General features: G+C 41.5%; 3 protein-coding genes and 1 long non-coding RNA gene across 8 annotated transcripts in view; all 4 read right to left on the bottom strand.

The window, feature by feature from the left end:
• LOC130184728 (nuclear GTPase SLIP-GC-like) overlaps positions 1-15,077 on the bottom strand; it is a 20,716-nt gene extending 5,639 nt beyond the window's left edge. Inside the window, exons 1-17 of the mRNA XM_056400767.1 lie at positions 15,043-15,077; positions 13,795-13,876; positions 13,285-13,397; positions 13,025-13,072; positions 12,866-12,895; positions 12,333-12,366; positions 12,081-12,173; positions 11,574-11,667; positions 8,988-9,204; positions 8,651-8,863; positions 7,756-7,962; positions 7,462-7,634; positions 5,909-6,002; positions 5,740-5,827; positions 5,458-5,579; positions 4,938-5,111; positions 4,669-4,844 (exon numbers count right to left, since the gene is read on the bottom strand). Coding sequence (XP_056256742.1) covers positions 4,669-4,844; positions 4,938-5,111; positions 5,458-5,579; positions 5,740-5,827; positions 5,909-6,002; positions 7,462-7,634; positions 7,756-7,962; positions 8,651-8,863; positions 8,988-9,204; positions 11,574-11,667; positions 12,081-12,173; positions 12,333-12,366; positions 12,866-12,895; positions 13,025-13,072; positions 13,285-13,397; positions 13,795-13,861 — 1,943 coding nt within the window. The 5' untranslated portion in view covers positions 13,862-13,876; positions 15,043-15,077. The remainder of the gene's footprint in view (positions 1-4,668; positions 4,845-4,937; positions 5,112-5,457; positions 5,580-5,739; positions 5,828-5,908; positions 6,003-7,461; positions 7,635-7,755; positions 7,963-8,650; positions 8,864-8,987; positions 9,205-11,573; positions 11,668-12,080; positions 12,174-12,332; positions 12,367-12,865; positions 12,896-13,024; positions 13,073-13,284; positions 13,398-13,794; positions 13,877-15,042) is intronic.
• A 3,278-nt stretch (positions 15,078-18,355) lies between these two features.
• LOC130185849 (nuclear GTPase SLIP-GC-like) lies at positions 18,356-31,067 on the bottom strand. 2 transcript variants are annotated; one of them, XM_056402561.1, is made up of 25 exons: positions 31,025-31,051; positions 30,855-30,924; positions 29,407-29,488; positions 28,897-29,009; positions 28,637-28,684; positions 28,483-28,512; positions 28,129-28,162; positions 27,860-27,952; positions 27,352-27,445; positions 26,092-26,308; positions 25,753-25,971; positions 24,695-24,895; positions 24,399-24,574; positions 22,229-22,322; positions 22,061-22,148; positions 21,773-21,894; positions 21,248-21,421; positions 20,995-21,152; positions 20,524-20,641; positions 20,260-20,368; positions 20,018-20,151; positions 19,653-19,734; positions 19,446-19,527; positions 19,301-19,349; positions 18,356-19,119 (listed from the first exon to the last, which is right to left on the bottom strand). In XM_056402561.1, the coding sequence occupies exons 3-24, from the start codon at positions 29,471-29,473 to the stop codon at positions 19,310-19,312; spliced, it is 2,493 nt and encodes an 830-aa protein (XP_056258536.1). In that variant the 5' UTR covers positions 29,474-29,488; positions 30,855-30,924; positions 31,025-31,051; the 3' UTR covers positions 18,356-19,119; positions 19,301-19,309. The 2 variants fall into 2 exon arrangements, with proteins under 2 accessions (XP_056258536.1, XP_056258535.1); XM_056402560.1 differs by having other exon boundaries at positions 30,855-31,067.
• Positions 31,068-41,268: 10,201 nt separating this feature from the next.
• LOC130185411 (uncharacterized) lies at positions 41,269-80,222 on the bottom strand. Of its 3 annotated transcripts, XR_008830146.1 has the most exons (5): positions 79,637-80,222; positions 43,721-44,065; positions 43,523-43,562; positions 42,830-43,066; positions 41,270-41,357 (listed from the first exon to the last, which is right to left on the bottom strand). It is a non-coding gene; the product is annotated as an uncharacterized LOC130185411 (long non-coding RNA). The 3 variants fall into 3 exon arrangements; XR_008830148.1 differs by lacking the exon at positions 42,830-43,066 and having other exon boundaries at positions 41,269-41,357; XR_008830147.1 differs by lacking the exons at positions 42,830-43,066; positions 43,523-43,562.
• A 6,917-nt stretch (positions 80,223-87,139) lies between these two features.
• On the bottom strand, positions 87,140-106,209 carry pdgfab (platelet-derived growth factor alpha polypeptide b). Of its 2 annotated transcripts, XR_008830165.1 has the most exons (7): positions 105,516-106,209; positions 104,095-104,191; positions 99,513-99,647; positions 98,087-98,277; positions 89,559-89,685; positions 88,847-88,971; positions 87,140-88,244 (listed from the first exon to the last, which is right to left on the bottom strand). XR_008830165.1 is itself a non-coding variant. In XM_056401994.1 (6 exons), exons 1-6 carry the CDS (start codon positions 105,576-105,578, stop codon positions 88,231-88,233), a joined length of 627 nt encoding a protein of 208 aa, XP_056257969.1. In that variant the 5' UTR covers positions 105,579-106,206; the 3' UTR covers positions 87,140-88,230. The 2 variants fall into 2 exon arrangements, 1 of the variants encoding a protein (XP_056257969.1); XM_056401994.1 differs by lacking the exon at positions 88,847-88,971 and having other exon boundaries at positions 105,516-106,206.
• Positions 106,210-106,436: the final 227 nt, after the last annotated feature.

Genomic DNA, 106,436 nt, shown 5'->3' with positions numbered 1-106,436 from the left:
TAGTCCTGACAACATTGTTAATTTGTTTGTCAAACCTCAGATGACTGTCAAAGGTCACTCCCAGATTTCTGACCGTTGGACTGAGCTTTGAAGACAAGGTGCCAAAGCCAGCCGTCACAGTATCCCCAAACACAATACATTCAGTTTTATCATCATTTAGATGAAGAAAATTTTGTGCCAACCACTCCTTAATGTCAGCAATACAGTCAAACAGAGAACATTGTGCACTGTTACTATTAGGCTTCACTGGCAGGTAGATTTGTAAATCGTCTGCATAAAAGTGAAACGAAAGGTTGTGCCTGGCTATAATTGACCCAAGTGGTAGCATGTACAATGAGAAGAGTAAAGGGCCAATAATAGATCCTTGTGGGACTCCAGAACAGAGGGGAGCGCTGGAAGAGGAAAGGTCACCAACCATAACGGAGAAGGTTCTACTGGACAAGTAAGACGAAAACCACTTCAATGCAGTGCCGTGGATGCCAACATAGTTACTGAGACGTGACAGGAGGACTGCATGGTCCACCGTGTCAAATGCTGCTGTGAGATCAAGCAGCACCAAGACAGCAGGGCACTTGGCATCCACAGACAGAGCAATGTCGTTGTGCACCTTTAACAGTGCAGACTCGGTGCTGTGCCGAGCCCTAAACCCAGATTGAAACTTCTCAAGAACAGAATTATCCTCAAGAAAGGACTTTAATTGTATAAAAACAACTTTTTCTAAAACCTTAGAAAGAAAGGGCAGATTGGAAACAGGTCTAAAGTTTGATAAAACTGAGGGGTCAAGATTAGGCTTTTTAAGAAGGGGCCTGACCACAGCATGTTTAAAGGCAGCTGGGACAGTTCCTAATCCAAGGCAGGAATTAATTAAAACCATGAGACTGGGCCCCACAGTATTAAAAACCATTTTCAACAATTTGGCCGGGACAATATCCACTGGGCAATTTGTAGGTTTCAGAGATTTCACAACGTCACAGAGAGAAGAAAAGGAAACCAGCTCAAACTGATCAAACACGGCAGAATGAGCTGGGGCAACAGGTAGCTAAAGAAACAAGCAGATCTGAATAGCATGTAAATGACTGAAACACCAGCAACTGGAAATAAGACAATATGTTTACTGCAGCACAGCAATAAAAGCCCTGTTTAGAAATGAAGGGATTCTGTCCACTGAAATGCCAGGGGGCTTTTAATTTGAAATGGTTAAAGGATTTACAGAATTTGTATTAACATGTACTGCAGTAACTTATACATAGTAAACTGGAGCTAATGTAAATGAGGCTTTTATAGATATGACCAACTATACATATCAGACAGATGGAGTTAGAGAGAAAAGCGTCTTTCTAATACAAACTTACAAACCTAATCTAGGGTTTTCATATCTTTGTGACTATCACTACAAAGACATCTTACATTTGTAATCATCAGGTCAGTCAGTTGGAGCGACAGATGCAGGATCAGCTTTGTGACACAAGAAGGTGGCTACATGATGCAAACATCCCCAATGTCATAAATTCTATTGCTTCACTGAGATCATGGACCAAGTGTACAGGATGTTTTAGAACATCAGTTTCTCTTATTGTTGCTGACCAAACCTTCTTTTCATCAAGGAACTTCTCATTTTCGCAGCCATCTGTGTCTAGTTAGCTTCAGTGCTTTCACTTCTCTCTATCTATTTTAATAACTATTTAATACTTCTATTCATCTTTCAAACATTATCATTACACTTTCTTAAACATTATTATTAACAGGTTCTTAAAATGAATCAACACAATCATTAAGTCTAATTTTGCACATATAACTCATTATTCAATTTTATTAAATATAACTCAACACAATCAAGAAACAGATCATAATTTCCATGGATATTTAATAATTAAATGACCGAGGTTACGCACATATATTTCTTTCTGATTAAACATTTTTCTATTTAACCTCCATGTTTGCTCTTTCTCTAGGCTATTGATCTTTTGTTGATGGCAGGTCAGGTATCAGAGATATGCAGGTCAAGTTTGGGTTCTTCTACAGAGAAGGGAGAACTGTGAGGGAGAACAGAATTGCTGAACAGAGCAGCTTTTATATCATTTTACAATGACAAAGAAATTACATGCAGCACTTTATATTCAAAAAAGAACCTTATTGAGCTTTATCGTACAGTATACTATATGAAAAAAATTTGCATTTAGAGTCAGTGCAGATTACGTTTAAAGTAAGAATGAAAAACAATTCAATACAAGATCATTATGTAAAAAGCCTAAATTTTATGTGACACCTCGTATTCAAGCTTCAAGGTTTAATTTAAACAATCATAAAATCAGCGGCACTCCTCTCCCAGTCAACCAACACTAAAGTCATATAATAAAATCATGACAGTAAAACATGAAAATGTGTTATATAAAGACTGTTCAATCATTAAAAAACAAAACCTTTGGGGCATCATAGTGGCCTGGCGGCATAGACATGTACCATGTAAACCACAATGTTCCTGGATGGAATCAGATTGTGGACCTCTGCATATCAGCCACCTGCCTCAGTTAATGACAAAAATGTCCTACCAAAAAAATATGTAATCTCTGCATGTAATCTGCAAATAAATAAATAAATAAATAAATAAATAAATAAAGTCAAAGTACACAACAAATAAGACTCAAAGAAAACAAGAATAAAAACTTGAACATGGTTGGGAACCAATCCCGAGACCTCATGCCTGCAGGGACATTCAGTGGGTCATCAGGCCTCTGCTGCTTCTCTCCACTGAGCAAACCTGAAACATCCACCAGAGAGATTAACAGCAGAGTCGTGACATTGAACAGTGATAACAAATCACATCAACCATTACTGAACATTTGTCCTACAAATGTGAGGACAGCTGCGCACACTGGAACACAAACTCCTACCATCTGTTTGAACGCTCGGTTTGGATAAACAACGTACCTGCGGAAGTCACAGACTCGGAGCAGCGGATGGGCCGGGTGGATCAGAGCTAGAGTAATTCAGATTCAGAATAATAAGAATAATTCAGAATAAAAACATCTCATAATCCACAGCCTTTAGAAAACATTATGGAGACATTTTGACAAAAGTTTTACCCAAGTAGTGACATTTCTTCATCTGGGCTGCCGATCACTTCATTGTGGTGTCTCTTCACCAGGTCAAGCTCTGCTGCAACATCTAAAATAAAAATACAAACAAAATTTGTAAAATAAAAGCCTTATTGGAAATCTGTTGATTTATTAATTTCAGTGATATATTTACAAATTTCTCAGTGATCTAAACAAATGCTTTTAATTTGATATGTTCTCTACCTGGGATTGAGTAATCATCTGTCTTGAGTGACAACTCAATTGATTCCTTCAGGGTTTTCTCCAGTTCTTCCAGGAAATACTTCTAAAGCAGCATCAAAATCACTCATTACTTATCACACACACAGGCAAATATTCTGTTCAACAATTATTAAATCACACAATTAACTGTTTCCAGATAACCCCGAATAGGTTTTGTGTTTCTGCCTATAATAGTATCAATGATTGCACAGTTATGACAATGACTGCAGTGTTTCAGCAGTAAAAGCAGGTTTCAGAATGATGTATATTCCACTTGAATATAGAAAAAGCCTTCATGTAGATGATGACCTAGAATCATGGATAAAGATAAACATGTACAGCACAACATATTTTACTATATCATTCTGTTTCATATAAAACATATAACAAACCTTCAAGTCATTCAGTTGCATCAACATATCAGCTTTAGCCTGATCAAACATGATGTTCTTTGACTCATGTACATGCTTCTCAATGGTTTCCCTCATCTTCTCCAGTGAGCCCTTTCCACTACATTCTGCTGCTTCTACAATAAAAGAGGAAACTGTTGTCAAACATGATGTTTCTGCACAAACATGATGAATGGATGAGTGAATGAATGTGTATCATCATAGTGACACTTTGTATATATCATGATCTTCTTTATTACTTTTATAGCAGTCACGCATGTTTGCCTCGATTGTCCCTGTCAGACTGCTGTAGATTGTTTTCTTACAATCCCGGATTTTTTTGTTGAGTTTCATCTTAATCTTTTCCTCCTTAAAGAGAGAACACAGAGTATAGGGCAACATATTTTATACATATATATGCCGTATTGGAATATGGAATATAGGACAATAATATTAACATAACATAATATTAACATGTTTTACCTCTGTCTGGAGAAAAGTCAGGTGCAGTTCGGCCTCTTTGTACTTTTGTATCAGCCTCTCTGTGTCAAGTGAAAACGCACTGATGGCTCCATAGAATGGTCCACATATTCCTTCATTTCTGAAACATGTAAACAAATATATTATGTATAATTTGTATAAATATGCTGTCTTTGATGATTCTCAGTCATCCAGATAAGGGAATCTCGCAGGAAACTGGACTTGCTTGAGGTTCTTAAAAACATGTCACCTCTCATCCGATAGGTTCCTGAAGAAGCTCCTCCTAAAGGCTTCTGAAAAAGCCTTTCAGGTGAAAGGTGAAACATCTTTAAGAACCTCAAGCACGTCCAGTTGTCCAGCTTAGGTATAAATACGTTATATTACATTATAATGTGAGGCAGAATTTCTTCATTCTAGACATTTTGCATAGTTTGCAAATGGGCCAACAAAGGGTTTTATATCCTCATTAAGTAATTTCTTACGGGAAGGTCTTCCTGAATTCCTCATCGATGCTGTCAGTCAGACATGAACTTAACTTCTCATTGATGTTTATTTGTCTCTGTTTTTTTGGTTTGTAGGTGCCATTGTTCTGAACTACACACTTCAATATCTTGTGAAAACTGCTACCTACTGCCCCTGTCTGACCTGGAGCCTTTCTCTGAAACAAAACAGAAATAACATCTTTAAAGACATTTTCATATGAAGTGCAAAATCATAATCATCATGATGAAAGTGTAATTAAAATACATACAGGATGTAAGATGGAGTTCAACTTTGCTTCACATGAACGTTTTGAATTTTCAACCCCCTCAGTAAGGCACTTTTCAAAAGCCTCAGAAGCCTCTTCCATGGGTTTTCTGACTTTTTCAAGTTCCTGCCTCATGTTTTCTTCAAGTTCTGTGCACACCTCTTTCTTTTTTCCAGCCTGAAATCAAACACACATTTACTCATGAAATCTTGTTGGTCTTGAGTATGAACACCCTTTAATTGCTGTGTTTATATGGCCTCTCTGAAGTAACCCAACTTCAGTAAATCAACAACCTTGACAGATACATTTTCTTAGGGGTGACATTACATGTAGACCCTTCCAGTATTTAATTGGCATTAAGATGTAGGTACTCCATTAGTCAGTAATGACTCCATTAGTCCATGTGTTCACTGCATTTGAGTGTAATTTACTTATTTACTAAGAATATTATTATTTTCTGGGAACATTAATAACAATTCAGATGATTAAACACAATGAAAGAGGTTTTATTACTTGATCTTACCACTTCCCTGCATCTCGCCCCTTGAATCAGAGAGAGAATCCCATAAGCTCCAGACACATAGTTTAATGTCACTGAGTGACAGTCATTGAGCTTTTGCAGAAATTCCTGCAGTTTGGGTATTTCTGTAAAAAAAATGCAATTTACACTTTACATACTTACATCACATACTTTTAGACTCATGTCGACTGTTAGTCATTTCTGTATAAATGTAAGTGATTAAAATAAACTAAAACAAAATATGTATTGGAGCTATACATTTTCTGTCATGGCGACTTCACCTACCAGTTTCATCTGGCTGTAGATATTTTCTTTTCAGAAACTCTTTGGAGCTCACTGTGAATACTTTGAAACACTCATCACTGAAGTGTTTCTGAAGAGGAGAAAAGGGTTTTGATTTTAACATAGACTTGTAGACAATCTTTTAGATTTTCTGTCAGTCTATATAACTCACCTTAATCTTTTTTTCTTTTCTGAATTGTGTCATCACTGTTTCCTTGGCTTTCATGTTTCTCTTGAATATGAGAGCAGGAACAGCAGCTGCTGAACTATGAAAAAATATTTGTATCAAGTGGCACCTCATACAGTGTCTGGAGCATTGAAACCTGTAATTCTAACATTCATTGTTACGTTTTTACGTACAGTCATCTTCTTTCCTCTCAGTATAAAAGTCAAATGACCTTTCTTTAAACTTGTACCTGTCACTGACCGTTTATAATGAAAAGTGCAACACTCTACATTACAAGGTTTGTGATTTCCTGGTAAGTTTCCAGAAATAAATTTTTTTTTAGTTTGGTTAGCTCTGTTGAATTTATAAACAGTTGTTGATTTCTAGAGGAATTTCACTAAAAGAACTCACCAAGTGACTATTTATTATTCATTTATCAATGTATGTTGAATTCATTTTTTACCTGTAGATAAATATCCCTTGCTGTAAATTTTTTTATTTTCAGCTGACTTTCTGTGCGCTGACTAAAATACTCCATAGGTTAAACAGTTATTTGGAAATAATTAAATGGAGGGATATGAATTGAAGAGTTTCTCCATTTCCCCATAACAGCACCAAAGTATAAAACTACATAGTACTTCACATGAAGCTTCCAACAAATTTATAGTTCTCTTTCTGAGAGATCACAGAAAGCTTTATGTTATGTAGCAGTTAGCCAATAAGACAAGAAATGTGATGACAAAGATGGATTTTTACTGTGTGGATCAAAAACTGTATTCTCCCTCCTATTTTCCTAAAAACAAATCTAAATTCAGCAGAGTTCAGAGAGCCATAAAAAAAAATGCAGAGGCACAAAGTCAGTACAGGTCAGTACAGACCAGTGTCACACAGTGGCTTTCACAGATAGGCAAACGGAGTTGAAGAAGTATTTGGATTATTCTTCTGAATTGACACTAAAGATATCAAATGTGCAGGATGCAGGAAAAACATCTAAAAACAATAACACACTCCAGCAACAATGCAGAATCCTGTATTTTCCCGCCTCTGTCTTGTTAATCTTTCTTGGCTCATAGTCTGGAGAGTAGTTGGGAAGCACAGGGGAGAGGCGGGAACTTCAGTCTTGAGGAGTTGCATCTGTAGCTGTAGTTGTAGCACAAATAGCCAAAGTGCACTACATTGCACTGTACCTTCTGGTCACTAACAATCTAACTCTGCTCTGGTAGCCAGCCTCACCACTCTCTCTCTATCACTTTCTCTCTCTGTCGCTATGCACACAACCTTGTACTGAGGAGCTGCACTACTTGTGTAACAATATTCCGTCTCAAACTTACTGCAGATCTTGCACAGATCAGTGTCATTTGCTGGTTTACATGCTACTGCCGCTGAAGTTTACTTTCCACGCGTCTGCACATGTGTGTAATGCGTCCAATATGACAACTGATCTCAGAATGGTAGAAGCAGCTTTTGCTTGAGTTCTTGGCCACAACATGCATCATCACTGTCTTATTTGGATGTTATATTTAACTATGTACTTTTAGTGTTGTAAATTGATTACTTACTCATCTGAATTTTCAATATGATCAGACTTGGTGCAGATAAAGTGAATCTGCTGACACTCGCCACCATTTCCCATGAGGCTACTGGCGTCCTGCAGGATCTCCCAGGGTTCTTTCTCTGATGCTGCTCGATTAATGTCAGTGACAATCCACATAGTAGAACAACTTCCAACAATCTGAAGAGGCATGACAGCAAGTTAATTAGGAATGATTCATTTTATTATCAGTGCTTTTTAATAGCATGATGTCATTTCCAGATAAGACTGTAATACATTGTAAACCACGTGAAAAAATTACCTCTTTCCACATTTTATCTCTGCTCTTGTTACGGTCCCCATTTCCAGGAAGATCCACAAGTGTAACATGCTGGAGAAGATTTTTTTTAGGCACCCTGACAGTCACACACTTCACTAGTGGCCAGTACCACCTCTTTACTTCTATATCTTCTCCTTCTTCTAAGTCGCTTCTTGTGTATTTGACAAGTTTTGAAGAGAGCTCTCCAGCCTGTGATGAATAATAAAATAAAGTAAAACAATGCAAGGTGATTTTATTTCTATGCACATTCATGGTGCTTTACAAATTGCATTAAAAAAACAGGATAAGATAAAAGAGACAACTAAAAAACACTATCAATTAAAGCAAAAACAAAGGCAAAACATTCAAGTTAGATCAATAAACAGTTTACCAGAAGTGGAGACGGAACAAAATTTTTGGGTGATGATGAACAATTCGTTTTTAAGTTTAGATGTAAACATGATCGGATTTTGACAGGAGGTTATTTCACGTATGTGTATCATGGTGGCATAATGCATCTTAACCATTTGCGTGTTGACCTGAGACAGGTCAACACCAAGTGTTCTTGAAGGTTCATATTAAGCATGTAAAAAACATAATTAGGTCCTAGCTCTGTTTTTTATAAAACTGCAAACTGCATTTTGAACAAATTTTAGTTCCATACATGTTTTTTTTAAGTAGAACAAAGAAAAAATATTTGCAATAGTTAAACCTGCTTAAGATGAATGCATGGGGCAACTTTTCAAGATCCAATAAGATGTATTTTTCAGATGATAAAAGGCTAACACTATAAATGATTTAATATAACTGTTAAACCTTGGACACCCAAACTTCTGACCTGTTTTATTGTTAAAGAGACAAGGTGCATATATGTATGATTTGATCTAGTCTTACTTACTGATTCACATGTCAAAGTCTTTGTCTTGGAAAAGAGAAATTCTGGAATTTCTCTGAAATGTTTGTTGTCCATGAGGTTTTTAGTTGGTATGTTTTTCCATTCTTCTCCATACAGCGCTGACAGCCGGCCAACAGTGTCATCATCAACATCCTTTTCCCAATCCTCATTATCCCTAACAATATGATCCAAGGACCACAATTCATCTTCCCAATCCTAAAAAAACAAAATAATAATGTTTAATTTAGTTGAATTAAATGGCATATAATGTAACCAGCAACTGTATTTAGCAGCTAAACTGCATTTTCAACTAGTTTCAAGTAGAGATAGACAATTTTACCTCTTTTCTAATGAACTCAATGTCTGCCTCGTACTTTGAATTTTTCTTGTTAGCCTCCACTTTAATCATGACTGAGGTACATGCACTGACACTTCCAGAGGGCAAAAGATTCTTCACTCCAATGACAGCATTTATCAGAGAGCTCTTTCCAGCTCCGGTTTTACCAAACACACCGACCAGCTCCCTCTTGTCTGTCTCCAAATCACAGATTTTATTCCTGTTGTACAAGAGTTTAAATATGGGTTAATTAAATTATCTTGAAAATTTACAAATACTGAAAAAAGTAGCCAAAGCTCAAAGCAATGCTTCTAATGACTGCTAAAATGTAAGCTACTCATAGCAATTACCACAAAAAATATTACCATACTTTGTAGTTATCCCCAGCTTTACAGAACTTTATTCCCCATTTCAGCTAATTTTTTTCTGCAACTCTTCTTTTTTACTTTAGTTTTCACACTCATCAGCAGTAGGGGAGTGGTAATCAGGAGGCATTTTGGGCCAGGGCTGGATGATTTTTGTGTAGACTAACAATATTTGCATATAAAAGTAGGCTACCTCGCTGTGCCATCCAGCCAGCCTGAACTGTGCGCTCGCAGCCCCTTGTCTCTCCCAGCACGCAAACCACAACCAAGTCTATATTTGTAGTAGGGAGGTGAATGTGCGATTTCTTCTCAAGTGGTACAACCCTGGTGTGCGTTAAATTGTATTTGGTAAGTTAATAATAACATATATTCTACTTCTGGCTCGTACAGAGCTAACAGAGATGGAGAGAAGCAAAAAGAGAAAGAGAAAGATGGAGCAGAGAAGGTTCGAATTAAAATGAAAAAGTGCTGGAGGAGGAAGCAGCAAAATGTGCCAAGATCACGGATATGTTCTGAGCATCCAAAGACCAGGCAGACAAAATGCCAAGCAGGGACGATGTAGCTAGGTGCTAGCTCAGGTGGTATTAATTTGGCTAGTATAGCTAGCTACTAGTTTATGGGCGGCTCTATGGTTGTATTAGCTGGCTTTTTCACTTTGTGTGCTAGCTAATGTTTGTAACATTTGTATGTTTTGTTCCTTTTCTTCTTCTGCCTCAGAACAGAGTCAGCCCAGTGATCCTGATGAGACAGGGCAAGGAAAAGGGAGCAGGGAAAACACAGCTGTGTGGCAAACTAGTGTTAATATGAACCTAGAAAATTCCAGGGAAATTTTGAGTGCCACGGGGGCTACTGCCGGGATGAGTACATGATTTATTTCCAGTGTTCAAAAGTCACCCTGATCATATTCTGGTTTTGAGAAATGTCTTGATATAAAAGACTCTGATATAAAACAATGTCACATCCCTCCATCATGTATTATGTGGGAAATATCTCATATTCTGTGTTTTTTTTTAATAAAACAAGAGGCGACATGTTTTCAAACGGGCATTTAAAGGGTAAAAATCCTGAAAACTAATAAACATTTGGTAGGTTTGAGCAAAACTGAAGTGGTTTAAGAGATGTATGCAAAAAAAAAAAGCAGAAAAAAAATATTGATATATGATGATTTTATAGCATTTTCTTTGTGTGTCCTTTTTTGGACGCGAGGAACCCCAGAGGGTACAAAATGTGTTACCAGTGTATAATAGACCTGTAACAGTAACTGACATTAGATTTTAAAAATATGTCAAAAAAGACACTTTCTTGCAGAAATCCATACCTTCAGCTGTAACACAGCCAAAATGATCAGCAAATCAAAAAAGAAAAGTGAAGAAAATGTCCAAAAAAAGGACAGAGGGACCACTGAGGGTTAATAAATCCCATGAACCGCTATTTAAATTACCACTATTATGTTTTTTTCTGTGCTAAATTTAACATTACTGGGGAGGAGAGCAACGCGACTAGAAGTGACAGCGAGAGAGGGCTAGTAGCTTCTCCTCTCCTCTGTCTCAGCGGAGACCGTCACAACTTCATTCACTCATTTAACAGAACAAAAAAAAAGCAACGAAGGAAGCAGTAAATGGACTTACATATTTAAGACGAGTTACACGCCAAAATTTGGCGGAAGAATAATAATAAGCCCGAAGGAATATTAGTAGATGCTCTCAGCTATTCTAGCTGTAGAGGAGTGCCTCGGAGCTGAGCACCCGTGGCACTGATTAACTGACATATTAACAAAACATCCTGAGGTTGACTGTTAGTAAGGAGACACTCCTTAAAACAAGTAGCATGTCAGTCCTAACTTTAGCACTCCCAGGTTTTTTCTCTAAGAATAATTCACAAAGTATTTCAGTGCTAAAAGTAGGTCCTAAGTCTGAGAGAAGAGGCAGTCCAGAGGACTTCTAAGTCACCAAGACCTACTCACAGTCAGTAATGTGCTTCAGGTGTCAGTGTTTTCCAATAACAGAATGAAAATTTACTTTTTGTCCCCATTTTTTTTTAAAGTTTCACTCAGCTTAGTTACTACAACAAACTAAAACAGTCAAATAACACTAAAACAAATAACACACATGGCTCAGTACTCAGTGAACTTGACAGTCTTTCATATGAAAACAACTGATCGTATCCTCACTGCTTTAATTTCCAGTGGGTCAATGTGCTGGAAAATGGAAACCTTAATACTTACTTAAGGAAAACATTGAGCTTTGTGTTGTCTCCATTTTGTAGTCTCATATGAACATAGTTCATTATGTTTTTCACATCAGAGAGTATGATCTCTTCTGTCAGAGTAAAAGTAAAGAAGTATTAAACAGGAACCATGAACAGTGTTTCCAGTTAATGCACAATGAGGTCTCTTGATAAACAAAACAGGAGGAAAAGAATGTGTCTCAGTGTATCATCATGTTTATACTGTGGCCATTCATGAAAGGACAAAATCATCATCCAAAATATGTAATGTTGCTATGGATGCTTGCTGTTTTTATTTACATCAATGTCATCAGTAACATGTATGCTGTTGACTGTCTGAGGTGTAATGAGGAGATAAGAGACACTGGTCAGCCAGTGAGAAAGTATTTTCTGTGGCCAAGGTACAGAAACATAATCTTGATATACAAGGAAATTTTCTTTACATAGAAGTTTTAACCCTATAGTAGGCTGTAGGTTTCCATTGTTTAGAAAGTAATATAAATACCTGAATATGATCCCAGTCTTTTGTCACATCGTCGTTTACTGGCTGGTGACTGACATCCGTCGGACCCGCCCTGAAGATCCAACTTTCTCTTTCCTTATTGAATTTTTTTTTTTTTTTTTACAAAAAACAGAAGCCAAATAGGAAAGTTTCTGCATGTGCCTCTTACAACATTAAAACTTGGTCTCAATATAGTTTTATAGTTAAAACACAAATGAACACTAAATGTGATTAATAAGATATATGATATCTTACCTTTATCATTTGTGCCACTGGTGGAGGGCCAGACCTGAGCATGAAAAATAAATATTTGACTCTTAAGAAATTATATTTACACAGGCTTTGTCTTCTAACAGAGAACTGAAAACACATCTTTACAATTTACACACTAAAATTTACATTTATGTTCTCATCTATTCTGGGATAAGTCTGGCAAAACCCTTGGAATTAGAGTCAAGAAAAGGCCTAACACATGATCACATGATCACATTTCACATTTCCTCAGTCAACAACACTTTGATCCAGTGAGACAATTCATTAGTCAAACATGACTTTGTTTCTAGAGACACTTTATTGCCTAAAGTGTGTATGCTTGAAGAATAGAGGAACGTATGGAAAGCGGATTGGTCCAAAATGTCCAGTTTGACGTCCGCATTAATATGTCAAATGTGCAACAGAAAATACTGAACACATTAATTACACCGTAAGACAAAATAAAATGCCGTGTTAAGACACCAGTTTTGAACATTCACTGATTACCTCCTTGTGAAATTCAATGTCGTCCTTACCTGAGCAGAATCAGCTGCTTCTTCATGCTCCTGTTGACACAGAACATAAAGTGTAAGTGTAACAAGTAAACATTTGATGAACCACAGAAAATAAAATCTGTATGACTGCAATAAATGTCTTAGATTACACCTAACTGTATGAAACTGTATTCAACTTACGTGAGCAGAAGAATCAACTGTTTCCTGATGTGCTGGGTTTTGTTCTGCCTAGTGACAACAGAAAATATTTCTAATCCATAACAGTAAAAGAATGTTTTATTTAATTCTAGTAAATGCCATGAGTCCATCTGTAGGTGTCATCAGAACATTTAACAGAAGTTCATGCTCCTGTAACTGTAACAGCATGTCTCCACATAAATTAAATTTATGACACTAAACACAGGAACTGTGTAAAGTATCTTTACAATGCAGAACTTTACCTTTAACAACTTGAGTCTCTTCTTGAATTTTGCTCTTGGTCCCACTTTTGTGATCAAGGCATCAATTTCCTGATCACCGAGACAGTAAAGACTTTCTGTGTCAATGCCTTCATCTGTAATTAAAAAATATTCAGTCATGGAAAAATAAGTGATCATTTCAACTTAAAGCTGTTCTTGCACCTGTTTCACTCCCTTTGTTTCAACTTGAAGAACATGTCACCCTCACAGAGCTAACAGCATTCTCCACTTTTCAAGCTTGATTTCAGTGCTTCCTATTCATGTTTTTTTATTGCAAGTACACACCATGAACACAGACAAGAATTACCAGAATTTGTCAACATTTATCTCTCCCAAAATTCGATGTAAACTGTGAAGGATATGTCAGCATTTTACTGAACAACAAAGTTGCAGCATGTTTATATAATGTTAGTAGATATTTAGATGTTTCCGTATTGGTAGGTCACATCAGTATTATATCTGTGCCCCCAAAGAAACATGGTAATACTTTACCTTCAAATCTCTCTATCAACATGCTGAGACCCCATTCTGTTAATTTATTACAAACAAACTCATCCATGTCCAGGAACAGAAACTGAAAGGTAAACAAATGACAATATTTAAACAATCATCAATGCTTGATATTTGTGAGTCAGTTAAAATAAATTACATTTAATTGAATCTTGACGTGTGAAAACAAAATCAGTGTGTGATGATGTCTGTAAATCAGGTTTCAACACATCTGAAATCATGATTCACTATTACAACATCCACAAATGTTGGGCATAGGTTCAGGGATTTAGCATGCGAGTAGGTGGGTGGAAATCCACACACAAAGTTCACAATAGCAAACACAGCAAATTCATTAATGTATTGTAGCTGCTCTCTTTTCTCAGTTTTGTGAACGTTGTTGGCCAAGACTTTGTAAAATGGGTCACAACTGCAGCACAGCTCAGTTCGTTTGGGTGCCTCAGAGCAGCAACCACTTCCTTTTAATTAATTTCACAACAAGTCAGCTCTTCCTGTCCTCTGTATGTGTGTAACTGTAATCTGTGATGTCAAAGATAATCAAACAATATTCACATAAAACAAATGTTGAGAGCAGGTAATAGTGAGAGATTAACTACTGATAATCCTGAATAATCTTGGCAAATAATGTTATAATACACCAGCTGGGAAAGTAAATGCAGATACAAAAGAAAAAAAAAACAGATTGACAATATATTTAGTTTAGCAGATTTATTAGTAGTCGTAGTCTTAGAAAATGAGTAAACAAGGACAAGCTTAACCAAAGGTCATTTTTTAGTTGTTACTGTGATATGTGGTTCACGAGAAGGGACATCATTCATCAGGCCATTTAATTCTAGAAAAAAAGTTAGGTTGATGGACGTTTAACTGTATAATTTTATCACAACTATTGTACCTTCCTGTTACTCACCACCTCCTGCCACTTTTAAACCTTTCAGTTTTGTCATAAAGGTAAACAGAGGTGCTCTTTGGAGGTATACTCAGATTGTACATCCCGAAATATATTAAAACTATAAAAAATTGAATTTGAACTTTCACATAACTTTTTTATATTTCACCAAAATTTCATCAGTGTGTCACTAACTAAATCTATATTATATTACTGATAAGGTTGTCAATACAAAATAAAGACAAAATTGCCCATCGACCTCTACATATTATCCTACTGTTTAATTTAGTGTCTCCATAATATATCTAGTTATGAATGTAATGCATTGAAGTTAGTGTACTCACATTTTGTCAGTTCCTCTTTAACACTCAAACATGTCTCCACTGGTGCTTGATCTACTCTGAGCCCTTCCTTATATACAGTCACCTGCGTAACCTGTGCACTCTCCTCCCTGCCCACAGTGCAGGTTCCGCAATGTATAAATACATTTTAAAGACATTGCAGAAACTTCTAAATACATACATTAGTTGTACATTTGTACACTGTTCCTACAGTAGTTGTACAGTGATGATAGACCAGAGAAAAGATATATCGGAGAGATCATGAGTTGATTAATGGAGGAGAAAAGAAGAAAAAAAGTTCTGTTGCACAAACTATATATTCCTAAATTTTCTCCAAACTTTAATGTGTCTCCTCTGAAATGTAGTTGAATTGAAATAAACATGAAAAGGAAATGCTCAGTATCTCAAATTACTCTTCAGTACTGTACTTGAGTAAATGTACTTTGTTATTTTCCGCCACTCTTAAAACATTAGGAAACGACTGGAGGGTTTTCACCATTGTTGCTGCACTGGTGACTCCTACTGGTTGGTTGTGGTGCCTGCACAACTCTCCCACTCCTCACAACACCCTCCCTGCTCATCACAGGTAAAATCACAGATATTAAATCATAAATCACATTTAATTTATACAGCATTTTCCAAAACAGATTTACAAAATGAGTAAAATCAAAATAAAATCAAAATAAAACAGCCGAGCTCTGCAATTAAATGAAATCACACTAAATACAGAAATACAATAAAATATCCAAATAGTGAATATAAAATACATTAAATCAGAGTGAAACAGACAGTTAACATTTAAGACATATTAGATGCCGCACATCTATCTGTAGTATGGCTGACCTCCACAAGTCCATGAGTTGAGAGTCATCAGTCAGGCAGCCTGTTCCTTGTAAAGAGCTGCCTGGTGTGTTTACACCGCAAGAGCTATTATGGAGTGAATCAAAACAGGGACATTGCAGAATGGAAAACCACAAAGTTGAGCTGAAACTCGGTATAAAGCGTTTTTCTATTTGTTATCTACGAGTCACACATGCAGTGCAACAATTTTACAAATGAAGCCTGATTGTTCTTTTTTCTCTGCAGTATTTAATACTCTACTTTTAATTGTATTATAATAACCTCTGTTACCCAGATCTCAGAACCACTGAACTAGTGCCTCAGACAAGTTAATATTACTTTACACCAGGAGGCGCTTCAGTACTTTGGTGCTTCGGTGGCTCACCTGGTGGAGCGCATACCACATAGGTTTAGTCCTAACCACAGCGACCATGGGTTTGACTCCAACCTGCAGCCCTCTGCTGCGTGTCATTCCCTCTCTCTCCCTGACTTTCCTGTCTCTCTCTCACTGCACCTCTCAAAACAAAGGCAAAAATGCCAAAAAATAACTTTAAAAAAATTTTACACCAAACATTACTGAGTCAACTGTCAGAGCTAAATATCACACATATCACACGAATTAACACTGTAACAGAGAGACACTGAGGCGATCTGCTCACATTAAGTAACTGCTGCCACAAGCAATTTTACAAAGCAGCTTTTATCAACTTGAGCAATGGGTCAGTCAGGCTTTTGATTGGTCGCTGGACCCATTGAAAAACAAAACAGGGACCAGCTGGGGAGACTTGATTCAAACAGAAAAAGAAGAGGGAGACCCTGAGGGATTGTTCATGATATTTCAAAAAAATTTGACAGCAAGGCAAGTCACACCTACTGTTTGTACTCAATCATGATTTTAAGTGTCATGTAGCTATAAAAAGTAAATTATCATGCCAAGAAAGTAATGATTTGGGGCCTTACTGCTGCAAGTACTTTAGCTGTGCAGTGACTAATATCTCTCATATGTGTTTGGTAGAGGCACGAGCCAACCATCCACATACAAACATTTACTCCTAATATCCTCTAAGAAGAAAGCTTTAAGCCGATCTGTCCTTTCAGCTCTTACAAAGATAGTCTTTGATGTATTGGTAGGACTTACGTTGCTGAACAGTCCTTCAGGTTTGATGTCATACGGGTGCACCACAATGATTGCAATAGCCTGGCACAAACAGTCACATGTGCAAACACAGTTCTCCTTCAAAAGTAACATCAGATGTATTTCTCCACAGCAGTGGTGCATTTTCTTCACCATAAAGTTCTTTCAAGTTTATGACAAACTGAACCAAAGCCTCATTGGCCAGCGGAAGGTCATGTTGGGATATGGACTCTTGTAGCAGAATGTGAATACCAAACGACGTTAAAATAATCTTGCAGAAACGTAGGAGGCAGGATACCTGGCAGTACACTAACAGCATAAAATAAAAGGAATGCTCGCCACCCCAAACCCCAAAGAGTGACACTGCATTCATGTTGCAACCATGAGGCTCACCTGGAACTGATATGTGGTTTCCATTTCCACACAAAAGCAACATGAAAACAACCTTAAGCACCATTAAGGAAACTGCAAACTCATCCTGATTGACACCATGGACTCAATGAATTCACACAAAAGAAAACATTGCAATCGCATCCAACACCCTCTCCTGCCCTCTCACACCTACACGGGCGTCTCAAGAAGAATCACAGCTTCCTGCCATATATCATCATACATTCCAGTGTGGACTGATAACCAGTATTCCACAGTTTCAAAGCCTGTTTGAAATATCATTGAATTAAAAGTTCAGTCGACAAATGTACAAACCCACAAGATTTTTATGAATTGTAGTCCACAATTCATTCTAGCTCAAAGGGGAGCTGTGTTTTATCAGTTCTGAGATAAATATCCACCATGAGTCAATACTGCCTAACACACCTGTTTACACATTGAAGTGAAGCTGCATACCTGCTGTAAGTTGATGTGAGAGTTCTCTAAAATATAATTACAAAATAACATTCAGAGTGGGTGGGGCTGACAGATTCATTCGTCTCCCAATTATAACACAACCACTTTAAAAAAACATATGTGGCTTTAAGTGTATCTAATGAATAAGCTAAAAGTAGGAATCCAGAGATCACACACTCATATTCACGTCACAGTTTTATTTGTTTTGTTTTAACAAAAGTTGCTTTGTATCAAAGGAAGTATTTGCCATATTTTAAAACTGGGTTTGTGTCTTTTGGAAAATAAATGTGAATGGAATTTGGTTAACAGCAAGATATCTGTCCAGAAACAACGTGTCATTGCTCAGGACAATCCACAGACTTTTGCGCTATTTCTTCAGTAGAAAGTTCTTCCTGTACAATACAGTTGACAGTGAAGTCTGGGGGATTTCGTCGTTTGAGAGACAGGCGTAGAGGCAATTTTGCTCTAAGGTGAGGAAAGCAGACAATGAGTCTGTCAAGATTCAAAGATTTATTACTGAACAATATGTCAAATTAGAATGAACAACCAGCAATCAACACAATGATCATAAACAGAGGCAAGTATGAACACATTACTATTTAGCCAAATAGGGTGCAGTCTCTCTCAACCACAACGGTATCAAGAGTCTGGACACCATCCAATCTCTAACTTAGCTCTTTTATACAGTGACTATCAAATACACATGTTTAAGCGAACAGTTCAACTTTCATCCAGGGTAAAAAGTATGTTTATCTTGCTTAATCATTAACTGTTCATTTATTTGTGGAGATCAGTTCATACAGTTTGTTCATACATTAAAAGAGAATATCCAGTCCGATTAAAAGAAAATGTTACATGAAATGGAGGAAAACGGCTTTTTCCATTACAACAGGCATCTAAAAAATTTGACTGATAAAACCAAAACAATCTACTCTGCTAACAATCACTTGGTATATGTTGAAAAATACAGTATGTCTTTTTGTACATTAGGTGAACTGAACTAGAAATCCAACCTACCATTAAATCCTGTATTCAAGTTCAAACAATCATAAAATCAGAGAGACTTCTATCAAAATCTACCAGCAACAAAGTCATAATATAAAATCACAGAAAAAACATGAAAATGTATTATATAAACACTGTTAAATCATGAAAAACACAAAGCAAGAACAATAACTTGAACATATCCCGAGCCCTCATGCCTGCAGGGACATTCAGCGGGTCATCAGGCCTCTGCTGCTTCTCTCCACTGAGCAAACCTGAAACATCCACCAGAGAGATTAACAGCAGAGTCGTGACATTGAACAGTGATAACAAATCACATCAACCATTACTGAACATTTGTCCTACAAATGTGAGGACAGCTGCGCACACTGGAACACAAACTCCTACCATCTGTTTGAACGCTCGGTTTGGATAAACAGTTTGACCAAAACTTACCTGCAGAAGTCATGGACTCAGAGCAGCTGGGCCAGGAGGATCAGTGCTACTGTAATTAAAAGCATCATTAACATTATTCAGAATAAAAACAGCTCATAATCTATGCCCTTTAAAAAGATTATGGAAAAATTAACAGAAGTTTTACCCAATTAGTGATGTTTCTTCATCTAGGCTCGGCTTCAGTTCATCATAGTGACTCTTTACCATGTCAATGTCTTCTGAAACATCTACCAAACAAGATTGTGTAAAATAAGTGCATTATTGGAAATCTGTTGATTTATTAATTTTAGTGATATATTTACAAAGTTCTCAGTGTTCTATATAAATGCTTTTACTTTGAAATGTTCTCTACCTGGGATTGCGTAATCATGTGTCTTGAGTGACACCTCAGTTGATTCCTTCAGGGTTTTTTCAAGTTCCTCCAGGATGTCCCGCTAATTCAGCATCAAAATCATTATCATTCACACAGAATTGGCTTTTTAGACGTGTGTTTAGATGGTCAAAATTGTTAATTTCATCACAGGCTTTTTTTTGTTTCTGTCCTAGAATCATAATGAATGCACATTCCTAAAAGTAACTGCAGTGTTTTAGTAGCACAAGCAGCTTTCAGAATGATGCATATTGAATGGAAAAAGCATTCATGTACATGATGACAGATGTACAGTACAATATGTTTTACTATATTGTCATTTTTTCATATTATAAAATATGACAAACCTTTAAGTTGGTGAGGTAGACCAACAGAGAATCTTTAGCCTGATCAAACATGGTGTTCTTTGAATCATGTACATGCCTCTCAATGGTGTGCCTCATGTTTTCCAGTGTGCCCTGTCCTCTAAATTCTGCTGCTTCTACAATAAAACAGGAAACTGTTGTCAAATTTAATGTTTCTATCATGACTGAATGTAAAGGTGTATTATATAGAGACAGGTTGTGTATATCATGATCTTCTTTATTACTTCTATAGCATTCTTGCATGTTTTCCTCAATTGTCCATGTCAGACTGCTGTAGATTGTTTTCTTGCGCTTACGGATGAGTTTGTTGAGTTTTGCCTTAATCTTTTCCTCCTTGAAGAGAGAACATAAAGAATAGATTAACATACTTATCTGAAAAGCAATTAATGATTTGAACAAATTTTCCAAGCAGAACCCGAATTTTCCCACAGGTAGTGTTATACATATTATCATATATCATCATATATATTAATATTAACATGTTTTACCTCTGTCTGGAGAAAAGTCAGCTGCAGCTCGACCTCTTTGTACTTTTGTATCAGCCTCTCTGTGTCAAGTGAAAACGCACTGATGACTCCTTTGAATGGTCCACATTTTCCTTCATTTCTGAAACATGTAAAAAAAGTTGAAATGTTTCATATATTTAATTATGTAATTTGAACAAATATATTGTCTGTGAAGATTCTCAGTCATCTAGATTATGGTATTTTGTAGGTAACTAGACTTGCTCGAGGTTCTAAAAAATATATAACCTTCTCCAAAAGGCTTCTGAAAAAAGCCTGTCACGTGAGAGGTGAAACATCTTCAAGAACCTCAAGCAGTTGCCTTCGTATAGCTCTTAAATATATATATTATAAATCATCATTTGTAGAAGGCAGAGTTTCTTAATTCTAGCCATTCACAATAGTTTGTAAATGGGCCAACAACAGGTTTTATATCCTCATTAAGTCATTTCTTACGGGAAGGTCTTCCTGAATTCCTCATCGATGCTGTCAGTCAGACATGAACTTAACTTCTCATTGATGTTTATTTGTCTCCTTTTTTTTGGTTTATAGATGCCGTTATTCTCAACTACACACTTCAATATCTTGTGAAAACCGTGAACTGCAACACCTCTCTGAATAAAAACAGGAAAAAAACATCTTTAAAGACACTTTCGTATGAGGTGCAAAACTATAATCATCATTATAAAAGTGTAATTAAAATACATACAGGATGTAAGATGGATTTCAACTTAGCTTCACATGAACGTTTTGAATTTTCAACCCCCTCAGTAAGGCATTTTTCAAAAGCCTCAGAAGCCTCTTCCATGGGTTTTCTGACTTTTTCAAGTTCCTGCCTTATGTTTTCTTCAAGTTCTGTGCACACCTCTTTCTTTTTTCCAGCCTGAAATCAAACACACAGTTACTCATGAAATCTTGTTGGTCTTGAGTATGAACACCCTTTAATTGCTGTGTTTATATGGCCTCTTTGAAGTAACCCAACTTCAGTAAATCAACAACCTTGATGGATACATTTTCTTAAGGGTCTACATTACATGTTGACCCTTCCAGTTTTTAATTGGCATTAAGGTGTAGTTAATCCATTAGTCAGTAAGAAGTCATTTGACTTTTCCATGTTTTCACTGCATTTGAGCATAATTTACTTATTTACTATGAATATTATTATTTTCTGGGAACATTAATAACAATTCAGATGATTAAACACAACGAAAGAGGTTTTATTACTTGATCTTACCACTTCCCTGCATCTCGCCCCTTGAATCAGAGAGAGAATCCCATAAGCTCCAGACACATAGTTTAATGTCACTGAGTGACAGTCATTGAGCTCTTGCAGAAATTCCTGCAGTTTGGGTATTTCTGTAAAAAAAAGAATTAAATAAAAAAATAATAATTGTGTTTTACATATTTATAAAACTTAAATTTCGATTGTTAGTTTTTTGTTTTTTTTTAACTTAAGTGGTGAAAATAAACTAAAACATACATATTTGATCTACACCTTTTCTATCATGGAAACTTCACCTACCAGTGTCATCTCGTCTTAGACGTTTGTTTTTCAGAAACTCTTTGGAGCTCACTGTGAACACTTTAAAATACTCATCACTGAAGTGTTTCTGAAAAAGACAAAAAGTTTTTTTTATTTTAACATAGTCTTGCAGTTGTAGAAGATATTCTTGCAGTCTATCTAACTCACCTTAATCTTGGTTTGTTTTCTGAATTCTGTCATCACTGTTTCCTTGGCTTCCATGTTTCTTTTAAGTATGAGAGCATAATCACCAGCTGCTGATCTATAAAAAAAGATTTGTTTCAAGTGGCAACTCTGTTTAAAAATATAGGATGGTAATATACAATGGCAATATTAACATGTTTTACCTCTGTCTTGACAAAAGTCAGTTACACTGAAAAGCACTGAAATTTGTAATTCTAACTTTTATTTTTTCTATGTATGTTGACTGTTCTGCCTATAGACAACATTTTTTCATGTTCAGCTGACTCTCTGTGCGCTGACTGAAATACTCTCTAGGTTACCCTACCAATTCATTTGAATGAATTCAAACAATGTCAATGAATAATGTCTCCATTTTACCATAATAGCACCAAATTATAAAACTACATAGTACTTCACATGACCCCTCCAATGAATTTACAGTTACATATCAGTTCCTTTCTCAGAAATCACAGAAAGCTTTGGGGCTCGTAAAATACAGCAGTGGACTGGCTGCAAACACATAGAACACAAGCAAATAGAGAGACGTTCACTTATTTGAGAACACTATCAATTTCTACAACTGCAACTGTTAATACAACAATAGAGTATCAAGTGATGATGACTTTTGTAGATTAACTTGAAAGTTAGCTGTCTTCAGTGAGAGTGTAACAAGTGCACAAGTATGCTTGTTATAATCTAGTGTTTTTCAGGTGATCCTTGTGACTTAAATAATTACTGTCCAAATAACATATTACAGCTGGAGCAGTCAAGATTGAGACCATTTTATAGCACAACAGCTGCTCTTTTCATTGATATATCTAAAGCATTAATTGATTCAGTTGAACATGATATTCTACTGGATGAACTATGCTCAATTGCTGTAAATAAACAGTCATGTCTATCTCTCAGATAGAACTCGGACAGTAGTTTCCAGTGGTTTCAAATGAACTACCGTTGGTGTTAGCACAAGTGTTCCACAAGGGTCCATTCTTGGTCCTCATATACATTAACAATATCATCTCTGCCCCCAAACTGTAATGTACACTTTCATGCAGACAACACTCTTTTATATGCCACTGTCTCTTCTCATATTCTGGCCAATGTAAATCTACAGTCTGCTTTTGACACATTTCAGATCTCTGTCATTAAACATAAGCTTGTTTTAAATTCTATTAAAACTAAATGTGTTCTCTAGGTCACTTAAGAGTATCCAGCCGACTGCCCATATCCAAACCCTTCATGGTCATGAAATTGAAACAACTGAATGCTATAAATACTTCAGACTCTAGCTGGATACCAGACTCACTTTCATGACCCATGTGGAACACCTATCAAGCAAACTGAAGGAAAAAATTAGATTTTTGTACAGAAACAAATAATTTCTCTTCTGCTAGTCCAAAGACCATTGTCCAATCTATAATTCTGTCTGATTTTGATTATAGTGATATTGTATATATGCATGCTTCTCCCACCATACTGAAGTCTCTTGACTGTGTATGACAGCGCACTGTGCTTTATCACAGAGGACAGTTCTGCCTCACCATTGCATCCTATATGAAAAGGTGGGGTACTCCTCCTTAGCAAATAGAAGGCACATCATTGTATGTTGTTTATTTATATAATTCTACTGCAAAAACTGACTGGTTACCTCTGCTGTCTGGTTATATTTAAATACAGTACTTATAATGTCTGGTCACAGGACATATTTACTTTAGCTTCACCTCTTGTGCACACTGAACTCAGAAAAACTGGGTTCAAATACTATGTATGTATTTAAAATTACACTTGAACATGCTTTTCTTAAATGTGAAAATGCCCCACCATAATTTTACTTAGTTATACAGCTTATAACTGATGCTTGCAACATAAACATGCGTACATTCACACACTCCTACCATCTGACTGTCATTTTAAGCGCTGTTTGTTGTGTGTATGTGCCACTGGGGCAGGAATCATGATGCCATGCATATAGATGTTATCATTCAATTAAATCTACATACTTTTTTCTCAAGACTGGATCTCACACAGTTATTATAAACCTGGCATGGCACAGATTCAAAGAGCTTTTGCTTGAGCTCTTGGCAACAACATGCATCACTGTCTTATTTGGATGTTATATTTAACTTATCTAATTTTGGTTTTGTAAATTACTTACTGATCATCTGAATCTTCAATATGATCAGACTTGCTGCAGATAAAGTGAATGCGCTGACACTCGCCACCATTTCCCATGAGGCTACTGGCGTCCTGCAGGATCTCCCAGGGTTCTTTCTCTGATGCTGCTCGATTAATGTCAGTGACAATCCACACAGTAGAACAACTTCCAACAATCTGAAGAGTTATAACAGAAAGTTAATTAGGAATAATTAATTCAATTATCAGTGCTTTGTAATAACATGATGTCACAGTTTCCAGATAAGACTGTAATACTCACTGATATGAATAAATTACCTCTTTCCACATTTTATCTCTGCTCTTGTTACGGTCCCCATTTCCAGGAAGATCCACAAGTGTGACATGCTGGAGAAGATCATTATCAGGCACCCTGACAGTCACACACTTCACTAGTGGCCAGTACCACCTCTTCCCACTCTGTCCCACTTTTGAGTCACTTCTCGTGTATTTCAAACATTTTGCAGACAACTCTTCAGCCTGTAAGAAATAACAAAATAACGTAAGACAATGCATGTCTGTTTACATAATCAAGTCCTCGCCCCATTTTGAATGAAACTCTGCTGGCTGCATTTTGAACTAGTTTTAGTTGCATACATGTCTTTTTGAGTAGAACGAAGAAAAGACTTTGACTTGCTTGAGCTGAATGCATGGAGCAAGCAGCTTTTCAAGATCCTGTTTGGACAGCTAAATTTTTCAGCTATATTTTTCAGATGATAAAAGGCTAACACTATGATTCATTTAATATGACTACTAGAACCTCTGACCTTTGAAAAAGTCAAGGTCCACACCTTAATCACCTCAGTTTGGTTGTAATTCAGCAAAAGACAATTCTGACACCCAAAAAAAAAGCAAATCAATAGATATGACTATTGTCAGTGGAAGTATGACATTGATGTTATTACTTTAAAAAAGGACTATGAATAGATGGAATATAGGTCATGCTGACCTGCAGAGAAATCAGGTTGGTTTGGTTACAATACCTGGAGCAGGTTCCAACCTGTCCAACAGTAAAGTGTGACCAAGTGGGACAAAAGCATCATGGAGACTTTATAAAACAAGAACAGACATTTTGCCTGAGTCTGTATAGTCAATGTCGTCTAGACATTGGTGGCCAGTGTCGTTAATGATTTTCCTTCAAAGGATAAATTTGATTTTGGACTGTAGTTGTTGAGCACAGATTCATCGAGTCAACCAAAATTGTTTCCTCCTTAAAATATCTAGGCTGTAAACAAGTTTTATAGACCTTGATGATTGTGAATTCATAACATCTACTGGGTCAGACAGGCAAGAATGGTTTGAAGTGATATATAGATATGATTTATTTTTAATCTTACTGATTCACATGTCAAAATCTTCCTCTTGGAAATAAGAAATTCAGGAATTTCTTTGAAATATTTGCTGTCCATGATGTTTTCAGGTGGTATGTTTTCCCATTCTTCTCCATACAGTGCTGATAGCTTTTCAACAGTGTCACGATAATCATCATCATCTTCCTTTTCCTGATCTGCATCCCGAAGAATATGATACACAGACCACAATTCATCTTTCCACTCCTAAAAAACAAAAGTGTAATTATGTTTAACTTAATTATGTGATATGTAATGTAACCAGAAACTTTATCTTTGCAGCTACACTGTAACAGTAACTAAAAAAAATAAACACATTAATTTTACCTCTTTTGTTATGAACTCAATGTCTGCCTCGTACTTTGAGTTTTTCTTGTTAGCCTCCACTTTAATCATGACTGAGGTACATGCACTGACACTTCCAGAGGGCAAAAGATTCCTCACTCCAATAACAGCATTTATCAGAGAGCTCTTTCCAGCTCCGGTTTTACCAAACACACCGACCAGCTCCCTCTTGTCTGTTTCCAAGTCACAGATTTTATTCCTGTTGGAAAAGAGTTTAAATATGGGTAAAAAAAAAAGAGGCTCTGATGAATACCTGCAATACCAAGCAAAAACTAAGTCTAGTATCAAGGTCACTTTGGCAACACTGGAGAGGCAAAGCTCCTGTGTACGAGTCAAGGTAGTAGTAGCAGATCCATCCAATCGTTCACACCGCTATAACCAATACGGTTTTAGACTGAGGAAGTACCAACCACTTAATTAACATACTGACACAGGAATAAATGAATAAATGTAGAAATAATTAAATACATGTAGAGTATAATAGTAAAGTAAAGAAATATAGAAATATAAATAAATACATAAATAAGTCTTGAAATGCATAAATAAATAAATAAATAAATGTAAAAATACAGAAATTGCATAAATAGCTTTTTTTATTACCAATATGTTTTTATTTAGCATTTATTTATGCATTTAATTATTCGTTTCGGCATTTATTTATTTATACTTGCTGTATTTTATATATCAAGGCAGCATTGGCATTTCGATGATGATGGATTTGAGTTACTTGACAACACAACATAAAACCAACAAAATATCAACGTCAGCCGTCATCAGTATTCTACGTCAAATTGAAGTTGGCAATATGACGAAACAAATATTCAACCAAATATCAATGTCCAATGATGATGGTGACCAGCTGCGTCACTGGCTGACACAATACTCATACAGATGTGCAGTGCAGTTCGAGGCAGTTTCTTCCTCAGGGCTTTTTGAACTTTGATAAAATGTACACCAAATGTAACCAACACAGCCAGGATGCAAATGCTTTCAGTCAAGATGTCAAGATAACCTTCCCTTACTTTAGTGTGTAGTGTAGTGACTTCTCCTGGGTTAAGACTTAATGTTATTCTCCTATGTCATAACATGTAAAACATCCCCTTAAACTTTTACAGAGACATATCCTGTTGTTGTGCAGATATGTTTTTAACATTACTAGTAAGAGCATGATCATAATGGAATGATCCTAAAAGGAATTTCCCTAACAGGTTACAGTATTGGTAAATGAAACTTGACACTTACTTAAGGAAAGCGTTGAACCTTGTGTTGTCTTCGTTTTGTAGTCTCATATGAACATAGTTCATTGTTTTTTTCACATTAGAGAGTATTTTTTCTTCTGTCAGAGTAAAAGTAAAGAAGTATTAAACAAGAACCATGAACAGTGTTTCCAGTTAATGCACAATGAGGTCTCTTGATAAACAAAACAGGAGGAGCGTCTCAGAGTGTATCATCACGTTTATACTCTGGCCACACAAAAAAAGGTTGCCCGGGTTTGAAACATCATCCAGAATGTATAATGTTGCTATGGATGTCCTGCTGTTTAATATACATTGATCGCATCAGTAACATGTATGCTGTTGACTGTTTGAGGCGTTCTGATGTGATAAAAGACACTGGTCAGCCAGTGAGAAAGTGTTTTCTGTGGCCAAGGTACAGAAACACGTACTTGACATACAAGGACATTTTCTTTAGATGTTTTAACCCTATAGTAGGCTGTAGTTTTATTTTATTTAGAAAGTAATATAAATACCTGAGTATGATGCCAGTTTGTTGTCACATCGTCGTTTACTGGCTGGTGACTGAAATTTGGTGGACTTACCCTGAAAATCCAACTTTCTCTTTCCTTATTGATTTTTTTTTTTCATAAAAAACAGAAGCCAAAGAGAAAAGTTAGCTGCATGTGCCTCTCACAATATTAAAACATGGTCCCAATATAGTTGTTTAATCAAAGCAAAATATTATGGCCTTGAAAACACAAATGAACACTAAATATAATCAATAAGACATACAATATCTCACCTTTATCCTTTTTGTCACTGATGGACTGGCAGAGCTGAGGATGAACATAAATATTTGATCCATAAAACAGTATTTGATCAAGAAATTATGTTCATACAGGCTTTGTCCTCCAACAGAGAACTGAACACATGTATTTACAATTCACACAACCCTGGGAAGTCCAGAAAAGGCCTAACAAGTGATTACATTCACTGTCCTTTTTCCTCAGTCAACAACACTATGATCCAGTGAGACAATTCTTCAGTCAGAGGTGACTTTGTTTCTCAGGACACTTTAGTGTCTCAAATGCATATGCATGAAGAATAGAGGAACATTCACTGCTTACATGCCTGTGAAATTCAATGTCGTCCTTACCTGAGCAGAATCAGCTGCTTCTTCATGCTCCTGTTGACACAGAACATAAAGTGCAAGTGTAACATTAAAAAAAAAAAAAAAAAAAAAAAAATCTGTATCATTGCAATAAAAGTCTTAGATTACACCTAACAGTATGAAACTGTATTCAACTTACGTGAGCAGAAGAATCAACTGTTTCCTGATGTGCTGGGTTTTGTTCTGCCTAGTGACAACAGAAAATATTTCTAATCCATAACAGTAAAAGAATGTTTTATTTAATTCTAGTAAATGCCATGAGTCCATCTGTAGGTGTCATCAGAACATTTAACAGAAGTTCATGCTCCTGTAACTGTAACAGCATGTCTCCACATAAATTGAATTTATGACACTAAACACAGGAACTGTGTAAAGTATCTTTACAATGCAGAACTTTACCTTTAACAACTTGAGTCTCTTCTTGAATTTTGCTCTTGGTCCCACTTTTGTGATCAAGGCATCAATTTCCTGATCACCGAGACAGTAAAGACTTTCTGTGTCAATGCCTTCATCTGTAATTAAAAAATATTCAGTCATGCAAAAATAAGTGATAATTTCAACTTAGAGCTGTTCTTGCACCTGTTTCACTCCCTTTGTTTCAACTTGAAGAACATGTCACCCTCACAGAGCTAACAGCATTCTCCACTTTTCAAGCTTGATTTCAGTGCTTCCTATTCATGTTTTGTTATTGCAAGTACACACCATGAACACAGACAAGAATTACCAGAATTTGTCAACATTTATCTCTCCCAAAATTCGATGTAAAGTGTGAAGGATATGTCAGCATTTTACTGAACAATAAAGTTGCAGCATGTTTATATAATGTTAGTAGATATTTAGATGTTTCCGTATTGGTAGGTCACATCAGTATTATATCTGTGCCCCCAAAGAAACATGGTAATACTTTACCTTCAAATCTCTCTATCAACATGCCGAGACCCCATTCTGTTAATTTATTACAAACAAACTCATCCATGTCCAGGAACAGAAACTGAAAGGTAAACAAATGACAATATTTAAACAATCATCAATGCTTGTCAGTTAAAATAAATTACATTTAATTGAATCTTGACGTGTGAAAACAAAAACCTGTTGAATGTATACTAACCTGAAAAATCAACTGTTTCAACAGTACACTATCCAAACATATACATTGAGTGATGATGTCTGTAAATCAGTAACTCATGCAGGTTTCAACACATCTTAAATAATTATTCACTATTACAACATCCAGAAATGTTGGGCATAGGTTCAGGGATTTAGCATGTGAATAGGTGGGTGGAAATCCACACACACAATCCACAATAGCAAACACAGCAAATTCATCATCTATTGTAGCTGCTCTCTCTTCTAAGTTTTGTTAATGTTGCGTGTTGTTGGCCAAGACTTTGTAAAGGTGGATCACAACGGAAGCACTGCATTTTGATGCCTCCAGCACAGCTCAGTTTGTTTTGGTGCCTCAGAGCAGCAACCACTTCCTTTGCATTCATGTCATACCAAGTCAGCTTTTCCTGCCCTTTGTACTTTAAATATAAATGTTATCTGTGAAGTCGAGACTGCAGAGCAACTTAATTTCCACTGTACAAAGCAGTGACACAATAATCAATTGTCTGGACCAGCTGCATTTGTCTTAAAGTAATTTATGTTAAGCACATTCATGATCCAACATTCTTCCAATTTAATATCCAAATCACAGATCTCTCTAGCTCACACACTCTTGTGAGAATATTCATAATTTAAAAAGCTCATTCCTTCTTATTTCACTGTGTCATAAAACAAATGTTGAGAGCAGGTAATATTGAGAGATTAAATACTGATAACTGAATAATCTTGATAATCTTGATTTTATAATATACCAGCAGGGAAAGTTAATGACACTGCAACATTCACAGTGGGGCAGTATATTTAGTTTAGCAGATTTATTAGTAGTCATAGTTTAGACAATAAGTAAACAAGAACAAGCTTAACCAAAGGTAATTTTTTAGTTAACGTTACTGTGATATGTGGTTCAAAAGAAGGGACATAATTCAAAAGGACATTTAAATCAAGAAAAAAAGAAAAGGTAACCCACTGATAAAAAGCACTATAAAGTGGGTGGGTAAGAAACTTCTTGCAAGAATCTTCTTGCACATAGGCACCGCCTGCTTTGAATGCCTTCTACCAGTGTTTCTCAGTAAAATAATAATTAGCCCGATAACTTATTACTATCAGTGAAATCAGTATGTGTTAAAGAAGTCTCCTAGATATTTGTACATATCTGATAGAGAGCCACAGCACGAAGGCTGGTATACCCCTCATTCTAAGGCTTTACCTGGATACAGTGACTCCGAGAATAGTTGGAGAGCAAGGGGCCTTACCGAAAAGTAGTTGAAGAAGCCTTGGGTTACTGAAGTGACCGGAACAAAAATGATGATCTCAAAATGAAGTCTGAAAATACAGATAAATTAGACAACTATTCCTTGTTAGAAAAAGGAAGTAATTTGTAATCTAAAAAAATCCTTTATTCTGTCTAAATATTCTCCCTTACATCCTTCTTCAGTCTTTTCCTGTCTTCTGTCTAAGATTTGTCTAAGCTAGTGAGCCTAGTCTTCCTCTCCTCAGAGTTACATCTCCTTTTATGGAGCTGAGGGAGGGGTTCACTATTTCTATCCTATCAGCACATGGTAAACATTTAAAAAGCAAAGTAAGAATTTTATTGGTTATATGAAACCTGCATTCAGTTTACCGGAAAGCGGATGATCACCACTGGGCATATTATTAGTGTAAACAGCATCCTGTTTTCTAAGACAGACAGACACTGTTTAATGAGAATGGCGCCAGCTGAGGAATGGTTGCAACATACTGGTCCAGCCACAACTTATGAACCATATCTGCTAGCAATGTGTGTTTTCTATTAACAACAGATGTCAACAGTACATCACAATTATGCAATGTTTAAACAACAGCTCTGAAAAGGCCTTAAAGTCTGTGGATCAAAGCAGTCATGTTTTCTCTTTTCCCACTTTGTTTTTCTTTCCTTGTATGTTCTCTTGAAGAGGAAACTCAGGCAGAACGCACTCTTGATTTCTGCTCTCCCCTAACAGTGCCCTCTGAAATGTAGTGGAATTGAAGTATAGATTCACATATAAAGGAAACACTCAGTATCTCAAGGTACTGTTAAGTATTGCATTTGAGTCAATGTATTTTTAACCACCCTTAAATGAACAGGAACACAGAGGACGGTTCTTATTTTTCTAGATTTCTGCCTACCCAAGCTTAAAGGCTGCCTCCAAGAGACGGTCCTCTATAGTTCTCATCATTGTCACGTGCATTGTAGAAGCCAGGAGCTTTTTTCTTTTTTTACAACTCAGATGGCCTGCCCCTCCGCTTTTGTTTCAAAAAACTTAAAGGGACAGTTCGGGTTATCTGACATGGGGTTGTGTGAGGTAGTCATGCGTAGTCGGTGTGTGTGTCGACTAGATCTAACACATCAGTATATATAGTAAGTATACTAGATAAAAGTAAGTGTACTAGATAAAACATAAGCACACATTCACTTGTGTTTAAAATGCAGGCATGTGCACAGATAACACTTTTTTTTATTCTGTGCTTTTCTTAATGTGATCACCAGAGGGCAGTAGAAGTCAATGTTTTGCTGAACAGATGTTTTTATTTATCCTTGCAGTATGCATGTAATGTTTGAGCATGGAAGATTTGTTGATAGAAGACTCAGAGATCTGTTCAGGATGTTTGTCATTATTTTTAAAGATAACCAAAATCTCACTATTTTTCTCAGCTTTTCTCCTGGATTAATATAAAAAAAGTAGTCCTAAAAATAATACCACTTTAATGAGCTGTACCATGAGTGTCTGTTATTTACCAAAAGAACAGGTATGAAGTAAGCAGACGAGAAAGTCTTCGTGCCAGGATCAGAAAGCTCAGTACTATCAGTAATTTCCTATTTAGATGATATTGCCCAGCATTTATTATTTGTATTTGTGCATGGACACTATCAGTCATAAGGTACACCTAGCTAAAGCTCATGTAGTGTAATAGAAAAGTCCTGCATTAAATCCTACCTTCATGAAGGTTTCAATGTCCAGTTTGTCTTGAAACTGTGTTAAAGAGGTGCTGATTCAACTGTATGTTCATTTTTCATCATTTTTTTTTAATGTAGTCTGTGGAACTGTTGAGCTGCATAGCGTTGTGTTGCGAGATGTTCCTATTATTTTGTCCACTCCACTAAACTCAATGAGGATAGGCTAATAACAGAAACACCTCCACCACCTACAATGCAAGACAGCTGAACAGTCTCCTAAATGATCATGCACTTAAATCAACACCTCTTTAACACATTTTCATCAAAAACTGTCCATGACGAAGGACTCATTGCAGGACTGTTGTATTTGACTGCATAAGTTTAGCTAATAATAATGAAATGATGAGTGTAAATCTGGCTCAACATCTCCAAAAATACTGGGCTGCGTGGATAATATTATGTAATAACGACGTAAAAGTCAGATATACTGTCATGGACAGACAAATTTATACATGAACATCAGTCACATTTAGTCATACATGAACATAACCTCTTATATTACATTGCAAACAAAGAACTTTGTCCTCTGTCCCGAGCAAATAAAATCTGCCACAACAAATGTTCCCTTCCTAAAACTAACTTTTTTTGTTGACATCTAACCAGAAGAACTCATAAGAAATTAAATATTTATTACAAAAAGTATAGCCTCTCAATCATCAATTAATGAACAATAAAACATTAAATGCATCCTTAGTCACACTTAAATCACATAACAACGTCAAAGTCTTTTCTCCTGAGGGAGACCATTAGCCTTCTTGTTACTATAGTTAATGCTAATTTACCTGAATGTTCTGTTCACATAGAGATCTTTGATTGGGCAATTTCCCCTCAGCTCTGCAAAGCTTTACCCCACCTTTCAGCTCATTTCAGTTTTGGTTCATTCTCACCCTTCTTACCGTGTCGCTTTTGGCCTCAACAGACAGCTGTTTCAGTGAAAAGGCTCTGATGACTAACTGTACACTAACAGGCACCAACACCAAATGACAGGCAGACAATGTTAGTTATGAGTTATGGAATACAGAGGAGGATTTAGCAGCTAAAAAGCCAGATATTTCCCTAAAAAAAAAACAGCTAAAAGATCATTAGAGTTGCATTAAGGTGATAACACACGACTCCTAATGAATGCTCAGTTGCTCCGTGTCTGCTGAATGTGTAAAATAGCAACTTTTTGCTAACAAGTTTATCATATCAACTTCAAAGGTGGTAATATATCAGTGTCATGTTTACAGCATGTTCTTGCTGCATGTACCAAATTATTTTTTATTGCAGGTTTAAGAATGAACAATTTACAAATTATGTTTTACTATCTTTAGCTATCTCAGATGACAGGATCAGAATCAAGTACACCACCATAGGTGCACCATAAGTACAGAGACATTAAGCCAGGCCAAGCCAAGAAACTGCAGCTCAAGGTGTTTCTCAAAAAGTTGTTCACCAGCCCTTGAGGTAAAGAGAGGCAGGCGAAAACGTTAGACATACCTTTGTGTATGCTGAAAACAGTTCAACAATGTCATAAAATAAAGCACCAAACAGAACCATAGAATCCCCTCTCTGCCCCAGTGTCAATAATAAGGATCAAGAGAGTAGGATTTATTACAAGGTTGCTGTACTGGATTGCAGAGGCCGAAGTTAACTCTGCTTAATGTACTTGCAACTCAGATTATGTTTGGGTGACTCTGCAAATGAGTGTCCCTGTTCACCTGCCTCCAGTGCCAAGCCCAGCTGACCAGACCTTTCCATGACCTTGCTCGGTGGTGACAGCTGCACCCAGTCTCTATGGAACACAACACCATCCCAGAATGGGCCAAACAACGGTTCCTTCAAGACAGGGTCCCTCAAGACGGACAGACCTGGTCTTGAGCGCGACCTGACTCAGCCCCAGCCACCCAGGTGTGCCCTGCTCGCCCCGGCACAACAACTCTCCTATTTACCATGCATTTACCTCACTTTACCTCATTTCCCATCATTTCCCTGCTCTATATTTGTAGTCATGCTGAGCAGTCGGGGGATTTTCCTGTTGACAGGATAACACTCAAACATCAGAAAATCCAGAAAAACAGATTAGTGGTCACTTTGACACTGTGGATGTGAGAATTAACAGACAACAAAACAACTAAAATCAAAGTAGAGAGTAGAATGAGGCACAAAGGTGAGAGGTGCAAATAAGTGTATATTACCTCTGGACTTTAACCAAAAATAGGCAAATGCTCAACCTGCAGGACACCTGTGTTTGCTCTTTCCTGAGTACAGTGTGTGTGTGTGTGTGTGTGTGTCTTTGTACTGCCACTTCCTCTGCCCAGAAAGAGTCATTTTTGGGGCATAGTCATTAAGAGATACTGTAAGCAGTAAGAAATTAAACCTACTTTAATGCCGATCCTTATCTAGTTAAAACCACTCGTGATTCTACTCTCGTACTCCCCTCGACTCGCACTAAGTGATGTCACACCACAATTACTGCTACTGTGTTTATCATCATCTATATAGTTTTACTCATTGAATGTAGGCTGTGGATATAAAACCAGCCACCGGGGGCAGTCTCCTCCCTTTGCGCTTCCCCTGCCTGTTATCGTTTTTACTATCCCTTTTGCTACATACAAACAACAAACAACCTCACAGCTAGCAACGTATTTGCTGAAAATAGCATGTTTTGATCAAGATTTGGATCATGCAATCACACAGTCGTCATACGTCTTTGCTGTTTTTTGTTTCGTTTTCTGTGCAGGGTTTTAGGCATTTTATTGATTCTGCTCACTTGCCCATGTGCAAATATTCTACCAAAACAAGTTCACCTTTGACACCATTTTGCAGGGACACCGTCACTGCATCCTGGGCTCAGTGCACTTACCACTTTGAGTGTTGGACTTGGACTGAGCCTCACAAATATCAAACCTTCCAAGCAGTTCTCTGACCCCGCTCAGATATTTAGGTAAGGACTGTTTCACCCCTTGTTCTGAGAGCTGTTAATGCTTTCCTTTGGGTGCTGTCAAAAACAAAAGATAGGACCACCTTTGGCAGGTCATGGTGGTCATGTGGTTAGGCAATGGAGTAAAAAGACATTTCAGAAGTTTTGAGTTTGTGGGTTGGATCTTCAGGTAACCTATTGTATTTTGAAGTCTTGCAACTAGAGAAAATACTCAAAGGCTGGAAGAAAGACTATGAGTTGCTGGTGAGATGGCTTAGGGAGTTAGAGGTCTGTTTGGTACTAGCAAACATTCAAAGGCTATAGCAAAGCAGTAATTGGCTGACCAAATAGCTCATGGTTTTAAAACACCGCTTGAAAGATTTGAGGTTGTAAGTTTGATCCTTATGAGGCTCAGACAATTTTGAACGCCAACAACCAAAGTGAAGATGGAAAGGGGCTCGAGAGAAGCTACCAGTGTGAAGAGGAATCCTGTCTGTTGTTGGTACCTGGAGCATGAAACCAATCCTGTTACAGACCTCTAGAGAGACAAAAGCAGGAGGTCAAATGCAGGCTGTGCGTGTGTATGTGTGCGTGCGCATGTACAGGCGTATGGAGTTTGTCAGTATTCTAGCAGTGGGTAAACACTGCCTCTGCACCAAAAGCTGTGGTGGTAGTGATGCTGTGCATGGTAACTGGAGGAAGACAGGTCTCTGCCCAATGTAAAGCAGATTAACTTAGTGTGTATAAATCCAAATAAGCAAAGTGTACTGGCACCGTCTCAGGGGACCTGAGATACCTTCTATAAAAACCCTGTAGAGGATGCCAGTGTGAGAGTGACGCATTCATGGAATGATGCTTCCACAAAGTGAGGGGATCAGTTTGATTTAAGAGGCTCCAAGTGAGATCTTGATAACTGGGGAGGTTCAGAACATTTCCTCCTGTCAGAGTAACAAGGGTTGTTCCCTGGTAACCAAACATGACCAGTCGCACATTCAGGATACATTTGATAGAGGAAAAACAGGGGAAAGATAAATCTTCATTGCTCTTCTTCCTTTTCTCTCTTTCAGTCTCTCCTTCTTTCTCACCTACCCTCTGTTTCTGACCATAAAAGGCAGGGATGTTGTGTGATGGATGGCAGCAGAGCGTCTGACTGAACAGGGAGCTGTGGTGCCACTCTTAAGAGTCCCTGCAGTTTCTCCATTCAGCTCCATTCACGGATGACAGCACTGGGGGAACCCCCTCTCCTACTGAGCAAAAACACCACATTCTGCCTGCCAGTCCACCTCCCCACTCCCCTCCCTTGTCCCCCGACCCAGACCTAGTAACACTGCTGTATTTTTATAGTGTTTGACAAACTGCTCCTTAGCAACCAGACCAAAGGCACCAGGAAGCCCAGGAGGCAGTACATCTGAAATCAGCCTCATTGTTCATGGGAGAGATAAAATCCATCGATCGTATGTGTGTATCTTTCCCTATCATGAAAACCAGACATTCAGCAACTACTTTTACACACAGGCTATATATCGAGCTAAGGTTATGGTATAAAAACTCAGGCCCAAAACAACACAAAGGTGGCATGAAATCCAACTTCTAAATTATAAAATATTTAAGTGTCACATGCTCCTATATGGGTTTAAATTATTTTCAGAACCATCTCTGGGATACTGAAATCACTTAAAACACAACTGAAATGAAATTGTGCCACGTCCTAGCAAGACTAATTTTCTTTAAAGTTCTTAACCTCAGCCACGTCTTTTCCACTTCACGCCCAATTACGGCATATGAAGTCAAGTTCTGCCCACAGAATAAAATAAAGTAGAATGAGGTGTGATATATGTACTGCATTTTATATAGCGTTTTATAGGTACAAGGAAAATTGCAGAACTTAAAGATCCATCCTCGTCCCGCCTTTACATTTCTATATGGAATCAGCACCTCTTCACTCCAATAAATCTGACTGGGCATGACTGTATGAGCTGAGACCTACTCTGTTGACAGCCTGTTTCACTGAGTGGAAAAGCTAGTATTGGACACTGGACATGTTGAAGGAGCTGAGGCTGTCTCACGACTCTGTAGGATTTTGGGAAAGTTAACAACATCACCTTTCCTTCCAGCTCTTCTTCCATTCGCTCCCTCCTTCCCACATCAGAAGTAAAGAAGTTACCTCTGTAAAAGGGATCCTACCACCAATGGTTGCTTCTATATCATCATGGATATAGAAACTTTCCTCTTTTCAATACGTTGTATGTCATATTTGATCCTTTCTGATATTTAAGTTGCAATAATATTCTGTCGTTAAAAAGGATCCTTGCAGTTTGACAAGTGAATCAAAAGACCTACATCAACACTCCTCGTGCACCTCTTGAGAACTCATTTTACAAGGTGTTGATTTAACATCTAATGATGCCATGATACACAAAAGGTGTTGACAGTCTTCTGACGAAATACAAATCTCTTGCTGCTGCATCATGTGTCTCCATGTGCCTTGAACGCAGTCTGCGGCTGTGTCTCCCCAGCGTGAGAGCTCAGGCGAGCAGGCTCATCTGCCGCCAGGCGTGGTGAGACAACTTCCACATCCTCCTCTGTTGCTTGTGATCTCCTCTCTCACCCCACCAGCATGGCTGGGCATGCGGCTTAGCACCGCAACTCCACACAATAATGACCATCCCAGGGCAAGTTTTTAATGTTCTCTCACGCTCGCTGCTTACAGATTTTATCGGCTGTCAAGATTGCACTGTGAACACGTATTTTGCTATTAAAACGAAATTCCTCCACTGTTGAGGAAATAAATGGAGTGGATTAGCGCTGGATTATTTCAGTAATAAGGCTCAGACACTTTACTTCCTGTGTTTGGCAAGACATCAGCTCTCATCACAGATTGCATTACATGGTTATGATTTATCTGGTGTAATTACTCCTTTACTATTTTATATTTACACCATGATTTAATGCCAAATTGAGGCTCATAGATAAGCATTTTATAGAGGTAGCAAGCATAGCATCACATGCTTCTCTTCCTGTCTTTTGGTGGCTCAACACTCAACCTGACATTAGTGATCTACAACCACAATATAGCTGGGCCTGATCGTGCCAGACCTCTCTGCTCCTCATCCACTATTGTTTTGCCTCCCCTCCTTCAGGAGAGAATAAAAAAAACCCTTCTACTCTTTGGCTTTGTGTTTTTGATTACCCTAAATCTGTCGAGGAGGAATTTTAATTTGTAGCTGGGCTCAAGAGAGTGTGACGGGGAGCAAGGAGGGAGAAACAGGTGCAGTGGGGTAGAGTTCACTCTTCCCAGCTATGGAAATACACACGACTGATGGTGATGAGTTTATTTTATCAAACACATATTTTGGAGTAGTTTTTTTTCTCTGTAAGTCCATAAAGAATGCAGTTTTATTTCTTACATCTTCTATGCTCTCTTCTCACCTCTGACAACCTTACTGAGAGATACTGTAGGCAGCGACGACAAGACAAGAAGACTATTGTGTAAGTTAACAAATATAGGTCACACACAGAGAGACAGTAACAGCATGGATTTATTTTCATTATCAATGAATGTACTCATTCATTTTTCAATAAATCAACTCATAATTCATGAGAGATTTCAATCACATATATGACCCTCATTGTGGTGTTAGAGCAAACCAGCAGATAACTAAAAGATACATCCTCAGTTGGCACCATAAATGTAACAAAATCCATCTAATAGTTGCTGAAAATATTTCAGTCAAGCTGACCTTTCCATTTCCAGAGTCATAATTCTAGCATGGCTAAAAAGTATTCAAATGATTAATCAGTTATCAATATTGTTGCTGATGTTCATCAGCAATCAATCAATCGATTGTCCATTAACTAATCAATGAATCAACACATTGCTTCAGCTCTAATATTAAGGACACCATTTCCCTAAGGACCTCTGAGGTCTGTTGTGTATGGTCCCCACCATGCAGCTCATCCACTGGGCCCTCCTCCTTACAATGAAGCTTCCTTGGATTTGTCAAGCTGCTGGCCTCAGTGAGTCCTCATGAGTGATCGTTTTATTAAGCTTCTACTTTGGCACATGAGTGGAGGGAAGGAATGGCACGATGGAGAGAGACGTAAGGAGAGAAGAGAGAGAGAGAAAGAGAGAGATTTTCCTTATGAACAGCCTGAAAGTGACACATTATTATTAAGGGCTATTAAAAGAGGTAAATCCACCAAAGTCAAAACATACTTTCAGGGCAAGAGAACAAGTTTTAATATTAGGAGTGCAGCTAAGCACAGTATTTAAGGAGCTCATTCATGCTCTGACCTTTTCTCCTCTCTCTCTCTTGTCATTCCCTCCCTCCTGTAGTTAACACAGAAAACAAATCCAAAATTATTCAGAGTGGGAAAACATAAATGTAGGCATATGGAACTTTACTGCTGAATGGAGCACACAAAAGACAAAGTGTTGGCTTCTGCGTTCTCAGAGAAATCCTTGTTTTATAGGCGAGACTGTGTTTGTATTCATTTGGGTTTATTTAAAACTTTCCAATCTGCCTGGTAAATGTTTTAGGAAAAATTAAATCTTGCAGTGAAGCTGCTAACTATTGAGGGTGGGAGTGGTGCAAAGGCCAGGAAGACCCAGGGTGAATGCTCTCTCTCTTTCACTTCAATATTGACAGACAAATGGAAAGACAGACAGAGACACATAGTCCATACATCTGCTTATACATGTTCACCCATTCACAGGCAACAACTTTAGTGCTTCTTCACACTATTGCAGAGATGATAGAGGAGTAATTGTGCAACGTCTGGTGCAGTGTGTGCAAAAGTTACTGAGAAATTTCTGAGAATCATCAAAAACTAATCCTCTCTGACCTACAGATGGCGCAAGACAACCAGCCATAAAGTAATGTCTCTGCTTTGACCCATGTGATTCTGTGTAACTGAGACAAGCACTGAATGTGTGACTCCTTAGTTTGTGTATGTGACCTGCCTTTCATACAGTTTCATACACATTGGCATGTTCATCTCAAGAAAAATTCTCTGTTGTCGGATAGGAAAAAATTATTAATTTTAGATTAATCATTTAAGTCATTTTATTAACCAAAAATGCCAAAAAATAATTGCTAGTTCTTCCTTCACAAATAGATAATTTCCTGTTTTTTTTAGTGTATGTAATAATAATGTAAATATATTTGGGTTTTAAGATGTATGGCAGACAAAACATGATGTCACCTTGGACTTTGTGAAATTGCATTCTATAGACCAAAGCAATAGTCAGTTAATAAAGAAAATAATCAGCGGTATAACTGATAATGAAAATAATTGTTAGCTGCAGCCCTACTGGAAACTAAAGTGCACTGTAAGGTGTTTACATTTTTTGACACCATTACACTCCCTGAATATAATTATACACCTTGATCCACAGTAAACTTGACTGCACACATCTCTCTATACTCTTTACATGCAGCCGTCAGTGACTGCCAAATGATTTTTATCTACCCAGTGTAAACATATAAAAGCTATATCTGACTGTGGGAGCTCCTCTCTGACTATTTGACTATACAGCAGCAGTGTTCGTGGAGGCCTGACTGGCTTCAACGGGATCCTCCTCCTGGTTCCTCCACAAACATTAGGAAACCTCGAGGAAGAGCAGCTGATTGATTCAGTTTCCACGCTTCCTTTTGCTGGAGGGAGTCTGGGGAAGTCAGGAGCTGACTGGAAAACTAAACATGACAGCGCCAGAGGAAGGTGTGGCACAGTCAATGGATGGAGGGTCAGGGTGAGGGAGTGAGGGGGGGGGGGGGGGGGGGGGGGGGGGGGGGGGGTTAAGCTTTTCAGGCTCCTCAGCATTTGCACATATGTAGAAATCCCTCAGCCTCCCTGTCCCAGGTCTCACCACTCAAAGTCCTGAAAACACACCAGAACGCCCTCAAGTCAGTATCAATATTTGCTGTACCAGAGTAGGCCTCCGTGCCTGTTATTGTGTGGGTGAACTGCCTCCCTGAGTGGCTGCTCACCCCAGGCCCTGCTATCTTTAAACCTTGATGGATAGTAGCTAATATGTGAGGCATGAGGAGACAGGTGAGCATGCCATGCAGGAATACCAACCTGCACCATGTCAGACTTTTTGGTAGGGAGACAGGCCAAGATTTTCTTCCCTTCTCCTATCATTTTTTTAGTACCTTGAAGGTTTCCATGTACATTGTGATGGAAACTGGTTTCTAAAGTATATAAAGATAAAGATCAATATACTAAAAAACGGACTTTAGCCCTATGAATCTTATATTTTGGCCATGATAGCTGACAGTCTGACAGGAAACATGGGAGAGCACGAGAGGGATGACATGCAATAAAGGGTCACCAGCTGGAGTCAACTTGGGGACATCCTGATTTCATGCTTCTTTGACTGCTGTCCTGTCATGTGACAAAACTCTTAATGTGCCTCCTACCCAAGGTGGGTGAAGCCATGGGCTCTTTTCAGGTGTGTGTTTCTAGGTGGGATGCACCTGAGTCATAAACCTTTGCTCTTTAACTACCAGCCCTTTAACTGATGGCCCATTAGATTGGCTAACTAACCCAAATGCACCGCCCAAAGGGATCAGAAATAACAGGGCTGAATGGGGCAATTGTAGACGAAAGAGAAAGAGGGAGGGCGGGTAGACACAGCAGGGCATGCATCAAAGTATTTATTCAGTATACTCAACCCTACCCCCAGTGCCTCCACCACAAAGCCTCAGGGGATGCACATCTCATATGATGTCAGCAAAAGAGGGGGAATTTTCCATGTATTAAAAGCTGCATAAATGATTATGTGAGCTAGCGCTTTCCTAGTACATCCTGAGTATGCTGCAGCACTTGTAACTCAAACATGATCATGTGCCTGTTGGACAGATAACATCTGAATGAAAGTCTTGAAAAGCTGGCTATTTTGCTCTCCTGTAGAGGGGGTTAAATGCCAGTGCTAGATGAGCCCAGTGGCTTCATGCCAAAATCCCAAGCCTATTGAAGTTTATTCAAGCTTTAATTCAACCCTGCCAACAAATATTTCTTTGAGAAAAAAACTGAGGAGAAAAACAGAGAAAGAGAGAGACAAGACAGGCTTGCCAGTGGAGAAGCTCCATGTATACAGAAGCATATTACAGCCAGTAAGAGTAGAAGCATCAAATTGCCTCAGCATTGGACAGTTCCCAAGAGGGAAATGCACACAGCTATCATGTTTCTTCTTGTAGTTTGTTACACAAGTGCCTGAAGTTGTCTTAAGCCGTTTTCCCTCCTCTCTATGAAAGCTGTGAAGGTTGAAAGAGGTCAGTTTTGTGACTAGCAAACACATCTAAACCTTGTTGACTGTAAAAATTAATTTGTGTGCAATAGCATCCTACCTTTCTGTATTGTGCCTCTGTTTGTTTGTATTATAAGCAACTTTGCAGATACAGTTTTGAAGGAAGCCAGTGCAGCAATAAGCTGAAGTGGTGTTAAGTTTTCTCGCTTCCTGTTGATGTTCTCTTCTGTGCCTCATCTTTCATGTCAGACTGTCATTGGCGTCCTGCAGGGTCGAGTGTTGGGTCACGTCAGTGTGGTGCCAAGTGTCCTGGTGTCTCCATTGCCGTAAAGCCATACTAAAACACATATGTATGTACAAGGAATTTACACGCGCAAACAGGCAGACACAAATGCCGATGGTACACACATATGTATGTGACATGCATACTGCACATGCATGCACAAATGTATGCATGCTCACATAGAGCGTAGACTCTATCATGACTCTAGTCTCTTTGCCACCTGATCAATCATCCCAACTGCCATTAGATCTACAGGAGAGGCATTCCTTCCTAACAACTGGAGAAGGGGTATAGTGTGTGTGTGTGTGTGTGTCTGTGTAAAGGGAGGAGGGGGGATTGAGACATGAGGGTGAAAATGTCATGTCTTAAGTCTAATCAATTTGAAAAGGGATATATTTTCACTCTAAGCAAATGAGTAAAGTTAGTATGGCTGAGATTATCTGTTTATGTTTCTTCCACAGTGGATGAGGATTTCCTTCTTTTTATAAAAAAAATAATAATTTCTCATACCTTGTCCCATCTCACTTCTCACAGGCGGTGTGAAACATAGCTGGGAAATGTAAGAGGGAAAAAAGCCTGTTGAAAAGCTAAAGAGAGAGTACAAAAACACTACCTCTAGTTCAAGTCATGTTAAAGCATGTTGTGCACCACACTAGTGTAAAAGTAGAAGAGGAGGAGTGAAGAGTAAAGCCTCTGAGGATAAGGTACCTTATCTCCCCTGCTGTCAGTATCTTTCACCCGGTCCCTCCTTCTCCTTGGCTCTCTGCTCTTTGATTTTTCTCTTTCTTCTGTTTGCTGAAAGAGCTGACTGTGCTGCTCTCAGTGAGCGCTCCAAGGGAGCGTGTGTGCTGTGTATTGTTCCCTTCTTCCTCAATATGATGAGAAAAGCTTGAAATAACAATGTCTGGGGGTGGAGTGAGACCCCTCTGTTCTCTGTTTCATCTCTTCTTTCTCTCTCTGTTCTTGCTTTTCCAGATGACAGTGATGCTCTCTGCAGATCTCCTGCAGGTGTGGGCCTTTTGACCTCCTCCGGGACAAATTGCAGACTCATCCCTGTGTGCACACACACACACACACACACACTAAGATGTGCATGGAAATGCACGCACAGACATAAAAGCTCTAGCCCATGCATATTCTTGCAAGAACGTGGAAATCGTTTCCATCCTCACAGTCAAAACCTGAAAACACCTACTACTGTTAACCATCAGGATGCAAACTAACTGACCATCCATAACAAAACAAAAAACTCAATATCAAACACAAAACTCAACACTTATACAGGCGCGCAAACATGCACACAACTTCAACCTCTCTGACTTGAAGAGAGGACAAACATATGCACACTATGCAACTATGTGGACAGGATTATCACAGGATCTGACCTGCTGACCTTGAGGAGGTCATGTGTGAGGCGCAGGCTGCAGCCGCTGGCCCCACCAACACCAGAATGTCTGACGTGTCAGGAATCTGTGTAGCGCCGCTCTGCCTGACCATGCAGCATAACACGGAGCTGTACACAGCAGTTGGGCCCTCTGTGAGGCAAGCAGGAGACTTTTTTTTCCTTTTTTTTTTTGATTGAAATGGCAAAGACAGAGAAAAGGGAGAGACGACTCACTAACATCAACTCATAATCAGCAATGATAACAAGTTTGGCTCTTGAGTGAGTTTTTGTCTGCTGTCTGTGTCGTCTCAGTTTTATTTGTATTTTTAAATAACTTCATGATATACTGTATATCAAAGCTATTAAAGATGGCTGGAGGGGCAGAGCTTACACACAGCCGGCTGGGTGGCAGGAACAACAGAGGTGTGATTTACTGCAAGAGAAAAAAAAAGTCTCCTGAAAACTGGAAAGCAGCTACACTACCATACAGAGCTATTTAGATCCTTTGATGAACAACTTTACATGGGCCTCTCTTTGTGTTCTCTCGTGTTCCACGTAATTCGGGTGCAAGTGTAATGCGTGTAGCACATGTGTGCAATACATAGCAGCCATATGTTACATCTGATATGCAGTTCAGAGGAATGACGAAAGTTAAGCAGGAAAGAAGTGAAGGATTCACTCAGGAAAAACCCTGCTCTCCTGAAACTAATATCAAATGCACACTTATGCTGGGACAGACCTGATTACCTGGCTTAAATATCAGACTACTCTTTCTGCTTTTTTGATCTCAGCCTCTTTTGTGTGGTAGATGCAATCAGCAGTAATCTGTCGGATCAATTGTATCCATTTGTGCTGTTTCTTCATCACGCTCCATACCCACTGCTCCTACAGGTGGTTGTGCCTGGCTTCTCAATTAGCTTGAACTCACAAAAAGCATCAAAGAATAGGAGATTGGTTTGAGGTTGACTCTTGAGTCAGTGTTTATATTATCAGGTGACCTCACAAGTAAAGTTGGCTGCATTTTAAAAGCCTCATGAAGGCTCTGCAGTGGTTACACATGGCTCCCCCAGCCTCGCTGTCTCTCCTCTGGACAACATACCACTCGTTATCCCTCCATTGCCTTACCATCAACACCACAAAAATCTCTACTCTGTGTGTGTGTGTCTGCATGCATGGGTATGTATTTAGTATGTGTTGCTATGTGTGTGAGTAAGCACGTGCTTGTGTGTATATGGGCATAATTGTGTGTATATATCTAACTGTGTTTTTGCAGGAGCTTGCACCGGCCGCAATCACTTTTGATGGATATCTACACTGGCTTTGGAGAGCTGTACGTTTTCCAGTGGGTGACTCATGGGGCTTCTGACGGATGCCTGTACCAATTTACTGCTACTGCCACTGCCGCTGCTCGTGTTCCCCACCCCAATTGTGTGTGCAAGTGTGTGTGTGTGTGTGAGAGAGTCTATGAATAAGTGTCCTGTGCATTAGCTGGTTGTGGTTGTAGTTTCCAGCTCATGCTTATGGACTTTCCACTCTTCTCTTAAATAGCAGACGAGGAAGAGAGTGGGGCAACCAGAGTCCTCTAATGACACCGTCTGCACACATTCACACAAAACGGAAACACAAAGAATGACTAAATCACGTTTTCCAGGTGACTCACTCTCATTCAGACTCAGACATGATGATCACTTAAATTATCAATCTCACTGAAAGATAAATATTCTCTGAGCAGCATGTCATCATGTTACACTCCCTTTGGTACAGACAAAAGTGCATATCATCGTTCTGTAAAGGTTATATAACTTTACTGTTGATCTAACAGACCTATGTATGGCGATAACAAGACATGAAATCACCAGACGAAGGTCACCAAGTTCAGGTGTCATGTGGGACTTGAACTTTTGAACTTTCAGAGCTGCAGAGTGATAGAGTCTTTACCTGCAACACCATAGCTGGTAAAGCTTACTTGGATTGCATCATTCATTTATAAGCTTGACAACCAAAAGCCATTTCACCTCTTTGATATAACCAGCCAAGACTTCAAAGGAACAGACACTTATCAATATCAGTGTTATATATGTCAAAAAGAAACAACCTGGGAGGGCAATTTTCTGCCTTCATTTGACAAGCATAGTGAAGACAGACAGGGAACAAGGAGAAAGACTGTAGGGGAATGAAATGCAACAAACTGTCCATCCAGCCGGGAGTTGAACGAATGACTCGCTGCTCAGGGCATGTGATATCCACCCGGCTATCAGGTTTGCGTTTTCCAAAACAAACCTGAAGGTTAAGTACGAATTGTGACATTATGTGGGGTACACTTAACACAGTGATAATGTGATAACCATGAATCCCATCCTGCCACAAGGTAACACTGGACAAGCAGGATTTGTTTGTGAAAAATGAAGCTGCCCCTCTTCTGCCTGTGCTCTGTCCTCTATAGTGATCCCCAACCAGGGCTAAGTATACCCCAGTGGAAGATTGGAAGAGTTTGAGTTGATCAACTGATTTGAAAAATTTAAATCACTATTTGATTGGAAAAAACATGGAGTCATCTATAACATGTGAAGACTACATGACATTGTGATTGTGAGAGTGTGAAACAAGTAAAATGGAGCCTGTGCATACATTTAAAGCAAGCTTAAGTGGAGAGGTATCACTCTAGAGCCTTAGTAAGCAGCGGGGAACTGTAACTCTCTAAAGGGACCGAATATCTTTGAGCTGAAGTAGCTCTCTGCCTAAAGAGGCTTATTTCAACCTTAATTACTTTGGTAGGCCCCAGTCTAATCTAATGCAATCCACCATGGCTGGGGAAGGGGAGAATAGGCTCATCTAGTCAAACAAAAAAAAAAAAAAGAAGATATAGCTCAGATCCCCAAAGACGATATGGCTGTAATGCATCAACCATATTTAAGAACTGCGTGACTAATCACTGGCTGTTTCAAAGCAATCAGAAACTTTTGCTCCAGTCTGTGGCCTTCCAGGAAGACATCCCACCTGGGATTCCTTCAGAGATCATGGAAATACAGCTCATCCTTTCAAACACAGCATATTCTTACATCCCCACTTTATGTCTGTCACTCTCCATTAAATAGCAAGACGAAAATTAGTGAAATCTTCATGCACGGATGAGTGACCTGACCACCCAGTCAGTGCCCAGGCTTCCCAGTTCATTCTCTCCAGAAAAAAAATGCCAAATTCCTGACCCAGACGTGAAGCCTTTTATCGAGGATCATCCCTGGGTGGAAAGACTTAACTTCAATTTGCTCTGTTTTCATCTCTTCCATCCTCATCTGTAAGCAAAGGAGCCTAACACACCACTGTGACTCCTGTCTTCATCGCAGGCTATTCTGGGCTGAGGTTACCCAGGACACCATGTGGCTTTATCCAAATTTAGCTGCCCACAGTATGCCTGAGTTAAATCATCTGTGTTTGTTGTGCAAATAATAAATATTCATTAATGGTTCTTCCACAGTTCCTCAAATTCTTCCTCATTATTTTGTGTCAGCTCTGTAATCTCTAAAGGGATTTTATCCTTCTGGACTTCTAGAAATAATCTTAAACTAATATTGACACGTGCTAAAGAAGTGCGCTTGCGGTGGTAGAGTTGGACCAGAGGACTGTGAAGAGGGTTGTGGAGCCAAGGCAAAACCGCGGGGCTACACGGAAGAGAGCATGGCCAGCGGAACAACGGTGTATCAAAGACACCAAGGTGAACCACCAACCTTGTCTCCACTCCTCTCCACCTCTCACACTCATACCCTATTTTCAGAAAGACCAACATGAGGGCAAGCAGAAAAGCCTCCATTATTGTTGTTATCATTTCCAAACAGCAATTTTCCGAGCCGAAAACAAATTTAGAGACACTGCTATATGATGTGTATGCAGGGACAAGCACGGGCACTCGTATATGTGCTTGAAGTAACAGCAAAGTACACAGATCTCTGTAGACCTCCATGTGTTTACAGATTCAGGCTTCACTCACGGAGAGTCATATTCTGTTTTATAGTTTTATACCAGCCAGTGGGTCCAGAGCCCCCTAGCTGCTCTGCCCACTGCTGTGGCTCAGCTAGGGATGGACTTGGCTGGGCATAGCCACTCTGGGCGCTGGTCCCATCCCCACATTGAGGTGATGAAGGAGGACTCTGTCCCCCATACCCCCTCCCCGACCCATGGCCACAGAGGTGAGGAGGCACCCAGGGGACACGCTGGCTGGTGCCTGAGGCCACATTCACACAGCTGACAAGACTCGGCTTAACTGCTCTCAAGGTAATGGTGCCAGCGTGTCTTGCCCGCTGCTGCCCACAATTGCACTGCTCAGCTGTGAAGTGCTCCACAACCACTACAGTATAGTCAGGTCAGCATTTCCCATCTGTCCGTTCATGTTAGAACTGACTGCATGCAGATCCCTGCAAATCCGGGTCCAACCTTGCTGCATTGCTGCAGGAAAAGGGATTTAAATGTGATTAAGGTTCCTGCACGCTTTGATGAGCTGTATTAAAGGGTTAAAACTAAAATTATTGCACATTCAGGTGGTATCAGAAAATTGGCCTCCACTGTTGCAAATTGGAGTGGTTTAATGATTTGGTTCTAAATTCTCTCTCACTCTGCACTCACCCCCATCTTTCTGAGAGAAAGGGCATCTCTGTTCACTTTACTGCTCTCTTAAACACAGTCTCTCAACTCACCCCTAATCTTCAGTCCTCTGAATAGGGTCATGCATTTGTTTTGATAACACAACAGAGAGGTTTAACTGTGCCAGCCTGCCCAGGTGCTGGTGAATAGGGGGCTTCGACAATGGGCCATCAACTGAATGGAGCATCAAAGTCGCCACTGATGATTTGATGATGGTTGAGGGTCCCGGGATAAGGGTAGGGCCTCTTGCTTCAGAGAGTTGTTTGTGAGTGAAAAGCACCATCATACAGGTTCACCCTGCCTTTGATTTGAGTATTTCGTTAAGTGCTTATAGTGGCGCTGATGTCAGCTGCATCTAACTGATCATTGGCCAGCAGGGACAAAGGGCCGGGTTAACCAGGTGTATTGTCCTGAGCTTAATGGCAAACATAGGCAGGAGCTGACTGGGAATTTTGGTTGAAATTTTACTGAAGAACAGAGGAGCTGTAGATAAAAGCAAAAAGAAAATGAAGCCGGTTTCTTTTCCTTTTCTCTGTCAGTCAGTGAACTAAACACTCGATCCAGTTAAGACCCATGTGACTCGCGTAGCTTGCCACCTGTTTCGTGGGAAAGCAATGTTCATGACAAGCGTTCTCAAATCCAAGGGGATAAAGAGAGAAAAGAAATAAAGAAGAATGGAAAAGCATTTAGTTTGAGCATGCCGGGCGCATACCGAGGCTCAGGAAGCAGATTCCAAAGACTAGCTGATGGAAGTGAGCCAGGCTGCCTCACACGGGAGGGGAGGAGATATGAAAGAGAGGACAGAAGAAGATGGAGTAAGATGGGAAGAGAGTATGAGGGGGGGTGTTGCTAGTTGAAGGGGGCATTAAAGGAATATTCTCTTTAATCAGGAACCTGCAGGACGCTGATGGACAGGGGACAGTGAGTGATGGAGGGAGATGGTGAGAGGGGATGCAGGGAGTGACAAAGATAAAGGGGAGTAGCTTAAGGAGCACTACAGCTGGAGTACCTCAACAACTCCCACCCCTCACCCCGGTAACCCCTGCCTGCCTTCTGTTTGCCCTCATACCCCACCCACAGAAACAAACATTTCACTGTCTCCTTCCTAACACCCTGAAATGTATTGGCAGAAAGAAAAAGATGAATGCTGAAAGCAGTGCAAGGAATGAGGGATACTCCATGAATTGTTGACCTCGGCTGTTCGCTGACACAGAGGCTTTGAGAGAGGACAGCAGCCAAGCAAGGCCTTGCAAGGATTAATAGTTCAAGGAGATGCAATGAGACAACCATATCACAAGTGGTTTGTCATGTTCTCTACAGTTTCTCAGTGCTCCCACCATATCTTTAACCCCCCCTCTCTCAAACACACACACACACACACACATCCCCCAGTGCCAAAGACTGACTGTGAGCCCAGACTCTGAGCTCTTAGTCCATATTCAGTGCATGTGTAGCGAACAAGTGAGCCTCTTTGTTCAGTGACACTGCCATCCTTCACTCTAGAGGTAACACACTGACAGACTGTTCATTTGCTAGAAGAGAGATGGATGAAGACACTTTGTACCTTGAAGAGAGAGGGAGGGGAAATGGACTGATAGGGCCAGGAGATAGCAGATAAGAGAGGAAGAGGATATGTTATTATCAGTAAAGGGCTAAAACAAAAGAAATAAGGACAGCATCAGAGAAGAAAGAGGAGAGGCGAGAGGACCCAACATAAATTTGTTAAGTTCAGGCCAGAGCAATAGGAGCTCCATCATCCTGAGACATAGCGGCATCACAGGTCAGATCACCGTCTCCACTGTCTCTCAGCTGGACCTCTTCTGACAACCAATCCCCATTCAGGAAGCCTTGTAACCCAGGCCATAAGAGGGTGGGGCAGGGTCAGGGGTTGGGAGTTACAGGGCTGACAGACAAGAGAGATTGATGCCCGTTGACAAAACTTGAGCCCCACTTGGTCACAGCAGCAGCCCTGCCTGCTCCCCAGGGGCCGGGGGCCGGGGGGGGGGGGGGGGGGTACAGATACAATCCCCCATCCCCCCAACTTACATACATCTAAATGCTATCCCACTTTCCTGTCCTGTCTTGTTTGATCATGTCCTAAATTGTAAGAAGAAGCAATGAAAGGCCTCAGTAAAAGGAGAGCTCTGACATATATTTTGTTACATCTAGCTGTGAATTCCTGTGGGGAACATGCAGTATTACTGCATGTGTGACCATCAGCCAGACGAGAGCACAGCGTTACTGGGAGAAGGTAAGATGGAGAGAGTCAAGTGGGTGGAGGTGCTGTGGAGGTAAAGTAATGCAGCAAGAACTGTCACAGATAAGGTTACATGGGGGACCAAAACAGGCTGTTAAACTCACAAATGGCCTTTCAAAGATATTGTTACGCACAGCCAACTGGCTCAGTGAGGGAGGAGGGGTAGATGGACAAAAAAGGAAGTAGACAGGTTGTGGTTATTGTTTGTTGTGACGTTAGATTAGTTATAGCACTTCCTCTTGTAGCAAAGAGCCAACAAGGAGAGTAGAGCATGTAACATGGACCCCGGCTGTGAGCGCAGATCATTTACTCTCTCCTTCTCTCGTCTCTCATTACATGAAGTCATTCATGTGGAACGTGAGAGCCCCCTCCACCCCTCTTTACGGAGAGACTGTGAGATGCTGGATATATACTGTTTGCAAATAAATAGTGCTCTGTGCGTGTGCGAGAACTGTGTGTGAATTGAAGCCAGTGAAGAGCCTTCAGGTCTGGCTATAAAGTTTTATGTAACAAATGTTATTTATTTATAAAAACATTGGTGTATGCAAGAACCAATTTAGCTCAGTTGTTTTATTACCTCATATACATTAATCAAACTTCATGAATCAATGGCTTTATTTATTTTAGTTTAGCACATCTATATACTGCATTTTGTATGTGACAAAACAAATCCAAGCAAAACATGTTTTGTTATACACATAATATAGTGAGTATACAGCTACGTTCAGTCTGTATGAAAGTGACAGAAATAAAACACAAAGCTGCACGCTTGTTTATGTTTGTATGGCCTGACTAATATTCATTCATTCATTCATTCGAGTCAAAAAAACTCTCTCAATGAAAACACCTAATTTACCGTGTTTGCAGTGCTGTTATATTCTTAAAACAGAGTGAAATCAGGCAAATTACTGCAAGATTCAACATTCAAAGAATTATCACAAATACAATTGTACAGGGAAATGAATGAAATAAAAAAAAAAAATACTATGAAAGTTGGAACATAAGGGAAAAAATTGGACCAAAAAAAGTAAGTTAAAGAAATGCAATAAGTGATTAAAAGTGAATATGGAACATGAACTATAAAATACGGAGCAATATGTGATGTAAGACATGCATACAAGAGTGTGAAAATGGACATTGTAAAGGATACATGTTTATATAACATGTTTACATGTTAATATATATAGATGTGAGGGTTCCCTGGCAGCTAAAAAACAAAAAAATTCAGAAATAAACTTTTTTGCCTTAATAACAAGTAAAATTATCCCAGCAAAGTGGCAAATGCTTTTAGTGGTTTTGAGGGAAAGATTGAATTAGATGGATACATTTTGCAGCATTGTCAGGTTTGAACTAGCTGACCTCCCACCATCTCTCAGCCCATCAGAAGAACAAGGTGAAGATTAGGTGTAAACAGAGAATAACTGGCTGTTTGAAGCCCACCAGGAGGTCATGTTCACATCCCTGGCCGCTTCCACTCTGTTTCCTCCATTGATTGGGAATGTTTATCACATTAGAGGGAGGTCAAGGAGGGGGTCAAGTCAGAGAGGGGCTAGCGGGCTGCCACCCAACAGTCTGGCTTATGATACTGTCCAGAGCCAGACCATAGACATGAAAACCTGTTGAGTAAGGTTTGGTGGATTTCACAAGTCTAGAGGGAGACAATATTTGTGATTAATTGAGGCTGAATAAAGGTCAAGGTTTAGAAGAACAAGTGGATGAAGAAAAGAAACAAGACACTTCTTTCCAATACCAAATAATTCCACTTTTTCTATCCATTTGCCTGCCAAACACCAATTTACACCTCTTTGTTAACATCCTCAGACCACTATTAACCTTACCTATGTTCAACTCCTCCTCTGTAATTTGCAGCATCAGCCTGGTCCCAGATCAGCGGGACACTCACATGAAGCTTTCATCTCCAGACAGAGGCCTAGTTCAGGGCCTTTCCCTGTGACCTGGGCCTTTGCTTGGTTTAGCCTGGGGCACAAAGACATCCTTCTCATGAATGACAGGGCTGGGACCTCCCCTGCCTCCCCATTTGACCCCCTTGTTGGCTTAATTGTGTGTAATGCCAGGGCCATGCCCCACCCAACCCCAACAGGCCCCCGAGCTGCTGCTGCGGCGAGGCCCATGGGCTACAGAGGCCAATTATTTCCTTATTGTTGACACAGACAACCTGACAGTCTCCCTCCCACATAACTCCTGTCCTCCCATGTACTCCTGTGTCTCTCTGTCTCCCTCTCTTCCCATCTTTTTCAGGACCACCTAGGTGTTGCAGGGCCAAATGCACACGGGGGCCAGGGTTTTTTTTTCATGCTGTGTTGGCAGGATCCTCTCTGTTCTGCTCACGCTCTCTACATACCAGTGGAGACAGCCATTAACAATGATGCCTCAAGCCATGACCATGACGGGAGGGTGTGAGGGGGTTAAAGGTCGCTTGCTGTAGAGGCGAAGTCATTTGTTTACTTCTTGACCCAAAAGGCTTTAACAAAAAAGATCCTTATTATTATCATCATCATTATCATTATTATTATCATCATCATAATTTTCTCAATTTGATTTTTTCCCCTCCCTATCTGGTTTTCTCTTTATGGTTCTCTTTGGTATGGAGAAGGTGTGGAATATTTGGCACTGAGAACTGTGTGTTACGATAACTCTCTGGTCTGGTCTTTTCCTAAATGAAACTCTTACCAGCAGTAGACAGACACGCATTTAGGGAATGAAAGCTGTGCTATGTTAGGCATTTATCCTCAATTTTCAGCAAATGAGCAGTGTCAGTCACTGGTGATAACCACTGGTTACTAGGTAATGCTGTTTCACCCACAAAAACATCAAATAAAGCTAGCCATCATTATCCCCCCCAAACACTTTTTATGACAGGGGTGGGGCCAGAGTGCCCTGGTGTATCACGGATGGATTACTGAACGGGCCTACGAGGTACAGGACCAGGGGCAGTTAAAGACCAAGTTTTTAACCTTGTTAATATGTCCATTTGATACAAGACATATCATGACATGTCTAAGTATTGCCACCTTGGAACTGCAATGTTACAGTGACAGCCTTGAGGGAAAAAAAAAAGAAAATATCCAGACTGCCAGTGTTTCATACATCACATACCTAAGAAACCAATCCATCAACTTGCAGGGTATTGTTTCACCATAACAAAAATTAGTCAAAGATTAGTTACATTCAAGTCTTTTTAAAGCCATGAAAGCCTTTTTTTATTTCATGGAAAAAACTTCCAAATATGTAACTTTATTAATGCCAGGAGTGGAACTTTCATATTTCTTGATGGCAAGTCAGTCAAACACCCACAAGGAGATACAAAAACATAAAGCAGTAAAACGACCACAGAGATGTCTTTTTCAGTCTTGGTGTCATGCTCCCACACAGGAGGGATGGGGGACCTTGCACATGTCTGTGTCTGGGGGCCAGTTGTCTCATGGTCTCCCCATGGCAGTAAGCAATTTAGAGTTAAAAATGGCAGCTATTTTTTGGTACTATGTCTTATTAGAATATTTAAAACTGTTTATTTGGCATTTATTTATTACACTGAATAGATATGTAACTATTAGTAATGTACAGTTTATTATTGCCAAGTACCAGGGCTGTATATGTGTTAGACTTTTACTAATTTCTCAAATGTGTGTGTCTGATCCTTAATACTGACCCAGCTTGGCCTCCCCATTCAAAAGTTTCTAAACTCACTCCTGAAGACAATAGGAGTGAAAAAACAAGTCCTGCTGTGATGAAACATTATCATCCCTAACATAAACAATGAGGAGTCAAGGACAGCAAACTGTAAATTGTAGACCTTTTTCATCTCAAGCCATGCATGGACACACGCCAAAGTGTGAAGAGAAGACAATGACAAGACTGTGAGTAACTGTATTTGTGTGTTTGAGTTATGATCTGCACCTTTCTGCAAGTTGTCAGGTATGGCATTGGCAAAGGGATAGAAACGAAAGAGAACTTTGTGATCACACTTTGATGAGAATGAGGGGGCTTGCCAAGGCCCAGAGGGACTGGTTGAATTTGTGTGCTTGTGTGAGTGTGTACAGTGTACACAGTATGTGTGAAATTGAGTGCAGAGCTTTGTGAATACATATATACGTGTTTAAATTTTCCCTAACAGACAAGTAGCAGCAAGGTCCCACCTATGCAGTTCACAGCTGGGATCACACTTTGGTCCTCACCCTCCACGCTGTGTCTTCTCTCAGTTGTTAGGCTTTGTGGCCAAACTGGATGGTATTTGGAGCATAGTGCGACTTAACAAAGCTGCTTTTATGTGGAACCGCTCACTAAGGTTTTGACCCGTAACTACCTCTGCTGTCAGACCAAGATGGAGTGTGTGTGTGTGTGTGTGTGTGTGTGTGTGTATTTGGCATACAGTGTGGTATATCTGATTTGATACCCCTCTGTTCTCCAGCCTAAAATGTTCACTCAACTTCTCAGTGTCCAGTATGTGACAGTTACTGTTCTACAGGGATACAAGTCCCACCAGGTGTGTATGATGTGTGTGACAGCCTGATGATTTAGCACCGCAGGTCTGTGCTTTTTAACGAGTTAGAGGAGCCTGCGCAGACGGATGGATAAGTTGGACCCAGGGGAGCCATAGAGGCCCCTTTAGAGAGGTCCCCAGCCTGCCTGAATCTGCCCCAGAGACAGTGCTGCGACTGGGGTGTCGGTCCAGGCTGGTGTGGGCTGGGGCCAGTCTGTGGTGTGACGAATGGGACACCTGAGCCAAACTGTAACACCGCCAGCGTGGTGGGTCCCCCTAATCACTCTGGCTACCCAACTTCCAGCATCGGATTTCAGATTCCAGGGGGTGTGATGGTGGAGCTCTGGCCCGGTGGGGCTGAGGTGTCTGGTTTGCTTTAACAACAAACATTTACAGACACTCATGCACATACCAGTCAGTGCCCTACAATACTCAAACACAAACCCAAAAACCGACAGATGCATGCACCCAAGGCTCCTGGGCCCTGTAACTGTTATTGTGATGAAGTTACAGGGCCAATCACAGCCAACCTGGGTGTCAGATTGGATCTGGATCACAGTTTACAAGACTAGTTTCATCCAGCAGATGGTAGACAACTGGAATTTTCTGAAATATGATCACTTATAAGCTAGATGATGCCCTTCCAATAAAGGGAAATATATGGAGAGAATATACCAGCTGTTCCACTCCATTCAAACCTCCATCCCAACCACTTTAAAGCCCCCATGCAATAACAAGTTTTAGGAAGTAGTATTATTAGTCCCTTACATACACAGCATTCTCACGATCAAATAAACCTTGGCAGAAAATGAAATGGCCGGTGAATAAACACTTCTCTAAATTTGTTATTGACAGTTAAAGTTGGGCTACTTTGTGGTTTAAAGAGGGGGGTTCGGATATGGAGGGGGGGGGGGGGGGGGCAGAACTTGATGCTTGGTGATACAGTGCTCTGTTGACATGGCAAACTATCAGTTTACCATGTTAATTGAACATCTAATAGCTTGCATAGAGCAGATGGCCTGAGGTGAAACATGCCCTCCTGCCCCCACTCTTTGGGTTTTATTTCTGGATCAGCTGGAGGAGGTGGGGTGAGAAAGGGGCAGAGGACGGTCTCTGTGCCCAGGACTAAAGCCTCCCTGTTTGGGTACATGAGACCCACTCCTCCCCTCATCTTTGCTGACATCCACCACGGCCAAATTTAGGTGAGGGGAAAACTACGCAGAGAGATATTTCAGTAAACTCTGTGTCAATAGTGATGTCTGCCAAACCAAACTCCATTTGCACTTGTTTCTCTCCTTAATCGCTCATCTAAACAAGCTTGAGGGTTGGTGGGAAAGGAGGAAGAAGGGCAACGGAGCGGGAGGTGGAAAGGTGAGGAGGCAAGAAAGGGGGAGTGGACGAGGGTTTTGCCAAAATAAATGCATGAATGCCGTCTTTGACTGACTGGCATCTTTGAAGTGAGCTATAATTGCAGCCCTCTTGTCCAGCAGTGGAGTCTGTGGCAAGCCAGGTCCTGGCCAAGCTGAGATGTCTGGCTGCAACACTGAGGAAACGTCATGGCTTAACAATAAACAAAGTCAAGAGGCTTCAATTCAGCGTGATTCAGCGTCATGCAGCATCATGCTTTGGTAGCGGTGGAGTGGAAAAAGAAAATTATTGCTTTATTCATTTGTTGAAATTCTGAGAAATTTGGCTGTTTATAACCTGCAATTGTAAAAATCATCACACTGATATTAAACCAGTATAGTTCCACACCACTTAGAAATCCCCCCTGACTCAGGGATGACGGCATGTATAACAAGGTAAGTACCAAAGAGGATCCTCACAAAGCTCCTTTCACAGCAGCACACATCCAGCCATTAGGTAACGCTCGAGCCCTCTCAGAACAGCGCTACCTGTGTGTACTGTACTCTGCTGCTCTGAGAACACACTAAATGCATAAGCATGTGTTTATGTGTTCATGCATGTACATGTACAGGGGTCCATATGTATCTGGGGGTGGGGGGGGTGGGGGGTGGTGGGTGGTGGTGGTCCTGAGACATGAGAGCCGGACATGGTAGGGTAAAGCTCTTTCTGACCACGGTGATGTTTTTCCACTGGGGGGGAAGTGTGACAGGATTACACGGGCTGTGATTAATACACAGCCCCTTGATGTCTTATTTAGAAAATAAACTCACCTAGCTCTGTGATTATTACACTGAATTCCCTGAAGAATACCTTATACAATGCACCTTTCAGCTGCTTGATTTAAAAAAATTTTTTGCTATGGGTGTGTTGTCTGGGCTTTTTTTTTTTTTTTTTAATGTTCCAGTGCAGCACTTGTGAAAAGGGGAAAACCCAGCTTGGTATTGCCTTACAATACCCCTTGGTGTATGCATATGTAACTTTGTACCACTTTTTCAAAACTGGAAAAGTAAACGGAGGGGACCGCTTAGGTGTTGCAGGGAGCAGAACTGTACTTGTCGGGGCAGGGCTTGAAATGGCTGCTAGGCGTTTCTTGTCCCTTGTTTCATTTTCTAATGACGAGGACCCTTGACAGCTCAGCAAGTGTGATGAGAAGATGGAGAGGAAGCAGCTATTTGATGTTTTCCTGAATTCAGGCACTGTGCCAAACACACATTCCAGGTCCTTCAAATGTAGTGTCCCGCTTTAACTAGTTGGTCTTTTCACAGCCCTGGGTTTTATCAAGACTTTTAGGTATATACTATCAGTCTGATTTTTTCCATACAAAACAAATGAGTCCCTGATTTATGAAACAACTCTGGCCACTCACATACATGACCTTGTGGTCATCTCGTAAATCCGGTCTATTCTGCAACGTGCATCCCCTCTCTGCTATGTGCAGCAGGCAGATTCCCTCCTTGCATGCAAACCCTGCTGCTGACTGGAGGAATCGAGGCCCAGGTGGGGGGTTGGTGGGTGAACGTGGCCCCCCCCAAACAATACCCCATCCACCAAGTTACACACACAGCCTCTTTCCTCAGAGTGCACACACCTGTGCCTGGGGTCTGGGCTTCTCTCAGCTGCCAGTCTGAACCCCAGGAACCCCAGAGTTGTTCTGCTGCATGATCCAAAAAAATCTGAGGTTTTCTTCAGACAAAACACACACCTGCACTAATGGTTAAACACAAATGCATACATGCCCATACATTCCTAGACATGAATATACTGTGCATTACCAAACTCACCCGCACCACAGATGGCAAACTTGATTCTGTGAGCTACTCGAAAATTGTAAAAATAAAAAAATAAAAAAACAGTGAGACTGAACTTGATTTGGACTCTGGGTTTTATGACACCGTAACTGACAAAGTGGCTGGAATGAATCGCATAAAGTCTTGTAGTTTTCATTTTGATTATGTATGCTACATTATTAGGGGATGGATGGTAGGCAGCTGAACAACCACATATCCACCAGAGAGTTATTTTTGTGTGTGCCACCACCTACTTTCTTCTCATCCAGGGCATAAAGAAAATTGTTAAAAACACACAGTGAAAACACAACAAAATAATGTGAAATAATGTTCTCTGATCAGATTATAACCCCTCTGTCCTGTCCAGAGAAGTTTGGATAGGAAGATCGGCACTGGTTTAAAACTCCATCACTCATGTGAAAAATTCTGGATAAATCAGTTTTAGTATAAACTTTGTGTAAGGCTGTGTTTACATATGTCATCATTGACTGAGAGCCAGAAAAGAGAAAGATGGACGGTAGAAACAAAGCCATTATCAGATTTCGGCAGGTTCCATTGACGGTTTAGACACATTAATGAGCAGCCATGGGAAAATAATTTAACAGACGTACTGAATAATTTCTATGTATTGTATATTAACTCATACACTCTGAATGAGCCAAAACATGGATCCACACACTCTATGGACATAAATAAACCTGACATACTCCGCACACTTGGCCCCCATTTTTCACTCCTTTGGGGGTAACCACAATTTGTGGTTGTTGCTGGGGTGGGTTGAAGTTAGGGCTTAGGTGGTCTGTGAACAGAACAAAGAGCAGTGAATTCCCATCCTCAACCCCATCCCTCCCGTTATCATAGAACCAGACGCACCTTCCCACTCCCACCGGCCAACTCAGATGGAAGGGCTGAAATTACAGCAGTGCAGGCTCCAAATCTCCCTCCATTCTCCACACATGCCAGACAGAGGGGAGGAAAGAATAACAGGCTTTACCGCCTCTGGTCTGCCTTTCTCTCTGCCCAAGCCTATGGCCTAGCCCACCAACAGATAATTATTACAGCTCATAAAGACATGGAGGAAAAGAGGAAAATGTAAAGAGAAGTGATACTGCACTGAGCTGAAGAAAACAAGGAACTGCAAGCAGAAAAAAATTATCAGGATAAAATTGGTAACCTGAAAATGAAAACTGGCTGAAAGGTTGAGCAGGAATTCAAGAGAAATTGGACCACAAAAAAAGGTATGGTAGTGTGGTGAGAAGAAAAAAAAAAAAAGAGTTAGAGAAGAATGGTGAAGAAACACAGCCAGGAGAGAGAGAGTGACCAATAAAACGTAAGATATGAGAGACAGCAGCAGAGATATGGAATAGAAATACAGGATGATTCCCATATCAAACGCGCGCACGCACACATACACACACACACGCAAAGAAAATGATGACAGAGGACAGACTTGGATCAAATCCAAGTCAAATGAAAAACACACTTAAGCTAAATGCTGATCCCACACACCTAGTGCATTTCTCTAGGTCTCTTTCATCTGCAGCTCTGAAGCAACAGCACACATGAAAATTGTTCAGGTAATAAAAGTGTGGAGGAGTAGTTCCCCAAGTCATCCTCAGCCCGCAGACAGCGTGCAGACAGATATAGAGTGTGCTTGTGCAGAGCGAAGATGTCATACCTGGATGGAAAGCGAGTGGAGACAGGATGAGAAGAAAATGGGAAAAAAAAAAAAAGGAAGCGAACCCAGGACAGCCCAGAGTTTATTCAAGAGCACATCAATCTGTCCCGATATAGGAGAAAACCAATGGTTTACATCCGAAGAAGAAAATTGCAAAAGTTTCTCTATATGCTCCCTGTACTAGACGCCCCTCCCAGAGCACACTGTGGGAACTAACCTAAAAAATATAACTCCAATTGATGGGACTATAATGCATGATAACGCATATAACCATGATCTCTGAAGTGCTGACAGGCCACACTGTGTCATATCTTTTTTTAAGTCTAGCTAAACCACGTATTACGTTTAACTACACTTTATCTGTAAAGTAGTAACTCAAATAAATGTAGTGCAGTAAAAAGTGCAATATTTCCTCTCTGGATTGTAATGCAAAGAATCATAAAATGTAAATACTTAAGTATAAGTACCTCAAAATTGTACTTAAGTATAGAACTTAACTAATTGTAGTATTATGTTTTGATTTCTTGATAATATCTACAAATTCACACACACCAGGACAAAGAGACCATTTAGCCTCCCCTGTGCTGTCACCACAAAACAACTTCAATCTCATTTTTGAAGTATGATGCACTTCTCCAGTCATCTATAACAGGCTTATGTAATGTCTACAGCAGCAATTCTGTACTTGTGGGATGACAGAGAGAGAGGGAGAGATACAGTAACCATGAGTGGAGAGGTGGCTCAAGGCTGTAGCGTGAGTCCAGAGATGTGTTTTGCTGATGTTATCTGGACAGCTGTAAACAATTCTTACTCAGTACAGACTGGCCGAGACACTGGGACATGCTGAACACTGTGACACACTGATTGTAAACTAAAACATACTACAACTCTGAAAAAATCCTGGCAGACAAACATACTCTCTATCTGCCTTACGTACCCATACTTACATTTGTTTTGTTGATTTTGTCACTATTTCTCTTTTTCATCTGCCCTCTATGCTTTCACTCACTCTCTACATTTTTCTCAGATCGTTACACACTTATGGATCTTGTTTCTGCTGTGCATGTTATCACACCTATCACATTCCCTCCCCTTCTTGTCTTTCTCCTTTTTTCAGCTTGTCTTTCTGTGTTCGTTACAGCTCACTGCCACTCCATCACACGCACTCCCATCATACCTCTGTACCTGCCGTCTTTTTGGTGAAAAAAGATCGGCTTTTGGTTCATCTTATCCATCCCAAAATCTCAGCAAGACTGAGATGAAACTGCACTGTGATAAACAACCTATAATGCACTGTCAACTGCATTTTAATTTTTTATGAACTCCTATGATTCTGCAGGCATTCAAAATTTCTGCCTAAGCAGGTTCGAGTTTGTTTTATGCGTCTGTTTATTTTAAATGCATGGCTTGTAAGTGCGTTGGAAACTGCCAAAGCCTTGTCATTCACTACAGCACATCCACAGCAATGCCATGGCTGGCTGCATACAGAATATTCATGCATTTAGGACGTTCTGCCAAACCCATCCATCAAACCAGATTCAAAAGTTTTGTCGTGTGAGACTTGTGTTTCTTGGAGGACTACTGTTTCCAAAAGCAATGTATTTAAAATGAGTCATAACAGTTGCAAAACTCACTGTTCTACTTATCATGTGTTGACTATAATAAAAGTATAAAGTTTTTTTTTTTTTTTATACTTTCTCTTAGCAAAGCCCTACAATTCATGTTTGTGTCTGCTGCAGACAACTTAACCAACATTTCTGCACAGGTCTACCATCTGAATGCAATCAGTGATTCACAATTAATGTTTCCCCCTTAGACGTTTCTAATGAGTAATTTATTGAAGTGTCCTCTTCAACCCCGTTTGTCCATGTGTGCGGGCCCATCTGTATGGTATCTGTGTACTGGCAATTGAAGTGTTGACTAATATCTTGGAGCAGATTAGGATATTCCATCAGGTTTCCGCACAGTAATTACATTCCTCGATGTGTCTGTTTTCCTCCTGTGTCTTATAGTTTTGTTCACAACAGGTCATCAGGTTGCTTCACTATAGGCATCAGCTTTTTCAACTTCCTCAAATTGGAGTGAGGGGCTACAAAAACGAAGGTGGATTTGAGACAGAATGAGAAAGAGAGACTCCTTAATACTGCACACATTTCATTCAGAAAAGGAGGAATAAAATACTCTTATTTGCGCAACTGGAAAACAACGACTGCAGTGTAGTGGATATATTATATTTATGAGAGCGCAAGCTGAACCACCATTGGGTTTTTGTTACAGAACAGTAGTTCCTGGCTGGGACCATTTTCAATAATCACAACACATGGGAATGAATGGAGAACGGTTGTATAAAAGTAGCATGAGGCCAAGCAACAAAGCGAGGGAGGGAGAGAAGATCATGTAATGTGACTGCTAAAGTGATAAAAGGAGAGAGTGGGAGGAGGCAGGGGCATGAGAAGAGAAGAGGGGTGCAGAGGGGGGAGTGTGTATGGTTGTTCTGCTTGTGGATGTTGTAGACGGTAATGTTATACCTCCTCTGTGTTTTGACATTTGAAGACTAATGGAATAGTTTCATACCAACAAAAAGCCAGACGATTATAAGGCCTCTTTTCTAGACGTAAATAAAGGGTGCAGAGGCATCACTTTCCCATGATGACATTGGCGCCCTTGTACTTGATATCTCCGACTATTTATTCAGATTATTACCACAAACATCTTTATACTTTGTTCCTCCGTTGCATCCTCCTGTTGTATGAAAGTATGAAAGCCAACTCCATGGTTCAGCAAGAGAGGAATATCTTCAGTGTTTAGTCCAAAGAGACAGACAGATAGACATAAAGTTGTTCCTCTGAGGAAATGCTGTCTGGATAATTTGGATGAAGTGGGTGGTTGGAGAGAGAGAGAGAGAGAGAGAGAGAGAGAGAGAGAGAGAGAGAGAGAGAGAGAGAGAGAGAGAGAGAGAGAGAGAGAAAGCTGGAAGCTTGTGAAATGGGAATGAGAAAAACATCTAACCATCGACATCATCAACAATGCGTTCTGTTGTGAGTGTGACCTTTCATATAATAAATTAATCACCTTTCAGGGGTAAAGTAGAGTCAACGTCAGCTGAAAGCAAAATTATGCTTTATCAATCCTATTGCAAAAAACCAGAACGCTATTCAAACTATTGCATTACAGCCAGACCTATCTCCACACTTTGTTTTAGCACTGTGTCAGCACTGGAGAGTCAAATCTAAAATATAATTTAGTTACTTTAATAACAGTTTAACTTTAATTACCTCTTGAGTCAACATGATGTTGATCAATCATGTTCTGTCTCATGTGGTCGAACAGGCCATTTGCACCACCGGGACTGTCAAAAATCCATGAGGTCTTTACCCACTCATATTTGGCTTTTGTCACATCTCTGTGAGTCTATAGTTTGCAACTAGAGTTCTGCAAATCATGGCGAAACCACAGACTTACACACAAATTAGTACAAGTGACCTCAAGTTTCAGTTGAGTTTTTGTTTTTTCGTGCATGCTCTTGTCTCTCTCACACTATCTCTCACATGCCATTCTTTGCATTCAAGGAACCTCCAGGAATGGAAGTAGGGTTGAGAAACCAGGGCCAATGTTAATCAATCCGGATTGACCACATCACTGTGGCAGTAATAAAAAGAAGCGAGTGAGAGTGATCAACATGTCTTTCTTTTTCTTAAAGGCTTTAAAAAAAACTTGGTGCCAAACCTCAATTACTTCTCTGTAACATTAAATGTCCCCTACCAAATAAGGTTAGAATTTGGAAAAACACAAAAAGCATCCAACAGTATTATTATTATAGTTATTAGTGATTGGACAAACAGCATCAGAAACTGAAATTGCTTATGTGAAATAATGAAAACAAGAACCCCCATCACTCACATCTCTATTACAAAATAGGTTCTGAGGGCTTTAATAAATAAATCCTCCAAACTAAACAACAACATATGTAATTTTGCTTCCAACATGAGTCGGTGTCTTCTGATCTGAGGTTTACAAAAAACATGTGGTTTGGGTGGCAAACCTACATGGTTAGAAAACAATCTTGGTCATGGTTAAAAGAATAATTCATTGGTTAAGATTAGGGAAATATCATGTTCCTGTTTCAGAGGAACAAATGCTGATGGTAGTTAAACAGGATGGGAAACAGTGCACTCACATACGAAGCTCTTGTATGACAGTCACATCCTTTGCTGATCCATCTTCCTTAAGTGTTACTGTGTTATGACAACATCACGCTACCTTCATTAATGCTCTTGGCAGACAAGAGTCATAATACACATGGCTGCTAGAGATTTTTGTCAGCTAAATGTAAAAATAGGATGTATTATCTTTTCATCGAATAAGAGTGGTGTCTTGTTGATCCAAGCTTGAAACCATAATACAGCTTTCCTAAGAATTCATTTGTGGTCTTCATCTTTTCATAGTGTTTTGAAGGATAAATGGAAGTTCAGGATTTTCTCTTGTCCTTACAGCTGTTGGTATTGGACAACATCATCTTCTCAATCTCTCTCACTTTGTAGCAGACAAAGATGGCTTTTGTGCTCCCAGTTGAGCGGGCTGCAACACCTCAACACTTTCTACAAGCCGGGCGGCTATAATCTCTCTGTCAAGTGTGATATCATTCATCTAGAGCTGATAATGTCTTGGAGTCCACTGCCATCTCTCAGATATGGTTGCTGTGGCCGTTGCCTGACGACGTCTCTGTTGTGGTCATGTTTAGGCGATAAACCTGGTAGTATCTTGTTTGTATAGTCTTTGGAGTAGGTGATAGAGTGTGAGTTCATGGTTGAGCTGTCTTGTTATTTTGGGGTCACATTACAGCTCATTCAGCCATTATATTGCTACTTTCTTAACTCAGCCGCTTCTATGTAAGGATAATGTCAAGAAAAGGTTTAGCTTCATGGAATTCCATTTAACAGTTTGTGTATTTTATTCAGGTCCCAATCCTATCACTATAGTGGGCTTCTATTTTTCCAGGGATTCTGGGCTGAACTTTAAAAACCAAAGTACAAATGCCTATCCTCATATTTACCTCTCAATTAACCCCCACACTTTCCAACCTCTTTTTCCCTCTTCCCGTGTGACCTTCTCACCCCTCTCTCTGTTTTTATATCACTGCCCCCCTCTTCCAAACACAGGAAACCTGTGCTGGAAAATCCAGCTTGTGTGTCACTCCACTTTAAAGTGAGAGTATCAAGCAGGAAAATAAATACAGGATAGAGAAAGTAGCAACAGAACAAAGTAAAACAAAATTGGTGTGGCTGCAAAGCAGGGTTCTGGCTGATGTCCATGTTGATAGAGAGGTTTGGGCACAGACTGGGAGGACGCTAGCGTTTCAAAAAAGCCGACTCTGATGCTATCAGATGCTATCGCTGTGCTATTAGACTGTCAGGGTTATGATTGTTGCTTTGATTATGCTGCAGAGGGTGTAAGGCAGCCCTCTTGTATTTCCTATCCTTCACTGAGTAATGATTTGGAATTCCCAAAAAGCTCAACGTTTGCCCATCAAGGCAACAATTGTGTGTCTGTGTGTGATTCACTCCCGTTCTCCTGCTCTTGTCCATTTTCTGTGCTCTTTGATTTGTCTACAGCCAACCCAGGCATCCCTCTTCATGTGCCGGTCGCTGATATCTCACCTGTCTAATCCTGCAAAGCTGGCAGATTCATTGGTCTTACAGAGACGCACTTGTCCACTGAGTTCTGTCACTGTGTAGTTTCATTGCCAGCCTTCAAGGAGGGCACCAACAGATGATCAAAAAGCACAGGCAGTATAATAATATTTTAAAACTATGATCTTCTCTCATAAGTGGTGCATTGTGGAATACAGGCTGTCAAATATTGGAGCTGATTACATAAAGGTGTACATCACTCCTTTAATCACACATCAAAGACTCATCACTGTCACAGCGACAGGATGGCCCGTCCCATCTTGTACACTTCAAAGAGGTGGAAAAATCTCACACATGGACACACTGTCACACAAGTACCTTTCACTTTGTCTCTACACAGAAACCGACACACACAGAGACAGTTTAAGTGTCTCATATCAACAACCCAAATACCCTTCAGTGGGTAAAGTGATATCAGTAGGAAAGGCTTAAAACACATAGGTGAGCAAGCATCGAGATGAAAGTGGGAGATTTCCCAACAAGTCTTAACGGCTTTGTTCAAGAAAGATCCTGAGTGGAGATTTATCTGGTGGAATGTGTGGGGAAATCGCAGCCTGCATATTAAGCAGCCTGGAAAGGGGAAAATACGATACACAGGACAGATATGTTTAGGTGGTGGGGGGCGTTAAACATTCCTATAAAGTTGGTGTGGGGACAGGCAAGGCTGTGTTCCACTGCTGTGTCCACATGTTGACAGCTTTACGCCTGTGGTCCTGTACTTTAACTGCTGCCTTGGATAAACCCAAAAGTCATCGACTCTCACCGCTTGCTGTATAAACTGAGAGAAAATCTGGCCTGGACTGAAGCTTAAAGGTACTGTATAAACACATTAGGAGATGGATGAATGCTGTGGATGAGAATAGTAAGGTATAACGCAATTCCATATGAATAATGTCAATAAATCTACATGTCTCCAGCCTTAAATACAAAAAACAACCTCAAAAAGCAGACTTAAGATGACTCGCTACACACTGGTCGAGTTCATCGACCTATGAACCTTCTTCCTAACCCCTGTTAAAAAGCACACAGCTTGTCTTTCCTCAGTCTACCTCTCAGGTCTTAATCACAGAAGAGGAAACATTTTTGGTTTGGGGTTCACAGGAAAATGTCTCATGCTGTTTATAAGGTTAAAGGGTCAGTTCACCCGAATTACAAAGGAACATATTTTCTCACTTACCCCCTGAGGTATGAAACCATACAGGTAGTTTTGGTTTTACTTGACCAGGTTTTGAGATAATGATCTCTAAGAATATATACTTGAAGTCTAATAACTGTTGATCCCCTAATTTTCCTATTTGACATGTCATGACAACTACTAGATGGATTTCCATGAAATTTTGTGCATATTATAAGATTTAATGTTCATGTATGTGTTTGTTGAGGGTTTGTTGCAGCTCAAATTCTAAGAGAGCTCCTTCACAGAGCCTTATCTGAAAAATCTGAGTGTGAAGCCATTTGGTATAAATTGTCAATTCCTCCACTGAGTGACTCTGAATAATTTTTTGGGGATAATTTGGGTAAACCAGCACTGGCTGCAACATTCCTTTTCAAATCTAGATGAAGACTTGTGTTGCATGTAATCACACGTTTCTGTCATGCTATTGCCTACTGTCAGCTAAAGACAAAATAAAGTCTACCATCCATGTAAGATAGGACTGTTTAAGATGTTGGTAATAATTTATCATTGAATGAACGTGTAAATACACTGACACATGTGCACAGGAGGAAAACACGTTTGCTTACAGGAGCTTTTTAAAAGGTACTGTTTCTCAACATGTGCTGAGTTTTCTGGTCCATACACAGTCCTCAACCAACCTCTCCACACCACCCCCTCTGTCCATTACCACTTCTCATTCCACTTACACAGTGTCAGGGTGAGACCATCCAACCCAAGCACCCGCTTTGATGACAGTATTAAGTGTTTCCAAGTGTAGCTCTAACTGTTTGCCTTGATCATGTTGATATAGCAATAGTGGTAATATTCTGCAACCCACAGGTGTTAATTTTATATATGTGAAGTAGTCACTTTTAAATCTGATCACGGTCATGAGGTATGGATTGAAAAGTAAGCATGCACAAACCAAACACAAATATATGTGCACAGAGTCTATGTTTTCCCAAGGGCCAGCTGATGAACTAATACACATTTGGTGTATATGAGTGTTACTTTTAGACTGAGGTGAAAAACATTCTCTTGGTCCTCCCCTATGGTGTGTATGATACTTAGTGGACCACTAACACTGTTGTTTCTGATGAGATGTGCCCAAATTAGCTGAAAGGAGGCAAACAAATTGTCTTTCAGTGTGTCTCCAGAGTGTCTTCTCTCCCTCCCTCTGATCTTTTCAGTGGAGCTTCTCGAAGCAGGAGAACTGCACAGTGAGTGAATTTCAAAAGCAGCAGCCCTGATGGGGCTCTGTATATGAAAGGAATAGCTCCAGTGTTCCCTTAATGGATGTTTTTTTTTTCAATGAGCACTTCTAAGAATACCCTCCCTTGACTTTCCTCTCCTCTTTATGACAATGGTGCATTCTGTCTTCATCAGCCAAAAGTTGTTCATTCCTCTTCTGCAGGTTGAATGAAGAGGTAACCGTGTTGTGGAGTTGTGAACACGCCACACTAGTAGTTTAAATAGATTTTGTAGTAGCTTGCTGGTAGTTAAACCACATTCAAATTTGCACAGTGATTTAAGTAGTTTAAGGAGCTGTTTGCAAGTTTTGCTATCACTACATAGCAATCATTAGCATGGACAGCTGTTAATTTACAGTACCAGTAAGTTGGGAGTTAAACATCAAACTTCATTCCTTTACTTACCGAGAGCTGTCTCCAGCAATGGAAAGCAACACTCTTGTTTTGCTTTTTCTCCTTCTTCTACTGAAGTTAGCATGCTAACCAGCTAGCCCCGGCCTGGTCAACCCATCTGATCCCTTTCAGATACTGAGTCACTGTTTTAAACGCAAGGATGGCTGAAGCTCTTGACAAGATGGGTACGTGAACAGTTGTTAATGCTAACGTTGGCTATGTAGTAATAGTAAAACTGGAATATAGCTCCTTTAAATTAATTATTTATCTTTTTTTGAGTAGTTAAGTACTGAACCTACAAACTATTTTGGGTTACAAAAGGAAAGGAATCTTTTTAATTATTTTACCATTATTTCTCGACTGTAATCAAACCCACTTTGACCAGCCTGATGCCCTTTTTCTTTCAGCCTGACCTCTGTAAAGGCATGCCCAGGCAATGCATTTGTCAGGCAGCCACCGCCACACACTTTGTGCTTGTGCATTTGCAAAAGCCACAGGTAGCCATCTCTCAGTGCTCACACAGCGGCAATATCATCATGGATAAACCTCCCTAATCTCAGCCTGATGGGCATTGTATAAAAAAACCAAAGCTGACATTTCTCACACTGGGCTGGGTTATTTATGTATTTATCGCTTTCTGTATGACCTGTATGATAAGTAGTTTGAACTGCTGCTTTTCTTTAGTGAACCTTACTAGATTTCTCCCTAGGTTTGATTTGCTGTAGTTAAACTGGTTCCAATGTGAAGTAATTGGTAGCTTGCAAAGCTATACTTTCAAAGTGGCTTCCCAAACACTGGTTGTGACTCTCTCTTGAAATTCCCCTGGAAATCAAGCCATAACTAATGGTGAAAAAATGGCAGGTTAACAGAAGGACAATAGACAAAATTGAGCAAGGATCTGTGTGCCTTTATCTGAACCAACCTTTATTTGAGAATATCAAATATTAACTTTGTTCCACAAATACGTTGTGAACTTATGCAACAATGTGCTGAGAGTTTTTATCATTCAACGAGTTCCTGTTACAATGTGAGAAGAGTGTGTTTTCTTTTATTTTCCCAGAGAAGAATAGTGTGGTGCAGGGCTCAGATATTTGAGTATAAATAGCGTGAAAAGAGAAGTTGTGCCAGACAGGAATGTCCTCCTCAAGGGCATCTGTTGGACGATGCCCAGCATGCCATGATGGGTGTTAAAATTTGCTGGAGAGCAGCCAACAGCACGAGGAAAAGACAGAGACTGAAAGACAGAAAAAGAGAACACTGTTCATTTATCCTCCCTGCTCTATTTAGAAGCAAAAAAAAAAAAAACACAAACCAAAGAGGGGAGGATAGATCTATGAGGCAACGGGTTGATACAGACAAAATGTAACTCGAGAAAAGAGGGAATAAATTGAAATACAGTGAGAAAATGAAAAGAGGGGAATAGATTGTGAGGCCATCAGAGAATATGAGAGAGGAAACGAGCACAGGAGACATCTGATTGGCTGGAGACAAAAAGGCAGAAGGGGACAGAGGACGTGAGAGAAACAGAAGATGGAGAAGTTATTTCACACTTCTCGTTAGCAAGATACTCTTTTCACACTGTGACCTATTAGTCCTGAGAGACACTGACGATGGCTATACGTAAAAACATGCCCACTTCCCATTTCTCTTTCATTAGCTCATCATGCATGTTCCTATTTCTCTGTTTTGCCTGGCGTCTTTCTCTTCTTCCTCCTTTAGACTGTAAACAGAAAGATTTGTTTTTATATGATGAAACACTGGGACAACTGGCAGCTATTCTGAGCGGCCATCACCTGGATATCAGAGACATAAAGACGCACTGCTCAGGAATGGAATCTGAGCAAATGACCTTATAAAATAACATGCCAGATGAGCTTTCAGCAGCTCCTTCTCACTTCCCAGAGAGCAATGCCACAGCAGAGCATAAAGCGATTAAGCAGGTATGTCAGGTATTGTGGAGTGACTTTGTGTGTGCGTGTCAGTGTGAAAGCCCTGTGTGTCTACACAGCTGTGTATCTATATGAATGATAGTGAGCTGTATGCAGCCAAAGTAGTCTTGTTTCCTTGTTTGTCACAACAGGAGCTGCTGTCAGTCGCACAGTGACCCTGCTATTTTGCAGGAGTCAGAGGTGAGAGGTCAATGAGGTGACACCGGGATTGTTGGGAGATATGGAGTCAACCGGCTCTTCCCCATCACAGCCCTGACACAAAAACAAAAGGCTGTGACCTCATCCCCTGGGAAGTTTTTAGATGCAAGGAAAGTTGCTGATTTGGATTTTAAATCAATAGTAAGAAAACACTTCAGCTATAACTCATTAAGCTCCCGGGGGGCTAAGAGAAACACTGAAGACATGCGGTCATTTTGCCACCTCGGTGAAAAGCAGAATGAGAAATGACCACAAAGCAGAATCATCAGTGCATTGCAGTGTGACGGGATGTGAATCACAATGCTGACACTGTGGAGACTCCCTGTAACTTCTGGCAATGGTATTACAGTGGAGAAGAAGGAAGTCAATTCCTGTAATTTTGAGATTTTGTGATTATGACAGACATCAGAGAGGTCACTGGCTGGGTTGCGGGGGGATGGTGGTGGGGTGCCATCCCTGGTGCTTGAGATTTCACAGCAGCAGTGAATTCCTGAGCTCCAGCTTGTCACAGTGAGATTTGTTTCATATGGTAACACAAAGGCAGCACTGGCTGCACGCGGGCCCCCGGCACCAAACAGCCAGCCTTGCTGGGAGGGCCACGCACTTTCACAATAGCACCTCTGTAACTCCAGTGAGCCTGCAGAAGTTTGCTTTTGATCTCTCATCACGCGAAGTCACACTCCAGAATAGAAATAAGAAAAACCTTACATCTTCCTTGGAAGATGTATGGTCTGGCATCTGCTTCATCTGTTTTGTTCTTGGTCTTGTTGTCAAGACTTATTTTCAGCAGGGAAAGCTTCAATTTGATCTCCACCCCCTTAATGCATCTCTTAATCTGACAACATCTAAGAAAACAAGTAAAATGGAATAAGAATAGAAAAGACAGACTGAGTAAGACAGAGAGAAAAAAGATCTTTGTTGCCCTACCATGCTATTAGTAACAGGTCAGCGAGGCCATATTTTACAAGGTAGCATTCAGAAGTGCCTTTAACACAAACAGGTGTACAACAACATTATCTGACTGTCTGTCCCTGTCCTCAAAATTGTTGACCCTTTCTCCTTCAAGCCCCCCCATCTGTTACCTCCATAATCCTCCAGGCTCTTTTCACCATGGCGGTTATCCTTCTTTAGATGCACATGAATCTTCATGAGACAATGTGCTGATAAAGTCTCACTGCCATACATGAAGCAAACATGAAATAATGTTTGTCATAACTTAACATTTATGATGCTAGACTGATCATTATGATTAGCATTCTTGAGGGTAAAACTCTGACATGATGATCGAATAGAGATTTCTGGGTAACGGATGTAAATTGACACTAAGTTTTTTAATGTTTATATGCAAGTATATTTTGAAGTGGATATTTCTTTTAGCTGCTGTTCCCAGCATGAAGTACTCATCCCATTGTGTAAATCCTCTGAGGTTAACCAGAAGACTTGCGTGACTTCTCTACACATTAGACCACAAAATGCCACCTTGTAGCACTAACCGCAGTGTAATACAGCTGTTCAGAAAGAACATGCCACCCATACTTAAGCCTGGCACCCACAACCATAAGCTTGTGCCTCACCAGAGCCTGATGAGACCATTTGTTCTCAGCCTGGGAACAGGAGATGAAAAAGGACAGAGGACGAAAAGAAAGAACAGAATGTTGCCACTGCTGCCAGTAATTCATGGATTTGATTTCGCATCTTTGTGTGTTATCACAGGGCAGAGATCGACATGGAGAGAGGGCGGGAGGAAAAAAGAGAAGGGAGAGAAAAGAGAGACAGAGCAGTGTGGGCATGCCCGCTGTTTGCTTGTTTATCTCTCTTCTCCATCAACTCTGCAGCAACTCACCCAACAACAGGAGGACAGCTTTCCACTGAACCAAGGCTGCAGCAAAATCTTCAAATATACACACAAATGTCATAGACATGAACATCTCACAACATATGCATGCAGAAGGATCACTTCCCCCCAGATGTTTTCTTTAACTTGCCTCATGTTTACTATAAACTCTGGGTAATATCCTGCAAAAGCCTCCTTTACACACTGCCTGACCCCTGATTGATCTGACTGACTGAATCAGACAGTCTTGTTAAATAGCAGACCTGGGAAACAGTGCATGCCAGTTGCCTGCATTGCTACAGTAAATCTCCTTACGCTCCCTTCTGCTGCTCTCTTTTCTTTACCAACTTCTTCACCCTCTTATTGGTTTTATTAGAGGACTCTTAAATTTTCTCCACTTTTCTTCCTGTCCTCCACTTTCTCTGTCTCACGCTCTCTCATTTAACCTCCATCTCATCCTGCTCTCCTCTCCTCTTACATATCATTACACATTTACATAGGAGGCACAGTGCCAAGCTCTGTCATAAAAAAGAGCCATTGTCCCAATTTGCTCTAAGACAAATGTCTCAAGCCTGTATTATCATCAAATAATGAAACACATTAACATTTTCCTGTTGCGGTATTGGTTTCCCGAGTGCAAACATACTATTATTGTCATTCTCTGACTCTCATATACACACAAGCCCTTCAGCACTCAATGTCTCGGATGAACTTAGAGCTGAAATGCACACTTGCGCCACTGGCATAAGAGCAACAAAGGTCTACACAGGCCCTGTTGTCCTGGGACAGTAAGGTAGTTATCTGTGCCACAGTGGGAACATAAAGCAGTCAATAGATGAATGCTATCTTTATATCTTCTGCACCAGAGGTGATTTGAAACACTGCCACTGGACGTCATAGAGCCCAACTCTGAAACACAGCCTTTGAAGCACTGACAGCACCGACAGAATCAGGCCAGCTCTTTGATATGGGTGGTGGGGAAAGGAAAACTTAAGCGTTACAAGGGAGCATTATTTAGTTACAGCGCCATTAAAAATGTTGAACTTTGAAAATGATAGGAGAAATAAAACATTGGAGTTGGCAAGAAAAGTTTTACAACTGGACAGAAAAGGTTTTTTGACCCATCTTGGAAAGATGTTTGCTTAGGCTTAGAGTCAAGAGGACAGAATAAGACTGTTAAGCACTTTTAAGGTAAGTAAACGTTTGCAGAATATTATTACTGTGGTGCCGTTTCATATTCTACATTAAGATTTGAGCTAATGTAGGTTAAATCTTTTAAATAAACACAATTACTGTATACCACACAAGCACAGTAATCACTAAAGTAATCCTGAATTGGGAGCTTGTGGTGTTATTCTTTGTTTAATCAAAAGACCTCTGCTATAATGAAGTCCCTTGTTGGTCCTGTTTGGGCTTGAGGGAATTTAGCTATCTACCCAAAATTTTGTTTATTTTACTCCGACTTCCTGTTTTCCTATCACACATCATCTAAATGCTCTTTCTCACTTCCTGCCCGCGGGACTTCAGGTAAACCAAAACATTACGTCAGTGAGGAACTCATGTCTCGCTACTTTGGGCCCTGGAGGGCTTTTTGAGGGGAACAATAAACACAATGGCTGGCAGTGGGAGAGAGAGTTAATTACTAAAGCCGATTCGCTCACTAATGACTGTTTCACTTCTGTGTGGTGTTTTTAATGGGATTCAGGAGTCAGGCTGAGCAACAGCACAATCTGTTTTTAATGGGACTTTGAGCGGTTAGAGTTGAGTCTGCTGCGCACACAGACAAAGCCACTGCTTTTACTTGTGGTGCAGAGTGATCTCATTAGAGGCTTGGTAATAAAAGAGTAATGGAGTGATTAGATCAGGAAGAAAACAGAAAAAAATGAATGACATTATCAACGGTTTCGCACTACTCAGAGCACACCTTGAGGCATTTCTTTCACCACAATCGTCATTTAATCCCTGTCCTGTTGTTGTGCCATTACAGCATAAACTTTCACTGCAGCTCTGATTCGGTCTCATGAAATGGCGGAAAAGAAAATCTTTTGCTTGAGTAGAAAGCATTTAGAAGAATTCCCTAGAAGTTTTGTTCTTTGCTAAATGTGAGCTGTAGGCTAAATATGAGCATGTGGAGGCTAGGGATAGGTATCATTAAGATTTTAAAGGTACTACTACTTTTACCAATACTGCTTGTCGATTCGGTATTTAACAGTACTCTTTTCTGTACTTTGATATTTTGTTTTTAAAAAAAAAAAATTAAGAACAGAATTAACATTTTTATCACATGTACTCAATTCAGTGTTTCCTCTCGGATTTTTTTTCAGCAGTGGGGGGGCATGCTCGGGGGGGTTAGAGTCAGTGGCAAAGTTTGCACCCAGGCTCATCTCTCTCTCCTGCACCTTCACCCAGCTCTCCTGCTGCTGTGCTCTACATTCATTTAGCAGTGTGCTCCGCCACTGCTAAATGAATGTAGAGGAAACACTGCAATTAACATTCTTGAGTCGCAAACTTCAACAGCATTGTTTTGAAGAAATCACTATCATAGACTGACTGATGCCATATACTTGGATCTCTTGACTCTAGGTGGAAGCTGTTGATGCACAGTGGAAAGTACTTCAGATCCTCCAGAAGACCACATTCATTTTTTCTGCATTCACACACCCAATACTCTACCCTCATTATTGTTGATTCATCATTATTGCATATGAGGCCCAACACACACAATAACTGTAGAATATTAACTGAATGTCACACACTTCACACACTTTACTCACTACACACTTAAAAAGTAATCACATTACTGTATTGTGTTTAATGCATTACTGCCCAACACTGAATATAAGACACAATCTCAGTTTAACATAATGAAGTTCCACCTGACAGCAATGCATTCAGCATGTTAAGTGTGTTGCCAGCCTTAGAAAGGAGGTTCAGTTGAGAAGTGATTAGCTGAGTAACAATAGAGAATGATGACAAAGCATTGTCTGTGTCACTGTGGCCCCCTTGTGTGTGAATGTCCACGGCCACAATGAGTGAATGGCACAGAAAAGGAGGCTCGAGTCACAGAGCTCATCCTGGACTTATCGCCTGAGCCCCCTACTGCACAGCCAGGGATTACTGAGCTCTTTATAGAGCCCACTTCCCTCCACAGCCCTGCAGACCCCCCACAGCTCAGCACGTGTTCACAGCATCACACAATGTACATGTTCTGCAAATATACACGTAGTCACATGCACATACATACTCGCGAAAAAAACTTGCTCATCTACATCTTATTATCCTCAACAGCTCATACTGGTTACATAGTTTTCACAGTGGAAAAGAAAGAAAATACACAGAGGAAAGATCAATTTCACTGGTAGCCTAAATGAAGATTTAAGGAAACGTTTAGATAGTAGCATTTGTGATTTCTCTAGGTGTGAATCCAAGTGTGTGTGTGTGTGTGTATAAAACTTCTTAAAGCAAAAAAAAAAAAAAAAAAAAGAATTATTTATATTCACCCTATCTACTGTGATTTAATAGGTTACTCATGGAGGATTGTTGTTTGTTTTCTCTGAAGTAGTGTGTTTCACTACATGGCAATCAGTGTTACAGCAAGCACAATGGCTTATGTTGTGTTTTTTGTGCACTTTATTAAGGTAAGTTCTTCCCAATAAAAAGATATCTAAATAACATCATCCCTTCAAAATTTTGTAATAATGTTCAGAACCAAGAAATTTAGAAACTATTTCTGGCTTTACTAAAATTTTATATTTAAAATAAAACTAAAATATGTGTGTGATACACATAAGAAATTAGACATTGTTTTTCATTATTTTTTCCCACCACTGCTACTTCCACGATATGTTGAGTTCATTTAGGTATTCCTAAAGCTTGATGAAGTACTGAAGCATGGCAGTTTTTAGCCATGCTAGTATTGGAGCTCTTGGGATTGTGATGTTGTTCAACCACTCCACCACCCAAACTGAAATATACCAACAGCTACTGGATGGATTGCCACAAGATTCTAAGCCGATATACATGGTGCCAAGAGGATGAATCCTACAGACTTTTGTGTTCTCCTGACTTTTCCTAAAGCCCCACAGGTTGATTCACATTTGTAGTTTTGAGTGAAATCTCTTAACAGCTATGGGATGGATTGCCATCCCTCAGGATAAAATTAATTATGTTTGGTGATCCCTTTAATCCAGGGCCATCACCAGGTCAAACTCAGTTTTTCCAATACTTTGGTTTATGACAAAATACCTGCAAAACAAAAGATATAATGCAAAACTAAGATGATGAAAATAACTCAAAACTCTGCTGTTCCAAAATCAGCCTTGCAGAGCATGGATGTAGACTCTCCAGCTGTGTTAAACTCAACCTACTTGCACAAAACCCAGTTATACCTTTACAGCCGGACACTTACTGCATTGCAGGGACAACTCAGCAGCTACTGAACAATCTACAGTGTTTGATAGCTGTGTGTGTCTGCTGTTGAGTAGAGCTTAAATAAGCAAGGGGGAGTGAAAGAGGAATTCCTGGACGCTGAGCACATGTTCTGTTTTACCCTCCTTTCTCCGTTAGCAGGTCGGCGGTGTCAGTCATTTATGTTCGAGTGTACGTGCACGGCTGCCTCACACAGTGGCCCACAATGATTTACGCCTTTAGCGCTGCACGACAATGAGTATGTCATTTAAAATAGCAGGTGTTCACATGCTGCTTAGCTCATGGAAAGCGAGTTAAAGAGAGAGAGAGGGAAAGACAGAGGGGCGTGTGTGAGGGGAAGGAGAAGGGGGTAGGACTGAACCTGAATTAAACTCATAAATGGTGCAGTCAAACTGGCATGCAGGTCACTGAGTTTCCCGACCACTGCTGGGTCTGTTTCTCATCCTACGACAATAACTTTGCCAGGCAACTTCCAGCAGCACTGGTAGCAGTTATCCTGTTGCTGTTATTAGCTTTGGTGAAAGTCATGTCAGAGATATTCAGGTCAGACTAAAAACCACTGAATATAAAGCATTAGGGTTAGTGGGGAACCATGCATGCATGTGCTTCTCTCTCTACACACACTGCAATGACATCATCTTACTGAGCACAGAGAAATGTAAAAAAAAAAAAAAAAAAAAACTGCAGATGAAAACAGACAAACTGAAAACTTGTCGAAATAGTATAAAAGCCTATTGAATGCTTTTTATTGTCTACTCAAGAAAAAAAGGAATCAGGAGGGTGAGAACAAGAGTTTGGAACAGAGACACAATGCAACAAAAGCGCAACATGGAGGTACAATAGGACATACAGAGATAAAACCTCATGTTGTATAAAAGGAAAGATAAAAGGAAAAGAGCATAGAGGAGTTTTAGAGAAACAAAAAGGGATTTGCTCTTTTGCAAGACGTGACAAAGAGAACAAACATGGTGCTGTGAAGTCTGAGAGCCGGCAATGTTAACAAGCTGTCAGAGATCCCTTCACAGTCTTTCCTCTCCCCCGCTGTCCCTCCATCTCCTGCTCCTTCCTCCCCCACTATTGTGACCTCCCCTCAGAAGCCACTCTGTCAAACTTGCTTCCACTCCTGCTTCTCAGCCTCACCTGGCATCAAAGACGCTCGTGTGGGGAGGCTCTTCAGAAAATAACACCCCAATAACACATACACAGGAAGTCCACAGCCAATCGACAATAGTTCAAGAGGGCTTTTCAAAAGAAAGTAGAGAAGCTGAGGTTGCCAGTCACAACTGGGACACAACACTTTTTATACTACTGGATTTGGGCTCCATGACAGGTACAGATATTAAACTTGCTAGATCTCTCAGATTGCATCATACCGAGCACCAAACGAATGTCAAGTTGCCTCTGATCAAGGGCTTTTCTCAGCAACCTACAACAACTGTGAGCAAGTGAAAAATCAGGGTTAAAATCATTTGGTGTATTCAAAACCAGATTGTGAGTCTTCACAAAGATCGGGTAGGATAGAAGAACATCATCTGGCTACTCAGGCCCGGATTAGGAATTCCCCCACACTCTCAATCCAAGGTTTTGAATTATAGGTCCTCATCTGAGGCTGCTTACTGTTGGAAACACCTGTAGCTTGTACAGGATTTGCACTGACAGGTTACAACTTGTGATCACAATCTGAAGGATGACATAATGACCTGTAGATATACTCTATCATACAGGATTTACAACACATACTTTCCTAGGCAAGCAGCAACAATACCAACATATTGGCAACATATTTGTAGCTGAATGGAATATGCAAACACAATGCTCCACCAATGCAGTTCAATGATTTAGATTCTTTCAACTCACACACAAACACGCACACAGTACACTGCAAGTAATGTATGTAACCTGTATCATACAGGATTTTACCATATCATTCAACATTCAAGTATAGCGACACAATGATACAATAGTCAAATGTTTTCCAAAACCAACCTATTGTATAAGTACCACAGACCAGAACCAGACAATACCTTAAATTAGCACAGTCGATAGCGTGTGAATAATAATGTGAGAGGAAGCCTACCTCATCTGACGGTCTTCTTTTTTGCCTTTCTCCTCGAAAACTCCTCCACTGCATCATTAAAATCCAGGTCTCTGACGGTTCCGACTCTCTTGCAGTATTGATAAAAAATCACGTGTTGTTGCCTTATCCTTGTTCTCAGTTCGTTTTTAATTCTCGGTAGAAAGTAGTAGGCTAAATTGTGTGGCTGCTAAACTGGTAACAAACTCACCCTACTCAGGTGGAGATGAGGGTGGGGCAGTTGAACAGGTGTATGTCGCAGGGCTGTGGCTCTCTATCTTTTTCATTTTCGTTTCATGCTGATGCTCAGTTGAGCTCATGTTAGGCGGCTGCCGCGTTACTGTCCCCCTCCTCTGCGACGTTAGCATCGTACCCTCCGGGCTCCTTGCTAATGCTAGCGAGCCGAGGAGCCGAGTAGCCGAGTTTAAAAAAAAAAAAAAAAGTCGAATAAATTGTGTGTTTGTCCATATTTCAGTTTCTCTGAATCCTTTTCTTCTTTTGCCTTTCTCTTTGTTGCTCCACCGCTCCAAAGATTGTTTTTCATGATTTTACAGAAGTGTTTCTCGCGACCAGACAGCTTTGCCGCTAATTTACTATGGTACCCACCTGACCTCTGACCTCACTCATCAACATCATGTTACAGACAGAGCCACCAAACCGATCATAATATTTTTATTTACAAATAAAGTAACTTTACATTGATACGTTCGCCTTTTAACATAACAACAATTAATTATAAGTATTTGATTTAAAAAAAAAACACAAAGCCAGGTGAGGCCGCAGTTAATGGGGGGTTTGGAGGCCCCCTAGAGGTCGGAGGGCACCGGCCCAGTCTGAATAATCCGTACTCGTGGCTACTGAACATACACCTAAACACAACTGTAGCAGTGGTTAGGATGTATAGGATGAACCATACTACAAATGACAAAAGATTCAGTGGCCGTATTTTAAAGCCCCACCCACGAAAAAACGAAATAAATTTATTTGGATCAGATGGGGTCCAACATGTTTGGTGTAGACCTGGCCAGGACTATTACATTGGCTTCCTGGTGCTGACTGAAACATGGAGGTGGGACTGGGCTGATATGGGGCTGCATGAGAGCAAAAGATGTAGGAGAGATGAGGTTTATAGATGGCACTTTTCTACCCAAACACTGAATGAAAGGATGACTCTCAATCCAATGAAGCGAGGAGAAGCCGGAGGCATCTATTTTCAGCAAGATTACTTACAACATACTGCACACTACCTACTTAGAACTAGTGACTAGCTAGACCTAAAAAGCCAGATATCTGCATCCGGTAGAGACCAAAAACAGAGATCAAAGAAAGTTAATGTTCGACTTACTTTATCAGGTAGCCATAGAAATGACTCCAAACGAATGATAATGTTGTTCCATCCTGTCACTGTTGGAAATGTAAATAAGCAAATGTTTGCTTATAAGTATTGCCATATTAACGTAAAACCCAAGATGTCCCTGCTGCATCACAGGCATGGCTTACTGTGACACTTAAATAGAACAGAGCCTTAATTTATGTTATAAGTCTGCAATGACAAGCCAAAATATCTGTCATGAAAAAGGGTTTGCAGCACTAGTTTGACAATAGCTGCCACGTGTATTATTCATCTTTCTTTTGAGTAAATGTGTGTGTTCATCTACTTTTCAGTACCAGGTGCGCCTGCCACCTGCTAGCCAGTGTGAACAGTGTGAGGTCTGTTCTGTGATGCTCTCATCATACCCCCATCAGACAGGTTGGGTGTGTGGCTGCTTCCTCAGTCTTTCCCACACTCTGAATGTAAACTGTATGATCAAACACACACACAAACACACACACACACACACACACACACACACACATACACTACAACACACACAACAAGGTCCAGAGTCCTACATCAATGTAGCTCGTGTCATTTTTTTTCTTTCTGTCAGCACAAGAAAGTCTGTGTGTGTTTGTGTGTGTCTGCGCTGTCTATTGACAATAGTGTTGCTTTAAAGATAAGAGAGTGGTGTGTGTGTGTGTGTGTGTGTGTGTGTGTGTATGCGTGTGTGCATGTGTGTGCGTGTGTGTGTTTGTCCGTATAGGCTTCCTCACAAGTGTTGAAGTCAGGTTGTAAAACTAGGTGGTCTTATCGCGCTGTTGAATTATGGGATGTAGGAGAGTGCAAAGCCCTCTGTGTTTGGATCACTTCAGGCACAGGTCAACAGCTTTTACCCAAAGAATCAGAGGCAGTGATGGTCTCTGCTGGACGCACACACACATCCTTTAGCTAGCATTTTAATGAAGCCTCCTTTTAGTTCACCAGTCCTCCTTGTATTGAAAATAATGAGGTAAAGACCGTCCTGAACATCATCATCTCGATAAAGACAAGAATCATAAGAGGAAAAAGAGAAAGAGGCAGGGTTCAGCTGAGTCCATTACTCCTCTGATGGTGGTTGGATCAAAGTAAACACTGATAATGGTTCCACCACAGTTAATAATACTGCTGCCCAAGAATGTTGGCTGGGCCGGCTACTCCCGACCTCACACGTATAATTGCACACACACAAACGTGCACGCACATACACATGCGCGCACTCCTCATTCCTCAATAGCAGTGACACATTCCAAGTTTTCTTCCTCTCTTCCCACAAACCAAACACTGCTCACTCCTTCTTTCTAATTGTAGACTTTTGATTTATTTGATGTGCAAAGGGAAACTGGCTTCCCTAACTGTGCTCCCATCGGAAAACATGCATGCTCACACACTCAACCCCTCTCTCTCTCTCACACACACACACACACACACACATACACACACATACAGTAGAGGCAATGATTCCATGCATCTCCCATTGTAATTACAGCATGCACAAACTTAAGCTCCCATTAGAACCTGAGTTATCTCCCTCCAGAGACCTCTACACTCTCAGCAGTTCCTCTGCCACACTCTCCTCAACTCCCTGCTTCTTTTGCGTCTTCCTTCCCCTCCATTTGAGAAGACTTGACAGAGAGTCTGCCAGGTTCACTACAGTCAGATAGTACTTAGAGAAAAAGCAAGTTGAGTAATTATGGATCAGCCAACGAGGATTTCCAGGTTGATTTTCTTTCAACCTGCACACGGACACAGTTAGTTAATAGAGATACAGACGGACTTAACAAAGAGGAAGTGAAAACTAATTCCATCACCCTGCCAGTAAACCCTGTATGCACTGGGTTGAATGGATTAGCGCTGTTTACTCTAATTTTTCTGAATATGGTTTGCCACATAGAAGAATGTGATTATTCGTCTTTTGCAGAACTCCAAACTGAATATCCTTGATGAGCTGAAGTGAGAAGAACATAATATATAATGCAGGTTTGCATACACATAAATGGAGAATACTGCCACTGTGAGAGGGCTCCCACTGAGGGGCCAAGCAGGCTGCTGTCCATCTCAGGTTTATCAGCATCATCAGTCAGCCCCCTCCCCTGCAGGATCCAGAGCGCAGTGATCCGGTTTCAGAGCTGTCCATTTGGGGCCACTCACAACACGCTGGCCCCATCCTTTGCTGTGGCCCAGACACATGACAGGTGATGGGACTGTGACAAAGCATTTTAACAAAGACGGAGAAGAAAGGTGAGAGGATAGTGGGAGAAAGGACGGATGGCAATTGGGAATGAGGGAGGTCTTATGGTGAAGACCCACTGCAAGCGGACACATCGCAAGACAGCCCCTCAACCATTCACTTGTCACTGTGGTATATCGTTAGCAGACATTGTGATTAAGTAACCTACAGTCTTCTCCAACAATATTGATCCTCTTTGCCACAGACATTCATCCACAACAGCTAACGAAACTAAACCTGCAGATCCAGCACTACTTTGCTTTTTTGTTATCAGTTGACCTTTTGATGAGAAAGTTGACTTTTTTAAGAGAAAGGAATACCAAAAAGATACGATTAGTGAGTATTTATGTGCTGTGTCATCTCTCACGTGTTACTAATAAACCATTACCTGTGTGAGGTGATATGTGTGTGCACGGGAGAGAAAGGTTTCTGAGGGACTGCCACCCAGGGGTGAAACCAGAGACCAAAACTCAGAAGCACAGGCGACCTGCTTACCTACCCCTGTGCCAAACACCACCACCACCTCCACCACCCCTCTCCTCAATCAGCCCTTGCTGTTCTAATCCAGTGTTTACATAAAACGTAGCGCAGTAATGATAGCCATGAGACCATGGACCACCCCATGTCCCTACACAGCCTCGTCTCCCCAACCGCCCCTACCACCTTCCACCACTAACCCAAAGCTGTTTTCACAGGAGCCAAATACCTTAAATACATAATTAGCAGAGTCATTTGTACAATGGGGGCCCCAGCGAGGGCATGAGCGTGTCCGTGTGAGTTTGTGGGGGGGGGGGGGGGGGGGGGGGGGGGGGCAGAAGGAGGATGAGGGGTGTAGCGGGGGCAGGATACGAAGATGTGAGAGAGACATGGACAAAGACATGCATTCATGGCTTTGGCCCCAGACAAACTTGGCTGTCGCCATCTTCAAAGGCCACCTCTGCCTTTCCTCAAAACCCAGAAGCCACAGGTTGGGGCAGAGAGGAGAAACATAACAGGGCAACATGGAGGGAAAGAGGAAAGGGGGAGGGAAGAGAGGGGTGTAAGTAATGAAGCAAAGGTTACAAGATCTGTAATCTGGGAAGGAAATAGTCAAGGCTGATTTTGAGGGATTCGAGGCTGTGAACGAACAGCTTCTGTCGATTAGATCAGGTTCTGTAAGTTTTATATAATATTTTATTTGAAAATTTATTTACACTGGAAATACCGGGGGATGATTAAAGCTTTAAAATGCATCCGCCACTTTGCACCACCAGCAACATCCCCCTATGACCCCTGAACCCTGAACTCTGACCCTGCACATTGTAGGTAGTCAGTAGACAGTTTGCCCTCTGCAAGAGCCCAAAATTCCAGTGGTCCATGTTTCACACCGGGAGACCTCCTTCATATTGTTCAGCTGCACACACACTCGCATTTACACACTTACACTCACACACACACACACACACACACACACACACACACAGCCCATTCAGCAGCCCTCTTCACACCTTGTCTTCCCCCTCATCCCCCTCTGGCATTGTTTATGAAAGCATGTCCACTTAGTGCTGCCCTGTCTGCTCCCACTTGCTGTGGTGCCGATTACCCACATCCTGAGTCCACTTCTTATTCTTTCTTTCCATATCCTATTCTTATTCGTTTCTATCCCCCATTCTTCCTTCTTTCTATACATTTGTCCCTCTCTATACACCTCCTTGCACTCTTACTCCTCAGGGTATTCTCAGCCCTCTCTCCCTCTCTCCCTCTCTCCATCCTCCTACTTCATCTTTCCCCACCATGACACATTGCTCTCTTTTTCCTGCATGGTGAATACACTGCACACGCTATACTGACTCCTCAATCCTCACTTTTATGAATGAAGCAGTGCATGTCAGATAAAAACAATAAAATCAATCAAGCCTTCTTCTCTTCCTTTTATCTTTACTTGATTCACTTTATCCCCTGGTCCACTGGCTTGCAGAGCTGCTGTCTCTCTGATCCTTTCTCTCTTTCATGTTTTGCCTTTCTTTATCTGGCTCCCTCCTAAGGTAATAAGCTGGGTGTATGGCCGGGGAGTGTGGAGGAGAGGGACTTTCATGTCCCTTAGCCCTAGGATTAGGGTGAGCTGCTCGGGGAAAAGTAATAAAGCCCCCAGCACCTACCGTCTAGCTGTCGGTGGATCCTGGAATAAAGCCCAGCTCTTGCTCAACCTGCAAGCCTGGAAAAGCTGACATTTCCTGTATACACCACCACCCTCACATCCAGCTTCTGTTTTGCCTCCTGCAGCAGCACCAACACAGGGACTCCACCCTTTTAAGATCACTATAGACCACTTAAGATAATCTATGTATGTTCTGCATTTTGCATATTATACACTTATTTAGGCTAAACTTGCTAGAAATTCTGTTCCTAGTGAAGGAGGTATATTTTTTCTGATACAGGGTGGTCCCTCAAACCTCCACGGTTCTTATCCTCTTTCCTCTGCTACTCTGTTTAGCTTCATATTTCTCATGTGCATCATTTTTGCATAGAAATGTATTCTTAAATAGCATCCTTGAAACACAACATAAACAAATTATAGGACTCAACATCCAGTGAACAATTTCAATAGCAGAAATATATTTATTGTTGAAAACATAAATATATAAATTATGATTATTGCTGTATTTATCCAATGGAGGCCCAAAAGAGAAGTAGTAAAGGCTTAGTGATAGTGTAATGGCATTGTCTTTAAGCGTGGTCCCTGGTTCACTGAGAGCACTATCTTACAGTGATGTAATTGTGAATGTGAACAGTGATGAAACATCAGCCTTATAAATATAGCACCAGTTAACTGATGGTTAGTTAATTCACAGGTGGACTGTGTGTGTGTGTGTGTGTGTGTGTGTGTGTGTGTGTGTATGTGTGTCTGTGTGTGCGCGTGTGCGTGTGTATGTGTGTGTGTGTGTGTGTGTGTGTGTGTGTGTGTGTGCGTAAGGTCTGATGTTCACAGCTCAGCAGCAGCTGATAAAGCCATGTTTCGGTCAAGCCTTTCTCTCGACTCTCACTCGACTCGCCTCACAGTGACTCACTCTTTCGCCTTTGACCGTTCAAAAAAATCTCCTTTCAAACTTCCTCTTTTGAACACAGGGTGGAAGACGAGTGTTGTTTTTGCACCATGTTGGCCTGGTTACACATTCATCACTGTTACAGGAACTGGTAAGGAAGTAACTGTTTGTTCCATCGGGGGCACAGGTTTTCAGGCCACCTCCGAGCACCCACCATCATCTGTCCTGATGGTATGTGGCTGTATGAGGTGTGAGTCCCCTTCAAAAAGGTGGAGCGATCAGAGATTTGTTCTCCTGTCAACGGAGGAGTAAAAACATGGCTAAACAAGGAGCCCATTCATGCACTTGTCGATTTACTTTGCTCGCTCATTCACTCTTTGAGGTGGACTTTGCTCTTTGCAGGAACAGTGTGTGTGTTTGTGAAGTAGACAGGGCGGACATCTTCCTTATCAACGTTACAGTGATATGGATGAAAAATAGCATCATGTAGCAGAGAAATCGTGTGTGTGAGCACACACGCGCACACACACTCCCTGTCTATCCCGCCTCGCACATGCGTGCTTGCACACTAGAGTTGCTCTAGCATTTTTGTGTGCTTATGTGAATGGCATGCACACACTCTAATATGCTAATATACGTTTGTGTGAAACATCACTTCTTACGTAAAGGATTCGGCAGTGCTTATCATGGCTGTAGAATAAGCGACAGTATAGCCACTCAATATGAAGTTGCCATGTTTGAGCCAGTCTGTCCCACCTTTTCACAGCTCTGATGCACACACACTGCAGCTTTTTTTCCCCTCGCCGATTCCACCCCCTGGCCATGTTTTTGCATCTTTTCCACTGGATTAAATACAGGCATTCAACCACAACAAAAGAATTAAACATAATTCCTGCTTGGATATAAGTAAGCATAATATATTTCATAACAAAAATAAAGCATCTTCCTGTACTGACTCTCACATCTCCTCCTTGCACATATATTCAAACCATTTACAAGACTTGACATCATTCAGATATACTGTAATATAATAAGAAACATGGATGACAAGAATAACAATGACTAAAAAAATGACATTGAGATCGTGATACTGATGGTTACACAGAACCGGACCACACAGGACTCTTTCATGTCTCCAAAATCATAAAAACACCTTTTCTGTTCTTTCTTTCTTTTGTATTGGAAAAGACAGAAAGCAAACGTCCACATGTATAAATAGTTTGTAAGTAGCCGTGCATCCTTTTCAGACTGTACATAGCAGGTGGGCAAAGTCACAGACCACTAGGGGTCTCAGAGAAGAATACCTCAGAACAAACGTCCAAAAACTCAAAATGTTTGATGCTCCATAGAGTCTTTTGAAAAAAACAAACAAACAAAAAAAAAAACACCTCCACAACTCCAGCGCTTTCCATTGTTTTCCTATATCTCTCTTTCTTTCTTCCTGTGTATGCAAGAGTCATTTAAACAGGGCAGGGCACTTTTATGTTGCCCAGCAGGAGGTCATCCACCGCTGCTTTTCGAGTTTGAGCACCAGATTCCCACGAAAGCTTGATCCAACCGTTTCATAGCCGTTTCTGTTGTGCGTCATGTTCAAACAAAGTCTGTCAAAATGTTCAACACAAATCCTTTTCATCATCTCCCCTTCGGCCTCTTTCTTCCCTGCTCAAGCTCCACAGCATATTTCTCTTCACTTCTTAATCAGCGACAGGGTTCAGTTGTCTGGGTAGGTGGCGTACCACAGAGGAAGTCAACATCACTGGTTTTTGTTTTGTTTTGGGTTTTTTTTTTTTAGGAAAAAAAGCACCTTTGGCATCTTATTCATTTTTGTCTGTTGCCTATTTTTCAGTCTCTTGTCTGTACAGAATTGTTTTGTTTTTTTCCAAACGAAGGTTGCATGGCGGTGGGGAAGAGGACAGAGCAGGTCTCCTGTTGGTAACATCCTCTACTTAGGTCCCTCCCATGCTGGAGTCCCTTGTTCTGATTGGTCTCACCTCACGTCCACTGTGGGAGGAAGCAAAAGCTTGGATTAGTGCCACAATTTTACAAACACAAAAAAATTAAATGAATAAAAATGACATTTTTGCATTTTGTGCCCAATTGCCTCAATTTGTTCATGCATTACAAACAAGCTGACAGAACACACGCAATACCCACAATGTTCTGATTCATGTTTCTCCAGATTTTGAAGACAGTGACCTTTATGGTCCAAAATTAAAAAAAAAAAAAAAAAAAACACTCTCTCTTTTAGTGACAGGCAGAGATGAGAGAGGATAAATATTGTTGATGACAGAGATGGAGAGAAAAGGGTGCCTTTTAAGCAGACATACAGTGGGTGTTGTCTTACTGTATAACACAACAAAAACAGTGCGCACAATCTTAACACAGTGGTACAAAGCAGGTGTATGCAGTGTGCATGCTCAGCAAGCCAGACAATCAACATGCAGCATTGGGGCACAGAGCATAGTACTCTTTAGCCTTCCCTCTCCTCACACTGATTGGCGGTGATGTGATTGGTGACAGTGATTTGTCAGGCCCTCTTTGCCCCCTGATAGGGCCAGTGCAGTGCCAAAAGGTGAGAGGACGCCGTGGTGCTAAAGTCCTACCTGTTCCCTTCACAGCTCTCCAGTGGACTTTGGGTAATGAGTGCAACTTTATTATGTCGCCAATAAATCCTTGCTGGGCCTTAGCTTTTTAGGTTTCCTTTTTTTAGCTTTAGCCCTACGGTGGCCTGAAAACACAAAGTCGGGTAGGGTGGATAGGAAGGAAGGTTAAAAGCAAGAAGCAGGGTTTATGATACAGAGAGAGGCACAACAGCCCTGGGACAGAAGCAGAGAGTGCAAAGATATGACACACTATAAATACTTGAGATGCCTTATCAGCACACATCACAGCACTTATCTGCTCCCAGGAAAAGAAAAGCTTCAGATCAAGGCACTGCTGGATTTACCTGCTGTCATGCCAAGCAGCCTTTAGACACCCTCCCTTAACACACAGCCTCGCATACACTTTCACACACATACACACACATCCTCGTCTAACAAGGCACAAACACACAAGCTTTACAGTTTTGCAATAGTGGGCCACCTCACAGGTGTGTCTGTCTGTTTGGAAGCAATGATAGGAAAAAGGTCATCCAGTGCAAAGCCAAAGAAGGAAGCCAAAGAAGGAAGGCAGGAAAAGCGAGACGATGCATGATGACGCAGGGATGAGGGCGGGACTCAACCTCAGAGTGATTTCTCTGCAAGAAAGCAATGCTGGGACAATATTTGGGATAATGTAACAATGATGGACAATGAATCCGAGGGTCACCCTTACCTGTTTCTGCGTCTGAGTGCTCCACCACATGATGTTGTGACGTGCACACACACTCCAGGTGGTCTTCTAACCGCACAAAGACCTCTTTCAGCTTGGGTCTCCTCCTCACATACTCCACCTTGGCCACCTGAGGAGAGGAAGAGAGAAAAGGTTAGCTCCAGAGCCAGATCCAGCTCCATCATTACTCTTCGCCGAGAGTGTGTCATCGATGAATGCGCACACTCTTTGCCTATCCGCTAGCATCAAGAGGCGTAGCACTGTGACTGATGACTCTTTCATAAACCGATTCATGAAAAAAAAAAGAAAATAACGCCAGCCGTCGCTTTGCTTTGCTATGTTTGAAGTGTGATGGCAGCATTCCTCAGAGGTTGATGCATTGGGTTCCGCTTGCTGTGTGCTCTATGGGCTGTTGATCAGGTGTGTAAATACTGAATGGAGTGTATGACCCTGTCCAAGCAAACTCAAACAATGGGAGAGGAGAAATGGGGGGGGGGAGGGGAGAACAGTGTACGCCCTAACGCCTAGGGATGGTTTACTCTGGCGGGAGAAGAGAGGCCGCCCCCCACACACACACACACACACACCTCCTGCTCCAGGCCTGGAGCATCCACATCCAGACAGACACACACCTAAACTCCCTCTCCTTGCCCTGACATGTAGGCAGGTTTTAAACCACATTAATATTTCTCTATTTCTCCATGGGTTAAGGAAAGTGTTGTTTAACATGTGCATGCATGAAATACAGTTTACATGGTCTAATCTAAGCAGCAGAACCCCAGAAAGCTGCTCTTCCAATCTAACAAACACAAGAGCAAGGCAGGAATTCCTACCCTTCAGTCCAGCTAACACCCTCTCAGTTTAACACAACAGGACTGACCTCCACTTCCCACCCAACAGCTAGTAATGAAAAAAAAAAGAACCCAATCCTCCGAGAGTTATGAATAGGCTATGTTGATTAAAGCTTAGATGAAAGCTGAACAGAGGAGGTTGCGTGGAGGTTATGATGGTCTTGTTGTGTAATTCAGGGGAGGTGGCCACATGCTTTTCCCTCTCTGATCTGAGTGCCAAGGGCAGGTAACCTCCCCATCCACCACTGAGGGGCCTGGGGGCCACATGGAAACAATATCCCCTGCTTCACCTGGTCACTGCACAAGAGAGGATATTGGCTGACAATCTCTGAACGCTCTCTGGCGTTATGAGCAACATGGTTTTTGCAGTCGGCATGCGGCTCACACGTGCACGGACGGAGAGGCCAAAACTGATGAGAGGCTTTCTTCCTCTATCCTGTGATGGCAAACCGCCAAGGCTGACTCTCAGTGCTGACTTAGTCATTCAGACAAACGAACATACCAACATACCATAACATACCAAGCCGCTCCTTTGCAACAGTTTCTTTCCATGGAGAGAAGAGAGAGAAAAAGAAGAGAGGGAGTGAAAAGAGGGTAAGCAAGCAGAGGAAGTATGCGGCGAGCAAACAGAGGACAATGGTGTCTGGGTTAGCGGTGGTGTGTTTGCTGTTATCGGGGCCTGACAGAGAGAAAGGGCCAGAGCAACGAAGAACTGGGAGCAGGAAGGTGGACCATCCCTCTCATTACGGTGCGTGTGTGTGTATGTGTGTGTGTGTGTGCAAACAGAGGGGTTATTTAAGGAAGGGGGAGGAGGGACTGACCATGATCATGACTAGCATTAAATGACATTCATGTGTTACCTATTAACATTCAGTTTCTGGGTTACCCACCAGGGATATTTATTACACTAACACTGAGAGGATAGATAGAGAAGTTTTTCAAAGGTTTATTGTTATCTACCAAGAGTGCAGACAGTATCACAGGATGACATGAACTTCCCAGAAAACCGCTGCTAATAGTTAATCACATTATCTGAAAAAAAAAACAGGGTGGGAGGGCGCGAGAGCGAGAGAGAGAGAGAGCAAGAGAGAGAGAGAGAGAGAGAGGAAAAAGAAATGAAAGATACAGCTGTCTCTGTGGACGGCTCTGCTGCCGTTGGTTACGGGAATCTCAGAGATGATTTTTTTTTTTGGGGGGGGGTGTTCAGAAGTAGCCAGCGGGAAGCCAAAGGAGTCAGCCATGTCTGACACTTAGCTACAACTGAGGCTGATCCTAACACACACACACGAACCCAAATTCTCCTTGCCAAACAAACAACTATTGACAGGAGGATAAAGCGATGGGCCCCCTTGATGAGAGGCCCAGCAGTGGGCTTGTCTCCTTGCCCCTCACACAGCATGGTTAAAAACACCTCCCTGCAGGGGTTACTACGCCCATAAAAGCACTCACACTTTCATATTTGTCTGTGAACATGTATAACTGTGCTTTATAACACTTCTTAGTCACCCTCTGCTCTGCCCACTTTGTCAACACTCTCTCTTTCTGTCTTGTTTCCTGTTTCTTGTGTTATGGGAAAGTGTTGACGTTGGAGGAATGGCGATCTTCACTCCTACAATTTTTTAACTTTATAACCATATTAAATTTCCCTTTCATCCACTTTCAGCCACTTCTTCACTTCTGTACAAAGAACACCAGCTTCCTATCCAGAGTCAATGACTTCCCACATAAAACATACATCAGAAAGAGACCCCCATGCTACAACGAGGGGGCCCCACTCTCTCTTTGTATAAATCAAACCTCTCTAAACTCCCTCGAAAGCCGGGGCCCTGAGAAAGAGTCCCCCGAGCGGCTGTGGAATGATATCCGAGCCAGAGGGTTGGGGTGAGGCAGGGGGCTCTGGGAAGTGCACCCCCCTCGGTTTGTCCTCAGTGTCTCCATGGCCCTCCGTGTGAAGCCGATTGTCCCGTTTGGGTTAATTGGGAATTCCCTGCGCACGAAGCACTGATGAGAGCATGATGGAGGGGAAAGTTTTACTACGGCCTTCCAAGGAAAACACAACAGGGATGTGGATGTGCGCCGCAGGCCATCGTGAACTGGAACAGTGACAGAATCGAGCAAAAATAAATTAAAAAAATGTATGTGTGTGTGTGTGTTTGGAGAATGGAGGGGTGGAAGGTGCCGGGGCGGGGTGGCAATTCATCTGATGGGAGGGAAATTAAGCAAGGGAGAGGGAGACACTCGGAGCTTGTTCCCTGGAAAAAAAAAAAAAAAACTCTTGTTGAGATGCTACAACTGTGTGGAAAGTTCTGAGGAGATGGAATGTGAAGAAGCTTTCTGGATCTTCATCTGTCTTCTGAAATCAAAGACAGAAAAAAAAATGACACCCAGAAGACAGACAGGAAGAGAGCAAACCACAGAAGACGCAGACTGAACATCAGACAAAGACAGCCCAGACAACCTGCTGCTGCCCTCTGCTTCAACCCTCCCACATCCCACAAACACACACTCAGGGCGGTGTGTGGAAGAGGTTATCACAGGCGGTGTGTGGAGAGGAGAGGAAGCGAGGAGAGCATTTGTCACGTCGCTCACATGGCTTGCGATGCCAAAATGGCACCTTGTGGCACAAAACTCTCTCCCCACCCATCTCCATCTCTCTCTCTCTCTCTCTCACACACACACACACACACACACACACACACACACGTACACACACATTACTGTATCACCAGATGTGAATATCTATATGCCCCTGACTGCATCGTGTGCTGTGTTTCCCTACTCCTCAGAGATCGAACGAACCTTTGCGCAATATCAAATATCAAAGATCAAAGAATCCAAACATGTGTAATCTTTCCATTTATTTCTTCCCTCCTTCCCGTGTCTGCAGAGAACAACAGAATTGCAGATGAGAAAGACATTACTGCGCACTTAAAAGAGTCAAGATTTTAATGAGAGAGCAAAAAAAAGACAGGCAGAGACTGACAGAGGGGTAAAATTAGAGAGTGGGAGATGGCTCTGTTGCAGGAGAGAGACAGAAGGAGTGAGGAGGGAGGGAAGAACTATTTTCACATAACAGGCAATCAGACTCCAAGACCAAAGACTGACCACTGAAGTCAGTGGGGAAGAGCGAAAGGGAGGACAGGAGAGGAGGAGTGAAGGAAAATACAGAGCTGAAGTAAAATATGATTAAAATACGGCTGCTACTTTTCTAACTCGAGCTGATGCATTCCAGCTGGTGCAGCAGTAGCCAAACTCTTCTGGCTTGGTTGTGACGCTCCCATGGTCTCTGACCTGCCCCACAACCCCTGCTGTGCACATCACACACACATTAATACACACACATTAATACACACACACACACACACACACACACACACACAAACTCCTTCACCCTTCTTCATATAGTAAAAGAGCTGTGTGAATCAAAGGGAAAATAATTCACAGCTGCAAGGGACTTCAAACAGGGAGGCCCCTCATTCCCATCTGCCCCCCCCTCCCCCAAACGTAATCCACAGGACCCCTCAGACGATCATAAATCATGCTCACTGTATCACCGTCACACTGTCTTTTATTTATGAAACACCCCGTAAGTCAGGGTCCCACACAACCGCAGGGCTACAGCTACTGCTTCCCCCAACACCCGGATCTGACCCACTGTCGCTTAGGTAACTGTCACCGTGTGTGTGAGTGTGTGTGTGTGTGTGTGTGTGTGTGTGTGTGTGTGTAGGGGTCGGGGCCAGGGCCAGCGCAGAGAGATGTGTGGACCCCCACACTCAGCACTGTGGCTATATCCGCCCGGCCGCTGTCAGCCTCCACTTTGATCCAGCAGCCATCAACACTTCATTACTCTGCCGCCCGTCTTCCTCTTGCTGCCGCTTCACACAAATGGCCTTGTCCCTGTGCTGCGGTGGGGGAGTTTACATAGCATAGCATGGAGCGCACGCTCGCTCTCTCTCTCTGACCCACACACACACACACACACACACACACACACACACACACACACACACAAACGATCTCCTTCTTGGGTTTACACAGATGTGCACTGACGACCCGCTCCGACCTCTGCAAAACACTTATGCTTCATCAAAAGTCCCCGGCTACTAAACCAAACCAAATGAGAGAAACTGATCTCTATTGTCTGCAAATTGCCACACTGATCAAATTATGGGACCTCATGACAGTTGTAGCGACTGCCTGAACAAAAAGAAAAGTGACGAGACTGACAGGATTTTAAAAATAGAGTGAAAATCCAATAATAAAAATGTCATCAAAGCAGAAAATACTGTAATTTAGCTATTTCTAATGTACTTTCACTGTGTGGGTCCTTGACGTAGGAAGAGGGCCCAATTTACTGTCAACTGTATTTTCATACAACAGCACGAAAAAAGTTTTGGATTACCTGAGTTATCTCACTTGTACCTCAAACTGAATCACAAATATCACATGTACTGACTGTATCTGCTAATGTGTGAATGAGGAAGAGGAAGATGTAGTGCAGAAGCCTTAAGAGTTAATGAGTTAGAGGATGAGTAAACGGCTCCATTCTTTGCCCGTGTCATGGCCTGTTTACTCAGCCCCATTGGAAGAACAAACAGAGAGGCATTTACATTCACACACACGGACTCACACACATAAGTTTACACGAAGACTAATGTGCAAAAGAATGCACATCGAGCTCACTATCTATTTCTCCTTCCGTCCCGCACACACGAGTTCGTCTAGCGAGACTTAGAGCTAAAAGCACTGAGATGACCACCGGACACGCTGGATGCAGCTGCAGCAGACAGAGAGACAGACATGCAGGAGAAGAGCAGGGGGAATACAGCAGAAATATGAGAGAAGGGATGAAATAGTGAGGATCAGAGGAGAGGAGATGGACAAAGAGAGCGACAAAGAGTTTGCCTCATGCCAGTGACACACAGTATTAACTCTTATTCTTTTTCATTACATCTGTTTCCTGCCATATCTACACTGTAACAACTCTATGAACACTATCACCCAATAACACTGAAAAATAGGCAAAATGTTCTGCCAACCTTAAAGCGAAACGAGACGAAATGTGAAGGAATCACTTTGTTGGAAAAGAAAGAGAGCCAAGATGCTGAGACAGAGACAGGGGGAGGGAATATGGTGTCATTGAAAGTGCAAAAGGAGGTGGGGGTGAAGGAGGAGTCAAAGGATTGCTGGGATGATAGTCTGAATACATAAAAACATTTGCTCATTAAGAATTCAGTTTGCCTCTCTCCTCTGTCTGTTTCTTTGTCCAACTCTGCCTCTCTCACTTCGTCTCAGGAATGAATACAGAACCATCTTTAAATAGCTGAAAAGGCGCATGTCTCTACACCGCTCTCATTTACTTGTTTTATTTTCCATGCCAGGGCACGCAGAAAACGCTATTTAATGCAACCTACTTGTGCACAAATTAAGTTTCAGTGATGCTTCAAAGTGCAAAATAGGCTCAATAAAAACGCAAATGCATGAGAGGAGGGGAAAGGTAGAATCTTCTCCTCCCTCAGGCTAGTCCTATTTAAAGTTGGCTTTTTTTTATTACCCTGCTACTGAACAGGACAGGCTTGTACAATAAAGGGCCTGCACAGACCCGTTCTCTTCTTTGGGTCCATAGCATGAAAAAGGAAACAGGAGGAGAAAGAGAAGAGAGGGAATAAATAAATAAAGGTGCATTTGGACAAATGCATAGTGGCATGAGGTGGAAAGAAACACAGTGAATGTGTTCTTTTCCCATCCTTGGCCAGGAGAAGGAAAACAAGTCAGGCCAAGGGTAGACAGGCAACATTTTTAGCTTTCTAATAAATGGAGGGAGAAGCACAAACTGAACCCCTATTCAGACTAACTGCTGAGAGGAGAGACAGAAAAAAAAACTTGGCATGAGACAATGTTTCTCACACACAATGTGGTGAATGTCTCCTGACCGGAGCGAGCCCTGAGGGATGACCTTTCCAGGGATACAACGCCTCTCGGCCCCCTTCGCCCCGCGGCTGGAACCACATGGAAAAACGGCCCCCGTGAAACCCTGCACACCACACCCGAAAGTCCCTCGCCAGTCTGTGTGCTCATTTTGTCCTCAGTGTCGTGAGGGGGACACGGACAAAGTTGCATGGATCTCGGCATTCCAGGAATAGCTGAATCAAGCCTTGAAAGAGTCTCATCCGCCATCGTCAGTGTCTCTCCATCCATCCTGGTCACTGTGATCACACACAGAGCTGCTATTGAGGATGACAGACACCGACTGTCTGGCAGACGGAGAGACAGACGAGCTTGCGTGCAGACTGACGGACACACTGGGTTGTGCTGTATATCAGAGCTTGACTCTCTTACCGCACTATGAGTCAGCATTTCTGACCATAAACCCTGGGCCCTGGATGCGAAGCCCTGTGCCCCACAATGGTCGTCTTGTCGGTACAGCCTTACTGTCTCTTCTCTGCGACTAAAAGAGGAGGTCAGAGAGAGTGTCCTCCTGTCCATACTGAAATCTCCCTGACCCGTGCCAGCGTGCCAAGGGGAAGGAGGCAGCAGGCAGGGTTGGTATGGGGTTGGTATTTGTTTTATTACTCTGCTGGTCTATCAAGGCGGCATCTTTAAAGCCCTGCAAGCAATGTCCCGGTGCCCATGGCCAAGCAAGCTCACAATGATTAAAGAGCAGAGACAACAGAGCGCATAGATAGACTCAAAGAGAAACACAAACACAGTCGGAGTGTTCCAGGCCATCCTGTTTATCCCCCAGTTGTCTTTTACTCTTACAGAACAGAGCACATAACTCCCATACCTCCAAACAGAGCGGTGCACTGGCTAACAGGCTGTAGTGTAAATACAGCAGAAATATGACTGGGCTCCAGCCACGGTGTCTCCTCTGATCCTGAACAGAAGGACATGTTTTCGAGCTGCCGATGCCAAAGAGCTTCTGAGAACAGTGCAACCCCCTCTCTCTTTTCACCTCTTCTCCTCCGGGCTCCCTGCTTCCAGAGAAGACAAAGGGCCAAACAAAAACAGACCGGAGGAATGGCTGCGCAGTGACCAGTGACATTCAGACACTGTCAAGATACAGGAGACTGTCTCTCTTTCCCGCTCATTCTGTCTTATATCTGGCAGGACCATCCCTCTCTGGTCGAGCCATCAACAGATGTCTTGGCTGAAGGTACCAAAAACCCTCTCTCCCCGTGCTCTTTCTCCTTCTCTTCCTCCCCTCCCGCTGTCCTGGCACGGCCACCCTGGCCTCTTGCCAAACACGGGACAGAGTGATGAGGAGCGAGGCTGGTGATCCGATGAAAGGGAAGGTGTGAGGGGAGGGGGCCACAGAGGGTATGTGGCCACTATTTGAGAACTGCTCAAGGAGTCTCAGAGGACAGGGGTAGAGTGAAACGAAGAGGAGCTGTAAAGGAAAGAGGGAGTGATGTAGGAAAGAAGTGTGAAGGAAGGAAGGTTAATCCAACCTCGCCTTCCATGTGATTTACTTACCTGAGTGAGAGGGAAAGTGGTGATTTGTGCGTGAGGGTGGGTGTGTTTGTGGAATAAATAAAGTGGCCATGATATATTGTGTGTTGCAGTAATGATTCTGAGAGAGTGTGTGTGGATACAGGCGTGCCTTTTAGCACGTCAGCCAGCTCACAGACAGCCTATACTGTAGGTGTGCGTGGGCTTGTTTGTGTGTGTGTGTCTTACCTTAACGGTGCGGTGGTGCTTGCGGGAAGGGTGACAGCGCATGTTGCTGGTGTTGCAGCAGCCCGTGCAGCGCTTCACCTCCACACATGGCGGCCATATCAGGAAGTTGGCAGACGTGGGATCCACCTGGCTCCTGGGGATCTCGTAGATCACCGTCCGCGTCTTGCACACCGCCGGGACCGCCTCCTCGACTGCAATGAGAGAGGGAGGAGTTGAGTTAATGCGTTTGGTCTGCATGAGCGTCCAGTGACACATTTTCTGAATGCAAGCACATGCTGATGTATTGTTGTAATCCGTCCTTTTCACTCCCAGCTGCTTCTTGCATTCCTTCACTGCTCATTATTTGATGACTCACTTGATGTGTGAGCTGTTCGCCTTACCTCAGATCACACCCAACCTGCTTTAAGGCTGTTAAGAAGACATGCTTTCCAAAAAGCTGATCTCATATCAGCTAAGGAGCTTTGGGATCAAGTCGGAGAGAAAGAAAGAGTCTGCTCTTTTGTTCAGAGCCCTCACTGGGGTTAATGCAGCGTGACTAGGCCAGAAAACCTTTATGACCACCGGTGGGAAATCTAATAATGGCCTTTGACCCCGTTGGCTATGGTGAAAAGAGGAAGGCAGTAAGCATTCATTTCAGATTTAATGCTCTGACAGGCACTCAAACCTAAAGATGTGACAGAGAGTGTACAGTAAGATATCATTATGTCGTAAAGATGATATGTGCATCATGAGGGTTTTTGTGGACAGCTGCCTAAACGGTATACTGTATCAGTAACTCATGATACAGCACACAACCATGAAATACAACCAGCCACCTCATCCTGCGTTGCTTTAAATGCTGCGCTGCTGGGAGAGACGTGAAGAGCATGCAGCCAGTCTTAACACACAGACTGCACACTACATGGTATTCTCCACGCCTCGATCAGATATCGTACCGCGTGGCGTTTTATGAAGAAATCTGACTGAGAGCCCAGGCGAGCTGCAACTTGAACCCTGAATGCCTGGAATTTCCACGCTCAAGGATATATTTCTCTCCTGACGCGTGTGTCTTAGATCTCCGAGCCTCTGGCCAATTAGAAGGCTTCATGTCAGACGTCCTCCTCAACCTCACACATCAGACCCGTTTCTCATGATTCCTTGATTGCCATAAATACTGGGTAGATGTGTTCATTAGAGTTCCTTTTATCCACCAAAAAGCCATATAAAAGCCACTAACTATTAGCTTTGTTTGAAATTAGTGTAAAGCTATCGGTTTCATCTCCTGGGAACTCATATGTCAGGGGTGATACTTAAGATAGAGGTTATTTTTAGGGCAGTATGACACTGTAACAAGTTGTGCCAAGTTATGATGTATATAGTGCTAAATGTAATCATGATGCAACCTCCGAGCTGCACAGTGAAGCATGTAGTATTCATTCTGTCTTACCGATACTCCTCTTGCGTCGACTGTGGAGCTGCGAGCTCTTCAGGTCATTGTAGTGACCGTGATGACGGGAGTAGTTCTTATGGTGGTTGTGGTGTTTGTGGTGCTTGGGCTCCTCGATAACATCGTTTCCCGTACCTCGTCAAAACAGAAGGCAGCCATGTTAATAGTGTCTCACAGAGAAGAAGCAAAACACAAACACAGAAAGCTTATTCAACCAATAAAAGCAGCTATGAGTCTCTAACCGCTGCTGCAACTTTCACAGTGTCGGATGACTGTGGTGGGTGGCTGGCCAGCCGCCCCAGAAGGCTGCATGGGATCCACTATTGATGTTTTATTTTACCCCTTCCACAACAAACAAAGAGTCGGTTAGTCACACGACCATAATGAGATGGTAACTCCCTATTGGGCTCTTGTGCTGTATGTAACACATGCTTTGATTCCCTGAAGGGCTTAGGGTTCCCCTCAACATATTCTGACTGGCAGGCGACTGCCGATGATGTCACAAAGTGAGCTAAACGGTCCAGAGTACACAGGGTACGGGCAGGAGGCGCAGCTTTTACACAGACCTCTGTGTAATTGCAAAGCTTTGTGTGTCATCCTTACTCATTTGGCTGAACTTTCCCAGCAGGAATAAAGTATCTAGACGCAGGTGAGTCAGCATGTGCCTTCAAAAACAACCAGCTTTCACAGACTAAAGTGGTCATTTGACAGGTGGTACTCAGCTGCCATTATCCCTGCGCCTAATTAGTGGTTCTCTGTCTCTCATTTACCTGAAAATGTTTGCTTTTTCAATCATTCAGTGGCTTGGAAAAGTACATGTTTTGCCATGCTGGCTTCTTAAACCTCTCTAACTCCAGTCTAATATAGCCAGCTCAGCTTATTCACAGTCATGGTCATCTGATAAAGCTTGCTTGTTTTGGTCCCCACCCAGAATATGAAGAGGATTACAGACGAGTGCCAGAGCAGCAATAAAACGATAAAGCTTGTGCGCAGGCTACTGCCCTTTCGAAAAGAGCAGAGTCTGAGAGTGTTTGCTAAGTGGGTGGGTCTACCTGTCTGTAGGTACAGCATACCCACCCACCTGAAAGAACACAATCCTACACCTGTACAATTAACATAAACACACGCTCACAACTACGCAAACTCCTCTCATTATCCTCCTTTACATGCTAAAACCCAATGTACACCAGCAAGACAAAGCTTAGCCATAGGCAAACACATTCCACTCATCTAGCTACTTCGTGCTCTGACCAGAGTCATCTGAAGGGATTTTCTCTACCTATACCGACACATACACCTCTGGGATTGGTTGTTTATTTGCTTTTGGATGCCTTCATTTTCCAGGTCTGTCAGGTTTCAACCCCAACATCGTGCCCTCTGAGTGAGAGTTCAGGGAATTTCCTTCTAGCCTTTGGTGCTGTCAGTCAGTCAGACAGCCAGTGACCCAGAACCAAAGGGTCCACAGAAAGGAAGTGTTGACTGCAGCTGAGGTCTGGCGTCTGAGCTGTAAGTCTGTGAGGCAGTATACCCACAAACACACATGAACATACGGTACGAACGTCACACACACACCTACAATGTCTTCACTGTCGGGCGGACTCATTGTGACAGCTGGCTGATTTTCCTACCTAACAACCTTTTAACACTGCAGGTCACTGGGAGAACACCCACTGTGCTTTCTCAAACTCTACCTCACCTATCCTGCTCCTCATCGCCCCCCTGTCAGAAGAGGACAGGAGCGAAGGAGAGTGTCGCACCACTGGACACCCGGAGACAGTTTGTGTCAGAGCTGACAGTAGAAAGGGAAGCAGGACATAAAGAAGTCCTTTATAGACTTCAGGGTCCTTTTTCCAGCCCAATAAAAGGGACCTTTCTGTTGTTTTTTCTCTTCTTTACACTAAGAGGAAGAACAAGGAGGGTGAGCAGAGTGATCAGGCAAGAAGATGCAGGAAAAGCATGAGGTAAGACAAGAGAAATAAATAAGATAGGGAGTTAAAGAGAAAAGTAGAGACAGGAAAAGTAGAGTGAAGGGTTTTTCTCCTCTGTTGGTTCCAGATGACTGAGAAGTAATAACATGCCCGGAGCGTTGTCAAACTGAGACAAGAGAAAAGAGGACAGGAGACAGTCTCTGGCCATGAATCAGGCTTTCATGACTCGCAAATTACTCCCTCCATTAACCAAGGGCCTCGACTCCCTCCCTTTACGCCTCCTCCACTCTTTCTTTCCCCCTCCACTTGTACAAATAGCCAACATGTTATTGACTTGTTGTAATAAGTGCCACCATAATTCTCTATCTGTCTCTCCTCCTTGTTTCTTTGTTGTCAACAGTTGCATGGCTGAGTTGACAAAGTATAAATTTAGGTCATACGGTCCTCCCTACAGCTGCAGAGGCAGGTTAGCAAACACTGTAACTCTGTGTTTAAGACACTGTAGGTAGATAGGAAGCGCTGCCAACTGTACAGGAGGTAAACTGTCCGCTTGTCAGAAACAAAGCAGATTGCACAACCACTTGCAGCATTTCTGAGTGAAGCATAGCAGGAACACAGCCTCCAGAATCCTCCGGCTCCGTCCTCCACCTCCGCCCCATGCTGAGAGTCAGGTTCCCTTTTCTGTCAAAGTCTTTCACTGGGAGAGATAAGAGCAGGCAGGCCGGGGGGCCGCCTAAGGAGGGAGACAGGGGTATAGAAGAGGAAAAGCGAGGAGAGGAGCACCTCAGGGGCCAGACAACCATCTGCAGACTTCAGCGGGGTCATCTCGTCTGTCAGTCAGAGCTGAAGACACCGTCCTCGCAAGACGTGTGCATATAGACAGAAAAACAACTCCAAGCCTTCACCAAGCGACGCAGCACTAAATGAAACACACAGCCGCTGGATAAGCCCTGCAGGCCTCCTCCTGTGTCCTGACACATCCGTCCTTACAGGCTGTATTATAAAATCATCTTTCCAGTGACAGAAATCTCAGATAATAACTACCAAGAGTAATGCAAAAAAAAAGAAAAAAAAGAAAAAAACTTAATCTCTGTCTAGATCAATAAAATCCTGAAAGAAAACACTTGACAACAACCTTTTAAGAGCTTCCAGGTACCAATGTGCTGCATGACCTAACAGACATAAACAAATATACCTTAGCCCTTCCTTTCTCCTTCCCTGGTTGACATGCTATGTCATGTACAGTTCAGCCTATACTGGTAGCTTTACTGTCCTGGCCATCCGCAACAAAAGCTCTGAAAATACCCCTCTGGCTGGCGTCAAAGGTCTTTTAATGGGCTGGCCAGGGCCGCCAAGCTGGCCCTCAGACAGATTTATGTCCTTGTAATAATAATCAGCCTACTACTGTTACCCTGCAAAACATTCCTCTGTTTGAAGAAAGACATGTTAATTCAATTATAAACACCTCTTCTCATGCTAGAGGCACTCTGGGGATCTATTCTGGGCTCAGTACAAAGTGGGGTGATCACTGATGCGGAGTCCAGGTTGATTTGATTGTGAATTAATAAATTAAACACGCTAATGACGTGGGGCTATTAGTCCTAATTGATACGTCCATCAGAAAAGCAATCATGCTATACAGAAGAATACTTGAGTGAAAGAGCAGTCCTAATGTTGCTTTGCTGAATATAAGTTTTGAGGTAACTAATGAGCTATGACCAGGGAGGTAGCTTACATCAGCTGGCACTGTTAAAACAAAAATTTTGTAATTACCTATCTCCATCAACAAATCCTTAGGGGAGAGCCCTGAATATGATATATGGCCAAAGTCTGTGTAAATAGAGATTCGTGTGAAGGCAAACAGCTTCTTCCAGTGCACCCCTGTAACTTAATCTACGACAGTCTGAGGCAGACCGGTCCCCCCCACCGCAGAAGAAGCAGCACCTCCAAGAACATGAAGCAGAAGAAACCCACCTGACCTTACAAGCCGCTCTCTCTGTTTACAGGGCGACATATGTGCCAGTCTGGTTGCTGTAAAGCCAGCTTACTGCAGCAACAGCAGCTGAAAGAATATGCGCAAATAAATGCCTGCCAGTGAAAGTCCACTTTTGTCACATGTGTACAGTAAACGCAGCTATCATGGTTACTGCTTTATCGTGCACGCCAGGGCTACACTTGGCAGCTCCCGTGGGTGCACAGATACCTCAGTGATGTCCTCTGCTGTTCTGAAGTCACAGGTGTTTTTAAACTCAGTTTCAGGAGCCATAACTTCACTGATTTCTCTGCTGAATAGAATTAGCAGAATGTGCCAAAAACAACAGGTATTCATCTGTTTGTTCACTAAGTCACCTAAACCTGCAGGAAAAACCTGTCCCTCAAATATCTCCCTCTCTCTGCTGTTAGAGTGTAGCCCTGAATCACGACAGCATATTATCAGTGGTTTCTGTGATTAACTCCACAATACAGTGTAATTTTACAGCTAATAAAAGCAAACTGCGTATGTAATCATGGTGCAGCTGTTTTTAGTCCCACCCTTCCCGACGTGTTGTCACATCAACAATAGCAGCCTCACATGTACACAATGTAAGGGCTGCAAACAGGATTCAAAATGTTACTCAGGTCTGTTGAGAAAAGTATCAAGAGGCAGAATTTACCTACGGAGTCAATCTCCAGTAGCCGCTGGAGGTCGCTGATGCTGTGGATTTCACTGTGGGACAGTCTGTCTATCAGCTCCTGGGGAAACTCCACTTCCTTCAGGGGGCGAGGTGGGGGAGAAGGAGGTGGGGGAGATGGGGGGGGGGTAAAGAAATCAAACAACAGAGGAAAGTTACAGATGTGTCAATTTACGTTTGTGTAATTGTTTATCTGTATAAATAAATTTGAGTTTAAACAACCACCAGGGAGTTTTGCAGCTATAGGCCTGTGTGCCAACTAGCAAGCAGGTCTGCCCCGTGGCCAGACATCCCCCCTCATACAAAAACGGTGACGCCGACCCCCCTTGGGAAATTATACAATTTAAGTGTTTAAGTTTGCAGGAGAGCAATTGCATGCGCATAGAATCACATTTTTGATTCAGATATTCTGGTTAGTTCAGCTCACATCATTCTAGAATTAGCGCTGTAAAATGAGTTAAATTGCCTGTAGCTGGCACGTAGGACAATAATTGCAGGAAACCCCTCATAAAAATTGAAATTGTGCCAGTATAAGTACTTATTTTGGTATCGATTGGGTGCCGAATTAAAGAGTAGATCCCAAGCAGCGCCAAAGTGCGTTGAATTATTGTTTTACTAATCTTGTTCCTCTGCGGATACGTGAAACAACATTAAACCGTTTGTTTTCTTAAGGAATTTGGAACTGTACTACGAATCGGGACGACCCGTGCCCGTGCGAACCCCACAGCTCGCCACACTCTGCACTTGTTGCGGTGCTTCAAGCGCCTCAAGTTGAGCAAACCGTGCAGCGTTACAGTGACAGCGGCTATTTATATCGCCCGGAGCGGTTCCCATGAAAGCGCTTAGCACAACCAAAAAGTTTGCCCAGTTGGTTTCAATCTACAAACTGATTTGGCACAAAATACTGAAATAACTGCGATATGAGTCCAAGTGCAGCCGCGGTGTTGGTTCTCGAAAGCGCGCAGTCACTGCCCCTCATGGTAACTGGAGCTGATGTGCTGTGTGTTCATTCTGGCAAAATGAATTCAAACATTCAAACTGTTCTTAAAATAGCCCCCTAGTCTAAACTGCCCTGTTTGTTTTCTTTAAAAAAACAGTTTGGATAGGTTATAGGCTAGTTTAAATAAAAAAGAGAATGGCTTTAAATTAACTTATGTAGGCTACGTGCTTATAATCTTATCTACTAGACTAATTACAGGCTTTAAATCAAAGCTATGCTCTGTAGTTTCTTTTCTCTGGGCATCAAGTTGAGTGTGGCTGTTGGAGATATGCGCGCTCTGCGGGACCTTTGCACCCTCGGGAATAAAAAAAAACAGCACCACTGTCTATGACACGGAGCCAGGGGGGCACAGTCTGTCCGGGCCCGCACCTCCCTGTCTGTGTGGCGTCCCGGTTAACTTTACCTCAGCAGTGGCCAGCAGCAGGTACGCCGTCCACAGCAGGAAGTAACAAAGAGCGGCTCTCATCTCCCTTTAATTTAGAATGAACCCCAAACAAGAAAAATGTGCTCTTCTGTAGGAGCCCCAGAGTCGCTCCTGGCCCCAGAGGATCCACAACCATCCCCTCCGGGGGGAGAGAAACCGGGGTGTCAGAGCTGCTCAGCGGGCTCGGTGAAACTCCGTGCTGCACTTGCTTGGAAGTGTGAAAAGCTGAAGAGGCTTGAAGTTGACTCTTGTTATTCACATTGGACTGCGTCCTCTTGAACAAGCTCTGCGCAGCAGCTCGACATAGCTCCTCAGGCGCAAGTGTGACAATCCCAAGAGACAAGTCTGACACGCATTGCACTTGTCCTTCACCCTTTAACAAATAGGCTTCAAACTTCAGCCCAGTTCACTTTGATATCAAAAAACAAATAAAAAAAAAAGCAGCTCCCCTTCTTTTGGACAATGTTAGAATTAGACAGTACTTAAGACGCACGACTATTTTTCTTTGATTGTATTTAATAGTCCTAAAAGAATATAATCCAAACGAACAGATCCTCTCAGAAAATCACAAGGGAGAAAGTTGTCCGTGTTGTGCTATCCAGAGCCTGTCTTGCAGCAGTCTGCACAGCTCCTTGACTGTGTAGGACTCTGAAGTGAATGGAGTCAGAGCGCTTCTGAGCCGCTGGATATAGAGAGCCAGCAGCTCCGTGCCCGTTGCGCCTCCCCTCGCGTTTCGGTGATCGTGCATCTATTCAGCTGAGGGGAGCTGGTTGGTTGGTTGGATGACTTAAGACTCAAGAGCATGTCCCCGTCCCCCACCCCCACCCTCAGCCGGTGTGTGTGTGTGTGTGTGTGTGTGTGTGTGTGTGTGTGTGTGTGTGTGTGTGTGTATGTGCCCTT

Source organism: Seriola aureovittata, chromosome 17, assembly GCF_021018895.1.
Source record: "Seriola aureovittata isolate HTS-2021-v1 ecotype China chromosome 17, ASM2101889v1, whole genome shotgun sequence".
NCBI lineage: Eukaryota > Metazoa > Chordata > Actinopteri > Carangiformes > Carangidae > Seriola > Seriola aureovittata.
The sequence above is the reverse complement of the archived record's forward strand: the minus strand, read 5'-3'. Positions and strand labels throughout refer to the sequence as shown.

Bases quoted from the DNA above. Each gene is read 5' to 3' on its own strand.
- pdgfab (XM_056401994.1), bottom strand. From the start codon at position 105,578: ATGAGAGCCGCTCTTTGTTACTTCCTGCTGTGGACGGCGTACCTGCTG. The intron at 99,648-104,094 runs GTAAATTCTGCC...TGTTTTGACGAG, and splicing joins ACTGGAGATTGACTCCGTAG to GTACGGGAAACGATGTTATC. The intron at 98,278-99,512 runs GTAAGACAGAAT...CTCTCATTGCAG, and splicing joins TCGACGCAAGAGGAGTATCG to TCGAGGAGGCGGTCCCGGCG.
- LOC130185849 (XM_056402560.1), bottom strand. From the start codon at position 29,473: ATGGATGAGTTTGTTTGTAATAAATTAACAGAATGGGGTCTCGGCATG. The intron at 22,149-22,228 runs GTGAGTTAGATA...TGTCTTTTTCAG, and splicing joins GAAAACAAACCAAGATTAAG to AAACACTTCAGTGATGAGTA. The intron at 19,350-19,445 runs GTAAAACTTCTG...TTTTAATTACAG, and splicing joins GAAGAAACATCACTAATTGG to TAGCACTGATCCTCCTGGCC.